The 144,179-nt window shown below is 39.8% G+C and overlaps 12 protein-coding genes across 12 annotated transcripts; 5 read left to right on the forward strand and 7 right to left on the reverse strand.

Annotated features, from left to right (window-relative positions):
- Window positions 1–193: 193 nt before the first annotated feature.
- On the reverse strand, window positions 194–1,243 carry LOC133999236 (natterin-3-like). The gene has a single exon (XM_062438424.1). It carries the CDS (start codon window positions 1,241–1,243, stop codon window positions 194–196), a length of 1,050 nt encoding a protein of 349 aa, XP_062294408.1.
- Window positions 1,244–10,942: 9,699 nt separating this feature from the next.
- Window positions 10,943–16,910, reverse strand: LOC133999237 (natterin-3-like). The gene is made up of 3 exons (XM_062438425.1): window positions 16,856–16,910; window positions 14,956–15,770; window positions 10,943–11,146 (listed from the first exon to the last, which is right to left on the reverse strand). Exons 1-3 carry the CDS (start codon window positions 16,908–16,910, stop codon window positions 10,943–10,945), a joined length of 1,074 nt encoding a protein of 357 aa, XP_062294409.1.
- Window positions 16,911–19,236: 2,326 nt separating this feature from the next.
- On the forward strand, window positions 19,237–21,480 carry LOC133999238 (natterin-3-like). Its single transcript, XM_062438426.1, has 2 exons — window positions 19,237–19,291; window positions 20,384–21,480. Exons 1-2 carry the CDS (start codon window positions 19,237–19,239, stop codon window positions 21,478–21,480), a joined length of 1,152 nt encoding a protein of 383 aa, XP_062294410.1.
- A 2,780-nt stretch (window positions 21,481–24,260) lies between these two features.
- LOC133999239 (natterin-3-like) lies at window positions 24,261–25,304 on the reverse strand. The gene has a single exon (XM_062438428.1). It carries the CDS (start codon window positions 25,302–25,304, stop codon window positions 24,261–24,263), a length of 1,044 nt encoding a protein of 347 aa, XP_062294412.1.
- Window positions 25,305–36,852: 11,548 nt separating this feature from the next.
- Window positions 36,853–40,829, reverse strand: LOC133999240 (piggyBac transposable element-derived protein 4-like). Its single transcript, XM_062438429.1, has 3 exons — window positions 40,669–40,829; window positions 38,189–40,013; window positions 36,853–37,095 (listed from the first exon to the last, which is right to left on the reverse strand). Exons 1-3 carry the CDS (start codon window positions 40,827–40,829, stop codon window positions 36,853–36,855), a joined length of 2,229 nt encoding a protein of 742 aa, XP_062294413.1.
- Window positions 40,830–53,014: 12,185 nt separating this feature from the next.
- LOC133999241 (natterin-3-like) lies at window positions 53,015–55,994 on the forward strand. The gene is made up of 4 exons (XM_062438430.1): window positions 53,015–53,069; window positions 53,153–53,206; window positions 53,327–53,347; window positions 54,958–55,994. Exons 1-4 carry the CDS (start codon window positions 53,015–53,017, stop codon window positions 55,992–55,994), a joined length of 1,167 nt encoding a protein of 388 aa, XP_062294414.1.
- A 9,491-nt stretch (window positions 55,995–65,485) lies between these two features.
- On the reverse strand, window positions 65,486–68,286 carry LOC133999247 (natterin-3-like). Its single transcript, XM_062438435.1, has 4 exons — window positions 68,232–68,286; window positions 67,677–67,697; window positions 66,329–66,539; window positions 65,486–66,281 (listed from the first exon to the last, which is right to left on the reverse strand). The coding sequence occupies exons 1-4, from the start codon at window positions 68,284–68,286 to the stop codon at window positions 65,486–65,488; spliced, it is 1,083 nt and encodes a 360-aa protein (XP_062294419.1).
- A 10,485-nt stretch (window positions 68,287–78,771) lies between these two features.
- LOC133999248 (natterin-3-like) lies at window positions 78,772–81,609 on the forward strand. Its single transcript, XM_062438436.1, has 3 exons — window positions 78,772–78,826; window positions 79,359–79,379; window positions 80,513–81,609. The coding sequence occupies exons 1-3, from the start codon at window positions 78,772–78,774 to the stop codon at window positions 81,607–81,609; spliced, it is 1,173 nt and encodes a 390-aa protein (XP_062294420.1).
- Window positions 81,610–90,499: 8,890 nt separating this feature from the next.
- Window positions 90,500–91,543, reverse strand: LOC133999249 (natterin-3-like). The gene has a single exon (XM_062438437.1). It carries the CDS (start codon window positions 91,541–91,543, stop codon window positions 90,500–90,502), a length of 1,044 nt encoding a protein of 347 aa, XP_062294421.1.
- A 23,448-nt stretch (window positions 91,544–114,991) lies between these two features.
- On the forward strand, window positions 114,992–117,971 carry LOC133999251 (natterin-3-like). Its single transcript, XM_062438440.1, has 4 exons — window positions 114,992–115,046; window positions 115,130–115,183; window positions 115,304–115,324; window positions 116,935–117,971. Exons 1-4 carry the CDS (start codon window positions 114,992–114,994, stop codon window positions 117,969–117,971), a joined length of 1,167 nt encoding a protein of 388 aa, XP_062294424.1.
- Window positions 117,972–127,460: 9,489 nt separating this feature from the next.
- Window positions 127,461–130,304, reverse strand: LOC133999252 (natterin-3-like). Its single transcript, XM_062438441.1, has 3 exons — window positions 130,250–130,304; window positions 129,695–129,715; window positions 127,461–128,557 (listed from the first exon to the last, which is right to left on the reverse strand). Exons 1-3 carry the CDS (start codon window positions 130,302–130,304, stop codon window positions 127,461–127,463), a joined length of 1,173 nt encoding a protein of 390 aa, XP_062294425.1.
- Window positions 130,305–140,784: 10,480 nt separating this feature from the next.
- Window positions 140,785–143,622, forward strand: LOC133999253 (natterin-3-like). Its single transcript, XM_062438442.1, has 3 exons — window positions 140,785–140,839; window positions 141,372–141,392; window positions 142,526–143,622. The coding sequence occupies exons 1-3, from the start codon at window positions 140,785–140,787 to the stop codon at window positions 143,620–143,622; spliced, it is 1,173 nt and encodes a 390-aa protein (XP_062294426.1).
- Window positions 143,623–144,179: the final 557 nt, after the last annotated feature.

Raw genomic sequence — 144,179 nt, forward strand, 5'->3', positions numbered from 1 at the left:
TTATTAATGGAGAGCTGGTTAACCCATAGTGAAAAACTTGTCAGGAGACCAGGATGTATGATGCAAGAACATTTATTAAAGCTTGATTGAGAAGAACAGAGTTACAATACAAGAAGTACAGGAGAAAACACTTGAATCAGAACAGAGTGGGCTTTTAATGAGGGGGCACGGGGAAGGGGAATCTAAATTACCGTTAGTTTTTCTTTAAAGGGCATGGCTTGACATTGGGTATAGGAATACAGCGATCTACATGAGTTACGAAATCAACAACATTGACACCATTGAATACCCCAGAGATGGTTGTTGATCTTTTTGACCCGCTGGGGTATGTGCGGGTGAGGAGTGCTGTGTAAGGGATTACCGTCTTGTACTTATGTCCCATAATTCTGACACTGCAGGTGTGGTTTGGTGGGACCCAAACCTGCACATCAAGACCGAGGCTTTTCTTTACCGTTATGGAGTTCCCTTTGGAGAATGACTTTGTTGTCGAAGCACTCATCTCAATACCTGTCGTGCCAACAAATGGGATTTTGGCTTCAAAGGAAGCTGTCACACCTACTGATATTTCAGTGCTACTGTCCCACCTTTTCTCTTCCTCATACTCTTTATAGAGATGAGGTATTTTTTTAACTGTTCTGCACTGATGGTTGATGGTGGTAGCCTTGGTCATGACCTCTGGGGGATAACTAAATTTTTTAGCTTCATTTACCTTGTACTTGACATCAGACATTTGCACTTTTGCAACTTTTTTGGAAAAGGTCAGGACCTGGTAATACTTGTACCAATACTCAGAACCTCTCCAGGGAAGGAAGAAGGCCTTGTGTTTAACAGACACCTTTCCAAGACCATACTTGTTCTTCCCAATATATGTGTCACCGTTGGAGCAGGTCTTGATTGAATTTGTAGGCACAGAACCATAAGAGCCATCCCTCCAATCCAAATACTCAAAGTTGTCTTTGTTCACCAGGACATTAAAGGAGGTGCATTTACGTTCTGAGTCACCATAGGCATAGTTGCACGTATTACTTCCTCTGGTGTTGAAACCAGCTGAGCAACCGCATCTGCAGATGTAGTCATAACGATTCTCATAGGGGTTGTGATATAACACAGATCCGTCAGGGACATGATGACCGGAACGCCTATACACCCATTTCAGGTTGGAGGTAGCTCCCGGGATGCTGGAAGATCTCTTCTGTCTTAATGTTCTGTTTGAGGTGATGTCAGGGGTCTTGTCCTCTGGCATTGGGTTCAGTGTGAAGAATGTATAAAAGAAGGGGAAAAGATACAGACACAGTGTGTTAGGGTCCTGGGTCTTCTGGATGCTGTCAAATTTTAAATGTGAATTAGTCAATTGTTGTCATGGCAGAGCTAATTTTCTTTGGTTATTGTTTGGCCAGTGTATTGGTAAATTGACTGTACTTGTATGAAGTTTTCTAGTCCGTCTACCACTCAAAACACTTAGAAGTCACATTCACCCATTCACACACATTAATATACTGATGACGAGATCTCACGATATTAAAATGTGACGATATTTCTCATCGAGGTGAAAAGCTGTCTCATGAAATAGTATCCAGCTGCAGCCAGCATCAGTGGCGGATTTAGATATAAGCATCATGCCAGAGGACACATAAAAAAAAGACGATCTGTTTTTTACCGCTCATTTACACATCACCTCTTCTTTTTATAATGTCACTGTGTGGGTCAATCAACCTTGTTGAGTGGCCACCCTCATTCAAGTTTGTGAACTAGCAGCTTCTTCCTGCTGAGAAGATCTCAGTCAGTAGTAGGAGAGGTAGGTTGACCTCAGGTCTCTCTACTCAAGGTGCACCTAATTTTGTATGTTAGCCTACTGATGCAAAAGTAAAAATTACTCACACTACCAAATTAAAACAATTTATTGTATTTAAAGTATTTTCTAAATGTGTATTTGTGTGCTATAGGACTTGCAATTTAGTTTTATTTCTGTGTTTTTTATTAGTAATGTTATAATTTGTAATAATTGGATTCTGGAGCACCTGCTTTGTTTTACATTTTGTGACTTTCAGTCAAGTACAAGACTATTTTTCCAGTCATATATTTCGTCATTGAAATATTCTTTAAAACAGTGTTAAAATCTTGTGTCGTCTAGTTCTCGTGAGCTGAGTGTATCATCACACTATTTAGCATCATCAAAGTCTTACCACTTCTTTTTTTTGACTACAATGCTTGGAAAAAATGGTGCAAAATTAGAGCAGTAAATCAAACATGGGTTCAGTGTTCTGTTTAAGACATCAAACATGTTCATAAAATGATTATTGATGCAAGAAATCCGAAATGGCTGATTTCTTATTGGACAAAAGAAGGTATTATATCAGAAATTAAGAGAACAATGATGAATATCAAACCAAGTTTGGGGGGTACTGTGGAGTTAGCTGGCCATGCCTGAACCCACTATTTGATCTCTTAACAGATGGGTGCACTTACAATGTAGGTAATGGGGGACAAAATTGACAGTCCTCCTGTGCAAAAATGTATTTAAAAGTTTATCTGACAGCAAATACCAAAGACAATTAACAACATTTTTACATGTTTAAAATGTCATAGCTTAAAAGGGGAAGAGAAGTCAAGTGAAAACTTTGACTTACCATTTGCTTCAGAGTGAGACTCTGAAAAACAGATCTTGAAATAACAATGCAGCATTAATATTCAATGATACATTATATGATTTATTGAAACATGTCCAAGGGTGGACATTTGTGGTGATCAGAATAAACTCACTTAAAGTGTCAATCTAAAAAATCTTTTCATTGAGAATGTCTATTCGGTCACTGTCTGTCACCAAATGAGGCAACACAATGGTGATTGAGCCTATCGCCCACTGAAGAAAGCACTTGGATTTGCAGTATTACCCTTACCTGCTGCCAGTAGAGTCAGCAGAGCTGCCACACAGATCACTTTGTAGAGAGCCATCACTGCGCAGTATGTTCATATCATCAGATCTGCTCTGGCATAAATACCCTTCCTCTGTCATCCCTCCCTCACACACCTTTCTTTACTTGCCTGACAAAACGCCCAATGCCAAGGGCAATGTCAATAATTCCAGCTACCACATTTATTAAAGGACTCAAGTACAAGATGTACTTGCACTTTCCATAATTTGCTTCTTAATACTTAATACTACATTGCGGAATGGAACAAAAGTTCACTTTTGGGACATTGGAAAGTTTCAGAGCCCTAGCACGGACAGCTGCTAGCCTTTTATGCAAAGCTTCTACAACCAGCAAATGACAATATCTAAGCTGTGTCTCCAAACCCAGCAAAAGTTGATAAACTGCACAGTGTTAAGTTAGCGACTGTAGCAGTTACTGTAGATAAGATGCAGATGCAGACTATTATACACAGGGTTGCATCGGATGTGGAGGATCCAGATAGATAAATACTTTGATTCCTAAGGAAATTCAGGCCATCTCCTGCTCCAATTACACTCAAAACAGAAGCAACTGAAGCCTGCTTGCTTAGGCATGGACTTAGCAGCCAGTTCTTGGTCTGACACCGGCTTTCACAGATGTAGATGTAGCAAGACATAAATAGAGCTCCAACGCTCACTCCGTGAGTTGCCTCACCCCAGAACACACAGCATTTAGCTGTTCCTCATGGTGGTGGATCGACGGCCCTGGGCACAAAGAGTAGTGTGCATGGGGTCGGCGTCAGCTCCGTCAGTCCATTGTGGCTAGCCTGTACCGCAATGACTGGAACATGGTTGGACTCAAAAAATAGATTGATTTGCAAAACTTAGTCCTTTAATCAAAAACACGTAAATAACAGCCAGGCAGACAGACAGAGCAAACAAATCCAGAGAGGGCTGAGGCAACAGGCAGGGTCCGAAAATGGGCAAGGTTCATAAAAACACACTGAGGCTAACATGAAGGAAAAAAGGCTGGAATGCGAGACAGAAGGAGACTACAACAATCCGTCAACAAACAAAGGAAATGACACAGACTATAATACTCTAGGGGTGAGTGATTAACAAGGCACAGGTGTACACAATCAGGGGCAGTGAAGCCAATCACAAAGGCGGGAAACTCACAAGGGCAGGAAGTTAACTGTCTGAAATCAAAATATCAGGAAGTGACAAGACAAAAACAGCGCTGAGAACTGGTCAACTGTACTTTGAGTAATTATGCAGGAATGCAGTGTTCTTTGTGGACACAGAGACACCATGTATTAAGAGATCAAAGAAAATGCATTTATGGACACTGATCAGGAGGTCCTCAACATGGATAGAATCAATATCTATCCTCAGAGTAAAAATAAGGTCCAACATGTGACCACCCATGCAAGTGCAAATGAAAAGATTTAGAAATATAACTAAATTCAGTGGCAGCATGATCAGATGCATCATTGACATGCAGGTAAAAATCACCAAGTAATAACACTTTGTCCAGTTTGATAATAGAAGTAAGTTAGTCGGTAAAATAGGATAAAAACTGACCTACTAGAGAGGGAGATCAATAAATAAAGCACAACAAAATGGCTATCCAACCTTAGTCAATTGTAATTCAGAATATGCAAAATTATCTATGCTCACGAACTGGCAAGAAAAACAATATGTCCAGACCACTGCCAGACCTCCACCACGGCCTGATAAATGCCCCAACGTATGAAAGGTCCATAGGGCACAGTTCAATGAAAAACCTACATATTTCTTTGCCAGGTTTCAGTTAGAAATAGCAAAGACAATTGTTTCCCTTATAAACAAACTGTTAAGTACGTGGGCCTTGTTTGTCACGAGGCATGCATTAATCAACCACATTTTGAATGAGGAAATTGTGTCATCATATGCACAAGGGGCTTTAGTGGTGGGTGCAAAGTAGACAGATCACTTGTGCTCCACAGCGAACCGGACCATGATTGGAGCGTGAGTGTGTACAGAAATGACAACTCTCATACTGAGTTAAAAGCCAAAGAATAAAAATGTGTTTTAAGACGAAATTTAAAAAGGGGGACAGTCTGACATGCACAGGCAGCTGGTTCCAGAGTTTGGATTTTCTATCTCACTATCTGGGGTAATACAATGGTGATTGAGCCTATAGCCTACTCATGAAAGCCCTTGCATTTGCAGTATGATCAAACAGAATGATCATTATGAACTGGGTGTCGGCAGTGACTTCCCTGTCATGAATTCAAATCAGTGGAGCTAACGCAACAGACTCAGCTCTTCATTCATTTGTGTGTGAAGCAGCTTATTTTTAAAAAGCTTCCTCTAATTAGCTTTTTACTCACAAAGCTTGTAATTGCACAAATGGGACGAAGTAGCACAGGCAGCAAAACACAGTAGAGACTCATACTGAGCTTAAATCAAACATGTTATTTTAAGGGACTCGGATGTGCCATCAAGCATCTCATCAAAAATAAACACGGATCATGTTTTTATTAAGGCATGTACGGTTTCGTTTTTAACCACCATTTTATCTCAGTATTTACACAAAAGTGAGCTAATAATGTGTGTATAAGGCGGCTCCTCTGCCTGGATGTTTGCTGACAGACAAGTCTACCAATGATCACTGGTGGAAAGTAACTGAGTACATTTACTCAAGTTCTGTACTTAAGCATAATTTTGTACTTGTACTTGAATATTTCCCATTTGATGCATTTGGTCCAAAGCACCAGACCAAATTCTGACAGAAGGGCATAACTTGATGCCTGACCAGATGGACCCTTGCGTGGTATAGTGATGCTGTGATCCAGACATTTAAAAACTTCCCTTTTGACTGTGGGGAAATTAAAACCCAGGGATGCAAACGGGTAAGGACTGAAAATGATGTGTAGCATGGGGGATGAGGGGGGGGCTCTCACTCACTGCAACACACTCTATGTCATATACAGTTGCAAGACAAAGTATGAACCCTTTGGGATTACTTATTATTTCTGCATAAATTGGGCATAAAATGTGTTCTGATCTTCATCTAAGTCACAACAATAGACAAACAAAGTCTGCTTAAACTTATACTGCACAAAAAATTATATGTTTTCATTTTTTTATTGAACACAACATGTAAACATTCACAGTGCAGGGTGGAAAAAGTATGTGAACCTTTGGATTTAATAACTGGTTGACCCTCCTTTGGCAGCAATAACCTCAACCAAACGTTTCCTGTAGCTGCAGATCAGACCAAAACTATTTCAGTTCAGCAATATTCTTGGGATGTCTGGTGTAAATTGCTCTCTTGAGGTCATGCCACAGCATCTCAATCGGGTTGAGGTCAGGACTCTGACTGGGCCACTCCAGAAGGCGTATTTTCTTCTGTTTAAGCCATTCTGTTGTTGATTTACTTTTATGCTTTGGGTCGTTGTCCTGTTGCATCACCCATCCTCTGTTAAACTTCAGTTGGCAGACAGATGGTCTTAAGTTTTCCTGCAAAATGTCTTGATACAATTGGGAATTCCTTTTTCCGTCTGACAGCAATCCGTCCAGACCCTGAGGCAGCAAAGCAGCCCCAAACCATGATGCCCCCTCCACCATATTTCACAGTTGGGATGAGGTTTTGATGTTGGTGTGCTGTGCCTTTTTTTCTCCACACATAGCGTTGTGTGTTCCTTCCAAACAACTCAATTTTGGTTTCATCTGTCCACAGAATATTTTGCCAGTATTGCTGTGGAACATCCAGGTGCTCCTTTGCAAACTTCAAACGTGCAGCAATGTTTTTCTGTGACAGCAGTGGCTTCTTCCATGGTGTCCTCCCATGAACTCCATTCTTGTTTAATGTTTTACTTATTGTAGATTTGTCAACAAAAATATTAGCATGTGCCAGAGATTTTTGTGACACGCTAGGATTCTTTTTCACCTCATTGAGCATTCTGTGCTGTGCTCTTGCGGTCATCTTTACAGGACGACCACGCTTAGGGAGAGTAGCAACAGTGCTGAATTTTCTCCATTTGTAGACAATCTGTCTTACTGTAGACACATGAACATCAAGGCTTTTAGAGATACTTTTGTGACCCTTTCCAGCTTCATTTAAGTCAATTCTTGTTCGTAGGTCTTCTGAGAGCTCTTTTGTGCGAGGCATGGTTCACATCAGGCAATGCTTCTTGAGTACAGCTAACTCAAAACTGGTGTGTGTTTTTATAGGGCAGGGCAGCTTTAACCAACACCTGCAATCTCATCACATTGATTGACTCCAGGTTGGCTGACTCCTGGCTCCAATTAGCTCTTGGAGAAGTCATTAGCCTAGGGGTTCACATACTTTTCCACCCTGCACTGTGAATGTTTACATGTTGTGTTCAATAAAAAATTAAAACATATAATTTTTTGTGCAGTATTAGTTTAAGCAGACTGTGTTTGTCTATTGTTGTGACTTTATATGAAGATCAGAACACATTTAATGCCCAATTTATGCAGAAATCCCAAAGGGTTCACATACTTTTTCTTGCAACTGTATATATTATGATAGTTATTTTAATTATTATGATAACATATTGTCAATAAGACAAAAGTAAATTTCAAGAATCCTATATCACACAAATAGAACAACACACTTCTAATTCCATATTGCAAATCCAGTGACTAGTAGCTGAACCTTAGACCAACCATTTAGGGGGGTCTGGGGTCATGCTCCCCCGGAAGAAAATGTTGTACATTTTTAGGTCAAATGCATCATTCTGGTAGCCTGGGTATACCCATGCTACACTCATCAGACTGGTTAGTTATAACTCTATATTCTTCCTTTTTATGAATTAAATGTTGGGTTAGCAGCTCATCAGCCAACTTTCTTTTCAGCGCATGTAAGTCATGTTTTATTCTTGAAACACATTCCTTGGCAAATGTGCCATTATAATAGCAATTTGCCAAAGTGACAGCGCTCCTGGATATTAAAGGGAATGGGAGATAACACTGATTGGTTTACTGCGTGTTAGGCCCAAAACACACCTATGATTAATGAGGGGGCTTAAGTCCAACCCTTTTGGACCATGCGCACTGGTGCATTTACCATTTTTCCGCCGCTAAAATATCGCAAAAGTGGATTTGTACACGCCTCAAAGGCACTTGCGCAACGTGATTCATGCCATGCACTATAGATTGTTAAATTTGGGCCTTAAGTCTGTAACCACAAAATTGTTCCAATAATTTTAGGTTGGCGTAGAGCGGTATAAAAGCATGTCGTCAGCATATAATGGTAACCTAATTCCACACCCCAGCTATCTGTTGATTATTATGGATAGCTATGGTGAGTTGTCCTATGGCAATGGTTAAAAGGAGTGGACTCAGTAGACTCAATAAAACCTGATAATGGGGGGGTGCGCGATGCGATCGTTGTCTGTCCGGGGGGGTGCGGTGCGATCGTGCTAATAAGCGGTAAAACAGAGCTATAAGGACGCTTTGCTCTCACACGCGCTGCATTTATAGTCACACAAACACATACACACGCCCAGTCACTCTCTAGTGCGCGCTCTTGCTCGTTTATTCCAGATTCTGGGAGATTACGTCTCATTTGCGAGCGTCGGGGAGCCGCTCAATATGCGGGACACTCCCGGAACTTCCGGGAGAGTTGGGATGTCCGTCTTTTAATTTCCCACAGACAAAACAGAAGTTTTTAAATGTCTTGTTTTGTCCTTGCAAGAAAGTTGTATTTGCAAGATCATGCAAGAGTCCATCTGGTCAGGCTTCAAGTTATGCACTTGTGTCAGAACCACCACCAGTGCTTCGGATCAAATGCATTAAATGGAAATATTCATGTATAGTATAAGTATAAATACCTCAAAAATGTACAGTATGTCACAGCCTGGCTCATAGGCTACGGCAAATATGGGAGACCAGACGGGTTTACCATTGAAGTAAAGTATGTTTATTTACAAGTAATGAAGGTAAAAAGGGAAAAAACGTGGAAGTCAGTAATCAGTAGTGAAAGCATGAATGGATGTGTGTATGTGCATCAGCAAACAAAAAGCAAAACAGCCGCGCTGTAGTGTGAGAGCCAGGCTTTATGCAGAACACACACTGGGTCCGGTTCATGAGGCAGATGACGACCTTCCGCCCTGCAAAACAAAGAGAAACCAGCAACCAAACCAAAAAACACAGGAGCCCCTATTGGAGCAGAGGTGTCGTCACAAATACTTGAGTTAATGTACTTAGTTACTTTCCACCACTTGCTGAAAAACAGTCAGCATTCATTAGTAGATTAGAGGAGCCGCCTTGTACACACATTATACACACACCTTTGTGTATATAATTAAATAAAATGATGGTTCAAAAGTAAACTGTACACCTTAATAGGAATTTGATCCGTGTTTTATTTGATGAGATACCGGATGGCACGTCCGGGTCCATTAAATTAACATATTTAATTTCACCTCAGTATGAGAATCTCTAGTGTGTTTTGTCCATTTATCGCTGCACTAATTTGTCCCCTCTCCGCTGCTGTAAGAAGCACCGGGAAGGAGGTGTGTGTGTGTGTGTGGGGGGGGGGGGCTCAGGCCTCCATGTGTGCTGCACATGTAGCGCAGCACAGGACAGACAGTTACTTTATGTGCAACAAAAGCTTTGTGAATAAAGAGCCTATTAGAGTAAGCATTTAACAAAGTAAGCCCCTTCACACACAAGCAAATGAAGAGTTAGTCTGTTGCGTTACTTCCACTGATTTGAATACATGACGGGGAAAGTTGCTACCTACACCCAGTTCATATATATTTCAATCTTTTTATTGAATTTTCAAACGCAGACAGTGTAACATACACTCATTTTAATAACAACATTGTACAACACATCAGAAAACATAGGACATGAAAATAAAATAACTTTACAACAGAGCAAAGAAAAAGAAAAATGACGATACAAAACAATAACAAAGTGTGTGTGTGGGGGGGGGGGGGGGGGGGGGGGGGGGGAGAGAGAGACCTACGTCTGCTGTTCAGGAGCGAATTTTTCTTCGAAATAACATAGAAAAATGGACGCCAAACCTTATCAAACCTTATGGTTGAGCCTCTTAATGAATATTTCAGCTTTTCTAACTTCAGAAACGACATAACATTGTGTACCCATTGGGAATGTGATGGTGGTTTAGCGGATTTCCACTTTAACAATAACAGCCTCCGTGCTAGTAATGACGAAAAGTCCACTGCTTCGCCCTGTGCCACTGACAATGAGATTTCTGTAGGGGCAACCCCAAATATTGCGATTGCTGGATCGAGTGGTTTCTCTTTCTCACAAATATATGTAAAAGTCTCAAAAATGGCAGTCCAGAATTGAACCGTGGCAGGGCAAGACCAAAGCATGTGACAAAGGGTGGCTTCATCCTGATGGCACCGGGAACAGATCGGGTCTGTTCCTGCGCACGTCATATTCACAAGACGTGCGCAGGAATGAAAAAGATCAGTGCACCTTAACAGAGGAGGATGTAACGATTGCTGAAGATTTGGTGTGGGTTTTGAAACCAGTGAAAGAATCTACAATGGCAATGTCGGAGGACAAGCAACCAACTCTGTCTATCATCGCCCCACTTCTCACCCTGCTGCAGGAGGCCTTGACACCCAGCCTCGAAGACTCCACCGTGGTGAGGGACTTGAAGGCTGCTGTAAAGAATAACTTGAGGACAAGGTATGCTAAGGTCTCTCTCTTTCTCTATCTGTGTGTGTTCCTCTCTCGTGCTAATGAAGATTTCTACTCTCTGTGTGTGTTCCTCTCTCGTGCTAATGAAGATATCCAAAACATGGGATTAGGATATTGGGAAATCATGCTTTTGTGTCCCTTTGTTGGACTTTGCGTTCTGCTACTCATCATCAGAGTGACCACTGACCCAAGAGTAGATTGTTGATACTCAGTTACACAAAAACACAAGCATGCATCACATTTGAAGGTTACAATGACAGAATTACATTGAGGTGGAAATTAAGGTGGAAATTAATAAAATACACAAACTTACCAGGTAAACAAACCAATATAGAGCTGCTGGGATGCAGAAGACCCTTATCCAACATCCCAGAGACGGAGGTCTGACTCGAAGGTGGACACCTGCTGGATGCATATAGTATTTTCAAGGCCCACTTTCTCCAGCAGGCCTGACTCCACAAAAGGCTGGGTGATGATGAAGATACTGCTGCCAGCTGTCACGATAACATTCACCAAGTTGAACCACTTCTTGAAGTGATGACCCAAGATTACCAAGCTGGGCTAGTAGATGAAAGAGGGGTCCCCATAGGGGAAGTCCGTGTTGCCCGGTGACCTGCAGGGGAATGAAACAACATACATCACTGTACAGCCTTTTCAGCACATTTGACTCTTAAGGGGCGTTCACACTAAACGCAATGTCGCCCAATCGTGCGTCGAGATTACATATAAAGTCAATGCATAAATGCGAATTCGCGCCGGGTGACACAATACACGCGATGCCGCGATAATCGCATCCATCGCTTGAGTTGAACATTTTGAACTTTTGCGGCGAATTCGCGTGACATAGCGTTAGCATAGCTGGCATTCCCTTATAACGTTTTGAAGAAAAAAAAATAGCTGGCTTTCCCGGCATAAAGTTACTGGTTTACTAGATTCAGCTACGCCATGGAGTTCTTCCATATGCCCTCCTGTATCAAGATGCTGGTAGAACGTTACTTCAGCGACCTGCAGATGAGCTTTGCTCTTCAAGACTTCACCACCGGGTGGCAGCGGCTAGAGGTAAATAAAGTTGTTGACTCGTCCTGTTCATTTGACATGTTTTGGTTTTTTGGGGTTTTTTAAAGATATTTTTCAGACACAGACAACTTCATTTGACAGTTGATAAACCCAAACCGGTAACACTTTACTTGAAGGTATCATCATAAGAGTGACATGATACTGTCATAACTGTTACATGACAAAGTATGAACGTGTCATAAACATTATGTCAATGTCATAAATCTTTATGACTGTTATCATTAAGTTTCATTCGGTTTTTGTAATGACAAGTTGACATTGTTTGGGATGTCCTTATTATAACAACTTGACATTAATCAAAGTGACATTATCAGAAAATGCATAATGCATACCCTGCTTTATCGTAAAATATAAAATCAGGGAGGCCATAATTTCACAAATGAACATCATACTGCATTGAAGAAGGCTTTAAACTAGCAATTGAGACCATAAACACATTTTGAAAACGTTTACTGAGGTTAGAAATCAAGTGAAAAGTTGGTGAATTCTCCATTGACTTGTATAGAGACGGAAGTCCTTTTGACACCAAAACGGTCGCCCCCCTGGTGGCCTTTTAATAGAATGCTTATTCTAGCATTTTAGATAATTGTTACCTAAGAAACAAATGCAATTAATAAAAAAGGCATTCTACTGCTATGTAACTATCAACTTACATACAGACTAATCGCAACATCTGTGTTCACACAAATATTTCATAAACATGTAAGAAAATCCAGTCAGGAGCAAGAACATGGTAGTGATATGAAATAACATGTGCTTGGTCTATTATTATTTATAATCTACAATAACAATGTTTTTATTCCAACACAGACATACATGTTTATGAAGATGATGCAATACAGCCTACCTTTAATGTTATTCAGACATCTCAGAACCTCAACACCATTGTGCAATTGACCATCATGTTGTTTGACTGTGGTGATATTCTGTGATTCTCCTCACTAGCAACAAGAAGAGAACTATCTTCTATCGTTATTGTTTATAAAGGTCTAATAAAAAAACTGGCTCTGTATATAATTTTCCCCCCAAATTTAACATGAATGTCAGACCGGATCAAGGACTGGTTAACTCTCAATACCCCACGAGAAAATACTGAACTTGGGAAGACTGCCTTCAGCTCCTTGCAACATATAAATTGAATGAACTTCAAATGAGATTAGAGGCCCTATCTTATGGCTGGCATACAGTGGGGCCAGGTGCAACAAAGTTAGTTTACTAGTTTAAGGCTGACGCAGTTGTCGTTTTCCCATCCAGCACCCACCTCGTTGGCACATTGCTATTGAGGCAGTGGAAAGCGATTGCACGATCAACCAACAAAAAGTTAGTCTGTACATTGGAGAGTACTGCTGCGGTTAGTCCTATGAGGGGTTATAACTCAATTAAAACAGATGATGTCATGCTTCCTTGAGGAGGTCCTGTTTTTCCTTTGTACTTTGTTGAGTGAGTCATTTATTTCAATTTAGTTGATATTCCAACTTGTGTTTACTTTCCTTGTAAAGTTGTGCCTGCTAAATCTCTTGATGTACTGAATGAGTTTGATGAAGAGTTAGTCATTCTTTTTCCATTCATGATAATGTGACTGAATTTATTTTGTAAATGTATTTTCTTTTAATTGTAGAAATAGAAACCATTGAAAAATTTGCTCTGACTTAAGTTAAGGATAATAAATACCTTGAAATGTAATCTCTTGACTGCTTCTCCTGTGTGCATATGTATTATATCAAGTCTAGTGCATTCTTATAAAAGAAATTGTAGTAGGACATTTTTGCTTCTATTCTGTTTAGTGTTATGTCTGGTATCAATCTCCATCTGTTAAGATCTTGTCTTATTTGACTTTATGTTACGGATACTGGGTTGCAGCATCAATGGACAGTTGTGTGTATAGCTGAAATAGAAGAAAACAAAAGATGACACGGGAGACGTAGCTTGTCCTCGCTGAATCCTCCTCAGATATGAAGGAAGACATCTGGATGCAGGCAAACCACAGTCTCACAGTGCCTCCTACTGGCAGGAATGTGGCGACTGCATCTGGCTTTCTATTATCTGTGCCAAAAATAAACCTTTTTACAGCAAAACAAAATGTATCTATAATGTACTATTTATAAAGCTTTTAACCAACTAATTTTATAATATTGGTGTGCTAATCAAACAGGCCCAAAAACTGCTTGACACAGTGAAAACTCGGCCAGTGTTCATATAGTGGCGTAGTTAGTGAATGCTAAACGGATCTCAGATACCTTTCTAAGTTGTGCGTAGATAACTTCGGGTGGATATTTGGAGCATTGCTTATACTGTGAAGCTGACAACAGTGCTGTTATAGTGAACAAAAAACAAAATATGTCAAATAAAAAGACGAGTCAACAACTTAAGAGAGTATGTTTGAGTGTGTTTGGCCTGTGAAATATGCGATCTAATGGTGTTAGAAAGGCCAACCTCTTATTTTATTAATAATTTTGAGGCAGTTATTATTTGTAAAACATGGTGTTATGATGGCCAAGACTTATTTTATTTGTTGATATATTATTTTTACACAACATCCCAGGCATTGCTGAGGAGTAACCCAAAAGCAATGTGACTAGTAGTGTAATTGATTATTTTCCATAATGCGTAATAAATTTATATTTTTTGAGTAACCACCCCAACACTGGTTATTAAGCCTGTGAAAAAATTGATGGATATCTGGTAAACCCAAAGTGAAAAAACTTGGTCAAGAGACCAGGATGTCTTATGCAAGAACATTTATTGAAGCTTAATTGAGAACAGAGAGTTACAGTACAAGAAGTACAAGAGAAAACATTGCAATCAGAACAGAGTGTCCTTTTAGTGAGGGGGGCAGAAGTGAGGGGAATCCAAAATAGCCTGTGTCAGAAACAGGCTGAACTGAGGGGCTGCATAAAGGGCCAGTATAAGCACTGTGAATCATGCAAAGCTACTCTAGAAAATGGAAACAAAAATTGTAGAGCTGAAAATGAGCATAATTGGTCCCCTTAAAGAACTCTTCCATTTTTCTTTTACTTGCAAGGCTGAGCATTGGGAAGAGGGACACAGCGATCTACAATAGACCTGAAATCTACAACATTGACACCATTGAATGTCCCAGTGGTGGTCGTCGATTTGACTTGCCCGTTTTTGTATGTGCGGGTGAGGCGTGCTGTGTATGGGATTTTTGTTGTGTACCTATGTCCCATAATTTTGACACTACAGGAGTGGTTCGGTGGGACAGTTACCGACACATCGACAGCAAGATTTTTCGACACACTTATGCTGCTCCCTTTGGAGATATCCTTTGTTACCGAAGCACTGACCTCAATACCTGTCTCGCCAACAAATGGGATTTTGCCAGTGAAGCTGGTTGTGACACCAACTGAGATGGAGGTGGTACTGTCCCACCTTTTCTCTTCAGAATACTCCTTTGAGAGATGAACTGTTTTGGAAACTGTTCTACACTGATAATTGCTAGTGGAAGCCTTGGTCATGACCTCTGGAGGATGACTAATTTTTTTAGCTGCTTTAAAGTTGTACTTGACATCAGAAATGCGGTCTGACTTAACTCTTCTGGTCATGACCAGGACATCGTAATGCCTGTACTTGTACTCCCAACCTCTCCAGGGGAGATAGAAGGACTTATTTCTGACATCCACCTTCCCAAGACCATACTTGTTCTTCCCAACAAATATGTTAACATTACGGCAGGTCCTGATCGCATCCTTAGGCACTGAACCAGAGGAACCGGACTTATACTCAAAAATCTCAAAATTGTCTTTGTTCACCAGGAGATAAAAGTTAGTGCATGTATGTTCTTTGAAACCATACGCATATTTGCAAGTATTGCTTCCTGCCGCATGAAAACCTGCTGCACAACGACAATGGCAAATATAGTCACGACGATGTGTGTACCAGTTGCCATAATACACAGTTCCAGCAGGGAGACGACTACCAGAACGCCTGTACACCCATCTCAAGTTGGAGTTTGGAATCGGGTTATAGTAACTGGCCGCTCTCTTCTGTCTCAAGGTAGGAGAAGACAGAGGAAATTCATCTGTTAGCATTGTTCTGTCCGAGGTGATGTCAGTGGTCCTGTCCTCTGGTGCTGGGTCCAGTATGGAGACTGTAGAAAAAGAAAGGGAAAAGACACAGTCATGATATGTTAGTGTCATGGGTCTGCTGGATTTTGTTAAATGTTAAATGTGGATTACAATCATTTATTGATGTGGCAGAGCTCATTTTCTTTGGATATTGTTTGGAATGTGTAGTTGTTGTGTGTGCTCATGTTTGATTATTGTGAACATTATAAACAAAATAGATAGGCAACAAATTTACTATTAAGATGTTGATATTTTTAGGGGGAGTTCCTACTGGATAACAGTTGATCTCAATTGTTTTGACTCAGTCAGCAAATGTGTTTCCTCATTCTCTAAACATTGCCTCAAAACCCAAGACCATTGACAGAAAGACTACAGAACTATATAATTTCTCATAGTGATAAGGGTTCCAGATGCTGTGAATGGAGGGAGAAGTGGGTACTGTAAAAGGTGTCTGTGTGTGTGGTGGTGTGGCAGGGGGGAGAAGGGCAAACAGAGGATGAGGAGGTAGAGGAGGATGAAGAGGGAAGAAGGAAAATGGAGGGGAAGAACTGAATATTTCAAATGAGATCTGGGCTATTATTGTAGAACACATAGTGAACCATGGCCATAGTGTGGCTGAAGCTAGTCGTATAGTGCAGCCTTAGCAGAGCTGATCGACTGTGGCGAAGATAAGTCGGACGTTCAGGAATGAGAACAGGTGAGCCTGGCTCTGACAGCAAATACCAACAACAATGTAATAACCTGTCTATGCATCAACATGTTTAAAATGTCACAGCTGACAGAGGAAATAGAAGTAGACATATACATAGAAGCAGACTTACCATTTGGTTGTGAATGAGACTCTGAAAAGCAGAAAACAAACAGCTCTTGAAACAATAATTCAGCATTTATATTCATTGGTACATTATATGATTTATTGAAACCTGATCTGTCCAAGGGAAGTCGTTTGTGGTCATCACTAATTCAAAGTGTCAATCTCAAAGATCTTTTCATTTAAATAAATTTCTAATAAATCACCATCTGTTACCAAAGGAGGCAGAACAATGGTGATGGACCCTGAGGCCCACTGATGAAAGCCCTTGCTTTATCAGTATTATAGTACCCTTACCTGCGCTCAGTAGAGCCAGCAGAGCTGCCACGCAGATCGCTTTGTAGAGAGCCATCACTGTGCAGCAAGTTAATATCATCAGATCTGCTCCGGCATAAATACCTTTCCTCTGTCGTTCCTCCCTCACACACAAACACACCTCCCTCTACCTGCCCAACAACACGCCCAACACCTTCCGGAAAATCATCTGCTCTACCTAGTTAACATGTCAAGAAGCATCATCTCAACCCTGCACAAGAACCAAAAAATGCAATTGTCACATTTATTCCAGTACAATTGTGAGGTAGGGTTTAATCCCGGGAAACGGGATTCCCAAGAAATCCAATCAAAACCATAATATTATTAGTTAAAATGTTATTTAAAGATAAAAACACATAGCTTTGAAATATATTCATTAAAATGTAGGCAGACAGTTTGCTTTCATAAAACATGCACACGTGTGTCTTGCGTGCTGTAAAACACAACACAGCCTGCATCAATTAACACAGCGCACTGATTAAAAAGCACAAGCATGTTCTTCTTCTTGCCTATGTGGTATGCAGAGGTGGCAAAAGTACTACAGATAGATAAAAGTCTGGTAAAAGTAGAAATACTAATTCAACTCCTTTACTCAAGTAAAAGTAAGAAAGTACAGGCTCTGAAATGTACTTAAGTACAAGAGTGAAAAGTAAAAAGAAGTTAGTTTTGTTAAGTTTTCAACCTTGTTGCCGAGCATAAGAACTATAATATAATTATTGGTGGGGACTTTAACTGCTATTTCGACCCCCAACTGTACAGATCTTCTTCTAGAGCAGCCCAACCATTAAAAACGGTCCCAGTCCTTATTAACCTTGTGAAATCACTGGGCTTAGTTGACATCTGGAGACTACAGCACCCCTTGGAGAAGCAATATTCCTTTTTTTCTCCTTTACATGGTAGCTTTTCCAGAATTGATTACTTTTTAGTTGATTCTAAACTACTATCAAACAAATCAAGTCCAACATATCATGGTATTCTAATTTCTTATCATGCCTCTCTCTCAATGAAAATGTATTTTAATCTTCATTCACGTCAATATAATTGGAAATTTAACCCCTCTCGAAAGATAAATCTTTTTGTGAATACGTTTCATCCAAGATCTCAGATTTTTTGCTGGTCAATGATAATGGCGCGGTTTCAGACTCAACCCTTTGGGAGTCTTTCAAAGCAGTAATGAGAGGTCACATCATCTCGTACCAGTCTTCTAGTAAGAGAGCCAGGATGAGGCGTCTCATCACAGCAGAGGAGAGGAGACAGAGTAGTGGAGCCATAAATGAACGAAAAAACACACTAGATACTCTCATACTGAGCTGAAATTAATGTTATTTTAATGGACCCGGACGTGCCATCCGGTATCTCATCATTAAAACACGGATCAATCTATTAAGGCGTGTACAGTTTACTTTTAAACCATCATTTTATATCATTATATACACAAAGGTATTTATATAATGTGTGTATAAGGCGGCTCCTCTAACTGGATGTTTGATAACAGATCACATACTAATGATCAGTGGTGGAAAGTAACTACGTACAAGTACTCGGGTACTCAAGTACTGTACTAAAGAACAATTTTGAAGAACTTTACTTGAGCATTTCCATGTGATACTACTTTATACTTCCACTCCACTACATCTCAGAGGGAAATATTGTACTTTCTACTCCACTGCATTTATTTGACAGCTTTAGTTACTTTTCAGATGAAGATTTGACACAATGGATAATATATCAAGCTTTTAAAATACAACACATTGTTAAAGATGAAACCAAAAAGCTTTTCAGAGCCTGTATTTTCTTACTTTTACTTGAGTAAAGGAGTTGAATTAGTACTTCTACTTTTACCAGACTTTTATCTATCTGTAGTACTTTTGCCACCTCTGCATACCACATAGGCAAGAAGAAGAACATGCTTGTGCTTTTTAATCAGTGCGTTGTGTTAATTGATGCAGGCTGTGTTGTGTTTTACAGCACGCCAAACACACCTGTACATGTTTTATGAGAGCAAACTGTCTGCCTACATTTTAATGAATATATTTCAAAGCTATGTGTGTTTTTTAAAAATAATATTTTAAATAATAATATTATGGTTTTGATTGGATTTCTTGGGAATCCCGTTTCCCAGGATTAAACCCTACCTCACAATTGTACTGGAATAAATGTGACAATTGGATTTTTTGGTTCTTGTGCAGGGTTGAGATGACGCTACTTGACATGTTAACTAGGTAGAGCAGATGATTTGCCGGAAGGTGTTGGGCGTGTTGTTGGGCAGGTAGCGGGAGTTGTGTTTGTGTGTGAGGGAGGAACGACAGAGGAAAGGTATTTATGCCGGAGCAGATCTGATGATATTAACTTGCTGCACAGTGATGGCTCTCTACAAAGCGATCTGCGTGGCAGCTCTGCTGGCTCTACTGAGCGCAGGTAAGGGTACTATAATACTGATAAAGCAAGGGCTTTCATCAGTGGGCCTCAGGGTCCATCACCATTGTTCTGCCTCCTTTGGTAACAGATGGTGATTTATTAGAAATTTATTTAAATGAAAAGATCTTTGAGATTGACACTTTGAATTAGTGATGACCACAAACGACTTCCCTTGGACAGATCAGGTTTCAATAAATCATATAATGTACAAGTGAATATAAATGCTGAATTATTGTTTCAAGAGCTGTTTGTTTTCTGTTTTTCAGAGTCTCATTCAAAACCAAATGGTAAGTCTGCTTCTATGTATATGTCTACTTCTATTTCCTCTGTCAGCTGTGACATTTTAAACATGTTGATGCATAGACAGGTTATTACATTGTTGTTGGTATTTGCTGTCAGAGCCAGGCTCACCTGTTCTCATTCCTGAACGTCCGACTTATCTTCGCCACAGTCGATCAGCTCTGCTAAGGCTGCACTCTACGACTAGCTTCAGCCACACTATGGCCATGGTTCACTATGTGTTCTACAATAATAGCCCAGATCTCATTTGAAATATTCAGTTCTTCCCCTCCATTTTCCCCCTTCCCTCTTCCCTCTTCATCCTCCTCTACCTCCTCATCCTCTGTTTGCCCTTCTCCCCCCTGCCACACCACCACACACACAGACACCTTTTACAGTACCCGCTTCTCCCTCCATTCACAGCATCTGGAACCCTTATCACTATGAGAAATTATATAGTTCTGTAGACTTTCTGTCAATGGTCTTGGGTTTTGAGGCAATGTTTAGAGAATGAGGAAACACATTTGCTGACTGAGTCAAAACAATTGAGATCAACTGTTATCCAGTAGGAACTCCCCCTAAAAATATCAACATCTTAATAGTAAATTTGTTGCCTATCTATTTTGTTTATAATGTTCACAATAATCAAACATGAGCACACACAACAACTACACATTCCAAACAATATCCAAAGAAAATGAGCTCTGCCACATCAATAAATGATTGTAATCCACATTTAACATTTAACAAAATCCAGCAGACCCATGACACTAACATATCATGACTGTGTCTTTTCCCTTTCTTTTTCTACAGTCTCCATACTGGACCCAGCACCAGAGGACAGGACCACTGACATCACCTCGGACAGAACAATGCTAACAGATGAATTTCCTCTGTCTTCTCCTACCTTGAGACAGAAGAGAGCGGCCAGTTACTATAACCCGATTCCAAACTCCAACTTGAGATGGGTGTACAGGCGTTCTGGTAGTCGCCTCCCTGCTGGAACTGTGTATTATGGCAACTGGTACACACATCGTCGTGACTATATTTGTCATTGTCGTTGTGCAGCAGGTTTTCATGCGGCAGGAAGCAATACGTGCAAATACGCGTATGGTTTCAAAGAACATACATGCACTAACTTTTATCTCCTGGTGAACAAAGACAATTTTGAGATTTTTGAGTATAAGTCCGGTTCCTCTGGTTCAGTGCCTAAGGATGCAATCAGGACCTGCCGTAATGTTAACATATTTGTTGGGAAGAACAAGTATGGTCTTGGGAAGGTGGATGTCAGGAATAAGTCCTTCTATCTCCCCTGGAGAGGTTGGGAGTACAAGTACAGGCATTACGATGTCCTGGTCATGACCAGAAGAGTTAAGTCAGACCGCATTTCTGATGTCAAGTACAACTTTAAAGCAGCTAAAAAAATTAGTCATCCTCCAGAGGTCATGACCAAGGCTTCCAGTAGCAATTATCAGTGTAGAACAGTTTCCAAAACAGTTCATCTCTCAAAGGAGTATTCAGAAGAGAAAAGGTGGGACAGTACCACCTCCATCTCAGTTGGTGTCACAGCCAGCTTCACTGGCAAAATCCCATTTGTTGGCGAGACAGGTATTGAGGTCAGTACTGAGGTCACAAAAGATATCTCCAAAGGGAGCAGCATAAGTGTGTCGAAAAATCTTGCTGTCGATGTGTCGGTAACTGTCCCACCGAACCACTCCTGCAGTGTCAAAATTATGGGACATAGGTACACAACAAAAATCCCATACACAGCACGCCTCACCCGCACATACAAAAACGGGCAAGTCAAATCGACAACCACAACTGGGACATTCAATGGTGTCAATGTTGTAGATTTCAGGTCTGTTGTAGATCGCTGTGTCCCTCTTCCCAATGCTCAACCTTGCAAGTAAAAGAAAAATGGAAGAGGTCTTTAAGGGGACCAATTATGCTCATTTTCAGCTTTACTTTTTTTGTTTCCACTTTCTAGAGTAGCTTTGCATGATTCACAGTGCTTATACTGGCCCTTTATGCAGCCCCTCAGTTCAGCCTGTTTCTGACACAGGCTATTTTGGATTCCCCTCACTTCTGCCCCGCTCACTAAAAGGACACTCTGTTCTGATTGGAATGTTTTCTATTGTACTTCTTGTACTGTAACTCTCTGTTCTCATTAAGCTTCAATAAATGTTCCTGCATAAGACATCCTGGTCTCTTGACATGTTTTTTTACTTTGGGTTAACCAGCTATCCATCAATTTTTTCACAGGCTTAATAACCAGTGTTGGGGTCATTTCTCAAAAATGTAATGTATACTCTTAATGCATTACTTTACTCAATTACTCCATGTGGAAAATAATCAATTACACTACTAGATACATTGCTTTTGGGTTACTCCTTATCAATGCCTGGGATGTCGTGTTAAAATAATGTATCAACAAATAAAACAATATGAGTCTTGGCCATCATAACACCATGTTTTACAAATAATAACTGCCTCAAAATTATTAATAAAATAAGAGGTTGGCCTTTCTAACACCATTAGACCGCATATTTCACGGGCCAAACACACTCAAACATAGTCATTTAAGTTGTTGACTCGTCCTGTTCATTTGACATGTTTTGGTTTTTTTGGGTTTTTTAAAGATATTTTTCAGACACAGACAACTTCATTTGAAAGTTGATAAACCCAAACTGGTAACACTTTACTTGAAGGTATCATCATAAGAGTGACATGATACTGTCATAACTGTTACATGACAAAGTATGAACATGTCATAAACATTATGTCAATGTCATAAACCTTTATGACTGTTGTCATTAAGTGTCATTCGGTTTTTGTAATGACAAGTTGACATTGTTTGGGTTGTCTTGATTATGACAACTTGACATTAATCAAAATGACATGACCAGAAGTTGTCTTTGTCATGACAACTTGACATTACATTGGTTTGGGATGTCCTTATTATAACAACTTGACATTAATCAAAGTGACACCGATTGAAATACCCAGCGCTGGACTCAGAGTTAAAAACATGAGCTCTGATAATGACAGTGGGCCTAGAGGCAGGACAGGGAAGTGCAGCTTCATTGTCAAACACAGACACGTCATTTAATTCCACATTCCAAGCTGAGGCTCACTGAGAGCACTAAGTTAGGAGTGTGAACTTTGTAGTGACAGACCTGAACAAATTTAACATTTGACAGCATCCAGCAGACACATGACACTAACACATTGTGTCTATGTCTTTCTCCTTTCTTTTATACAGTCTCCATACTGGACCCACCGCCAGAGGACAGGACCACTGACATCACCTCGGACAGAACAATGCTAACAGATGAATTTCCTCTGTCTTTTCCTACCTTGAGACAGAAGAGAGCGGCCAGTTACTATAACCCGATTCCAAACTCTAACTTGAGATGGGTGTACAGGCGTTCTGGTAGTCGTCTCCCTGCTGGAACTGTGTATTATGACAACGGGTACACACATCGTCGTGACTATATTTGCCATTGTCGTTGTGCAGCAGGTTTTCATGCCTCAGGAAGCAATACTTTATCAATGACCTTGCATGCTGATGAATATAAGAAACATAACTGGTAGAAAGGATACTTAATAGTGAACTTAATTTACTTTAATTAATAATTTCATTTATTTCATACCACTCCTAACTGGATGTTCCTACAAAAATGTGTGAAATTGTAACACAGATGTTGCAAATAGTTTGTATAAAGGTTAATGTGTTATGTAGCAGTACAATTACTTTTGTAATAATTGCATTTGTTTCTTAGATAACAATTATCTTAAAAAATGAAAGAAAAGTCAAAATGCTTTAATAGGCAGCGTTACTTATTAATTATATAGAATGTGGCAGACCACCATAGTCTGTACACTCTCCAAAATGTTACGTTGTTTTAGGGCTGAGCGGTATATTGAGTTTTTAAGACATATACATCTTCTGTATCTTAAAACGGGATATAGGACAAGACGTTCATCTTTTTTCAAGGGGATTACAATGTTAAATAGAATTACGTTTTTGACAACTCTCCACCGCTGTCTGTCTCTGCTGCACAGAGGGCTCAGCATCTTAGCCTCTGCTGCAGTTAGCTGTCATTTCATGTTGTGCTGCTCTCCTCTGCTCTCAGGAGAGTCTGTTCAAGGCAGAAATACTTCTACTTTATGCCAGAGTTTCTCCGCCACATTAAGCAACTACAGGACACTGTTGTGTGACTGAGAAAGCCGGTGAATCAGATCAATAAAATGTTATTTTCTGATTGTTTCACAACGGTTACAGCCTAAAAAAACTTACCCACACACCTCCACTCAACTCTGCAGCTTTTATAATAGATATAACCTCTTAATTTTGCTCTCAGAGTGCACCAGAAAGATGCATTTGACTGAAAAATTTACATAAGTGTCTTCCAGGGGCGCATGCCTCCAGACACCCCTAGTGGGTCAGACTGAATACCACCATAGTCTCTCAAAATGAAGACTGGGAAATTATTAATGGAGGGCTGGTTAACCCATAGTGAAAAACTTGTCAGGAGACCAGGATGTATGATGCAAGAACATTTATTAAAGCTTGATTGAGAAGAACAGAGTTACAATACAAGAAGTACAGGTGAAAACACTTCAATCAGAACAGAGTGGGATTTTAATGAGGGGGCACGGGGGAGGGGAATCTAAATTACCGTTAGTTTTACTTTAAAGGGCATGGCTTGACATTGGGTATAGGAATACAGCGATCTACATGAGTTACGAAATCAACAACATTGACACCATTGAATACCCCAGAGATGGTTGTTGATCTTTTTGACCCGCTGGGGTATGTGCGGGTGAGGAGTGCTGTGTAAGGGATTACCGTCTTGTACTTATGTCCCATAATTCTGACACCGCAGGTGTGGTTTGGTGGGACCCAAACCTGCACATCAAGACCGAGGCTTTTCTTTACCGTTATGGAGTTCCCTTTGGAGAATGACTTTGTTGTCGAAGCACTCATCTCAATACCTGTCGTGCCAACAAATGGGATTTTGGCTTCAAAGGAAGCTGTCACACCTACTGATATTTCAGTGCTACTGTCCCACCTTTTCTCTTCCTCATACTCTTTATGGAGATGAGGTATTTTTTTAACTGTTCTGCACTGATGGTTGATGGTGGTAGCCTTGGTCATGACCTCTGGGGGATAACTAAATTTTTTAGCTTCATTTACCTTGTACTTGACATCAGACATTTGCACTTTTGCAACTTTTTTGGAAAAGGTCAGGACCTGGTAATACTTGTACCAATACTCAGAACCTCTCCAGGGAAGGAAGAAGGCCTTGTGTTTAACAGACACCTTTCCAAGACCATACTTGTTCTTCCCAATATATGTGTCACCGTTGGAGCAGGTCTTGATTGAATTTGTAGGCACAGAACCATAAGAGCCATCCCTCCAATCCAAATACTCAAAGTTGTCTTTGTTCACCAGGACATTAAAGGAGGTGCATTTACGTTCTGAGTCACCATAGGCATAGTTGCACGTATTACTTCCTCTGGTGTTGAAACCAGCTGAGCAACCGCATCTGCAGATGTAGTCATAACGATTCTCATAGGGGTTGTGATATAACACAGATCCGTCAGGGACATGATGACCGGAACGCCTATACACCCATTTCAGGTTGGAGGTAGCTCCCGGGATGCTGGAAGATCTCTTCTGTCTTAATGTTCTGTTTGAGGTGATGTCAGGGGTCTTGTCCTCTGGCATTGGGTTCAGTGTGAAGAATGTATAAAAGAAGGGGAAAAGATACAGACACAGTGTGTTAGGGTCCTGGGTCTTCTGGATGCTGTCAAATTTTAAATGTGAATTAGTCAATTGTTGTCATGGCAGAGCTAATTTTCTTTGGTTATTGTTTGGCCAGTGTATTGGTAAATTGACTGTACTTGTATGAAGTTTTCTAGTCCGTCTACCACTCAAAACACTTAGAAGTCACATTCACCCATTCACAAACATTAATATACTGATGACGAGATCTCACGATATTAAAATGTGACGATATTATATACAAGCACGAAGGTGCAAAAATTGTAAAGTAAATTCAAAATGGCTGACTTCTGTAGGGCTTATATTGTGGCTTCAAAACCTTTTTTAAAAGCCTTGATATGTCACATGTGCTTACGTAATTTTGTTAATCTACTTCAAATTTAATGGCGGGGGATTTGACTTTGAAATATTGTAGCGGGTGCTATAGAGCCGTTTTGACACACCCAAGCCCAGATGTCAAGTTTCCCCATTTGATGCAAATTTAATGAGTTTTTCGGAAACTCATTAAACTTTGCACATGCAAAGTAAAATTGCATAAATAATATATCATATAATAATGATAATGATGATGAACCTGGCCTTTAAGTCTGATATTTTGGGCTTTGTCAGTAAATACCAACAACAATGAAACTACAACATTTTATCAACATTTCTATCTAACAACATGTTTAAAATGTCACAGCTGACACAGTCACAGTTGACTTACCATTAGGTTGTGAGCGAGACTCTAAAAAACAGAAAACAGACAGCTCTTCAAACAACAATTCAGCATTTATATTCACTGATACTTTATGTGATTTATTGGCACACCATATTTCCATGGGAGGATGTTTGTGATGATCGTAATATTTACAACTGAACTCTGCTGAAAACTGGCCAAAGATCTTTTCATTTAAATAAATGTCTGTTACCAGATGAGGTAACAGTGTAACTTTGCAGACATTATTAATTAAAGTTAATTAAGTTCACTTTTGGCTGCTGATCATTTATCCTATCTACCAGTTATGTTTCTTATATTCATCAGCATGCAAGGTCATTGATAAACACTGGAGATGACAAATAGAAGGGAATCGATAAAGAATCGTATTCATAAGCAGAATCGATAATGGCATTGGTATTAATAAAATCTTATCAGATCCCATCCCTATTTGTGTTACAGCTATGTTTACTTAATCAGAGGATTTTTCTCCCTTCCCAGTGTTCAGCATCGATGTCATTGGTTCAGGTGTGCAGGTGAAGAGGACCCTTACCTGCTGCCAGTAGAGTCAGCAGAGCTGCCACACAGATCACTTTGTAGAGAGCCATCACTGTGCAGTATGTTCATATCATCAGATCTGCTCCGGCATAAATACCCTTCCTCTGTCTGTCTACCCTCCCTCACACACAGTCACACCTCTCTCTACCTGCCTGATAACACGCCCAACACCACCTGCTCCACCTCCTTCATAGTAAACAGATCAAACAGTGTCGCTTCAACACATCACACATGTACAATTATATAGTGTCAGGTCTGATTGTGTTTCAGTGCAGACGTGTGTTCATCAGCTCTCTGCTCGCTATATGCGTTGCACTTTCGTCTCTAAATATTCTTCCAAAGAGAGCTGTTACCACTTACACTGGCACTAAAGAAAATGTGGAACTGCGCAATGGAACAAAAGTTTGCTTTTGGGACACAGGAAAAGTTCAGAGCCCTGCCACACTCAGCTGGTAGCCTAGCCTAGCATACAAAGCTCCTACGACCCACAAACAATAATGTAAAAGCTGTGTTTCCAAACCCAGCAAAGTTGGGAAGCTGCACAGAGTGTTAGCGACTGATTGAGAGGATGACGCAGCTTGAAAAGTTGATTGAAATGCTGCAGCACCATTGTAACTCCACTACCTGATATTTCATTGCACAACAGGTTGTCCTCTGACTAATAATAACGATGTTGAACACTGGGAAGCCATCACTGGCATTGAAGTTAACCAAAACCAAAGAAATAAAAAACTTCTACCTATCATTACTTTTCTCTTGTCAGTGTGGCGTAATACAGAAAGAGAATCCAATACAAACTCAGAAGTGGCACTAAAACATTCCAATCTCCATTAAAATTGAAAACTAAGTGAGTCAGCTAAAAACAAGCGCAGTTGCAAATTAAATGAAATGACATTTTTAGATTTAAATTGCTGTAAGGATTTTAAAAAGTGAGGTAAGCTTTAGAATGTTCTGTGGGTTATTCCGTGTTGCCAGTGCACAGTGCGGAAAACTGGATTTTCCGAGTTCAGCAAAAACAGCCGGCACCTTCAACTGTCAGTTTGGCATAACACAAAAAGGGAAACCAATACAATCCAGAAGTGGCACTTCCCAAGCAAAACATAAGCAATTAAAACTAGAAAGAGGGAAACACAGTAGAGACTTTCACACTGAGCTGAAATGAAAAATATTATTTTAAGGGACCCGGACGTATCATCCGGTTTCCCATCAAAAACCCAAACATTATATTTCTGTTAAAACATGCACTATTTAGTTTTAAACCAACATTTGCTGTCATTATATAGACAAAGGTGTGATTATAATATGTGTATAAGGAGGCTCCTCTAACTGAATATTTGCTAATCTACTAATGACGTGTGCAAAGTAACTAATGTAGATATATGCTATGAATTGGCCACTGCTAAAATATCAGATAAGGGGATTAATTACTTTGTTGTTTGTTTCATATAAATATGTGGTCCTATGTGTAACAATTTGAAAGCAGTAAGCTTGTTGTGTAATAAGAATGCATGAAGACAGTTTACCCTGAAGTGTAAGTAAATAGGTAGATTCTTGATGTTGACACGTCCCACTTGCATAGGTTAAAGGTTTATTATTAACAGGAGAGCGGGGTCAAACATTCAGTCAGAGCCCTGACCATCCTTTGTTAAACGATGCAGAACTAACCATAAAACCCCCACAGGAGGTCTGGTGATTGTGTAGTTTCAGAAGAAGGGGGTCACATGGAAGTCACTATTGCGCCTGTTTAAGGAGGTCACATGAAGATCACATATCCTGGACTGTGAGAAGATGGAGGATGGAGTCAGATCAACAGCCAATCAGGAGACGACAGCACCTCACACATTGCATCATGATTCTGTATTTTTGTATAAAGGGGTCAGGGAAAGGATAGGAGTCGGACTTCATGAACTGACACACACTGTTGTTCATCAGGGACAGGAAGATCTCGACCCAGAGCTCTGTATGTTTTATTCATTTACTGCTAAATAAAATAGCCTGTGAGACCGCTCATCTTCTCCTATCCTTTCATTTAACGAACACACAGACTGAGCTAACACATAGCGTATGATTTAGCAAGTAGAATTAGCTCAAGTCGAAACACTAAGTACATTTACTCAAGTACTGCACTTGAGAACAGTTTTGAGGTACTTGTACTGTCATATAAACATAATAATAAATATACGCAAGGCAAGGCAAAATTACTTTTATGGCACATTTCAACAGCAAGGCACCTCAAAGTGCTTCTTATAGAGTTTCATAAAAATATGGAGTTTAAAATTACACACTTTAGTCCTCCATCACTTCCATTGTAAACATTATGAAGGGATCTTCTAATGGTCATTATGAACAGGAGGAATCATTACAGCAAGATAAACACACTTAATGTACATTCTGGCTCCTGACTTGAACAATTGCACACCAGTCCAAAAATGTATCAGTAAACATACAGATATCATTCAGTATCTGGATACAAGGTGCTTATTTTGCATACAAATTGGAAATGACGTGAAACATAGAACTTAGTATCCTAATAAAAAAGCCATTTATATTAGAGGATAACTCCATACTTGTGTTCGCACAGTTTTATTTCTTGTACGTATATGTGTATCTAAGGCAATAAACAACAAATGCTAATTGTATTGTAGGTCTCTATTGTGTTGATTTGAAGATTATGTGAGTGTGAGCAGCATTTAACAAGAACATGTTACAACATTTGAATGTGAAATCAAGAAGTCATGCTTTTAAATTGAAAAACTATGCTCTTATATAGAGATCGGGGGAGGGGGGTGGGGCAATGCCAGAATTAAAGTGTTAGGACATGACTGATATAATCCAAGATCTCAGAAAACACAGTGTTTATGTTTGAAATTCATACTGTGGGCTTCTTTGTTTTCTCGTCACCGTGACAGCAAAGTTTCCACAGAAGCAGCTCAGGTAAGTAACAACAGAGCAGACAGTGAAGGTGTTGTCATTCATTTACTTCATTCAATTTTTGTCTTGGTTCTTTATCCTGCTTTGATTAAATGTATTTCTCAGTAAGTGCAGTTTAAAGACAATGATCTCAGTCTTTATGAATCATAATGTTAGTTTTGCTAGTTGGTTTTGCGCCTGTGTTTTTCTGGTTTATGTCTTGCAGCCGGGACGGCACAGCGACCAGAGGTTGAGCCGCCACGGTCAACACTGTCACCAAAAAGCAGAGAACAGCAGACTGAGGCACCTGCATCAGAGCACCCTGAGCCTGGGAGACGCAGCACCCTGCTACACCACCACTCACACCCAGGTGAGTGATCACAGGACATCTCCTGCAACTTCTCACACCTGATCTGATGCATTCATTTCTGTGTTAACTCAGAAAAGACACCTGGTAGTAGAACTGGCTGGGTAGAACTGGCTGTGTCAAATTTCCACCATGAGTTACAGTATAAAAGCTGAAATAGTTTGTTTTTCTGGAGAACGACTGGCATGTCAAGAGTAAAGAGAAAGATACATCACTCTGTGTGCTTAATTCTTCAGAGAAAACATCAACTCTTAAGAAATTCTTTTAAATTATGCAAAGCTGTACGTGATTTAATGTGAGGTTGATTATGTATAAAACTCAGAGCTCACAAATGAAGCCTAAAAGACAGGAAGTGAAAGAGATGTTGGGACATGTGGTGGTAGAAGGTTTTTTTTCATTCAAGGGCCACATACAGACCAATATGATCTGATGTGGGCTGGATCAGTAAAAAGATGGGAGGAAGGAAGGAAGGAAGGAAGGAAGGAAGGAAGGAAGGAAGGAAGGATGGAAAAAAGGAAAGAAAGGAGGGAAAGAAAGAAGGAAGGAAGGAAAAGAAGACAGGAAGGAAAGTGGGCCGGATTGGACTCCTCGGCGGGCCGTTTCTGGACCACAGGCCTCATGTTTGAAATGAAGTCAATTAATTCATAAAAGCACATTTAAAAAACAAACAAATGCTGAGAAAAGTGCTTCACAGAGAATTACAATCACATGGAGACAGAAAGAAAAAAAACAAATAAAACATGTAGAATAGAATGAATGGGATTTGGATAAAATCATTAAAACAAAACTAGCATTGCACATTAAATTAAATAAAAGTAAATAAAAGTGACAACTTCCTTTCAAAATGACTTTGATAATAGCTGATTTGGAGTGAAATGATCGTCCTTACAGTTTGATTTAAATCCATGTTTTTATTTACTCCATGACATGCCTGTTTTACATAGATAATAAAAAATGCAGATTTTAATAATTATATCATATTTTGCTAAACAATTTATATTTACCCCATGGAAAAATGAATCATTCCCTACCTTTAAGATGTTTATAGACCACCTTACAACATGTTTTCCCTTAGAGAGACTAACATATGAGAAATATGGTCATGAAGAGAGGCCTTTATTTTCTCGTCTTAAGGAGGTATGATTATGATCTTGGTTTGGAATTTAGGCCTTTGGTATTCGAAATGTTCGTTAATTCTGAATGAACTGTAGATGTTGTGTTGTTGCTGTCTTGTTTTATTTGTTGGGTATTTTTTGTTTGTTATTAGTTTGTTTTCTTGCTTTTGAATTTTTGATTTGTTTTTGTTTACTGATTGTTAACCTGGTGTGTATGTATGATGTGTCTTTGTCTCTTTTGGACAGAGTTACTGTGGCCGCTCGGCTGACGGGCGTCCTCTCGTCTTCCATCTGAGAGATCCCAGCTTCCCCTCGCAGCATCAGACACAGCTGGATCTCACTGACAGCATTACAGCGCTGCAGGAGCCGCTGCAGTCACACACCGCAGACGTGCACAGGCCCAAACACGTCACGCCGGTGAAGTAACATTAATCATTCATTTCATGTATAAGCCTGTCAAATAATGTTGTAAGGTACAAAACAAAATCCAAATCCAGTAAATAAAAGTAAAGCGGCAGCAGGACCCAAAACTCCAAAATCAATTCGTCCATCTCTGAAATCGATTTGGTATGGTTTCAGTTTTCTGGTTTTCAGACATTTTTATATATTACAGGTTTTTTTATGATTGGTTACCTGCATGGTTCAACACTGAGTCTTTGAGATGCTTCACACGGTCAACACAGCAGCAACAATTATGGATCAAACTTTTGCTTTGTTTTCACACAGAAAGCATACAGTCACGACAGCCTTCAAATGCCCTGAATACTTTTCTCACTCAAACACAAACGAGCAACTAAACTCTGTGGATCTGTGGATCCTCACTTCCAAAAAACCCCAGGACCCCAATACACCGATATTTAAAAAACAAAAGAAACCCTAATTAAAACAGAAACAGAAAGCAATAATATGAAGTCATTAGGAACAAATTCATAAACAAAGTCCTGAAAAATTGGAATGACAGAATAAAGCACTGGTGACACTTTGTTGTTGCATGTACAGATTTCACGGTTTCACATGCTGGCGGGTCGGTCAGTCGGTAGCGGGGAGAGGAAGAGCTGAGAGGAGCTGGAAGGCACCGGTCTTTAAGCTGAACACATGGATGCTCGATCCAATCAACTCACTCACAGTCACCCCCACAAGAAAGATCCACAATGCCGACACAGTCAGCACATAGAAACAACAGGAGATATTCAGACAAGGTTCTTGGTTCGGGTTCACGAAAATGTAAAGACCACACTTGATTTGGACTGGATCAGTTTTTTATGATTAGTGATGTCATGATTACCTGACTGTGAACTGACTCATCCAAATTGTTTAGGTTACAACCATGATCATATTTATTGAATTAAATCCTGAATGGACTGGCTTTATATAGCACCTTTCTGGTCTTCTGACCACTCAAAGTACTTTTACACTGTACAGCCTTCAGGAGAAATTTAGGGTTCAGTATTTTGTCCAAAGACACTTCCACATGTGGACTGTAGGAGCTGCTGATCTGCTGAACGACTTGCTCAACCTCCTGAGCCACAGTTTCCTCTTAAAAGACTCAGAAGTGAACTGAAAGTTTGAATTCAAGTTTTATTCATCATATCATTAAAGTATTTTTATTTTATTTTGGTGTATCACATTGATAACATCCTTGTCAGTTTAATGGGGACAGTTTGGTTCAGTTACTGTAAAACAAAAAAAATTGTTTTAATTGATTTTGATAATTAAAACATTTTTGGGGGGTTATTTTTCTATGCAAAAAAAATGCCACTCAAATGATTTGATTTTTATCTTGGGCTGATGGACTGTTGTTCAGACAAAACAAGACATTTAAAGACATCACTTTCAACTCTTAGAACTTACATTTTTCACTATTTTCTGACACTTTTACAAACAAAATGATTAATGCATGAACTGCAAGACTGTGCAAGTACATCTGCTGATGCTTCTTCAGTGGAACCATCGGGTGTTTCAGGTCTTTCACATCACATGATTAATGATTAATGCATGAACTAAGGAAATAATGCAAAGATTATTCAATGCTGAAAACAATCATTATCATTATTATATTTACAGGTATCAATAGTCATACAGTATTTATAGATAGATAGATAGATAGATAGATAGATAGATAGATAGATAGATAGATAGATAGATAGATAGATAGAGACAGATACACTATTATTGCATTACAGCAGCAAAGTCAACTATAGTCGAGAAAAAAGATCAATAACATGACAACAAATGACAAAAAAACAAATAAATAACAATAAATGAAAAGGCAGAACTGCAGGTTTGTACAATATATTCATCAGTAGAAGTAAAGAAAGAGAGTAATTATAATAAGATGCACAAGACAAAGACAGAAATATGAAAGGCCAACTTTAAATCTGCCACCTTAGTGTTCATCGCCCTCCAGTGGTCACAGCGAGGAACTGCAACATTAAGTTACATTTGTAGTAAGCACAGTCAGTATAATTGCAATATAAATATATAGAGAATTCATTAGAAGAAAGATTATCATAACTAACAATAACATCTGAATTGGTGAAGTGTGCATTAACAGAGAGTTGTTTAAATAAGAGCTTTAAATATAGTTATAGTTATAATTGTTTATAGCAGCAGGATCAAGGCAGATCATATTTATTTTATCCTTTATTAAAACAGATCATTCACAGACACACATTTGACACATTATTTGACACATGACAGAAAAGGAAAAACAAATCTGAGCTGTTCAATGAAATGTTGAAATATTACTATACTGTGAATTCCACAGAGAATCATTTACCATTTAAACAGGACTAGCTGCTGCAGTTTGATCCTGTAAAGGTGTATTTTGTGTACAGGTGAACAGAGGCAGCAGACTGGGCCGGGGAAGCCGATGAGACGCTCCAGAGACAAGCTGCTGTGGGCAACGAGGCGCAGGGAGACGGACTGCCACACGCTCAGGCTTTACTAACACATTACAGTTATTATACAACTATACAGTGCACTGACTGACAGGAAGTGACTGCACCACACTACTCCTCCTCTCTCTGCTGTGATGATGAAGAAGTGAGGAAGGACAGTGGGGTGAAAGTGGGGAAATATATCATGCATCAGTTGTAGAAATGTATAAAAACAGTTTTTATGGACGACTTCTCTGATTGTTCTGTGTAACAAACCATCTGATGTGTCAGGTCAAATGAAACCATCTGAAAAGTTTAGAGGGAAAAATGACTATTTGGTGGAGCTGTTAACAACTCATAGACATCTGAACTGTGAGCCGACTACACACTGCTTTTTGGTTTCATCTTTCACAATTTTTTGTATTTTAAAAGCTTGTTATATTATCCATTGTGTCAAATCTGCATCTGAAAAGTAACTAAAGCTGTCAAATAAATGTAGTGGAGTAGAAAGTACAATATTTCCCTCTGAGATGTAGAAAGTAGCATCACATGGAAATACTACAGTAAAGTACAAGTACCTCAAACTGTACTGCAGTAAAGTACAAGTACCTCAAACTGTACTACAGTAAAGTACAAGTACCTCAAACTGTACTGCAGTAAAGTACAAGTACCTCAAAACTGTTCTCAAATGCAGTACTCGAGTAAATGTACTTAGTTACTTTCCACATGTTATTAGTCATAAAAATGAGACCAACGAAACATATTCACATTTCATCCTCATCCTCAAACAGATATCCTTCTCCCCCCACCAAAGCCATCACTTCCATCTCCAACTGTGGCATCTGGTAAGGAGGAGGAACCTTCCCTTCAATTGCGGTGACAATCAATCTGTTACACAAAGATCTTATACAGGGAATACAACAACATCCACATAAAATCAACATTCCCATTACACTTACTAGGGACACTAATACAGACACAATCAATCCCCTCCATTTACCAAACCATGATTCCAAGATGCTTTCCAAAGGGTTATCGATGCCTGAGTGTTCATGCATTTCTGAGGATAGGGTTCTCAATCCTTCCAGAGCTCTGGTTACAGAGCCATCCGGTGCAGTGTTGTTGGGAATGAAAGTACAGCACTGATCTCCAAACATGGAGCAAACTCCTCCCTTTTCTGCTAATAACATGTCCAATGCCATTCTATTCTGTACTGTCATCAATGAGGTGGCTGCCAGTTGTTCTGAGAGACCTGCTACTGCATCACGGGTCTTGTTTGCCAAGCGAAGTACATTGTAATGGATGTAATTTATACGATCAACGTTCTTGTTTGGGGTAACTGGAAATAAAGGACTAATCAGGGGGAGATTCTCAAACCCTGCTGCTATTTGACTAGCCAATTTATATTCATTTGGTACTCCCCTGGGCACACCAATGGCATCCATATAGGTGGTTGAGCCTGAGGTGATGTCAAATGCATCTCTACTCCTACGTTTTTTTGTGAAACCACTACGACATGGTCCTAGGAGGACTAGTGGTAACCCTAAGCGGACCATTGCACAGGTTCCTGACCAGTCTGGTGGCAGGTATGTGTGCAAGGTCCTATCTCCACAATACCAAAACAAGTCTGCCCTGGCCCAAACCATTGTACTCGCATTCTGCCAGCCCGTCATGTTAATCATGGTTTTACACCAATCAGCAGAAAGGTCTCCCATCCTGGCGGCATTGTTCCTGGTGAAACAAGTATAGTTGTTAAGTTGTGGGGTGAATGTGGGTGGGATGGTAGAGTTCTTTACAGGTGGAAAGATAGCACTCAAAGTGGTGCAATTAAGCGGGTTTTTCTGCATGGTTAGGGACATCATACACTGAAATCCTATAGGGTCAACTTCAGGATACAGTGGTGCTGGGGTGGTGAATAAGGTTGGTCTGGCCGAGGAACATGCAACACAATTGCTCATGTTCATTGAAGCTGCCGTAGCAGCTATCCAGTCTAACCACATATTCTTTTCACCATAACCAGTAGCTAATTTAACAATGTCATACTTAGTCAATTTGCTATAATCAATTTGTACTACTCCCTTTCTCTGCCTGTGCTCTATTTCAGTTGCACTAGTAGATGTTTCGATTTTGCTTTCAGGTGGAGGAGGGAGAAGATTAACCTTAATTAAACCCACAGAATCTTTTCCTTGTAGGTCTACTCCTAAAACTAAGTAAAACCTCTTTGGTGTTTTGTAATTTTTAGTCATAAAGGGGTCGTCCCAAAGATTGCTAATGGTCAAAAGCAGTGGGTTTATGGACCTAGAATCAATGTGAAATTGACCTTTAATAAAATTAATCTTGCTGACCTTCCCCTTATCTTTAACAGCATACAATGTTGGCACCCAATGTGGGCCTGTGAATTGCCACACTAGATCCCAACCTCCACACCAGCTTCCGCCTGGTGTGAAGCTCTCGACACAGGCCTCATGTACCATATTGCTTCCACATAGATATGAATCATACATTTTCCATCGTGCTTCATTTTTCCCGCATTTAATTACACTGCTTCAATCGAATTGGAACGTCACATTTGTTCCTACCGTATAATCCAATTCTACCCCTCCGTACTTGCTCAGGCACCAATCCCCTGTTTCTTGGGCAGCTCTCTTGTTTCTGGGTTTCCCTTTCCCATCTGTACTCTGATCCACCATGGCTGATCCCCATAACAACAACAACATAATAACAATAATGCATGATATGATAATAAACACTCCTAACCACCACCACCTGTTGTGGTGTGGCTTCCCTGCCGCAATATACATCTTAATACACTCTTCTGATTATTTTTAGCAAGCAAAACTGGCTCAGTTTGCTCAATTGGATTCTAGAAAAACTACTTTTCCAGAAGAATTTCAAACCTTCTCAACCTTATACCAGAATATTGTCCACAGGCTGCTGAAAAGAAGAATTCGTTATCAATTCTCCACTATACTCCTCCTTGTCTTATCTGTTCTAGAGTCCTTATTGGCGGGTCTGTGGCAGCACACTGGCTCCAGTGATACCAGCTGTCTCCCTTTCCTTGCAGCCTGACTGCGTGAGATGTCCTTTCCACCACCTTGAATGGTCCTGTCCACCTTGGCTCTGACCACTTCCGCTTGATGACTTTCAGTAGGACCCAGTCTGTTGCAGGCGGGATCTGACTCTCGGGGTCCCCCTTTACAGCTCCAACCTGTTTCGAGAAAGCTGAAACCAGAGCTGTTAGTTGATCATAGTATGGCTTGTACCTTACATGAACCCTTTCTCTATCTATCATCTGTACCCCTGCTCCAGGTCCGGGAAACTGTTGACCTGTTCTTAGCTCATAAGGGGTGAACCCTGTAATTGAATTCACTGAGCTTCTGATGGACATTAAGGCTAAGGGCAGAGCATCCACCCAGCTTAATTTAGTTTGAGCACACACTTTTACTATTTTACCTTTAACCTGTTTAACCCTCACCATATTTTCAGAAGAAAAACGCCTAAAAGACATACCCAAAGTAAATGAAGAATTGCTTCACAATTATAAGGTTCATGTGCATTTCCTTGGTGTCTGGGGACATCTAGGGACCTCAAGGAATGTATTCCCAGTGTCAGAAATAGTGTGTCTGTTATTATACCTGAGTAAATTTGAATAAAGCAAAGGAGAAATGGGAAATGTCTATCCTCGCCTATTTTTTCCCCCTATTTGACAGAGGATAACACCATGCTAACACTAATAAAATGCACACAGATGCCACTGATCACCTTCAGCAACTCCTTGACTACACATGTACCACATTTGATAGAATTTGAGCAAAGGGCAAAGCCTCCACAAAGGTTTTAGTAAGGATAGGACCAGGCGGACATTCATTTGGCACAGTTTGGCACAGTTTGGCACCAAAGTGTGCCAAATAGGTTATTTTCCACTTCCAAAGGAAACTGGCTGAAAAATACAACATATGTCCATTACAGGAGTCTATTGCCATTTACTGGAGCTGTTGGATATGAAATTTACCTTGTGGCCCATCAACTACTACCATTGTGTATAGTATATAGTATATAGTATAAAATCAAATTTAAAAAAACAACTAAACTTGTATCATTTTGTCTCCAAATGGAGTAATTTTATTATGAAAATGTAACAAGATAAACATCAATGAAAATCCTGTAAACTATGTACAAATATAAAAAAAAAAAACAATGAAGTGAAAGTGAAAAAGCACACAAAAAAATAAAAATAACACAGTAACAGGAACATTCCTGAGGTATGCACTGCTGTGATTTCAAAGTTATCACCTACTAACATGGTAGTCTTTGAAGCAGTTCCGGCTTGAGGTGAAACACAGAGCAACATCACACTTGCTGCAGTATACCGGTGTCTTCACCTTTCTCCCTTGGTCCTTGCACACCACACAGACCCTCCGCTGGTCAGTGGCAGTTTGTCCAAAGTACATGGGCATACAGGTGGTGCTGAGAGTGGGGCGGGGGGCAGCAGCAGCAACTGCAGCTTGGGCCTCATCAACCATCTCCCTCATTAGGACCTCCCTGAATCTTTTGTGGCGCATGGGAGTCTCTCCTCGTTCGATGGCCAAAAGCTTGAAGAGGATGTAGGAATTGACTACCGCAATATCCATAAAATGGTAGAAGAAGGTCTTGTACCATTTCATCGTCTTCCCTCGAACAGAGTAATATTGGATCATGGCATCTGACAGGTCCACCCCTCCCATGTACTTGTTATAGTCTCTGATTGCATCAGGAACAGGAATGTTTTTATTGCGCCACTGTCCATCCTCCTTTACTCTCCTGCGTGTGGAGTCTCCACTGTAAGCCTTGTGGAAACTGCTGCACACCGTCACATCCTTGGTGTCCTTCCACTTGACAAAGAGGAGGTTGTCCTTCCGCAGCCACCTCATGTCTCCCCTCTCAGCCTTCTTTGGTAACTCGTTGATTTGAGTTTTAGGAAATCCAATGCGAGTCTGACGGATGGTTCCACAAGCTGATGTGAAATTGGTAGCAAGTTGCTGAAAAAGTGCTGGACTTGTGTAAAAGTTGTCCACGTACAGGTGGTAACCTTTTCCCAGCAGTGTGAAGTTCATTAGGTCCATTACTGATGTGAAACTGAGACCCTCCCCCTGAACATTGGCAGTTTTTCCTTGGTAAACAAAGAAATTCCACGTATATCCAGAAGAGGATTCAGCCAACACAAACAGTTTGTATCCAAACTTGGTTGGCTTGTCTCGCATGAACTGCCTGAAGCCAATTCTAGCTTTACTTGCCACCATACGCTCATCAATACTTATTTCCCTGCATGGCTGGAAGAGTGACTTGCAAGCAGTGACAATCTGGCTGTAGAGGGGTTTGATTTTGAATAGCCGGTCGTACTCAGGTGTTCCCTTCTTTTTCTGATTTTCTTCATCCTCTTCGATGTCACATAGATGAAGGGACCAAAAAATTGCTTCAAATGTGTCTCTGGTCATGCAGCTCCGTGGAAATGTGAAATTGTAGGGCCACTCTCTTCTCCACATGTCTGCCCTTGAATGTACGTGGACCATCCCAGAATACAGTATTATAGCCAAAAATATGAAGAAGTTCTGAACTGTAACGGGAGACCATTTGAAATGCATACCTGATGCTTTTCTTCTGGCTGCATTGTCATTTGTATTGTTGATAATTGTGTGAATGGTGCTGGAGCTGAAGAAAAGCTTGAACAGGCTCAATGGTGACCATGCCACTGTCCTGTCAATCCTGGGACCTGGTGGATGCTTTGGCTGAAACTTTGGCAGTGGTGGCTCCACATCTGGCTCTTCTGGATTACACCAGCGATCACCACGTCCAGAGGTAGCCTGCTTTGGCTGCTTACTGGAAGGCCCACGTCGTCTCTGCTGACCCTTCTTTGACTGTGATGGAGGGGTGGGGGCTGGGGCAGGGGAGGGTGACACTTTCTGTGATCTGCATGTCGTGTATCTTGAGGAAGCAGAACTGCGCCTTGTCTTCCTTGCCGGTGGCACATACTCCTCATCTTCATCATCCTCACTAGAAAGAGGAGATGAAGCTTCAGCTGGAGGGCTGGAGGGCTGGGGGGCTGCAGTGCTGCTGGTGCCAGATGGACCTGGGGTCTCATCCTCCTGGCTTTGGAGACAAATGGAGATAAATAATGAGAATCATTCAACAGAACAATACATCTGCCCAATTCATCATAACGTGTTTAGCCTAAAGAGATCAATCTTGAGCTACTATGTACAAATAGTGATTGAATAACACAAGCCCCACTTTTAGCTATTATCAAATGTCTGCACATGTGGGACTAATGCCAGGTTGTAAAGGTATTCAGGCTATCTGATAATAGTAACAGAATCACTAACATGAAATAAATAAGTAAAAATATCAGATTTGGTGAAAAGTCAGACTTGAAAAGAAAACTAGTTATGCGCCGCCATTTTGTCTTTGTCCCTTTACACAGATCAGCTGTTACAGTGAGAGTGTAGGCAAAATAAAACATGAATGTTTTCAGGTTGATAATAGTAATCTGATTATAATCTGATAAAAGATTATTATAATAATAGTAACAGAATCACTAAATATCAGATTTTGTGAAAAACATGCCGACAAAACGCAAGTACAACAGAAAACAAAACTTCAAAGTTGGCGCCGCCATTTTGTGGCTCAGCTGGCGCGGATCAGCTGGCGCTATTGTTTGAAAAGGTGAAATAAAACCAAAATCATCAATCATGGCGACAAAAATATCGCTATTGCCTGTAAATGTATAAGAAAAACAATAACTTACTCATAAACTGGATCCCGGTTCAGCAGTAAATATGTGTCCTCCTCTTCTTCATATTCAGAGCAGCTGCTATCAGATGAGTCTGTGACCTCGACATCACTTCTGTTCTGGATGGCTTCCAAGGCCTCCAGTATTGTGTATCTTTGTTTTTGCTTCTCAGCCATTGTAAAACGAACTAAATGTCTTTCAGATACAAATGCTGAATGAGGCTCGTGCGTAATGCGTATTGACGCTTGTATCAGCAGGGGGTTACGCAGTGAATGATCTTCAATTTTTACCTGGATTATTTATAGTCTGATAGGAGTGTGACATCTCGTTGGAAAGCTCGCGATAAGTAGAATATCACTGCAGTGTGATTGACTCTGAAATACCAACACACGACCAGTAGGTGGAAGCAAAAGACCGTGTTTGAAATCGAGCAGGGAGGATGCAGTTTCTGCAATATACGTCACCATGGTGTCCATTTTGAACATAGCACGGTGCGAATAGACTCAAAATGACAAAGAAAGGGTAAGGAAACAATATTAGTCGCTTTTGATGACAATTGCTTTGTTATTTGATAGAATATTGAGACATAAACACAGAATTTCACATTTTGACGATAAAATGCAAAATTTTGCTGCGTCTTTGCTACGGGGCTGACATGAGCTGGTTAGGTCGGATAATGTTTTGTTTGGTATCAGCAGAAAGATGAGCTTCTATAGTTTAATTCTATACCTAACATGACTGAGTAGAGCAAGCGGATATATGTGTACTGCTGCGTTTCATTTCGACTGTCCCTTATATTCACAGAGCTGTTATTTTTTTAGTTAATTGTTTAAATTATTGCCAAACAAACTGTGTTTGAGAAAAATACACTTGGACTGTTGTTTTGGTAGAGTTGAAGCCTCATCTTTTGGAAACATTTGAAAAAAAAACCCACTACAGCGTTTTATTAACTTTTTATAGGCAGTAAACTGTTGTAGCGCTCGCCCGACCCGGTACCGGGTCCGTCGGGTCAAACAGGTTAATGGACTGATTCATTCTTTCCACCTTTCCCTGTGATTGCGGCTGGTATACTGCTCCAAACGCGTGTTTCAGCCCTAGCGCTGCTTCTACCTCCTGCAAATCTTTATTCTTAAAGTGTGTGCCGTTATCTGACCTGATTCTTTTTGGAAACCCATACGTTGGAATGTATTGATTTATCAAAAATTTGATCACTGTTTTTGCGTCTTCCTTCTTTGCAGGCATAGCTTCTGGCCAACCAGTGTATGCATCCACTGCGACCAGGAGATACCTGTACCCGTTTACTCTCTCAATCATATCAGTATAGTCAATCACTATCTCTTGCCCTGGCATTTGTGGAAGAGGAAATTTCCCTTCCACTCTGCCTGTCAATACTTCATCAAACCCGTCTTCTGTTTGCCTTATTACTGCATATGCTGCTTTTAATCCTTCTGTGGGGTGTCTGTAGCAACACCCATCTGTGAACAAAGTTTCTTCTGGGTCTGTGATTGGTTTTGCTTGCAAGTCTGCTCTGACCTTGATATCTCTCTGTACCCTTTCTTCACACCTATGTGGCTCTCCCTCCCCCATGTTATCAGCCATGTTGATTCCTTCATGTGTAAACGTTATGTGTGGTGCGTTTAGAATTTTTTCTAATCTGGTCTGTCTTAGTGATGTCATTGTGAAGGCTGTTGAATTCACAAACGCCACTATACTATGTGTTGTTAATACTGTGAGTGGACATCCCATGACTATGTGTGCTATTTTTTGGAGAATCTTTGCTACCCCTGCTGCGTGTCGTGTGCATGGTGGGTGTCTGTCCTCTGTTGGATCGAGAGTAACACTTACATACATCAAACCTGACTACATCCCCCTTTTTCTGAAAAAGAACACCATTTACTGTGTGTAATTTTTCAGAAACATCCAGGAAGAATGTTTTTTTTTTAAATCAGGAACACTCATACCATTCCATTTGTTCTTATATAAGTTCAACAACAGCAGTCACACCTTTTTTCCCCACAAGAATACCACTAGAGGAAATGCTCCAGTGTGTTCCTTCTAACTCTTGATAAAAATGCATGCTGTTAAAGCTTGTTACTTTCTCTATCATAATACAGGGTTGTGTGGAGGAGGTCTGCGGGGGGAGTGTAGGGGTGTAGCATCTGAACCCAGGGCTTCCATTGACTGTATAATGATTGTATGCCAGTTCCTTGCCTTCCTTCAGGTTCCAGGAGTCCCCAGTATATGTCAGCCCACTGTCCTTCTGCTGATGGAGATGCGTCTGCTGATAACATCATCTGTGTTCCAGACTGAATCATTGTCATTGAACAATTCACAGAGTACCATTTGGAATGTAGGGATCTGCCAACCCTACATGTTCCTGAGTCCTCGGGCCCTTTCAGTAGTCATACCCCTTTTCTCCCATCATAGTCTGGGGATACTGACCCTGTGCGAGGGCTACTGCTGCATACGGGGCCTGGAAGGGTGGTCCTGTGGGCTGGTGTGGGGGTATGCCTGGTCGGGGATACTGGTTGCCTGCATGCAACTGTTCCCCTTGGGGTCCCCACAGCAAGCACTCCCTTCTCCAGTGCCCTGGTTGGCCGCATACAAAACAGTTGTTGGATGGTGATCCTCTGGGTTCTCCGCGATCCCTGCCTCTCCCACGCATTCCTCCCACCACCCCGGCAAATCTACCCCCCTGGTATTGATAAGATATTGTTGGATATAAATCTGGGGAACTGGCCTGTGGCTGGGGCTGTTGAACCATTTGGTTGGCTGGTTTTTGCGAGTTTTTCTTTGCATCGTTTAACTGTTTCTTAGCATCTTGTAATTGTAATTTCAAAAGCTGTACTTGAACTACCAATGTATTCTGCTTATCTTCATCTAATTTTACCCTATGTCTTTTCATGTGGTGTGTCGAGTGTTTTTCCCACTGTTCTGTGGAACAGCCTGGAGTGTCAGGGTATCCTTCCATGGCTTCTTTAACGGACTTTGGTATTCCTGTCATGCTACATCTGTGTTTGTGCTGTATATGGGGAGGTGCAATGGGCAATTTAGGGTATAATGGAGCAAAGGGTCCTGCTTTACTGGGACCACTTGGTTTCTTTTGTGATATTTCTACGGTCGCTCAGGCTAATGTCATATTATGTATGTGGATTATTCTCTCCTATATGATCACATAAAGGCGTATCACTTAGGCAAAAAACTGCATCGCTATGCTACCATATTTTCCATACATAACTTCTACTGTGCCCTGAACTTTATTCTGACAACTATTATTAGCACCCGTGGCAAACCTGGATTAAATACTCTATTACTAGCGACCAGAAATCTTGAAAATGTCTTTTTTACTCTGAATAATATTAAGAATTCCTAAATCCATATAATTTGAACACTATGGCAAAAAGTATCTACTTAAAGTTAACCACAACTTCTATTGTGAACTCTGTATTTTTCTACTTCACACATACAACAATGTATTCCAAAAATCAAAAATGTTTCAGCTCTTCCCACCAAAAGACACTCACTGTTCAAAACATTTCAATTCTTTAAACAACAAAAAAACTTCATAAACAAACAACAAGGAACTTTCAAACACCACTGGTTTTCAACATAGTTTGTCTCAAGAACAAAAAACAATAAGAAGACCCACAGACATGTGGTCTCACTCTTCCACATACAACCCCTAACACTCAGGATGATCAGTACACACACACATATCAGAAACAAAAGAGGGGGCACAAGCACTCAGCTGCATCACACACACGTGTGAACTGCCTTATCCTACACACACTTCCAGCAGCACAAAAACTTTTAACAACAACACACAACCCACAAGAAACAAAAAGAGTGAGTTCTCCACTCACTAAGCGCTTTTATCGGTCTATACCGAACGGACCCAGAATTAATCTTTTCTCCCTTTCTAAGCTTATCAATATTGAACCTTTCCCCCCCTTTGCATGCCCCTCTACTTCTAACTTTGCTTGCTCTTCTAGTCTCATTAAATACGGTAATAACTTCTTTCTTTCCTCATCCTGGGGTATCTTGCCCTGCTTTTGCAACTCCTTCCACACTTTGTCATAATTCTCCATCATTAATTTTTGCTTGCTGGCTGTAATTCCACTACTCAATTGACTCCTCACCTTACTCCACTGGTTTTCTATTGTTAACGTCAGGCTCGGAGGACACCCTCCGTGCTCTGCACGCTCCCTCTCCAATTCCTCCTCCATATTAGATCCTTTTACTCCCTATTAGAACTTGATCAGAGTTAACCCTCAGTGGCCAGTCAGTTTGTATGGAGTTCACCCGAGCAACTGACCTTTCAGTGAGTTTTTCAGCCACAGTTTTTGTTATCGCCGCTAGGTTTCCACTGCTGGCTTATCTGCTCACTGAGATACCACAGAGTGTCCTCTCTGAGACACTACTCAATTTCTATCACCCTACGCTGAACACTTATTTTACAACACAGTACAAATCCTATTTCGTCAGTTTAAACACATATAACAGTCATTTTCATACAACTGAAAATGATAAATAGAGAGCGCTGCTTTTTTGAGGAAAAACCCCCAATGGTCTTTAAACCCCTCTCTTTAATTTAGTGCGTGTATGTCCTGCTTTTGTTAGGATATTTCGCCTAAACGGGTGTTCAAACCCACACGCCGCCAATGGTTAGAATTTATGGAACTCTAAGTCCAAGGGCCTCAAACCCATCAACGCACTTGCCCTGCTTTTATGGGGACTCGAACCCCAAAGGTGTTTAAACCTGTGCGTTGTATACCTATTAAACTACACTTTTTATTCTATGTTTTATTCATTCACTTTTACTAAGACACTTGCAGTATAATGACAACACTCAATTTGGTATATCCAATTGCAGAACTTTTGATAAAACAGGCGTCTGCTTACCTTATTATTTGCGGCCGCTGATTGTTGTCACCACACGTCAGTTGTCTTTTGTCGTTCAATTCTTTTCTGTGGTCCGTCACTTCTCCTTCCCGTCATCACGTCGGGGTCACCATTTTGTTTGGATATGTGCTATCTCTACTTGCTAAATCTTACGCTATGTGTTAGCTCAGTCCGTGTGTTCGTTAATGAAAGAATAGGAGAAGATGAGCGGTCTCACAGGCTATTTTATTTAGCAGTAAATGAATAAAACATACAGAGCTCTGGGTCGAGATTTCCTATCCCTGACTAACATTGTCTGTCGTCAGTTCACGAAGTCTGACCCCTATCTCTTCCTAACCCAGTCTTATATACAATCCAGAATGGTTATGCAATGTGAGGTGTGGTCTCCTGGTGGGCAGGTGATCGGACTCCCTCCTCCATCTTCTCATGTGTCCTTCCTGTGACCTCCTTAAGCAACGTCCAGGGTTGGTATGATAGTTCCTGTCTCTGAAACTACAGAATCACAAGACATCCTGTATCCCTGAGTACAGAACAATAGCCCCTGAGTACAGAACAATAGCCCCTGAGATAATGATGATGACTTCCTAATTATCCATTATTATTTGAGAGAAGCACTGTTCTGTCTTTACCCCTGCAATGTGATAATCATGTCTTTACCAAAGGTCAACTGTCTTCCAGCTGGGATGCATTCTTATTACACAACAAGCTTACTGCTTTCAAATTGTTACACAGAGGACCACATCTTTATATGAAACAAACAATAAAGTAATTAATCCCCTTATCTGATATTTTAGCAGTGGCCAATTCATAGCATATATCTACACTAAGTACATTTACTCAAGTATTTGTGACGACACCTCTGCTCCACTAGGGGCTCCTGTGTTTTTTGGTTTGGTTGCTGGTTTCTCTTTGTTTTGCAGGGTCCAGGGCAGGGCGGAGGGTCGTCATCTGCCTCAGGACCCGGTGTGTGTTCTGCATAAAGCCTGGCTCTCACACTGCAGCGCGGCTGTTTTGCTTTTTGTTTGCTGATGCACATACACACATCCATTCATGCTTTCATTACTGATTACTGACTTCCACGTTTTTACCTTCATTACTTGTAAATAAACATACTTAACTTCAATGGTAAACCCGTCTGGTCTCCCATATTTGCCGTAGCCTATGAGCCAGGCTGTGACATACTGTACATTTTTGAGGTATTTATACTTATACTATACATGAATATTTCCATTTAATGCATTTGATCCGAAGCACTGGTGGTGGTTCTGACACAAGTGCATAACTTGAAGCCTGACCAGATGGACTCTTGCATGATCTTGCAAATACAACTTTCTTGCAAGGACAAAACAAGACATTTAAAAACTTCTGTTTTGTCTGTGGGAAATTAAAAGACAGACATCCCAACTCTCCCGGAAGTTCCGGGAGTGTCCCGTATATTGATAGCGGCTCCCTGACGCTCGCAAATGAGACGTAATCTCCCAGAATCTGGAATAAACGAGCAAGATCGCGCACTAGAGAGTGACTGGGCGTGTGTATGTGTTTGTGTGACTATAAATGCAGCGCGTGTGAGAGCAAAGCGTCCTTATAGCTCTGTTTTACCGCTTATTAGCACGATCGCACCCCACCCCCCTGGACAGACAACGTTCGCATCGCGCACCCCCCCATTATCAGGTTTTATTGAGTCTACTGAGTCCACTCCTTTTAACCATTGCCATAGGACAACTCACCATAACTATCCATAATAATCAACAGATAGCTGGGGTGTGGAATTAGGTTACCATTATATGCTGACGACATGCTTTTATACCGCTCTAAGCCAACCTAAAATTATTGGAACAATTTTGTGGTTACAGACTTAAGGCCCAAATTTAACAATCTATAGTGCATGGCATGAATCACGTTGCGCAAGTGCCTTTGAGGCGTGTCCAAATCCACTTTTGCGATATTTTAGCGGCGGAAAAATGGTAAATGCACCAGTGCGCATGGTCCAAAAGGGTTGGACTTAAGCCCCCTCATTAATCATAGGTGTGTTTTGGGCCTAACACGCAGTAAACCAATCAGTGTTATCTCCCATTCCCTTTAATATCCAGGAGCGCTGTCACTTTGGCAAATTGCTATTATAACGGCACATTTGCCAAGGAATGTGTTTCAAGAATAAAACATGACTTACATTTGCTGAAAAGAAAGTTGGCTGATGAGCTGCTAACCCAACATTTAATTCATAAAAAGGAAGAATATAGAGTTATAACTAACCAGTCTGATGAGTGTAGCATGGGTATACCCAGGCTACCAGAATGATGCATTTGACCTAAAAATGTACAACATTTTCTTCCGGGGGAGCATGCCCCCAGACCCCCCTAAATGGTTGGTCTAAGGTTCAGCTACTAGTCACTGGATTTGCAATATGGAATTAGAAGTGTGTTGTTCTATTTGTGTGATATAGGATTCTTGAAATTTACTTTTGTTTTATTGACAATATGTTATCATAATAATTAAAATAACTATCATAATATATACAGTTGCAAGGAAAAGTATGTGAACCCTTTGGGATTTCTGCATAAATTGGGCATTAAATGTGTTCTGATCTTCATCTAAGTCACAACAATAGACAAACACAGTCTGCTTAAACTAATACTGCACAAAAAATGATATGTTTTCATTTTTTTATTGAACACAACATGTAAACATTCACAGTGCAGGGTGGAAAAGTATGTGAACCCCTAGGCTAATGACTTCTCCAAGAGCTAATTGGAGCCAGGAGTCAGCCAACCTGGAGTCCAATCAATGTGATGAGATTGCAGGTGTTGGTTAAAAGCTGCCCTGCCCTATAAAAACACACACCAGTTTTGAGTTAGCTGTACTCAAGAAGCATTGCCTGATGTGAACCATGCCTCGCACAAAAGAGCTCTCAGAAGACCTACGAACAAGAATTGACTTAAATGAAGCTGGAAAGGGTCACAAAAGTATCTCTAAAAGCCTTGATGTTCATGTGTCTACAGTAAGACAGATTGTCTACAAATGGAGAAAGTTCAGCACTGTTGCTACTCTCCCTAGGCGTGGTCGTCCTGTAAAGATGACCGCAAGAGCACAGCACAGAATGCTCAATGAGGTGAAAAAGAATCCTAGCGTGTCACAAAAATCTCTGGCACATGCTAATATTTTTGTTGACAAATCTACAATAAGTAAAACATTAAACAAGAATGGAGTTCATGGGAGGACACCATGGAAGAAGCCACTGCTGTCACAGAAAAACATTGCTGCACGTTTGAAGTTTGCAAAGGAGCACCTGGATGTTCCACAGCAATACTGGCAAAATATTCTGTGGACAGATGAAACCAAAATTGAGTTGTTTGGAAGGAACACACAACGCTATGTGTGGAGAAAAAAAGGCACAGCACACCAACATCAAAACCTCATCCCAACTGTGAAATATGGTGGAGGGGGCATCATGGTTTGGGGCTGCTTTGCTGCCTCAGGGTCTGGACGGATTGCTGTCAGACGGAAAAAGGAATTCCCAATTGTATCAAGACATTTTGCAGGAAAACTTAAGACCATCTGTCTGCCAACTGAAGTTTAACAGAGGATGGGTGATGCAACAGGACAACGACCCAAAGCATAAAAGTATAAAAGTATGAGAGTTGTCATTTCTGTACACACTCACGCTCCAGTCATGGTCCGGTTCGCTGTGGAGCACAAGTGATCTGTCTACTTTGCACCCACCACTAAAGCCCCTTGAGCATATGATGACACAAGTTCCTCATTCAAAATGTGGTTGATTAATGCATGCCTCGTGACAAACAAGGCCCACGTACTTAACAGTTTGTTTATAAGGGAAACAATTGTCTTTGCTATTTCTAACTGAAACCTGGCAAAGAAATATGTAGGTTTTTCATTGAACTGTGCCCTATGGACCTTTCATACGTTGGGGCATTTATCAGGCCGTGGTGGAGGTCTGGCAGTGGTCTGGACATATTGTTTTTCTTGCCAGTTCGTGAGCATAGATAATTTTGCATATTTTGAATTACAACTGACTAAGGTTGGATAGCCATTTTGTTGTGCTTTATAGATGACCGCAAGAGCACAGCACAGAATGCTCAATGAGGTGAAAAAGAATCCTAGCGTCTAAAAGTAAATCAACAACAGAATGGCTTAAACAGAAGAAAATACGCCTTCTGGAGTGACCCAGTCAGAGTCCTGACCTCAACCCGATTGAGATGCTGTGGCATGACCTCAAGAGAGCAATTTACACCAGACATCCCAAGAATATTGCTGAACTGAAATAGTTTTCGTCTGATCTGCAGCTACAGGAAATGTTTGGTTGAGGTTATTGCTGCCAAAGGAGGGTCAACCAGTTATTAAATCCAAAGGTTCACATACTTTTTCCACCCTGCACTGTGAATGTTTACATGTTGTGTTCAATAAAAAAATGAAAACCTATAATTTTTTGTGCAGTATAAGTTTAAGCAGACTTTGTTTGTCTATTGTTGTGACTTAGATGAAGATCAGAACACATTTTATGCCCAATTTATGCAGAAATCCAAGTAATCCCAAAGGGTTCATACTTTGTCTTGCAACTGTATATGACATAGAGTGTGTTGCAGTGAGTGAGAGCCCCCCCCCCATCCCCCATGCTACACATCATTTTCGGTCCTTACCCGTTTGCATCCCTGGGTTTTAATTTCCCCACAGTCAAAAGGGAAGTTTTTAAATGTCTGGATCACAGCATCACAATACCACGCAAGGGTCCATCTGGTCAGGCATCAAGTTATGCCCTTCTGTCAGAATTTGGTCTGGTGCTTTGGACCAAATGCATCAAATGGGAAATATTCAAGTACAAGTACAAAATTATGCTTAAGTACAGAACTTGATAAATGTACTCAGTTACTTTCCACCAGTGATCATTGGTAGACTTGTCTGTCAGCAAACATCCAGGCAGAGGAGCCGCCTTATACACACATTATTAGCTCACCTTTGTGTAAATACTGAGATAAAATGGTGGTTAAAAACGAAACCGTACACGCCTTAATAAAAACATGATCCGTGTTTATTTTTGATGAGATGCTTGATGGCACATCCGAGTCCCTTAAAATAACATGTTTGATTTAAGCTCAGTATGAGTCTCTACTGTGTTTTGCTGCCTGTGCTACTTCGTCCCATTTGTGCAATTACAAGCTTTGTGAGTAAAAAGCTAATTAGAGGAAGCTTTTTAAAAATAAGCTGCTTCACACACAAATGAATGAAGAGCTGAGTCTGTTGCGTTAGCTCCACTGATTTGAATTCATGACAGGGAAGTCACTGCCGACACCCAGTTCATAATGATCATTCTGTTTGATCATACTGCAAATGCAAGGGCTTTCATGAGTAGGCTATAGGCTCAATCACCATTGTATTACCTCAGATAGTGAGATAGAAAATCCAAACTCTGGAACCAGCTGCCTGTGCATCGTCTTAAAACACATTTTTATTCTTTGGCTTTTAACTCAGTATGAGAGTTGTCATTTCTGTACACACTCACGCTCCAGTCATGGTCCGGTTCGCTGTGGAGCACAAGTGATCTGTCTACTTTGCACCCACCACTAAAGCCCCTTGAGCATATGATGACACAATTTCCTCATTCAAAATGTGGTTGATTAATGCATGCCTCGTGACAAACAAGGCCCACGTACTTAACAGTTTGTTTATAAGGGAAACAATTGTCTTTGCTATTTCTAACTGAAACCTGGCAAAGAAATATGTAGGTTTTTCATTGAACTGTGCCCTATGGACCTTTCATACGTTGGGGCATTTATCAGGCCGTGGTGGAGGTCTGGCAGTGGTCTGGACATATTGTTTTTCTTGCCAGTTCGTGAGCATAGATAATTTTGCATATTTTGAATTACAACTGACTAAGGTTGGATAGCCATTTTGTTGTGCTTTATTTATTGATCTCCCTCTCCAGTAGGTCAGTTATTATCCTATTTTACCGACTAACTTACTTCTATTATCAAACTGGACAAAGTGTTATTACTTGGTGATTTTTACCTGCATGTCAATGATGCATCTGATCATGCTGCCACTGAATTTAGTTATATTTCTAAATCTTTTCATTTCACTTGCATGGGTGGTCACATGTTGGACCTTATTTTTACTCTGAGGATAGATATTGATTCTATCCATGTTGAGGACCTCCTGATCAGTGTCCATAAATGCATTTTCTTTGATCTCTTAATACATGGTGTCTCTGTGTCCACAAAGAACACTGCATTCCTGCATAATTACTCAAAGTACAGTTGACCAGTTCTCAGCGCTGTTTTTGTCTTGTCACTTCTTGATATTTTGATTTCAGACAGTTAAATTCCTGCCCTTGTGAGTTTGCCGCCTTTGTGATTGGCTTCACTGCCCCTGATTGTCTACACCTGTGCCTTGTTAATCACTCACCCCTAGAGTATTATAGTCTGTATCATTTCCTTTGTTTTTTTGACGGATTGTTGTAGTCTCCTTCTGTCTCGCATTCCAAACTTTTTTCCTTCATGTTAGCCTCAGTGTGTTTTTATGAACCTTGCCCATTTTTGGACCCTGCCTGTTGCCTCAGCCCTCTCTGGATTTGTTTGCTCTGTCTGACTGCCTGTCTGTTATTTACGTGTTTTTGATTAAAGGACTAAGTTTTGCAAATCAATCTATTTTTTGAGTCCAACCATGTTCCAGTCATTGCGGTACAGGCTAGCCACAATGGACTCAGCTGACGCCGACCCCATGCACACTACTCTTTGTGCCCAGGGCCGTCGATCCACCACCATGAGGAACAGCTAAATGCTGTGTGTTCTGGGGTCAGGCAACTCACGGAGTGAGCGTTGGAGCTCTATTTATGTCTTGCTACATCTACATCTGTGGAAGCCGGTGTCAGACCAAGAACTGGCTGCTAAGTCCATGCCTAAGCAAGCAGGCTTCAGTTGCTTCTGTTTTGAGTGTAATTGGAGCAGGAGATGGCCTGAATTTCCTTAGGAATCAAAGTATTTATCTATCTGGATCCTCCACATCCGATGCAACCCTGTGTATAATAGTCTGCATCTGCATCTTATCTACAGTAACTGCTACAGTCGCTAACTTAACACTGTGCAGTTTATCAACTTTTGCTGGGTTTGGAGACACAGCTTAGATATTGTCATTTGCTGGTTGTAGAAGCTTTGCATAAAAGGCTAGCAGCTGTCCGTGCTAGGGCTCTGAAACTTTCCAATGTCCCAAAAGTGAACTTTTGTTCCATTCCGCAATGTAGTATTAAGTATTAAGAAGCAAATTATGGAAAGTGCAAGTACATCTTGTACTTGAGTCCTTTAATAAATGTGGTAGCTGGAATTATTGACATTGCCCTTGGCATTGGGCGTTTTGTCAGGCAAGTAAAGAAAGGTGTGTGAGGGAGGGATGACAGAGGAAGGGTATTTATGCCAGAGCAGATCTGATGATATGAACATACTGCGCAGTGATGGCTCTCTACAAAGTGATCTGTGTGGCAGCTCTGCTGACTCTACTGGCAGCAGGTAAGGGTAATACTGCAAATCCAAGTGCTTTCTTCAGTGGGCGATAGGCTCAATCACCATTGTGTTGCCTCATTTGGTGACAGACAGTGACCGAATAGACATTCTCAATGAAAAGATTTTTGAGATTGACACTTTAAGTGAGTTTATTCTGATCACCACAAATGTCCACCCTTGGACATGTTTCAATAAATCATATAATGTATCATTGAATATTAATGCTGCATTGTTATTTCAAGATCTGTTTTTCTGTTTTTCAGAGTCTCACTCTGAAGCAAATGGTAAGTCAAAGTTTTCACTTGTTGACTTCTCTTCCCCTTGTAAGCTATGACATTTTAAACATGTAAAAATGTTGTTAATTGTCTTTGGTATTTGCTGTCAGATAAACTTTTAAATACATTTTTGCACAGGAGGACTGTCAATTTTGTCCCCCATTACCTACATTGTAAGTGCACCCATCTGTTAAGAGATCAAATAGTGGGTTCAGGCATGGCCAGCTAACTCCACAGTACCCCCCAAACTTGGTTTGATATTCATCATTGTTCTCTTAATTTCTGATATAATACCTTCTTTTGTCCAATAAGAAATCAGCCATTTCGGATTTCTTGCATCAATAATCATTTTATGAACATGTTTGATGTCTTAAACAGAACACTGAACCCATGTTTGATTTACTGCTCTAATTTTGCACCATTTTTTTCCAAGCATTGTAACACGCCATAGTCGTGTCAAAAAAAAGAAACTCTTATAAAAACATCAACAGATCTCTCCTAAATTTCAGTTGCTTGATGTAAGTCCCAGTCTGCAGACAAAATTGAATCATAGTCATATTGCCACCTAGTAGTAATAGGAAGATATAGGCCCTTTAACTTTGACAAACTACGCCTAGCAGGTTAACCAAATTCTCCTAAATTTGGCCAGCTAAGTGGTAAGACCTTGATGATGCTAAATAGTGTGATGATACACTCAGCTCACGACTAGACGACACAAGATTTTAACACTGTTTTAAAGAATATTTCAATGACGAAATATATGACTGGAAAAATAGTCTTGTACTTGACTGAAAGTCACAAAATGTAAAACGAAGCAGGTGCTCCAGAATCCAATTATTACAAATTATAACATTACTAATAAAAAACACAGAAATAAAACTAAATTGCAAGTCCTATAGCACACAAATACACATTTAGAACATACTTTAAATACAATAAATTGTTTTAATTTGGTAGTGTGAGTAATTTTTACTTTTGCATCAGTAGGCTAACATACAAAATTAGGTGCACCTTGAGTAGAGAGACCTGAGGTCAACCTACCTCTGTCCCTCTCCCCATCTCCTACTACTGACTGTGAGATCTTCTCAGCAGGAAGAAGCTGCTAGTTCACAAACTTGAATGAGGGTGGCCACTCAACAAGGTTGATTGACCCACACAGTGACATTATAAAAAGAAGAGGTGATGTGTAAATGAGCGGTAAAAAACAGATCGTCTTTTTTTTTATGTGTCCTCTGGCATGATGCTTATATCTAAATCCGCCACTGATGCTGGCTGCAGCTGGATACTATTTCATGAGACAGCTTTTCACCTCGATGAGAAATATCGTCACATTTTAATATCGTGAGATCTCGTCATCAGTATATTAATGTGTGTGAATGGGTGAATGTGACTTCTAAGTGTTTTGAGGGGTAGACGGACTAGAAAACTTCATACAAGTACAGTCAATTTACCAATACACTGGCCAAACAATAACCAAAGAAAATTAGCTCTGCCATGACAACAATTGACTAATTCACATTTAAAATTTGACAGCATCCAGAAGACCCAGGACCCTAACACACTGTGTCTGTATCTTTTCCCCTTCTTTTATACATTCTTCACACTGAACCCAATGCCAGAGGACAAGACCCCTGACATCACCTCAAACAGAACATTAAGACAGAAGAGATCTTCCAGCATCCCGGGAGCTACCTCCAACCTGAAATGGGTGTATAGGCGTTCCGGTCATCATGTCCCTGACGGATCTGTGTTATATCACAACCCCTATGAGAATCGTTATGACTACATCTGCAGATGCGGTTGCTCAGCTGGTTTCAACACCAGAGGAAGTAATACGTGCAACTATGCCTATGGTGACTCAGAACGTAAATGCACCTCCTTTAATGTCCTGGTGAACAAAGACAACTTTGAGTATTTGGATTGGAGGGATGGCTCTTATGGTTCTGTGCCTACAAATTCAATCAAGACCTGCTCCAACGGTGACACATATATTGGGAAGAACAAGTATGGTCTTGGAAAGGTGTCTGTTAAACACAAGGCCTTCTTCCTTCCCTGGAGAGGTTCTGAGTATTGGTACAAGTATTACCAGGTCCTGACCTTTTCCAAAAAAGTTGCAAAAGTGCAAATGTCTGATGTCAAGTACAAGGTAAATGAAGCTAAAAAATTTAGTTATCCCCCAGAGGTCATGACCAAGGCTACCACCATCAACCATCAGTGCAGAATAGTTAAAAAAATACCTCATCTCCATAAAGAGTATGAGGAAGAGAAAAGGTGGGACAGTAGCACTGAAATATCAGTAGGTGTGACAGCTTCCTTTGAAGCCAAAATCCCATTTGTTGGCTCGACAGGTATTGAGATGAGTGCTTCGACAACAAAGTCATTCTCCAAAGGGAACTCCATAATGGTAAAGAAAAGCCTCGGTCTTGATGTGGAGGTTTGGGTCCCACCAAACCACACCTGCGGTGTCAGAATTATGGGACATAAGTACAAGACGGTAATCCCTTACACAGCACTCCTCACCCGCACATACCCCAGCGGGTCAAAAAGATCAACAACCATCTCTGGGGTATTCAATGGTGTCAATGTTATTGATTTCGTAACTCATGTAGATCGCTGTATTCCTATACCCAATGTAAAGCCATGCCCTTTAAAGTAAAACTAACGGTAATTTAGATTCCCCTCCCCCGTGCCCCCTCATTAAAAGCCCACTCTGTTCTGATTGAAGTGTTTTCTCCTGTACTTCTTGTATTGTAACTCTGTTCTTCTCAATCAAGCTTTAATAAATGTTCTTGCATCATACATCCTGGTCTCCTGACAAGTTTTTCATTTCGTTCTTCATTTTGAGTGACTATGGTGGTATTCAGTCTGACCCACTAGGGGTGTCTGGAGGCATGCGCCCCTGGAAGACACTTATGTAAATTTTTCAGTCAAATGCATCTTTCTGGTGCACTCTGAGAGCAAAATTAAGAGGTTATATCTATTATAAAAGCTGCAGAGTTGAGTGGAGGTGTGTGGGTAAGTTTTTTTAGGCTGTAACCGTTGTGAAACAATCAGAAAATAACATTTTATTGATCTGATTCACCAGCTTTCTCAGTCACACAACAGTGTCCTGTAGTTGCTTAATGTGGCGGAGAAACTCTGGCATAAAGTAGAAGTATTTCTGCCTTGAAGAGACTCTCCTGAGAGCAGAGGAGAGCAACACAACATGAAATGACAGCTAACTGCAGCAGAGGCTAAGATGCTGAGCCCTCTGTGCAGCAGAGACAGACAGCGGTGGAGAGTTGTCAAAAACGTAATTCTATTTAACATTGTAATCCCCTTGAAAAAAGATGAAGGTCTTGTCCTATATCCCGTTTTAAGATACAGAAGATATATATGTCTTAAAAACTCAATATACCGCTCAGCCCTAAAACAACGTAACATTTTGGAGAGTGTACAGACTATGGTGGTCTGCCACATTCTATATAATTAATAAGTAACGCTGCCTATTAAAGCATTTTGACTTTTCTTTCATTTTTTAAGATAATTGTTATCTAAGAAACAAATGCAATTATTACAAAAGTAATTGTACTGCTACATAACACATTAACCTTTATACAAACTATTTGCAACATCTGTGTTACAATTTCACACATTTTTGTAGGAACATCCAGTTAGGAGTGGTATGAAATAAATGAAATTATTAATTAAAGTAAATTAAGTTCACTATTAAGTATCCTATCTACCAGTTATGTTTCTTATATTCATCAGCATGCAAGGTCATTGATAAAGTATTGCTTCCTGCGGCATGAAAACCTGCTGCACAACGACAATGGCAAATATAGTCACGACGATGTGTGTACCCGTTGTCATAATACACAGTTCCAGCAGGGAGACGACTACCAGAACGCCTGTACACCCATCTCAAGTTAGAGTTTGGAATCGGGTTATAGTAACTGGCCGCTCTCTTCTGTCTCAAGGTAGGAGAAGACAGAGGAAATTCATCTGTTAGCATTGTTCTGTCCGAGGTGATGTCAGTGGTCCTGTCCTCTGGCGGTGGGTCCAGTATGGAGACTGTATAAAAGAAAGGAGAAAGACATAGACACAATGTGTTAGTGTCATGTGTCTGCTGGATGATGTCAAATGTTAAATTTGTTCAGGTCTGTCACTGCAAAGTTCACACTCCTAACTTAGTGCTCTCAGTGAGCCTCAGCTTGGAATGTGGAATTAAATGACGTGTCTGTGTTTGACAATGAAGCTGCACTTCCCTGTCCTGCCTCTAGGCCCACTGTCATTATCAGAGCTCATGTTTTTAACTCTGAGTCCACCAATACTTTTCATAATGCCTTTTTAGTCTCTTTTCATCTTCATTCCTCTGAGCAGTATTTGAGCACTGATGAAATATAACAATTTGATGGTGGGACAGTACCACTTCCATCTCGGTTGGTGTCACAACCAGCTTCACTGGCAAAATCCCATTTGTTGGCGAGACAGGTATTGAGGTCAGTAATGAGGTCACAAAAGATATCTCCAAAGGGAACAGCATAAGTGTGTCGAAAAATCTTGCTGTCGATGTGTCGGTAACTGTCCCATCAGACCACTCCTGCGGTGTCAAAATTATGGGACATAGGTACACAACAAAAATCCCATACACAGCACGCCTCACCCGCACGTACAAAAACGGGCAAGTCAAATCGACGACCACCACTGGGACATTCAATGGTGTCAATGTTGTAGATTTCAGGTCTGTTGTAGATCGCTGTGTCCTTCTTCCCAATGCTCAGCCTTGCAAGTGAAAGACAAATGGAAGAGGTCTTTAAGGGGACCTATTATGCTCATTTCCAGCTCTACAATTTTTGTTTCCACTTTCTAGAGTAGCTTTGCATGATTCACAGTGCTTATACTGGCCTTTTATGCAGCCCCTCAGTTCAGCCTGTTTCTGACACAGGCTATTTTGGATTCCCCTCACTTCTGCCCCCCTCACTAAAAGGACACTGTTCTGATTGCAATGTTTTCTCTTGTACTTCTTGTACTGTAACTCTCTGTTCTCATTAAGCTTCAATAAATGTTCTTGCATAAGACATCCTGGTCTCTTGATAAGTGTTTTACTTTGGGTTAACCAGATCTCCATCACGCCTTAATAACGATTACCCTTATTTTAGCATTTTAGCTTTTCCTTCTTATTCATTGTTGATCATTGTTACATAAGAAACAAGTGCCATTAATTAAAAAAAAAAAAGGCATTCTATCGGTACATAACATATGAACTTACCTACAAACATATGGCAACATCTGTATTACAATCACACAAAGAAGACTGCAAAAGTGAAAAATATAGCCTAGTATACTCTGTTTAATTGGCTGGTGTTAATATTTACATGCTCTCACTGAAACAAAAGATGTACAAACACAGCCTCTGCCCTTTTATTAAATTATATCATTCATCAGAGGTGTCCAAAGAAAAACATACACAAAGGGCCATGTGGCTGCAGGTTTCAGTCAAACCAAGCATGAGCACACCAGGCTTGACTTATTTAATAAACTAATCTCAGTCTTCAGACAATTGATTGGGTAACCTCACCAGTGCAGCTCTATTGGTTCAAACTGCACTTCTTTATTCTTGTTTGTTTCATTGATAGATGTAGAGACAGTTGGGGCAGGTGGCAAATTGATATGAAAATGGATGTTTAAGGGTCTTCATCTATTTATGTGTGAGTGTGAAGGAGGCTTGTGCACGTGAGCCTATAGTTCAATTAAATTAAAGGTCTTTAAGGGGACCTATTATGCTCATTTCCAGCTCTACAATTTTTGTTTCCACTTTCTAGAGTAGCTTTGCATTTTCACAGTGCTTATACTGGCCCTTTATGCAGCCCCTCAGTTCAGCCTGTTTCTAACACAGGCTATTTTGGATTCCCCTCACTTCTGCCCCCCTCACTAAAAGGACACTCTGTTCTGATTGGAATGTTTTCTATTGTACTTCTTGTACTGTAACTCTCTGTTCTCATTAAGCTTCAATAAATGTTCCTGCATAAGACATCCTGGTCTCTTGACATGTTTTTTTTTCTTTGGGTTAACCAGCTATCCATCATTTTTTTCACAGGCTTAATAACCAGTGTTGGGATCATTTCTCAAAAATGTAATATATATATACTCTTAATGCATTACTTTACTCAATTACTCCATGTGGAAAATAATCAATTACACTACCAGATACATTGCTTTTGGGTTACTCCTTATCAATGCCTGGGATGTCGTTTTAAAATAATGTATCAACAAATAAAATAATATGAGTCTTGGCCATCATAACACCATGTTTTACAAATAATAACTGCCTCAAAATTATTAATAAAATAAGAGGTTGGCCTTTCTAACACCATTAGATCGCATATTTCACACGCCAAACACACTCAAACATAGTCACTTAAGTTGTTGACTCGTCCTGTTCATTTGACATGTTTTGGTTTTTTTGGGTTTTTTAAAGATATTTTTCAGACACAGACAACTTCATTTGACAGTTGATAAACCCAAACTGGTAACACTTTACTTGAAGGTATCATCATAAGAGTGACATGATACTGTCATAACTGTTACATGACAAAGTATGAACGTGTCATAAACATTATGTCAATGTCATAAACCTTTATGACTGTTGTCATTAAGTGTCATTCGGTTTTTGTAATGACAAGTTGACATTGTTTGGGTTGTCTTGATTATGACAACTTGACATTAATCAAAATGACATAACCAGAAGTTGTCTTTGTCATGACACCTTGACATTACATTGGTTTGGGATGTCCTTATTATAACAACTTGACATTAATCAAAGTGACATTATCAGAAAATGGGTTAATCCTAACCCTAACCCTAACCATAACCCTTCATTACACTGTCATAATGGTGTCATGACAGTCAGTTTTGGGTATCCTGTCTGTATCCTGTCAAACATCTATGACCAAGTGCTAGAATTGGTCTGTAACATTGCACATCTAATTATAATAATCATTATGTCAACTTGCCATAAACACAAAAATAGGTGCATATTTTGTTAATGGCAAGATCTCATGATAAAGATATTGTCTGGGAATGTCACTTTGATTAATGTCAAGTTGTCATAAGCAAGACAACCCATACAATGTCAACTTGTCATTACAAAACACTGAATGACAATTAATGACAACAGTCATAAACGTTTATGACATTGACATAATGTTTATGACACGTTCATTACTGTGTCATGTAACAGTTATGACAGTATCATGTCACTCTTATGACAATACCTTCAAGTAAAGTATTACCCAAGAAACAATGGGAGAGAGAGGGGGTGTGAAATGCAGCAAAGGTCCTCCGGCTGGGACTCAAGCATGAGTCCGCTGAGCATGTGGCATGGTGCCCTCAACCACTCGACCACCTGCGCGTCCATTTATTTGACATGTTTATCACTAAAGCAGTGGTCAAACCTCGTCGGGTAAGGTCTCTTAAATTGTTTGTCAGACAACCTGTTTCTCCTAGGAGTCAGAAAACGACTGGCCAGGCTGAAGAGCCTCTCCAGGGGCGCATTAGATGGCGTTTCCATCCTGACATAACACCGGTCCAGATAGCTCATGAGAGTTTTCTTGTCTGCTGGCTGACTGTTCACTATTATCGGTACTTTGCTGAGTTTGTTTGTGACAGACGGAGTTTCCTCTGTACAAACCATAGACTGTATATAAGAAATGGACATAACATCCGTGACGTCACCCATTGGTTTGTGGATTGCTGCTCGGAAGCCAATAGTTTCGGATCTGGGCAGCGCCATCTTGAAAATTTCCAGTGCATGCCAGGAAAAATAAAAACACGGATTCTACTTATATGGGCATCAGGAGGCGCAAGAGGCGCCCTCCTGAACCTGTGAACCAATCAACCTGTCAATTACGGGTTGATTGGTTGATTAGCCACGCCCTAATGCATACCCTGCTGAGGCCATAATTTCACAAATGAACATCATACTGCATTGAAGAAGGCTTTAAACTAGCAATTGAGACCATAAACACATTTTGAAAACGTTAACTGAGGTTAGAAATCAAGTGAAAAGTTGGTGAATTCTCCATTGACTTGTATAGAGACGGAAGTCCTTTTGACACCAAAACGGTCGCCCCCTGGTGGCCTTTTGATAGAATGCTTATTCTAGCATTTTAGATAATTGTTACCTAAGAAACAAATGCAATTAATAAAAAAAGGCATTCTACTGCTATGTAACTATCAACTTACATACAGACTAATCGCAACATCTGTGTTCACACAAATATTTCATAAACATGTAAGAAAATCCAGTCAGGAGCAAGAACATGGCAGTGATATGAAATAACATGTGCTTGGTCTATTATTATTTATAATCTACAATAACAATGTTTTTATTCCAACACAGACATACATGTTTATGAAGATGATGCAATACAGCCTACCTTTAATGTTATTCAGACATCTCAGAACCTCAACACCATTGTGCAATTGACCATCATGTCGTTTGACTGTGGTGATATTCTGTGATTCTCCTCACTAGCAACAAGAAGAGAACTATCTTCTATCGTTATTGTTTATAAAGGTCTAATAAAAAAACGGATCAAGGACTGGTTAACTCTCAATAACCCACAAGAAAATACTGAACTTGGGAAGACTGCCTTCAGCTCCTTGCAACATATAAATTGAATGAACTTCAAATGAGATTAGAGGCCCTATCTTATGGCTGGCATACAGTGGGGCCAGGTGCAACAAAGTTAGTTTACTAGTTTAAGGCTGACGCAGTTGTCGTTTTCCCATCCAGCACCCACCTCGTTGGCACAGTGCTATTGAGGCAGTGGAAAGTGATTGCGCGATTGACCAACAAAAAGTTAGTCTGTACATTGGAGAGCATAGGCGCCGACTTTTGTTTTTGCTCGGGGTGCTCGCGGTTCCCAACTGGGGGTCGCGACCCATAAATTGCATAATAACGTTTCATATAGTCCTATTTATTTTCCCTGTGCATATCGCATCAATATTTTACAATAAAATAACCTATTTAAATTTAAATCGAAAATGGAATTACACGGCAAACGCTTGACGCGACACAACCGATGGCACTTATGACCAAAACTATTTCCCGGGATGAAAACACGGTAAAGCAGTCAAGCTGAGCATTGTAATATGACAAATCAATCTGTAGCCAGCCTAGTACATGTGTTGTAGTGTGGTAATATCACTTTGCTAAAAGATCTAGCCTACATTTTATCAAGGGTGGTGCTTTTATCCCTGCATTGAGTTTGGATAGGCTGCTAACGGATGGGTGCGCGCGCCATCTCCATTGGCACTTTTAATCTGACTCCCCTCCTCCAAATTTTCGACACTCAAAGGTTTCAGACATCATGAAAATATTTCTATTAACTGGTTTAGAGTTAGGCTAAAATAATGTCCAGGACAATAAAAGAAACGCTTATTTAATGCCTGAGCGAACAGAACGCACAGAGGCGAAACGTTGTTCGCTCTGAATAAAGGAGCGTAAAGTCAAACAAGTGCTTTCCATTTGAAACGTTTATTTACCTCTTATTGCAAGGCGAGTAGCCTAACTTTGGCACTGTCAACGTGAGTCCTAGGCATTGCATTTTTTTTAACTGAGTAGCTTAATTTATTTAGCTGAGTAACCATGAAGTTGTATCAGGAAATTCAACAGGTAAAACAACAGGCTGATACTGAACGCTGGTTGATTGCAATCAAACAAGTTAAACACAATCACATTGCCCAAGATAACTGATTCCATTCATAAACTAGGCTAAATCAGTTGATTTAGACAGGTCTTGCTACTGGTTGTAGCCTATAACAGATTTAAACATGAGTGCGTTTGAAACGCTTCACAAAAATAGCCTATCTTTAACAGATGAGATGACAATAAAATAAAATAAATCAAGAGTGAAAATCATTAGGCTACATTACATTATCATAGCCTACATTTCATTGCATTCGTGAAACGCTTTATAACCAAAAATTAGAAGTAAGGAACTGAGAACGATGTTGCTGTAAGATTTAGAATGGTCATAAATGTATCATCTGGAATCGTGTCCCAAAGCTGATCTGCTGCATAGCACCACACTGCGGTTTGACAGGTGTTTCCAACAAGTTTTTCTGCTGAAATCTTAAAGAGATTTTTGGTGTGTACCTGTACAGCAGCTGCTTCGTTGGGCAGGAGAGTGGTAGCGTGTGTGTGTGTGTGGGTGTGTCTGTGTGTGCGCGCGCGCGTATCAGGGCAGCGATCCGCACCCTTGGCACAGGTCCAAAACCTCCTTTATTAAGTAAATGACTACACTTCTCTGCGCATCGTTATGCAAACATATTTTAAATAGAGCGCTTTATATCCCAATCGGACGTCTATAATAAGTGTAAGTAGGAACAACGGTAGGAGTTACAGTGTTTTAACAGAGAAACCGCTAGTCTCGTCCGAAGTACGTGTTTGATTAAAAAAAAAAGTCAGCTGGATCCCGTGGGTGCTCATGAATTCCCGTGGGTGCCCGGGCCCCGGAGCACCCACGGTTTCAGCGCCTATGTTGGAGAGTACTGCTGCGGTTAGTCCTATGAGGGATAACTCAATTAAAACAGATGATGTCATGCTTCCTTGAGGAGGTCCTGTTTTTCCTTTGTACTTTGTTGAGTGAGTCATTTATTTCAATTTAGTTGATATTCCAACTTGTGTTTACTTTCCTTGTAAAGTTGTGCCTGCTAAATCTCTTGATGTACTGAATGAGTTTGATGAAGAGTTAGTCATTCTTTTTCCATTCATGATAATGTGACTGAATTTATTTTGTAAATGTACTTTCTTTCAATTGTAGAAATAGAAACCATTGAACAATTTGCTCTGACTTAAGTTAAGGATAATAAATACCTTGAAATGTAATCTCTTGACTGCTTCTCCTGTGTGCATATGTATTATATCAAGTCTAGTGCATTCTTACAAAAGAAATTGTAGTAGGACATTTTTTCTTCTATTCTGTTTAGTGTTATGTCTGGTATCAATCTCCATCTGTTAAGATCTTGTCTTATTTGACTTTATGTTACGGATACTGGGTTGCAGCATCAATGGACAGTTGTGTGTATAGCTGAAATAGAAGAAAACAAAAGATGACACGGGAGACGTAGCTTGTCCTCGCTGAATCCTCCTCAGATATGAAGGAAGACATCTGGATGCAGGCAAACCACAGTCTCACAGTGCCTCCTACTGGCAGGAATGTGGCGACTGCATCTGGCTTTCTATTATCTGTGCCAAAAATAAACCTTTTTACAGCAAAACAAAATGTATCTATAATGTACTATTTATAAAGCTTTTAACCAACTAATTTATAATATTGGTGTGCTAATCAAACAGGCCCAAAAACTGCTTGACACAGTGAAAACTCGGCCAGTGTTCATATAGTGGCGTAGTTAGTGAATGCTAAACGGATCTCAGATACCTTTCTAAGTTGTGCGTAGATAACTTCTGGTGGATATTTGGAGCATTGCTTATACTGTGAAGCTGACAACAGTGCTGTTATTGTGAACAAAAAACAAAATATGTCAAATAAAAAGGACGAGTCAACAACTTAAGAGAGTATGTTTGAGTGTGTTTGGCCTGTGAAATATGCGATTAATGGTGTTAGAAAGGCCAACCTCTTATTTTATTAATAATTTTGAGGCAGTTATTATTTGTAAAACATGGTGTTATGATGGCCAAGACTCATATTATTTTATTTGTTGATATATTTTTTTTACACAACATCCCAGGCATTGCTGAGGAGTAACCCAAAAGCAATGTGAATAGTAGTGTAATTGATTACTTGCCGAAATGCGTAATAAATTAAATTTTTTTGAGTAACGACCCCAACACTGGTTATTAAGCCTGTTAAAAAATTGATGGAGGTCTGGTTAACCCAAAGTAAAAAAACTTGTCAAGAGACCACGATATCTTATGCAGGAACATTTATTGAAGCTTAATGAGAACAGAGAGTTACAGTACAAGAAGTACAAGAGAAAACTTTGCAATCAGAAAAGAGTGTCCTTTTAGTGAGCGGGGCAGAAGGGCCAGTATAAGCACTGTGAATCATGCAAAGCTACTCTAGAAAATGGAAACAAAAATTGTAGAGCTGGAAATGAGCATAATAGGTCCCCTTAAAGACCTCTTCCATTTGTCTTTCACTTGCAAGGCTGAGCATTGGGAAGAGGGACACAGCGATCTACAACAGACCTGAAATCTACAACATTGACACCATTGAATGTCCCAGTGGTGGTCGTCGATTTGACTTGCCCGTTTTTGTACGTGCGGGTGAGGCGTGCTGTGTATGGGATTTTTGTTGTGTACCTATGTCCCATAATTTTGACACCGCAGGAGTGGTTCGGTGGGACAGTTACCGACACATCGACAGCAAGATTTTTCGACACACTTATGCTGCTCCCTTTGGAGATATCTTTTGTGACCTCAGTACTGACCTCAATACCTGTCTCGCCAACAAATGGGATTTTGCCAGTGAAGCTGGCTGTGACACCAACTGAGATGGAAGTGGTACTGTCCCACCTTTTCTCTTCTGAATACGACTTTGAGAGATGAACTGTTTTGGAAACTGTTCTACACTGATAATTGCTACTGGAAGCCTTGGTCATGACCTCTGGAGGATGACTAATCTTTTTAGCTGCTTTAAAGTTGTACTTGACATCAGAAATGCGGTCTGACTTAACTCTCCTGCTCATGACCAGGACATGGTAATGCCTGTACTTGTACTCCCAACCCTCCCAGGGAAGATAGAAGGACTTATTTCTGACATCCACCTTCCCAAGACCATACTCGTTCTTCCCAACAAATATGTTAACATTACGGCAGGTCCTGATTGCATCCTTAGGCACTGAACCATAGGAACCGGACTTGAACTCAAAAATCTCAAAATTGTCTTTGTTCACCCGTATTTGCACGTATTGCTTCCTGCGGCATGAAAACCTGCTGCACAACGACAATGGCAAATATAGTCACGACGATGTGTGTACCCGTTGTCATAATACACAGTTCCAGCAGGGAGACGACTACCAGAACTCCTGTACACCCATCTCAAGTTGGAGTTTGGAATCGGGTTATAGTAACTGGCCGCTCTCTTCTGTCTCAAGGTAGGAGAAGACAGAGGAAATTCATCTGTTAGCATTGTTCTGTCCGAGGTGATGTCAGTGGTCCTGTCCTCTGGCGCTGGGTCCAGTATGTAGACTGTATAAAAGAAAGGAGAAAGACATAGACACAATGTGTTAGTGTCATGGGTCTGCTGGATGCTGTCAAATGTTAAATTTGTTCAGGTCAGTCACTGCAAAGTTCAAACTCTTAACTTAGTGCTCTCACTGAGCCTCAGCTTGGAACGTGGAATTAAATGACGTGTCTGTGTTTGACAATGAAGCTGCAGTTTTAATTGCTGCACTTCCCTGTCCTGCCTCTAGGCCCACTGTCACTATCAGATCTCATGTTTTTAACTCTGAGTCCACCAATACTTTTCATAATGCCTTTTTAGTCTCTTTTCATCTTCATTCCTCTGAGCAGTATTTGAGCACTGATGATATATAACAATGGGCAACAAACATGTAAACTAATATGGTGTTGTCAAAGTGCTGGGTGATGAGAACCAGGATTTCAGAGATTTCAGCAATAAAACCACAGTTCTGTTTTGGAGGCCTGTAGATTAAAACACAACGTACTGGGTCCTTACTATTGATACACACGTCTTGTTCCCATTTTTTCTGTGTCTGAATATTGCTATTGGGAAAGGAAAGCAGAAGAAAAATCTGTTCAAAGCAGTTTTTTCTAAATTGAGTGAAAAAATAATACATGAAAAATGTAAGCTGTAAGCAGTGATGATCGGGCCTTACAATACATACAAGACACGTTATACAAGCACGAAGGTGCCAAAATTGTAAAGTAAATTCAAAATGGCTGACTTCTGTAGGGCTTATATTGTGGCTTCAAAACCTTTTTTAAAAGTCTGGATATGTCACATGTGCCTACGAAATTTTGTTAATCTACTTCAAATTTAATGGCGGGGGATTTGACCTTGAAATATTGTAGCGGGTGCTATAGAGCCGTTTTGACACACCCAAGCCCAGATGTCAAGTTTCTCCATTTGATGCAAATTTAATAAGTTTTTCGGAAACTCATTAAACTTTGCACATGCAAAGTAAAATTGCATAAATAATATATCATATAATAATGATAATGATGATGAACCTGGCCTTTAAGTCTGATATTTTGGGCTTTGTCAGCAAATACCAACAACAATGAAACTACAACATTTTATCAAAATTTCTATCTAACTACATGTTTAAAATGTCACAGCTGACACAGTCACAGTTGACTTACCATTTGGTTGTGAGCGAGACTCTGAAAAACAGAAAACAGACAGCTCTTCAAACAACAATTCAGCATTTATATTCACTGATACTTTATGTGATTTATTGGCACACCATATTTCCATGGGAGGATGTTTGTGATGATCGTAATATTTACAACTAAACTCTGCTGAAAACTGGCCAAAGATCTTTTCATTTAAATAAATGTCTGTTACCAAATGAGGTAACAGTGTAACTTTGTAGACATAAATGCAATTATTAATTAAAGTTAATTAAGTTCACTTTTGGCTGCTGATCATTTATCCTATCTAGCAGTTATGTTTCTTATATTCATCAGCATGCAAGGTCATTGATAAACACTGGAGATGACAAATAGAAGGGAATCGATAAAGAATCGTAGTCTTAAGCAGAATCGATAATGGCATTGGTATTAATAAAATCTTATCAGATCCCATCCCTAGTTGTGTTACAGCTATGTTTACTTAATCAGAGGATTTTTATCCCTTCCCAGTGTTCAGCATCCATGTCATTGGTTCAGGTGTGTGCAGGTGAAGAGGACCCTTACCTGCTGCCAGTAGAGTCAGCAGAGCTGCCACACAGATCACTTTGTAGAGAACCATCACTGTGCAGTATGTTCATATCATCAGATCTGCTCCGGCATAAATACCCTTCCTCTGTCTGTCTTCCCTCCCTCACACACAGTCACACCTCTCTCTACCTGCCTGATAACACGCCCAACACCACCTGCTCCACCTCCTTCATAGTAAACAGATCAAACAGTGTCGCTTCAGCACATCACACATGTACAATTATAAGGTAATTGTACTTAACTTGAGTATTCTCGACTTTTTGTTACTTTATACTTCAATTGCATCGGAGTGTCAGGTCTGATTGTGTTTCAGTGCAGACGTGTGTTCATCAGCTCTCTGCTTGCTATATGCGTTGCACTTTCGTCTCTAAATATTCTTCCAAAGAGAGCTGTTACCACTTACACTGGCACTAAAGAAAATGTCTATAGTGGAACTGCGCAATGGAACAAAAGTTTGCTTTTGGGACACAGGAAAAGTTCAGAGCCCTGCCACACTCAGCTGGTAGCCTAGCCTAGCATACAAAGCTCCTACGACCCACAAACAATAATGTAAAAGCTGTGTCTCCAAACCCAGCAGAGTTGGGAAGCTGCACAGAGTGTTAGCGACTGATTGAGAGGATGACGCAGCTTGAAAAGTCGATTGAAATGCTGCAGCACCATTGTAACTCCACTACCTGATATTTCATTGCACAACAGGTTGTCCTCTGACTAATAATAACGATGTTGAACACTGGGAAGCCATCACTGGCATTGAGGCTAAACTATTAAAAGATTTAAAACTAAGTGAGTCAGCTAAAAACAAGCGCAGTTGCAAATGAAATGAAATGACATTTTTAGATTTAAATTGCTGTAAGGATTTTAAAAAGTGAGGTAAGCTTTAGAATGTTCTGCAGGTTATTCCGTGTTGCCAGTGCACAGCGCGGAAAACTGGACTTTCCGAGTTCAGCAAAAACAGCCGGCACCTTCAACTGTCAGTTTGACATAACACAAAAAGGGAAACCAATACAATCCAGAAGTGGCACTTAAACAGTCCAATCTTTCATAATCATTTCCTCCACTTAGCATCTGTCCCATTTTCATCTCCTGTGTGGAAGGATAAAGGTTTTCATGTTCTAGGAGATATCTATGATAGTAATTTGCTACTTTCTTGCAATGATCTACGTACTACATTTATTGATATCTTTATTTTATACTCAGAGATATATTGAGGTGGAGACCTCATTTACAATATAGTCAAGCAAAAAAACACAAAAAACACATCCCAAGCACAAGAAACACAGGTGACATACTTAGATAACGATGACAGTAAAAATAATAAAACCAAATTAATAAAATACTAACATATTCAAAATATAAGCAATTAAAACTAGAAAGAGGGAAACACAGTAGAGACTTTCACACTGAGCTGAAATGAAAAATATTATTTTAAGGGACCCGGACGTATCATCCGGTTTCCCATCAAAAACCCAAACATTATATTTCTGTTAAAACATGCACTATTTAGTTTTAAACCAACATTTGCTGTCATTATATAGACAAAGGTGTGATTATAATATGTGTATAAGGAGGCTCCTCTAACTGAATATTTGCTAATCTACTAATAACATGTGTAAAGTAACTAAGTACATTTACTCAAGTACTGCACTTGAGAACAGTTTTGAGGTACTTGTACTTTACTGTAGTATTTCCATGTTGTGGCAGTTTCCCCTGCAACTGGTAATACATCACACCATCATTCATTACACAGACCACATGTTAGACAGGTAGCATGCTATTGTTAGTTTGGTGGGTGCACACACTGAACTACATTTAACATCCAAGTAAGTTTCCTGTGCTGTTTATTCCCATAAAGTTTTCCAGAATCACACACAAACACATTTTTATTGTTTTGGGTATCTCTTTATTATTTGAGGATTGGAAATCATGAGTTTGTATCTAATTATTTTGTTTTTTCTTACCACAGTATTTCCTGGCGCTGGGCAGTGACAAAAGACCCGAGCTTTGTTTCAGGCTGTCTTTTATACTGCCTGAGTAACCCGTAGGGAGCACGCTCAGTCCATCTCACTGAACCATACCAACTGTGGGGTTGAAATGTGTTTGTAAATTCATTTCTGGATTGAGGCCTTGTGTGAATGCGTTGATTACCGCCTTTATGTGTGGTAAATAAGTGTAAATAGATTTGGTAATGATTTCGGATATGGAAAATTACCTTTGGGGTTAAGTGATTATTTGATTGATTCCAATTAAAGGTGTTATGGTCCAGTGGGAGGGGCTAAGTCTTTAAATTGGGTTTTTTTTAACACTGTCTAGGCAGTCAGAGAAGGGCTGTGGTGCTGTGTAGAACCAATGGTGTTTTTGGTTAGTACTTTGTAAATATAATTTTCTGCTGCATTTTTGCAGCATCGTTTGCTCACATTTCCATTGACTGTATTTAAAGGGCAATATACCACTTCATCTTTTTCATCAAATGGACTTTGTGTTGCAACTTTTTTTGACATTTTAAGGTTAAACTACACTTTTTCCAGTCAGCCTTCCGGCACACTACCCTCACTCTAGGTCAGAGTGTGACACATGTGATGCTTCTTTCTACATCTCAAAGGGAAATATTGTACTTTCTACTCCACTACATTTATTTAACAGCTTTAGTTACTTTTCAGATGCAGATTTGACACAATGGATAATATAACAAGCTTTATAAATACAACACATTGTTAAAGATGAAACCAGAAAGCAGTGTGTAGTCGGCTCACATTTCAGATGTCTATGAGTTGTTAACAGCTCCACCAAATAGTCATTTTTCCCTCTAAACTTTTCAGATGGTTTCATTTGACCTGACACATCAGATGGTTTCTTACACAGAACAATCAGAGAAGTCGTCCATAAAAACTGTTTTTATACATTTTTACAACTGATGCATGATATATTTCCCCACTTTCACCCCACTGTCCTTCCTCACTTCTTCATCATCACAGCAGAGAGAGGAGGAGTAGTGTGGTGCAGTCACTTCCTGTCAGTCAGTGCACTGTATAGTTGTATAATAACTGTAATGTGTTAGTAAAGCCTGAGCGTGTGGCAGTCCGTCTCCCTGCGCCTCGTTGCCCACAGCAGCTTGTCTCTGGAGCGTCTCATCGGCTTCCCCGGCCCAGTCTGCTGCCTCTGTTCACCTGCACACAAAATACACCTTTACAGGATCAAACAGCAGCAGCTAGTCCTGTTTAAATGGTAAATGATTCTCTGTGGAATTCACAGTATAGTAATATTTCAACATTTCATTGAACAGCTCAGATTTGTTTTTCTTTTTTCTGTCATGTGTCAAATAATGTGTCAAATGTGTGTCTGTGAATGATCTGTTTTAATAAAGGATAAAATAAATATGATCTGCCTTGATCCTGCTGCTATAAACAATTATAACTATAACTATATTTAAAGCTCTTATTTAAACAACTCTCTGTTAATGCACACTTCACCAATTTGTTATTGTTAGTTATGATAATCATTCTACTAATGAATTCTCTATATATTTACATTATAATTATACTGACTGTGCTTACTACAAATGTAACTTAATGTTGCAGTTCCTCGCTGTGACCACTGGAGGGCGGTGAACACTAAGGTGGCAGATTTAAAGTTGGCCTTTCATATTTCTGTCTTTGTCTTGTGCATCTTATTATAATTACTCTCTTTCTATACTTCTACTGATGAATATATTGTACAAACTGTATCTATTCAATGCTCAGTGTGTTGCTGTGCAGACCTGCAGTTCTGCCTTTTCATTTATTGTTATTTATTTGTTTTTTTGTCATTTGTTGTCATGTTATTGATCTTTTTTCTTGACTATAGTTGACTTTGCTGCTGTAATGCAATAATAGTCTATCTATCTATCTATCTATCTATCTATCTATCTATCTATCTATCTATCTATCTATCTATCTATCTATCTATCTATCTATCTATCTATCTATCTATGAATACTGACTATCTAATCTTTGGCTTATTTCCTTAGTTCATGCATTAATCATTAATCATGTGATGTGAAAGACCTGAAACACCCGATGGTTCCACTGAAGAAGCATCAGCAGATGTACTTGCACAGTCTTGCAGTTCATGCATTAATCATTTTGTTTGTAAAAGTGTCAGAAAATAGTGAAAAATGTAAGTTCTAAGAGTTGAAAGTGATGTCTTTAAATGTCTTGTTTTGTCTGAACAACAGTCCATCAGCCCAAGATAAAAATCAAATCATTTGAGTGGCATTTTTTTGCATAGAAAAATAACCCCCCAAAAATGTTTTAATTATCAAAATCAATTAAAACAATTATTTTGTTTACAGTAACTGAACCAAACTGTCCCCATTAAACTGACAAGGATGTTATCAATGTGATACACCAAAATAAAATATAAATACTTTAATGATATGATGAATAAAACTTGAATTCAAACTTTCAGTTCACTTCTGAGTCTTTTAAGAGGAAGCTGTGGCTCAGGAGGTTGAGCAAGTCGTTCAGCAGATCAGCAGCTCCTACAGTCCACATGTGGAAGTGTCTTTGGACAAAATACTGAACCCTAAATTTCTCCTGAAGGCTGTGCAGTGTAAAAGTACTTTGAGTGGTCAGAAGACCAGAAAGGTGCTATATAAAGCCAGTCCATTCAGGATTTAATTCAATAAATATGATCATGGTTGTAACCTAAACAATTTGGGTGAGTCAGTTCACAGTCAGGTAATCATGACATCACTAATCATAAAAAACTGATCCAGTCCAAATCAAGTGTGGTCTTTACATTTTCGTGAACCCGAACCAAGAACCTTGTCTGAATATCTCCTGTTGTTTCTATGTGCTGACTGTGTTGGCATTGTGGATCTTTCTTGTGGGGGTGACTGTGAGTGAGTTCATTGGATCGAGCATCCATGTGTTCAGCTTAAAGACCGGTGCCTTACAGCTCCTCTCAGCTCTTCCTCTCCCCGCTACCGACTGACCGACCCGCCAGCATGTGAAACCGTGAAATCAGTCATGCATTGTCGCTTGTGTAATGAAAGTCAGCCCAAGTTCTGTAAGGGTGGGTGGCATTTTTGTTTGTGCTGATTTTATACTGTTTTTCGCAACTGAATCAAGAATCATACAAACTAATAACACAGGAGTTGTGTGTGTGTGTGTGTGTGTGTATGAAGCTCCGCAGTGTTCACACCACCTGTCAGGATGTCGTGCTGGTGCCACTGTGTAGGTGTGCCGCTGGGCTGGTGTGTTGAGCCGTCTCCTACTGGGAGCCTGTGCTCTGTCATGTAGGTGGTCCCGTACTCTGATGGATCCTCTGGGTTGGTGATCTCTCTGACAGCCCGGCCGCTGCAATATCGAGCCCAGTTTTCTACCTTCATGTCGGCTCTCTGGAGAAAGACGGAGGTCAAGGAGGGTATGAGGGAGCGAGTGTTAAAAAAACAAACTACAACTTTTATTCAGTCAAAAACTCAGTACATGCAACAACAAAGGCCCTAGGCACATAAACAGCATTCAGCTCGAACAGCGATGGGTCAAATGAAATAAACCAGGTTTTATTGAAGATCCTTAGCAACACCAGACACTGTGGTGCTGATACTTTAACATTATTTCTACCAACTGGGGTACCTTGGGGCCCCAGAGGTACTTTCCATCACATCTCACCAGTGCTTTATTCTGTCATTCCAATTTTTCAGGACTTTGTTTATGAATCTGTTCCTAATGACTTCATATTATTGCTTTCTGTTTCTGTTTTAATTAGGGTTTCTTTTGTTTTTTAAATATCGGTGTATTGGGGTCCTGGGGTTTTTTGGAAGTGAGGATCCACAGATCCACAGAGTTTAGTTGCTCGTTTGTGTTTGAGTGAGAAAAGTATTCAGGGCATTTGAAGGCTGTCGTGACTGTATGCTTTCTGTGTGAAAACAAAGCAAAAGTTTGATCCATAATTGTTGCTGCTGTGTTGACCGTGTGAAGCATCTCAAAGACTCAGTGTTGAACCATGCAGGTAACCAATCATAAAAAAACCTGTAATATATAAAAATGTCAGAAAACTGAAACCATACCAAATCGATTTCAGAGATGGACAAATTGATTTTGGAGTTTTGGGTCCTGCTGCCGCTTTACTTTTATTTACTGGATTTCGATTTTGTTTTGTACCTTACAACATTATTTGACAGGCTTATACATGAAATGAATGATTAATGTTACTTCACCGACGTGACGTGTTTGGGCCTGTGCACGTCTGCGGTGTGTGACTGCAGCGGCTCCTGCAGCGCTGTAATGCTGTCAGTGAGATCCAGCTGTGTCTGATGCTGCGAGGGGAAGCTGGGATCTCTCAGATGGAAGACGAGAGGACGCCCGTCAGCCGAGCGGCCACAGTAACTCTGTCCAAAAGAGACAAAGACACATCATACATACACACCAGGTGCACAATCAGTAAACAAAAACAAATCAAAAATTCAAAAGCAAGAAAACAAACTAATAGCAAACAAAAAATACCCAACAAATAAAACAAGACAGCAACAACACAACATCTACAGTTCATTCAGAATTAACGAACATTTCGAATACCAAAGGCCTAAATTCCAAACCAAGATCATAATCATACCTCCTTAAGACGAGAAAATAAAGGCCTCTCTTCATGACCATATTTCTCATATGTTAGTCTCTCTAAGGGAAAACATGTTGTAAGGTGGTCTATAAACATCTTAAAGGTAGGGAATGATTCATTTTTCCATGGGGTAAATATAAATTGTTTAGCAAAATATGATATAATTATTAAAATCTGCATTTTTTATTATCTATGTAAAACAGGCATGTCATGGAGTAAATAAAAACATGGATTTAAATCAAACTGTAAGGACGATCATTTCACTCCAAATCAGCTATTAACAAAGTCATTTTGAAAGGAAGTTGTCACTTTTATTTACTTTTATTTAATTTAATGTGCAATGCTAGTTTTGTTTTAATGATCTTATCCAAATCCCATTCATTCTATTCTACATGTTTTATTTGGGGTTTTTTTCTGTCTCCATGTGATTGTAATTCTCTGTGAAGCACTTTTCTCAGCATTTGTTTGTTTTTTAAATGTGCTTTTATAAATTAATTGACTTCATTTCAAACATGAGGCCTGTGGTCCAGAAACGGCCCGCCGAGGAGTCCAATCCGGCCCACTTTCCTTCCTGTCTTCTTTTCCTTCCTTCCTTCTTTCTTTCCTTCCTTCCTTCCTTCCTTCCTCCCATCTTTTTACTGATCCAGCCCACATCAGATCATATTGGTCTGTATGTGGCCCTTGAATGAAAAAAAACCTTCTACCACCACATGTCCCAACATCTCTTTCACTTCCTGTCTTTTAGGCTTCATTTGTGAGCTCTGAGTTTTATACATAATCAACCTCACATTAAATCACGTACAGCTTTGCATAATTTAAAAGAATTTCTTAAGAGTTGATGTTTTCTCTGAAGAATTAAGCACACAGAGTGATGTATCTTTCTCTTTACTCTTTACATGCCAGCATGGAGAAGGGCACACAGTCGTTCTCCAGAAAAACAAACTATTTCAGCTTTTATACTGTAACTCATGGTGGAAATTTGACACAGCCAGTTCTACCCAGCCAGTTCTACTACCAGGTGTCTTTTCTGAGTTAACACAGAAATGAATGCATCAGATCAGGTGTGAGAAGTTGCAGGAGATGTCCTGTGATCACTCACCTGGGTGTGAGTGGTGGTGTAGCAGGGTGCTGCGTCTCCCAGGCTCAGGGTGCTCTGATGCAGGTGCCTCAGTCTGCTGTTCTCTGCTTTTTGGTGACAGTGTTGACCGTGGCGGCTCAACCTCTGGTTGCTGTGCATCACACTGTCCATGTCGAGCTTCTCTGGGCTTCTTTTCTCGTCCCGGCTGCAAGAGATAAACCAGAAAAACACAGAAGATGATGCACAGAGAGGATTACGGCGCAAAACCAACTAGCAAAACTAACATTTTGATCAAAAGACTGAGATCATTGTCTTTAAACTGCACTTACTGAGAAATACATTTAATCAAAGCAGGATAAAGAACCAAGACAAAAATTGAATGAAGTAAATGAATGACAACACCTTCACTGTCTGCTCTGTTGTTACTTACCTGAGCTGCTTCTGTGGAAACTTTGCTGTCACGGTGACGAGAAAACAAAGAAGCCCACAGTATGAATTTCAAACATAAACACTGTGTTTTCTGAGATCTTGGATTATATCAGTCATGTCCTAACACTTTAATTCTGGCATTGCCCCCCCTCCCCCGATCTTTATATAAGAGCATAGTTTTTCAATTTAAAAGCATGACTTCTTGATTTCACATTCAAATGTTGTAACATGTTCTTGTTAAATGCTGCTCACACTCACATAATCTTCAAATCAACACAATAGAGACCTACAATACAATTAGCATTTGTTGTTTATTGCCTTAGATACACATATACGTACAAGAAATAAAACTGTGTGAACACAAGTATGGAGTTATCCTCTAATATAAATGGCTTTTTTATTAGGATACTAAGTTCTATGTTTCACATCATTTCCAATTTGTATGCAAAATAAGCACCTTGTATCCAGATACTGAATGATATCTGTATGGTTACTGATACATTTTTGGTATGCTATTGTTCAAGTCAGGAGCCAGAATGTACACTAAGTGTGTTTATCTTGCTGTAATGATTCCTCCTGTTCATACTGACCATTAGAAGATCCCTTCATAATGTTTACAATGGAAGTGATGGAGGACTAAAGTGTGTAATTTTAAACTCCATATTTTTATGAAACTCTATAAGAAGCACTTTGAGGTGCCTTGCTGTTGAAATGTGCCATACAAATAATTTTGCCTTGCCTTGCCTATATCTATTATTATGTTTATATGACAGTACAAGTACCTCAAAACTGTTCTCAAGTGCAGTACTTGAGTAAATGTACTTAGTTACTTTCCACATGTTATTAGTAGATTAGCAAATATTCAGTTAGAGGAGCCTCCTTATACACATATTATAATCACACCTTTGTCTATATAATGACAGCAAATGTTGGTTTAAAACTAAATAGTGCATGTTTTAACAGAAATATAATGTTTGGGTTTTTTGATGGGAAACCGGATGATACGTCCGGGTCCCTTAAAATAATATTTTTCATTTCAGCTCAGTGTGAAAGTCTCTACTGTGTTTCCCTCTTTTTAGTTTTAATTGCTTATGTTTTTAATATGTTAGTATTTTAATAATTTGGTTTTATTATTTTTACTGTCATCGTTATCTAAGTATGTCACCTGTGTTTCTTGTGCTTGGGATGTGTTTTTTGTGTTTTTTTGCTTGACTATATTGTAAATGAGGTCTCCACCTCAATATATCTCTGAGTATAAAATAAAGATATCAATAAATGTAGTAGGTAGATCATTGCAAGAAAGTAGCAAATTACTATCATAGATATCTCCTAGAACATGAAAACCTTTATCCTTCCACACAGGAGATGAAAATGGGACAGATCCTAAGTGGAGGATGATTATGAAAGATTGGACTGTTTAAGTGCCACTTCTGGATTGTATTGGTTTCCCTTTTTGTGTTATGCCAAACTGACAGTTGAAGGTGCCGGCTGTTTTTGCTGAACTCGGAAAGTCCAGTTTTCCGCACTGTGCACTGGCAACACGGAATAACCTGCAGAACATTCTAAAGCTTACCTCACTTTTTAAAATCCTTACAGCAATTTAAATCTAAAAATGTCATTTCATTTCATTTGCAACTGTGCTTGTTTTTAGCTGACTCACTTAGTTTTAAATCTTTTAATAGTTTAGCCTCAATGCCAGTGATGGCTTCCCAGTGTTCAACATCGTTATTATTAGTCAGAGGACAACCTGTTGTGCAATGAAATATCAGGTAGTGGAGTTACAATGGTGCTGCAGCATTTCAATCGACTTTTCAAGCTGCGTCATCCTCTCAATCAGTCGCTAACACTCTGTGCAGCTTCCCAACTTTGCTGGGTTTGGAGACACAGCTTTTACATTATTGTTTGTGGGTCGTAGGAGCTTTGTATGCTAGGCTAGGCTACCAGCTGAGTGTGGCAGGGCTCTGAACTTTTCCTGTGTCCCAAAAGCAAACTTTTGTTCCATTGCGCAGTTCCACTATAGACATTTTCTTTAGTGCCAGTGTAAGTGGTAAAAGCTCTCTTTGGAAGAATATTTAGAGACGAAAGTGCAACGCATATAGCAAGCAGAGAGCTGATGAACACACGTCTGCACTGAAACACAATCAGACCTGACACTCCGATGCAATTGAAGTATAAAGTAACAAAAAGTCGAGAATACTCAAGTTAAGTACAATTACCTTATAATTGTACATGTGTGATGTGCTGAAGCGACACTGTTTGATCTGTTTACTATGAAGGAGGTGGAGCAGGTGGTGTTGGGCGTGTTATCAGGCAGGTAGAGAGAGGTGTGACTGTGTGTGAGGGAGGGTAGACAGACAGAGGAAGGGTATTTATGCCGGAGCAGATCTGATGATATGAACATACTGCACAGTGATGGCTCTCTACAAAGTGATCTGTGTGGCAGCTCTGCTGACTCTACTGGCAGCAGGTAAGGGTCCTCTTCACCTGCACACCTGAACCAATGACATCGATGCTGAACACTGGGAAGGGAGAAAAATCCTCTGATTAAGTAAACATAGCTGTAACACAACTAGGGATGGGATCTGATAAGATTTTATTAATACCAATGCCATTATTGATTCTGCTTATGAATACGATTCTTTATCGATTCCCTTCTATTTGTCATCTCCAGTGTTTATCAATGACCTTGCATGCTGATGAATATAAGAAACATAACTGGTAGATAGGATAAATGATCAGCAGCCAAAAGTGAACTTAATTAACTTTAATTAATAATTGCATTTATGTCTGCAAAGTTACACTGTTACCTCATTTGGTAACAGACATTTATTTAAGTGAAAAGATCTTTGGCCAGTTTTCAGCAGAGTTTAGTTGTAAATATTACGATCATCACAAACATCCTCCCATGGAAATATGGTGTGCCAATAAATCACATAAAGTATCAGTGAATATAAATGCTGAATTGTTGTTTGAAGAGCTGTCTGTTTTCTGTTTTTCAGAGTCTCGCTCACAACCAAATGGTAAGTCAACTGTGACTGTGTCAGCTGTGACATTTTAAACATGTTGTTAGATAGAAATGTTGATAAAATGTTGTAGTTTCATTGTTGTTGGTATTTGCTGACAAAGCCCAAAATATCAGACTTAAAGGCCAGGTTCATCATCATTATCATTATTATATGATATATTATTTATGCAATTTTACTTTGAATGTGCAAAGTTTAATGAGTTTCCGAAAAAACTAAAATTTGCATCAAATGGAGAAACTTGACATCTGGGCTTGGGTGTGTCAAAACGGCTCTATAGCACCCGCTACAATATTTCAAAGTCAAATCCCCCGCCATTAAATTTGAAGTAGATTAACAAAATTTCGTAGGCACATGTGACATATCAAGACTTTTAAAAAAGGTTTTGAAGCCACAATATAAGCCCTACAGAAGTCAGCCATTTTGAATTTTACAAACTTTACAATTTTGGCACCTTCGTGCTTGTATAACGTGTCTTGTATGTATTGTAAGGCCCGATCATCACTGCTTACAGCTTACATTTTTCATGTATTATTTTTTCACTCAATTTAGAAAAAACTGCTTTGAACAGATTTTTCTTCTGCTTTCCTTTCCCAATAGCAATATTCAGACACAGAAAAAATGGGAACAAGACGTGTGTATCAATAATAAGGACCCAGTACCACGTGTTTTAATCTACAGGCCTCCAAAACAGAACTGTGGTTTTATCGCTGAATTCTCTGAAATCCTGGTTCTCATCACCCAGCACTTTGACAACACCATATTAGTTTACATGTTTGTTGCCCATCAAATTGTTATATATTATCAGTAGAAGATGAATGAAGATGAAAAGAGACTAAAAAGGCATTATGAAAAGTATTGGTGGACTCAGAGTTGAAAACATGAGATCTGATAGTGACAGTGGGCCTAGAGGCAGGACAGGGAAGTTCAACAATTAAAACTGCAGCTTCATGGTCAGACACAGAGACGTCATTTAATTCCACGTTCCAAGCTGAGGCTCACTGAGAGCACTAAGTTAGGAGTGTGAACTTTGAAGTGACTGACCTGAACAAATTTAACATTTGACAGCATCCAGCAGACCAATGACACTAACACATTGTGTCTATGTCTTTCTCCTTTCTTTTATACAGTCTCCATACTGGACCCACCGCCAGAGGACAGGACCACTGACATCACCTCGGACAGAACAATGCTAACAGATGAATTTACTCTGTCTTCTCCTACCTTGAGACAGAAGAGAGCGGCCAGTTACTATAACCCGATTCCAAACTCCAACTTGAGATGGGTGTACAGGAGTTCTGGTAGTCGTCTCCCTGCTGGAACTGTGTATTATGACAACGGGTACACACATCGTCGTGACTATATTTGCCATTGTCGTTGTGCAGCAGGTTTTCATGCCGCAGGAAGCAATACGTGCAAATACGCGTATGGTTTCAAAGAACATACATGCACTAAGTTTTATCTCCTGGTTAACAAAGACAATTTTGAGATTTTTGAGTTTAAGTCCGGTTCCTATGGTTCAGTGCCTAAGGATGCAATCAGGACCTGCCGTAATGTTAACATATTTGTTGGGAAGAACGAGTATGGTCTTGGGAAGGTGGATGTCAGAAATAAGTCCTTCTATCTTCCTTGGGAGGGTTGGGAGTACAAGTACAGGCATTACCATGTCCTGGTCATGAGCAGGAGAGTTAAGTCAGACCGCATTTCTGATGTCAAGTACAACTTTAAAGCAGCTAAAAAGATTAGTCATCCTCCAGAGGTCATGACCAAGGCTTCCAGTAGCAATTATCAGTGTAGAACAGTTTCCAAAACAGTTCATCTCTCAAAGTCGTATTCAGAAGAGAAAAGGTGGGACAGTACCACCTCCATCTCAGTTGGTGTCACAGCCAGCTTCACTGGCAAAATCCCATTTGTTGGCGAGACAGGTATTGAGGTCAGTGCTTCGGTAACAAAGGATATCTCCAAAGGGAGCAGCATAAGTGTGTCGAAAAATCTTGCTGTCGATGTGTCGGTAACTGTCCCACCAAACCACTCCTGCGGTGTCAAAATTATGGGACATAGGTACACAACAAAAATCCCATACACAGCACGCCTCACCCGCACGTACAAAAACGGGAAAGTCAAATCGACAACCACCACTGGGACATTCAATGGTGTCAATGTTGTAGATTTCAGGTCTGTTGTAGATCGCTGTGTCCCTCTTCCCAATGCTCAGCCTTGCAAGTAAAAGAAAAATGGAAGAGTTCTTTAAGGGGACCTATTATGCTCATTTTCAGCTTTACTTTTTTTGTTTCCACTTTCTAGAGTAGCTTTGCATGATTCACAGTGCTTATACTGGCCCTTTATGCAGCCCCTCAGTTCAGCCTGTTTCTGACACAGGCTATTTTGGATTCACCTCACTTCTGCCCCCCTCACTAAAAGGACACTCTGGTCTGATTGCAATGTTTTCTCTTGTACTTCTTGTACTGTAACTCTCTGTTCTCAATTAAGCTTCAATAAATGTTCTTGCATAAGACATCCTGGTCTCTTGATAAGTTTTTTTCACTTTGGGTTTACCAGATCTCCATCAATTTTTTCACAGGCTTAAAAACCAGTGTTGGGGTCGTTACTCAAAAAATATAAATTTATTACGCATTACGGAAAATAATCAATTACACTACTAGTCACATTGCTTTTGGGTTACTCCTCAGCAATGCCTGGGATGTTGTGTAAAAATAATATATCAACAAATAAAATAATATGAGTCTTGGCCATCATAACACCATGTTTTACAAATAATAACTGCCTCAAAATTATTAATAAAATAAGAGGTTGGCCTTTCTAACACCATTAATCGCATATTTCACAGGCCAAACACACTCAAACATACTCTCTTAAGTTGTTGACTCGTCCTTTTTATTTGACATATTTTGTTTTTTGTTCACAATAACAGCACTGTTGTCAGCTTCACAGTATAAGCAATGCTCCAAATATCCACCCGAAGTTATCTACGCACAACTTAGAAAGGTATCTGAGATCCGTTTAGCATTCACTAACTACGCCACTATATGAACACTGGCCGAGTTTTCACTGTGTCAAGCAGTTTTTGGGCCTGTTTGATTAGCACACCAATATTATAAAATTAGTTGGTTAAAAGCTTTATAAATAGTACATTATAGATACATTTTGTTTTGCTGCAAAAAGGTTTATTTTTGGCACAGATAATAGAAAGCCAGATGCAGTCGCCACCTTCCTGCCTGTAGGAGGCACTGTGAGACTGTGATTTGCCTGCATCCAGATGTCTTCCTTCATAACTGAGGAGGATTCAGCGAGGACAAGCTACGTCTCCCGTGTCATCTTTTGTTTTCTTCTATTTCAGCTATACACAGAACTGTCCATTGATGCTGCAACCCAGTACCCGTAACATAAAGTAAAATAAGACAGGATCTTAACAGATGGAGATTGATTCCAGACATAACCACTGATGGCAATAACGGCGTTATAAATAAACGGCGTTACTAACGGCGCTACTTTTTTCAGTAACGAGTAATCAAATGAATTACTGTTTCCCCCGTTACAACGCTGTTACCGTTACTGCCTAGAAATTGCGGCGTTACTTCTTCAGACCTCACCGAAGCGGTTTTCACCCGAACCGGCGCATCTCTCTGTCTCCCTGCCAAAGAGTAGCTGCACTTAGGGGCATGACCAAAGACAGAGTAGGACGCAAATGAGACACAATCTCCTGCGCGTGCGTGTGTCTTTATGTGACTATCAATGCAGCGCATGTGAGAGCAAAGCGTCCTGATAGATCTGTGTTGCTGCTTATTAGACCAATGCCCCCCGAAAGAATTTGTTTTAAAGTAACGTAATAGTTACTTTTCCTGGTAATTAATTACTTCGACATTGATGTAACTCAGTTACTAACTCAGTTACTTTTTGGGAGAAGTAATGAGTAACTATAATGAATTACTTTTTCCCAAGTACTGTTTATTCCAGTACCCAAGTACAATTGTGAGGTAGGGTTTAATCCAGGGAAACGGGATTCCAAAGAAATCCAATCAAAACCATAATATTATAAGTTAAAATATTATTTAAAAATAAAAACACATAGCATTGAAATATATTCATTAAAATGTAGGCAGACAGTTTGCTCTCATAAAACATGTACACGTGTGTTTTGCGTGCTGTAAAACACAACACAGCCTGCATCAATTAACACAGCGCACTGATTAAAAAGCACAAGCATGTTCTTCTTCTTGCCTATGTGGTATGCAGAGGTGGCAAAAGTACTACAGATAGATAAAAGTCTGGTAAAAGTAGAAATACTAATTCAACTCCTTTACTCAAGTAAAAGTAAGAAAGTACAGGCTCTGAAATGTACTTAAGTACAAGAGTGAAAAGTAAAAAGAAGTTAGTTTTGTTAAGTTTTCAACCTTGTTGCCGAGCATAAGAACTATAATATAATTATTGGTGGGGACTTTAACTGCTATTTCGACCCCCAACTGTACAGATCTTCTTCTAGAGCAGCCCAACCATTAAAAACGGTCCCAGTCCTTATTAACCTTGTGAAATCACTGGGCTTAGTTGACATCTGGAGACTACAGCACCCCTTGGAGAAGCAATATTCCTTTTTTTCTCCTTTACATGGTAGCTTTTCCAGAATTGATTACTTTTTAGTTGATTCTAAACTACTATCAAACAAATCAAGTCCAACATATCATGGTATTCTAATTTCTTATCATGCCTCTCTCTCAATGAAAATGTATTTTAATCTTCATTCACGTCAATATAATTGGAAATTTAACCCCTCTCGAAAGATAAATCTTTTTGTGAATACGTTTCATCCAAGATCTCAGATTTTTTGCTGGTCAATGATAATGGCGCGGTTTCAGACTCAACCCTTTGGGAGTCTTTCAAAGCAGTAATGAGAGGTCACATCATCTCGTACCAGTCTTCTAGTAAGAGAGCCAGGATGAGGCGTCTCATCACAGCAGAGGAGAGGAGACAGAGTAGTGGAGCCATAAATGAACGAAAAAACACACTAGATACTCTCATACTGAGCTGAAATTAATGTTATTTTAATGGACCCGGACGTGCCATCCGGTATCTCATCATTAAAACACGGATCAATCTATTAAGGCGTGTACAGTTTACTTTTAAACCATCATTTTATATCATTATATACACAAAGGTATTTATATAATGTGTGTATAAGGCGGCTCCTCTAACTGGATGTTTGATAACAGATCACATACTAATGATCAGTGGTGGAAAGTAACTACGTACAAGTACTCGGGTACTCAAGTACTGTACTAAAGAACAATTTTGAAGAACTTTACTTGAGCATTTCCATGTGATACTACTTTATACTTCCACTCCACTACATCTCAGAGGGAAATATTGTACTTTCTACTCCACTGCATTTATTTGACAGCTTTAGTTACTTTTCAGATGAAGATTTGACACAATGGATAATATATCAAGCTTTTAAAATACAACACATTGTTAAAGATGAAACCAAAAAGCTTTTCAGAGCCTGTATTTTCCTACTTTTACTTGAGTAAAGGAGTTGAATTAGTACTTCTACTTTTACCAGACTTTTATCTATCTGTAGTACTTTTGCCACCTCTGCATACCACATAGGCAAGAAGAAGAACATGCTTGTGCTTTTTAATCAGTGCGTTGTGTTAATTGATACAGGCTGTGTTGTGTTTTACAGCACGCCAAACACACGTGTACATGTTTTATGAGAGCAAACTGTCTGCCTACATTTTAATGAATATATTTCAAAGCTATGTGTGTTTTTAAAAAATAATATTTTAAATAATAATATTATGGTTTTGATTGGATTTCTTGGGAATCCCGTTTCCCGGGATTAAACCCTACCTCACAATTGTACTGGAATAAATGTGACAATTGGATTTTTTGGTTCTTGTGCAGGGTTGAGATGATGCTTCTTGACATGTTAACTAGGTAGAGCAGATGATTTTCCGGAAGGTGTTGGGCGTGTTGTTGGGCAGGTAGAGGGAGGTGTGTTTGTGTGTGAGGGAGGAACGACAGAGGAAAGGTATTTATGCCGGAGCAGATCTGATGATATTAACTTGCTGCACAGTGATGGCTCTCTACAAAGCGATCTGCGTGGCAGCTCTGCTGGCTCTACTGAGCGCAGGTAAGGGTACTATAATACTGATAAAGCAAGGGCTTTCATCAGTGGGCCTCAGGGTCCATCACCATTGTTCTGCCTCCTTTGGTAACAGATGGTGATTTATTAGAAATTTATTTAAATGAAAAGATCTTTGAGATTGACACTTTGAATTAGTGATGACCACAAACGACTTCCCTTGGACAGATCAGGTTTCAATAAATCATATAATGTACAAGTGAATATAAATGCTGAATTATTGTTTCAAGAGCTGTTTGTTTTCTGTTTTTCAGAGTCTCATTCACAACCAAATGGTAAGTCTGCTTCTATGTATATGTCTACTTCTATTTCCTCTGTCAGCTGTGACATTTTAAACATGTTGATGCATAGACAGGTTATTACATTGTTGTTGGTATTTGCTGTCAGAGCCAGGCTCACCTGTTCTCATTCCTGAACGTCCGACTTATCTTCGCCACAGTCGATCAGCTCTGCTAAGGCTGCACTCTACGACTAGCTTCAGCCATACTATGGCCATGGTTCACTATGTGTTCTACAATAAAAGCCCAGATCTCATTTGAAATATTCAGTTCTTCCCCTCCATTTTCCCCCTTCCCTCTTACCTCTTCATCCTCCTCTACCTCCTCATCCTCTGTTTGCCCTTCTCCCCCCTGCCACACCACCACACACACAGACACCTTTTACAGTACCCGCTTCTCCCTCCATTCACAGCATCTGGAACCCTTATCACTATGAGAAATTATATAGTTCTGTAGTCTTTCTGTCAATGGTCTTGGGTTTTGAGGCAATGTTTAGAGAATGAGGAAACACATTTGCTGACTGAGTCAAAACAATTGAGATCAACTGTTATCCAGTAGGAACTCCCCCTACAAATATCAACATCTTAATAGTAAATTTGTTGCCTATCTATTTTGTTTATAATGTTCACAATAATCAAACATGAGCACACACAACAACTACACATTCCAAACAATATCCAAAGAAAATGAGCTCTGCCACATCAATAAATGATTGTAATCCACATTTAACATTTAACAAAATCCAGCAGACCCATGACACTAACATATCATGACTGTGTCTTTTCCCTTTCTTTTTCTACAGTCTCCATACTGGACCCAGCACCAGAGGACAGGACCACTGACATCACCTCGGACAGAACAATGCTAACAGATGAATTTCCTCTGTCTTCTCCTACCTTGAGACAGAAGAGAGCGGCCAGTTACTATAACCCGATTCCAAACTCCAAATTGAGATGGGTGTACAGGCGTTCTGGTAGTCGCCTCCCTGCTGGAACTGTGTATTATGGCAACTGGTACACACATCGTCGTGACTATATTTGCCATTGTCGTTGTGCAGCAGGTTTTCATGCGGCAGGAAGCAATACGTGCAAATACGCGTATGGTTTCAAAGAACATACATGCACTAACTTTTATCTCCTGGTGAACAAAGACAATTTTGAGATTTTTGAGTATAAGTCCGGTTCCTCTGGTTCAGTGCCTAAGGATGCAATCAGGACCTGCCGTAATGTTAACATATTTGTTGGGAAGAACAAGTATGGTCTTGGGAAGGTGGATGTCAGGAATAAGTCCTTCTATCTCCCCTGGAGAGGTTGGGAGTACAAGTACAGGCATTACGATGTCCTGGTCATGACCAGAAGAGTTAAGTCAGACCGCATTTCTGATGTCAAGTACAACTTTAAAGCAGCTAAAAAAATTAGTCATCCTCCAGAGGTCATGACCAAGGCTTCCAGTAGCAATTATCAGTGTAGAACAGTTTCCAAAACAGTTCATCTCTCAAAGGAGTATTCAGAAGAGAAAAGGTGGGACAGTACCACCTCCATCTCAGTTGGTGTCACAGCCAGCTTCACTGGCAAAATCCCATTTGTTGGCGAGACAGGTATTGAGGTCAGTACTGAGGTCACAAAAGATATCTCCAAAGGGAGCAGCATAAGTGTGTCGAAAAATCTTGCTGTCGATGTGTCGGTAACTGTCCCACCGAACCACTCCTGCAGTGTCAAAATTATGGGACATAGGTACACAACAAAAATCCCATACACAGCACGCCTCACCCGCACATACAAAAACGGGCAAGTCAAATCGACAACCACAACTGGGACATTCAATGGTGTCAATGTTGTAGATTTCAGGTCTGTTGTAGATCGCTGTGTCCCTCTTCCCAATGCTCAGCCTTGCAAGTAAAAGAAAAATGGAAGAGGTCTTTAAGGGGACCAATTATGCTCATTTTCAGCTTTACTTTTTTTGTTTCCACTTTCTAGAGTAGCTTTGCATGATTCACAGTGCTTATACTGGCCCTTTATGCAGCCCCTCAGTTCAGCCTGTTTCTGACACAGGCTATTTTGGATTCCCCTCACTTCTGCCCCGCTCACTAAAAGGACACTCTGTTCTGATTGGAATGTTTTCTATTGTACTTCTTGTACTGTAACTCTCTGTTCTCATTAAGCTTCAATAAATGTTCCTGCATAAGACATCCTGGTCTCTTGACATGTTTTTTTACTTTGGGTTAACCAGCTATCCATCAATTTTTTCACAGGCTTAATAACCAGTGTTGGGGTCATTTCTCAAAAATGTAATGTATACTCTTAATGCATTACTTTACTCAATTACTCCATGTGGAAAATAATCAATTACACTACTAGATACATTGCTTTTGGGTTACTCCTTATCAATGCCTGGGATGTCGTGTTAAAATAATGTATCAACAAATAAAATAATATGAGTCTTGGCCATCATAACACCATGTTTTACAAATAATAACTGCCTCAAAATTATTAATAAAATAAGAGGTTGGCCTTTCTAACACCATTAGACCGCATATTTCACGGGCCAAACACACTCAAACATAGTCATTTAAGTTGTTGACTCGTCCTGTTCATTTGACATGTTTTGGTTTTTTGGGGTTTTTTAAAGATATTTTTCAGACACAGACAACTTCATTTGAAAGTTGATAAACCCAAACTGGTAACACTTTACTTGAAGGTATCATCATAAGAGTGACATGATACTGTCATAACTGTTACATGACAAAGTATGAACATGTCATAAACATTATGTCAATGTCATAAACCTTTATGACTGTTGTCATTAAGTGTCATTCGGTTTTTGTAATGACAAGTTGACATTGTTTGGGTTGTCTTGATTATGACAACTTGACATTAATCAAAATGACATGACCAGAAGTTGTCTTTGTCATGACAACTTGACATTACATTGGTTTGGGATGTCCTTATTATAACAACTTGACATTAATCAAAGTGACACCGATTGAAATACCCAGCGCTGGACTCAGAGTTAAAAACATGAGCTCTGATAATGACAGTGGGCCTAGAGGCAGGACAGGGAAGTGCAGCTTCATTGTCAAACACAGACACGTCATTTAATTCCACATTCCAAGCTGAGGCTCACTGAGAGCACTAAGTTAGGAGTGTGAACTTTGTAGTGACAGACCTGAACAAATTTAACATTTGACAGCATCCAGCAGACACATGACACTAACACATTGTGTCTATGTCTTTCTCCTTTCTTTTATACAGTCTCCATACTGGACCCACCGCCAGAGGACAGGACCACTGACATCACCTCGGACAGAACAATGCTAACAGATGAATTTCCTCTGTCTTCTCCTACCTTGAGACAGAAGAGAGCGGCCAGTTACTATAACCCGATTCCAAACTCCAACTTGAGATGGGTGTACAGGCGTTCTGGTAGTCGTCTCCCTGCTGGAACTGTGTATTATGACAACGGGTACACACATCGTCGTGACTATATTTGCCATTGTCGTTGTGCAGCAGGTTTTCATGCCGCAGGAAGCAATACTTTATCAATGACCTTGCATGCTGATGAATATAAGAAACATAACTGGTAGAAAGGATACTTAATAGTGAACTTAATTTACTTTAATTAATAATTTCATTTATTTCATACCACTCCTAACTGGATGTTCCTACAAAAATGTGTGAAATTGTAACACAGATGTTGCAAATAGTTTGTATAAAGGTTAATGTGTTATGTAGCAGTACAATTACTTTTGTAATAATTGCATTTGTTTCTTAGATAACAATTATCTTAAAAAATGAAAGAAAAGTCAAAATGCTTTAATAGGCAGCGTTACTTATTAATTATATAGAATGTGGCAGACCACCATAGTCTGTACACTCTCCAAAATGTTACGTTGTTTTAGGGCTGAGCGGTATATTGAGTTTTTAAGACATATACATCTTCTGTATCTTAAAACGGGATATAGGACAAGACGTTCATCTTTTTTCAAGGGGATTACAATGTTAAATAGAATTACGTTTTTGACAACTCTCCACCGCTGTCTGTCTCTGCTGCACAGAGGGCTCAGCATCTTAGCCTCTGCTGCAGTTAGCTGTCATTTCATGTTGTGTTGCTCTCCTCTGCTCTCAGGAGAGTCTGTTCAAGGCAGGAATACTTCTACTTTATGCCAGAGTTTCTCCGCCACATTAAGCAACTACAGGACACTGTTGTGTGACTGAGAAAGCTGGTGAATCAGATCAATAAAATGTTATTTTCTGATTGTTTCACAACGGTTACAGCCTAAAAAAACTTACCCACACACCTCCACTCAACTCTGCAGCTTTTATAATAGATATAACCTCTTAATTTTGCTCTCAGAGTGCACCAGAAAGATGCATTTGACTGAAAAATTTACATAAGTGTCTTCCAGGGGCGCATGCCTCCAGACACCCCTAGTGGGTCAGACTGAATACCACCATAGTCTCTCAAAATGAAGACTGGGAAATTATTAATGGAGGGCTGGTTAACCCATAGTGAAAAACTTGTCAGGAGACCAGGATGTATGATGCAAGAACATTTATTAAAGCTTGATTGAGAAGAACAGAGTTACAATACAAGAAGTACAGGAGAAAACACTTCAATCAGAACAGAGTGGGCTTTTAATGAGGGGGCACGGGGGAGGGGAATCTAAATTACCGTTAGTTTTACTTTAAAGGGCATGGCTTGACATTGGGTATAGGAATACAGCGATCTACATGAGTTACGAAATCAACAACATTGACACCATTGAATACCCCAGAGATGGTTGTTGATCTTTTTGACCCGCTGGGGTATGTGCGGGTGAGGAGTGCTGTGTAAGGGATTACCGTCTTGTACTTATGTCCCATAATTCTGACACCGCAGGTGTGGTTTGGTGGGACCCAAACCTGCACATCAAGACCGAGGCTTTTCTTTACCGTTATGGAGTTCCCTTTGGAGAATGACTTTGTTGTCGAAGCACTCATCTCAATACCTGTCGTGCCAACAAATGGGATTTTGGCTTCAAAGGAAGCTGTCACACCTACTGATATTTCAGTGCTACTGTCCCACCTTTTCTCTTCCTCATACTCTTTATGGAGATGAGGTATTTTTTTAACTGTTCTGCACTGATGGTTGATGGTGGTAGCCTTGGTCATGACCTCTGGGGGATAACTAAATTTTTTAGCTTCATTTACCTTGTACTTGACATCAGACATTTGCACTTTTGCAACTTTTTTGGAAAAGGTCAGGACCTGGTAATACTTGTACCAATACTCAGAACCTCTCCAGGGAAGGAAGAAGGCCTTGTGTTTAACAGACACCTTTCCAAGACCATACTTGTTCTTCCCAATATATGTGTCACCGTTGGAGCAGGTCTTGATTGAATTTGTAGGCACAGAACCATAAGAGCCATCCCTCCAATCCAAATACTCAAAGTTGTCTTTGTTCACCAGGACATTAAAGGAGGTGCATTTACGTTCTGAGTCACCATAGGCATAGTTGCACGTATTACTTCCTCTGGTGTTGAAACCAGCTGAGCAACCGCATCTGCAGATGTAGTCATAACGATTCTCATAGGGGTTGTGATATAACACAGATCCGTCAGGGACATGATGACCGGAACGCCTATACACCCATTTCAGGTTGGAGGTAGCTCCCGGGATGCTGGAAGATCTCTTCTGTCTTAATGTTCTGTTTGAGGTGATGTCAGGGGTCTTGTCCTCTGGCATTGGGTTCAGTGTGAAGAATGTATAAAAGAAGGGGAAAAGATACAGACACAGTGTGTTAGGGTCCTGGGTCTTCTGGATGCTGTCAAATTTTAAATGTGAATTAGTCAATTGTTGTCATGGCAGAGCTAATTTTCTTTGGTTATTGTTTGGCCAGTGTATTGGTAAATTGACTGTACTTGTATGAAGTTTTCTAGTCCGTCTACCACTCAAAACACTTAGAAGTCACATTCACCCATTCACAAACATTAATATACTGATGACGAGATCTCACGATATTAAAATGTGACGATATTATATACAAGCACGAAGGTGCAAAAATTGTAAAGTAAATTCAAAATGGCTGACTTCTGTAGGGCTTATATTGTGGCTTCAAAACCTTTTTTAAAAGTCTTGATATGTCACATGTGCTTACGTAATTTTGTTAATCTACTTCAAATTTAATGGCGGGGGATTTGACTTTGAAATATTGTAGCGGGTGCTATAGAGCCGTTTTGACACACCCAAGCCCAGATGTCAAGTTTCCCCATTTGATGCAAATTTAATGAGTTTTTCGGAAACTCATTAAACTTTGCACATGCAAAGTAAAATTGCATAAATAATATATCATATAATAATGATAATGATGATGAACCTGGCCTTTAAGTCTGATATTTTGGGCTTTGTCAGTAAATACCAACAAAAATGAAACTACAACATTTTATCAACATTTCTATCTAACAACATGTTTAAAATGTCACAGCTGACACAGTCACAGTTGACTTACCATTAGGTTGTGAGCGAGACTCTGAAAAACAGAAAACAGACAGCTCTTCAAACAACAATTCAGCATTTATATTCACTGATACTTTATGTGATTTATTGGCACACCATATTTCCATGGGAGGATGTTTGTGATGATCGTAATATTTACAACTGAACTCTGCTGAAAACTGGCCAAAGATCTTTTCACTTAAATAAATGTCTGTTACCAGATGAGGTAACAGTGTAACTTTGCAGACATTATTAATTAAAGTTAATTAAGTTCACTTTTGGCTGCTGATCATTTATCCTATCTACCAGTTATGTTTCTTATATTCATCAGCATGCAAGGTCATTGATAAACACTGGAGATGACAAATAGATGGGGATTGATAAAGAATCGTATTCATAAGCAGAATCGATAATGGCATTGGTATTAATAAAATCTTATCAGATCCCATCCCTATTTGTGTTACAGCTATGTTTACTTAATCAGAGGATTTTTCTCCCTTCCCAGTGTTCAGCATCGATGTCATTGGTTCAGGTGTGCAGGTGAAGAGGACCCTTACCTGCTGCCAGTAGAGTCAGCAGAGCTGCCACACAGATCACTTTGTAGAGAGCCATCACTGTGCAGTATGTTCATATCATCAGATCTGCTCCGGCATAAATACCCTTCCTCTGTCTGTCTTCCCTCCCTCACACACAGTCACACCTCTCTCTACCTGCCTGATAACACGCCCAACACCACCTGCTCCACCTCCTTCATAGTAAACAGATCAAACAGTGTCGCTTCAACACATCACACATGTACAATTATATAGTGTCAGGTCTGATTGTGTTTCAGTGCAGACGTGTGTTCATCAGCTCTCTGCTCGCTATATGCGTTGCACTTTCGTCTCTAAATATTCTTCCAAAGAGAGCTGTTACCACTTACACTGGCACTAAAGAAAATGTGGAACTGCGCAATGGAACAAAAGTTTGCTTTTCGGACACAGGAAAAGTTCAGAGCCCTGCCACACTCAGCTGGTAGCCTAGCCTAGCATACAAAGCTCCTACGACCCACAAACAATAATGTAAAAGCTGTGTTTCCAAACCCAGCATAGTTGGGAAGCTGCACAGAGTGTTAGCGACTGATTGAGAGGATGACGCAGCTTGAAAAGTTGATTGAAATGCTGCAGCACCATTGTAACTCCACTACCTGATATTTCATTGCACAACAGGTTGTCCTCTGACTAATAATAACGATGTTGAACACTGGGAAGCCATCACTGGCATTGAAGTTAACCAAAACCAAAGAAATAAAAAACTTCTACCTATCATTACTTTTCTCTTGTCAGTGTGGCGTAATACAGAAAGAGAATCCAATACAAACTCAGAAGTGGCACTAAAACATTCCAATCTCCATTAAAATTGAAAACTAAGTGAGTCAGCTAAAAACAAGCGCAGTTGCAAATGAAATGAAATGACATTTTTAGATTTAAATTGCTGTAAGGATTTTAAAAAGTGAGGTAAGCTTTAGAATGTTCTGCAGGTTATTCCGTGTTGCCAGTGCACAGTGCGGAAAACTGGATTTTCCGAGTTCAGCAAAAACAGCCGGCACCTTCAACTGTCAGTTTGGCATAACACAAAAAGGGAAACCAATACAATCCAGAAGTGGCACTTCCCAAGCAAAATATAAGCAATTAAAACTAGAAAGAGGGAAACACAGTAGAGACTTTCACACTGAGCTGAAATGAAAAATATTATTTTAAGGGACCCGGACGTATCATCCGGTTTCCCATCAAAAACCCAAACATTATATTTCTGTTAAAACATGCACTATTTAGTTTTAAACCAACATTTGCTGTCATTATATAGACAAAGGTGTGATTATAATATGTGTATAAGGAGGCTCCTCTAACTGAATATTTGCTAATCTACTAATGACGTGTGCAGAGTAACTAATGTAGATATATGCTATGAATTGGCCACTGCTAAAATATCAGATAAGGGGATTAATTACTTTGTTGTTTGTTTCATATAAATATGTGGTCCTATGTGTAACAATTTGAAAGCAGTAAGCTTGTTGTGTAATAAGAATGCATGAAGACAGTTTACCCTGAAGTGTAAGTAAATAGGTAGATTCTTGATGTTGACACGTCCCACTTGCATAGGTTAAAGGTTTATTATTAACAGGAGAGCGGGGTCAAACATTCAGTCAGAGCCCTGACCATCCTTTGTTAAACGATGCAGAACTAACCATAAAACCCCCACAGGAGGTCTGGTGATTGTGTAGTTTCAGAAGAAGGGGGTCACATGGAAGTCACTATTGCGCCTGTTTAAGGAGGTCACATGAAGATCACATATCCTGGACTGTGAGAAGATGGAGGATGGAGTCAGATCAACAGCCAATCAGGAGACGACAGCACCTCACACATTGCATCATGATTCTGTATTTTTGTATAAAGGGGTCAGGGAAAGGATAGGAGTCGGACTTCATGAACTGACACACACTGTTGTTCATCAGGGACAGGAAGATCTCGACCCAGAGCTCTGTATGTTTTATTCATTTACTGCTAAATAAAATAGCCTGTGAGACCGCTCATCTTCTCCTATCCTTTCATTTAACGAACACACAGACTGAGCTAACACATAGCGTATGATTTAGCAAGTAGAATTAGCTCAAGTCGAAACACTAAGTACATTTACTCAAGTACTGCACTTGAGAACAGTTTTGAGGTACTTGTACTGTCATATAAACATAATAATAAATATACGCAAGGCAAGGCAAAATGACTTTTATGGCACATTTCAACAGCAAGGCACCTCAAAGTGCTTCTTAAAGAGTTTCATAAAAATATGGAGTTTAAAATTACACACTTTAGTCCTCCATCACTTCCATTGTAAACATTATGAAGGGATCTTCTAATGGTCATTATGAACAGGAGGAATCATTACAGCAAGATAAACACACTTAATGTACATTCTGGCTCCTGACTTGAACAATTGCACACCAGTCCAAAAATGTATCAGTAAACATACAGATATCATTCAGTATCTGGATACAAGGTGCTTATTTTGCATACAAATTGGAAATGACGTGAAACATAGAACTTAGTATCCTAATAAAAAAGCCATTTATATTAGAGGATAACTCCATACTTGTGTTCGCACAGTTTTATTTCTTGTACGTATATGTGTATCTAAGGCAATAAACAACAAATGCTAATTGTATTGTAGGTCTCTATTGTGTTGATTTGAAGATTATGTGAGTGTGAGCAGCATTTAACAAGAACATGTTACAACATTTGAATGTGAAATCAAGAAGTCATGCTTTTAAATTGAAAAACTATGCTCTTATATAGAGATCGGGGGAGGGGGGTGGGGCAATGCCAGAATTAAAGTGTTAGGACATGACTGATATAATCCAAGATCTCAGAAAACACAGTGTTTATGTTTGAAATTCATACTGTGGGCTTCTTTGTTTTCTCGTCACCGTGACAGCAAAGTTTCCACAGAAGCAGCTCAGGTAAGTAACAACAGAGCAGACAGTGAAGGTGTTGTCATTCATTTACTTCATTCAATTTTTGTCTTGGTTCTTTATCCTGCTTTGATTAAATGTATTTCTCAGTAAGTGCAGTTTAAAGACAATGATCTCAGTCTTTATGAATCATAATGTTAGTTTTGCTAGTTGGTTTTGCGCCTGTGTTTTTCTGGTTTATGTCTTGCAGCCGGGACGGCACAGCGACCAGAGGTTGAGCCGCCACGGTCAACACTGTCACCAAAAAGCAGAGAACAGCAGACTGAGGCACCTGCATCAGAGCACCCTGAGCCTGGGAGACGCAGCACCCTGCTACACCACCACTCACACCCAGGTGAGTGATCACAGGACATCTCCTGCAACTTCTCACACCTGATCTGATGCATTCATTTCTGTGTTAACTCAGAAAAGACACCTGGTAGTAGAACTGGCTGGGTAGAACTGGCTGTGTCAAATTTCCACCATGAGTTACAGTATAAAAGCTGAAATAGTTTGTTTTTCTGGAGAACGACTGGCATGTCAAGAGTAAAGAGAAAGATACATCACTCTGTGTGCTTAATTCTTCAGAGAAAACATCAACTCTTAAGAAATTCTTTTAAATTATGCAAAGCTGTACGTGATTTAATGTGAGGTTGATTATGTATAAAACTCAGAGCTCACAAATGAAGCCTAAAGGACAGGAAGTGAAAGAGATGTTGGGACATGTGGTGGTAGAAGGTTTTTTTTCATTCAAGGGCCACATACAGACCAATATGATCTGATGTGGGCTGGATCAGTAAAAAGATGGGAGGAAGGAAGGAAGGAAGGAAGGAAGGAAGGAAGGAAGGAAGGAAGGAAGGAAGGATGGAAAAAAGGAAAGAAAGGAGGGAAAGAAAGAAGGAAGGAAGGAAAAGAAGACAGGAAGGAAAGTGGGCCGGATTGGACTCCTCGGCGGGCCGTTTCTGGACCACAGGCCTCATGTTTGAAATGAAGTCAATTAATTTATAAAAGCACATTTAAAAAACAAACAAATGCTGAGAAAAGTGCTTCACAGAGAATTACAATCACATGGAGACAGAAAGAAAAAAAACAAATAAAACATGTAGAATAGAATGAATGGGATTTGGATAAAATCATTAAAACAAAACTAGCATTGCACATTAAATTAAATAAAAGTAAATAAAAGTGACAACTTCCTTTCAAAATGACTTTGATAATAGCTGATTTGGAGTGAAATGATCGTCCTTACAGTTTGATTTAAATCCATGTTTTTATTTACTCCATGACATGCCTGTTTTACATAGATAATAAAAAATGCAGATTTTAATAATTATATCATATTTTGCTAAACAATTTATATTTACCCCATGGAAAAATGAATCATTCCCTACCTTTAAGATGTTTATAGACCACCTTACAACATGTTTTCCCTTAGAGAGACTAACATATGAGAAATATGGTCATGAAGAGAGGCCTTTATTTTCTCGTCTTAAGGAGGTATGATTATGATCTTGGTTTGGAATTTAGGCCTTTGGTATTCGAAATGTTCGTTAATTCTGAATGAACTGTAGATGTTGTGTTGTTGCTGTCTTGTTTTATTTGTTGGGTATTTTTTGTTTGTTATTAGTTTGTTTTCTTGCTTTTGAATTTTTGATTTGTTTTTGTTTACTGATTGTTAACCTGGTGTGTATGTATGATGTGTCTTTGTCTCTTTTGGACAGAGTTACTGTGGCCGCTCGGCTGACGGGCGTCCTCTCGTCTTCCATCTGAGAGATCCCAGCTTCCCCTCGCAGCATCAGACACAGCTGGATCTCACTGACAGCATTACAGCGCTGCAGGAGCCGCTGCAGTCACACACCGCAGACGTGCACAGGCCCAAACACGTCACGCCGGTGAAGTAACATTTATCATTCATTTCATGTATAAGCCTGTCAAATAATGTTGTAAGGTACAAAACAAAATCCAAATCCAGTAAATAAAAGTAAAGCGGCAGCAGGACCCAAAACTCCAAAATCAATTCGTCCATCTCTGAAATCGATTTGGTATGGTTTCAGTTTTCTGGTTTTCAGACATTTTTATATATTACAGGTTTTTTTATGATTGGTTACCTGCATGGTTCAACACTGAGTCTTTGAGATGCTTCACACGGTCAACACAGCAGCAACAATTATGGATCAAACTTTTGCTTTGTTTTCACACAGAAAGCATACAGTCACGACAGCCTTCAAATGCCCTGAATACTTTTCTCACTCAAACACAAACGAGCAACTAAACTCTGTGGATCTGTGGATCCTCACTTCCAAAAAACCCCAGGACCCCAATACACCGATATTTAAAAAACAAAAGAAACCCTAATTAAAACAGAAACAGAAAGCAATAATATGAAGTCATTAGGAACAAATTCATAAACAAAGTCCTGAAAAATTGGAATGACAGAATAAAGCACTGGTGACACTTTGTTGTTGCATGTACAGATTTCACGGTTTCACATGCTGGCGGGTCGGTCAGTCGGTAGCGGGGAGAGGAAGAGCTGAGAGGAGCTGGAAGGCACCGGTCTTTAAGCTGAACACATGGATGCTCGATCCAATCAACTCACTCACAGTCACCCCCACAAGAAAGATCCACAATGCCGACACAGTCAGCACATAGAAACAACAGGAGATATTCAGACAAGGTTCTTGGTTCGGGTTCACGAAAATGTAAAGACCACACTTGATTTGGACTGGATCAGTTTTTTATGATTAGTGATGTCATGATTACCTGACTGTGAACTGACTCATCCAAATTGTTTAGGTTACAACCATGATCATATTTATTGAATTAAATCCTGAATGGACTGGCTTTATATAGCACCTTTCTGGTCTTCTGACCACTCAAAGTACTTTTACACTGCACAGCCTTCAGGAGAAATTTAGGGTTCAGTATTTTGTCCAAAGACACTTCCACATGTGGACTGTAGGAGCTGCTGATCTGCTGAACGACTTGCTCAACCTCCTGAGCCACAGCTTCCTGTTAAAAGACTCAGAAGTGAACTGAAAGTTTGAATTAGAGTTTTATTCATCATATCATTAAAGTATTTTTATTTTATTTTGGTGTATCACATTGATAACATCCTTGTCAGTTTAATGGGGACAGTTTGGTTCAGTTACTGTAAAAAAAAAAAAAATTGTTTTAATTGATTTTGATAATTAAAACATTTTTGGGGGGTTATTTTTCTATGCAAAAAAATGCAACTCAAATGATTTGATTTTTGTTCAGACAAAACAAGACATTTAAAGACATCACTTTCAACTCTTAGAACTTAAATTTTTCACTATTTTCTGACACTTTTACAAACAAAATGATTAATGCATGAACTGCAAGACTGTGCAAGTACATCTGCTGATGCTTCTTCAGTGGAACCATCGGGTGTTTCAGGTCTTTCACATCACATGATTAATGATTAATGCATGAACTAAGGAAATAATGCAAAGATTATTCAATGCTGAAAACAATCATTATCATTATTATATTTACAGGTATCAATAGTCATACAGTATTTATAGATAGATAGATAGATAGATAGATAGATAGATAGATAGATAGATAGATAGATAGATAGATAGATAGATAGATAGAGACAGATACACTATTATTGCATTACAGCAGCAAAGTCAACTATAGTCAAGAAAAAAGGTTAAATAACATGACAACAAATGACAAAAAAAACAAATAAATAACAATAAATGAAAAGGCAGAACTGCAGGTCTGCACAGCAACACACTGAGCATTGAATAGATACAGTTTGTACAATATATTCATCAGTAGAAGTAAAGAAAGAGAGTAATTATAATAAGATGCACAAGACAAAGACAGAAATATGAAAGGCCAACTTTAAATCTGCCACCTTAGTGTTCACCGCCCTCCAGTGGTCACAGCGAGGAACTGCAACATTAAGTTACATTTGTAGTAAGCACAGTCAGTATAATTATAATGTAAATATATAGAGAATTCATTAGAAGAATGATTATCATAACTAACAATAACATCTGAATTGGTGAAGTGTGCATTAACATAGAGTTGTTTAAATAAGAGCTTTAAATATAGTTATAGTTATAATTGTTTATAGCAGCAGGATCAAGGCAGATCATATTTATTTTATCCTTTATTAAAACAGATCATTCACAGACACACATTTGACACATTATTTGACACATGACAGAAAAAGGAAAAACAAATCTGAGCTGTTCAATGAAATGTTGAAATATTACTATACTGTGAATTCCACAGAGAATCATTTACCATTTAAACAGGACTAGCTGCTGCAGTTTGATCCTGTAAAGGTGTATTTTGTGTACAGGTGAACAGAGGCAGCAGACTGGGCCGGGGAAGCCGATGAGACGCTCCAGAGACAAGCTGCTGTGGGCAACGAGGCGCAGGGAGACGGACTGCCACACGCTCAGGCTTTACTAACACATTACAGTTATTATACAACTATACAGTGCACTGACTGACAGGAAGTGACTGCACCACACTACTCCTCCTCTCTCTGCTGTGATGATGAAGAAGTGAGGAAGGACAGTGGGGTGAAAGTGGGGAAATATATCATGCATCTGTTGTAAAAATGTATAAAAACAGTTTTTATGGACGACTTCTCTGATTGTTCTGTGTAACAAACCATCTGATGTGTCAGGTCAAATGAAACCATCTGAAAAGTTTAGAGGGAAAAATGACTATTTGGTGGAGCTGTTAACAACTCATAGACATCTATACCGTGAGCCGACTACACACTGCTTTTTGGTTTCATCTTTAACAATGTGTTGTATTTATAAAGCTTGTTATATTATCCATTGTGTCAAATCTGCATCTGAAAAGTAACTAAAGCTGTCAAATAAATGTAGTGGAGTAGAAAGTACAATATTTCCCTCTGAGATGTAGAAAGTAGCATCACATGGAAATACTACAGTAAAGTACAAGTACCTCAAACTGTACTGCAGTAAAGTACAAGTACCTCAAACTGTACTGCAGTAAAGTACAAGTACCTCAAACTGTACTGCAGTAAAGTACAAGTACCTCAAACTGTACTACAGTAAAGTTCAAGTACCTCAAAACTGTTCTCAAATGCAGTACTCGAGTAAATGTACTTAGTTAGTTTCCACATGTTATTAGTCATAAAAATGAGACCAACGAAACATATTCACATTTCATCCTCATCCTCAAACAGATATCCTTCTCCCCCCACCAAAGCCATCACTTCCATCTCCAACTGTGGCATCTGGTAAGGAGGAGGAACCTTCCCTTCAATTGCGGTGACAATCAATCTGTTACACAAAGATCTTATACAGGGAATACAACAACATCCACATAAAATCAACATTCCCATTACACTTACTAGGGACACTAATACAGACACAATCAATCCCCTCCATTTACCAAACCATGATTCCAAGATGCTTTCCAAAGGGTTATCGATGCCTGAGTGTTCATGCATTTCTGAGGATAGGGTTCTCAATCCTTCCAGAGCTCTGGTTACAGAGCCATCCGGTGCAGTGTTGTTGGGAATGAAAGTACAGCACTGATCTCCAAACATGGAGCAAACTCCTCCCTTTTCTGCTAATAACATGTCCAATGCCATTCTATTCTGTACTGTCATCAATGAGGTGGCTGCCAGTTGTTCTGAGAGACCTGCTACTGCATCACGGGTCTTGTTTGCCAAGCGAAGTACATTGTAATGGATGTAATTTATACGATCAACGTTCTTGTTTGGGGTAACTGGAAATAAAGCACTAATCAGGGGGAGATTCTCAAACCCTGCTGCTATTTGACTAGCCAATTTATATTCATTTGGTACTCCCCTGGGCACACCAATGGCATCCATATAGGTGGTTGAGCCTGAGGTGATGTCAAATGCATCTCTACTCCTACGTTTTTTTGTGAAACCACTACGACATGGTCCTAGGAGGACTAGTGGTAACCCTAAGCGGACCATTGCACAGGTTCCTGACCAGTCTGGTGGCAGGTATGTGTGCAAGGTCCTATCTCCACAATACCAAAACAAGTCTGCCCTGGCCCAAACCATTGTACTCGCATTCTGCCAGCCCGTCATGTTAATCATGGTTTTACACCAATCAGCAGAAAGGTCTCCCATCCTGGCGGCATTGTTCCTGGTGAAACAAGTATAGTTGTTAAGTTGTGGGGTGAATGTGGGTGGGATGGTAGAGTTCTTTACAGGTGGAAAGATAGCACTCAAAGTGGTGCAATTAAGCGGGTTTTTCTGCATGGTTAGGGACATCATACACTGAAATCCTATAGGGTCAACTTCAGGATACAGTGGTGCTGGGGTGGTGAATAAGGTTGGTCTGGCCGAGGAACATGCAACACAATTGCTCATGTTCATTGAAGCTGCCGTAGCAGCTATCCAGTCTAACCACATATTCTTTTCACCATAACCAGTAGCTAATTTAACAATGTCATACTTAGTCAATTTGCTATAATCAATTTGTACTACTCCCTTTCTCTGCCTGTGCTCTATTTCAGTTGCACTAGTAGATGTTTCGATTTTGCTTTCAGGTGGAGGAGGGAGAAGATTAACCTTAATTAAACCCACAGAATCTTTTCCTTGTAGGTCTACTCCTAAAACTAAGTAAAACCTCTTTGGTGTTTTGTAATTTTTAGTCATAAAGGGGTCGTCCCAAAGATTGCTAATGGTCAAAAGCAGTGGGTTTATGGACCTAGAATCAATGTGAAATTGACCTTTAATAAAATTAATCTTGCTGACCTTCCCCTTATCTTTAACAGCATACAATGTTGGCACCCAATGTGGCCCTGTAAATTGCCACACTAGATCCCAACCTCCACACCAGCTTCCGCCTGGTTTGAAGCTCTCGACACAGGCCTCATGTACCATATTGCTTCCACATAGATATAAATCATACATTTTCCATCGTGCTTCATTTTTCCCGCATTTAATTACACTGCATAAATCGAATTGGAACGTCACATTTGTTCCTACCGTATAATCCAATTCTACCCCTCCGTACTTGCTCAGGCACCAATCCCCTGTTTCTTGGGCAGCTCTCTTGTTTCTGGGTTTCCCTTTCCCATCTGTACTCTGATCCACCATGGCTGATCCCCATAACAACAACAACATAATAACAATAATGCATGATATGATAGTAAACACTCCTAACCACCACCACCTGTTGTGGTGTGGCTTCCCTGCCGCAATATACATCTTAATACACTCTTCTGATTATTGTTAGCAAGCAAAACTGGCTCAGTTTGCTCAATTGGATTCTAGAAAAACTACTTTTCCAGAAGAATTTCAAACCTTCTCAACCTTATACCAGAATATTGTCCACAGGCTGCTGAAAAGAAGAATTCGTTATCAATTCTCCACTATACTCCTCCTTGTCTTATCTGTTCTAGAGTCCTTATTGGCGGGTCTGTGGCAACACACTGGCTCCAGTGATACCAGCTGTCTCCCTTTCCTTGCAGCCTGACTGCGTGAGATGTCCTTTCCACCACCTTGAATGGTCCTGTCCACCTTGGCTCTGACCACTTCCGCTTGATGACTTTCAGTAGGACCCAGTCTGTTGCAGGCGGGATCTGACTCTCGGGGTCCCCCTTTACAGCTCCGACCTGTTTCGAGAAAGCTGAAACCAGAGCTGTTAGTTGATCATAGTATGGCTTGTACCTTACATGAACCCTTTCTCTATCTATCATCTGTACCCCTGCTCCAGGTCCGGGAAACTGTTGACCTGTTCTTAGCTCATAAGGGGTGAACCCTGTAATTGAATTCACTGAGCTTCTGATGGACATTAAGGCTAAGGGCAGAGCATCCACCCAGCTTAATTTAGTTTGAGCACACACTTTTACTATTTTACCTTTAATGGACTGATTCATTCTTTCCACCTTTCCCTGTGATTGCGGATGGTATACTGCTCCAAACGCGTGTTTCAGCCCTAGCGCTGATTCTACCTCCTGCAAATCTTTATTCTTAAAGTGTGTGCCGTTATCCGACCTGATTCTTTTTGGAAACCCATACGTTGGAATGTATTGATTTATCAAAAATTTGATCACTGTTTTTGGGTCTTCCTTCTTTGCAGGCATAGCTTCTGGCCAACCAGTGTACGCATCCACTGCGACCAGGAGATACCTGTACCCGTTTACTCTCTCAATCATATCAGTATAGTCAATCACTATCTCTTGCCCTGGCATTTGTGGAAGAGGAAATTTCCCTTCCACTCTGCCTGTCAATACTTCATCAAACCCGTCTTGTGTTTGCCTTATTACTGCATATGCTGCTTTTAATCCTTCTGTGGGGTGTCTGTAGCAACACCCATCTGTGAACAAAGTTTCTTCTGGGTCTGTGATTGGTTTTGCTTGCAAGTCTGCTCTGACCTTGATATCTCTCTGTACCCTTTCTTCACACCTATGTGGCTCTCCCTCCCCCATGTTATCAGCCATGTTGATTCCTTCATGTGTAAACGTTATGTGTGGTGCGTTTAAAATTTTTTCTAATCTGGTCTGTCTTAGTGATGTCATTGTGAAGGCTGTTGAATTCACAAACGCCACTATACTATGTGTTGTTAATACTGTGAGTGGACATCCCATGACTATGTGTGCTATTTTTTGGAGAATCTTTGCTACCCCTGCTGCGTGTCGTGTGCATGGTGGGTGTCTGTCCTCTGTTGGATCGAGCGTAACACTTACATACATCAAACCTGACTACATCCCCCTTTTTCTGAAAAAGAACACCATTTACTGTGTGTAATTTTTCAGAAACATCCAGGAAGAATGTTTTTTTTTAAATCAGGAACACTCATACCATTCCATTTGTTCTTATATAAGTTCAACAACAGCAGTCACACCTTTTTTCCCCACAAGAATACCACTAGAGGAAATGCTCCAGTGTGTTCCTTCTAACTCTTGATAAAAATGCATGCTGTTAAAGCTCGTTACTTTCTCTATCATAATACAGGGTTGTGTGGAGGAGGTCTGCAGGGGGAGTGTAGGGGTGTAGCATCTGAACCCAGGGCTTCCATTGACTGTATAATGATTGTATGCCAGTTCCTTGCCTTCCTTCAGGTTCCAGGAGTCCCCAGTATATGTCAGCCCACTGTCCTTCTGCTGATGGAGATGCGTCTGCTGATAACATCATCTGTGTTCCAGACTGAATCATTGTCATTGAACAATTCACAGAGTACCATTTGGAATGTAGGGATCTGCCAACCCTACATGTTCCTGAGTCCTCGGGCCCTTTCAGTAGTCATACCCCTTTTCTCCCATCATAGTCTGGGGATACTGACCCTGTGCGAGGGCTACTGCTGCATACGGGGCCTGGAAGGGTGGTCCTGTGGGCTGGTGTGGGGGTATGCCTGGTCGGGGATACTGGTTGCCTGCATGCAACTGTTCCCCTTGGGGTCCCCACAGCAAGCACTCCCTTCTCCAGTGCCCTGGTTGGCCGCATACAAAACAGTTGTTGGATGGTGATCCTCTGGGTTCTCCGCGATCCCTGCCTCTCCCACGCATTCCTCCCACCACCCCGGCAAATCTACCCCCCTGGTATTGATAAGATATTGTTGGATATAAATCTGGGGAACTGGCCTGTGGCTGGGGCTGTTGAACCATTTGGTTGGCTGGTTTTTGCGAGTTTTTCTTTGCATCGTTTAACTGTTTCTTAGCATCTTGTAATTGTAATTTCAAAAGCTGTACTTGAGCTGCCAATGTATTCTGCTTATCTTCATCTAATTTTACCCTATGTCTTTTCATGTGGTGTGTCGAGTGTTTTTCCCACTGTTCTGTGGAACAGCCTGGAGTGTCAGGGTATCCTTCCATGGCTTCTTTAACGGACTTTGGTATTCCTGTCATGCTACATCTGTGTTTGTGCTGTATATGGGGAGGTGCAATGGGCAATTTAGGGTATAATGGAGCAAAGGGTCCTGCTTTACTGGGACCACTTGGTTTCTTTTGTGATATTTCTACGGTCGCTCAGGCTAATGTCATATTATGTATGTGGATTATTCTCTCCTATATGATCACATAAAGGAGTATCACTTAGGCAAAAAACTGCATCGCTATGCTACCATATTTTCCATACATAACTTCTACTGTGCCCTGAACTTTATTCTGACAACTATTATTAGCACCCGTGGCAAACCTGGATTAAATACTCTATTACTAGCGACCAGAAATCTTGAAAATGTCTTTTTTACTCTGAATAATATTAAGAATTCCTAAATCCATATAATTTGAACACTATGGCAAAAAGTATCTACTTAAAGTTAACCACAACTTCTATTGTGAACTCTGTATTTTTCTACTTCACACATACAACAATGTATTCCAAAAATCAAAAATGTTTCAGCTCTTCCCACCAAAAGACACTCACTGTTCAAAACATTTCAATTCTTTAAACAACAAAAAAAAACTTCATAAACAAACAACAAGGAACTTTCAAACACCACTGGTTTTCAACATAGTTTGTCTCAAGAACAAAAAACAATAAGAAGACCCACAGACATGTGGTCTCACTCTTCCACATACAACCCCTAACACTCAGGATGATCAGTACACACACACATATCAGAAACAAAAGAGGGGGCACAAGCACTCAGCTGCATCACACACACGTGTGAACTGCCTTATCCTACACACACTTCCAGCAGCACAAAAACTTTTAACAACAACACACAACCCACAAGAAACAAAAAGAGTGAGTTCTCCACTCACTAAGCGCTTTTATCGGTCTATACCGAACGGACCCAGAATTAATCTTTTCTCCCTTTCTAAGCTTATCAATATTGAACCTTTCCCCCCCTTTGCATGCCCCTCTACTTCTAACTTTGCTTGCTCTTCTAGTCTCATTAAATACGGTAATAACTTCTTTCTTTCCTCATCCTGGGGTATCTTGCCCTGCTTTTGCAACTCCTTCCACACTTTGTCATAATTCTCCATCATTAATTTTTGCTTGCTGGCTGTAATTCCACTACTCAATTGACTCCTCACCTTACTCCACTGGTTTTCTATTGTTAACGTCAGGCTCGGAGGACACCCTCCGTGCTCTGCACGCTCCCTCTCCAATTCCTCCTCCATATTAGATCCTTTTACTCCCTATTAGAACTTGATCAGAGTTAACCCTCAGTGGCCAGTCAGTTTGTATGGAGTTCACCCGAGCAACTGACCTTTCAGTGAGTTTTTCAGCCACAGTTTTTGTTATCGCCGCTAGGTTTCCACTGCTGGCTTATCTGCTCACTGAGATACCACAGAGTGTCCTCTCTGAGACACTACTCAATTTCTATCACCCTACGCTGAACACTTATTTTACAACACAGTACAAATCCTATTTCGTCAGTTTAAACACATATAACAGTCATTTTCATACAACTGAAAATGATAAATAGAGAGCGCTGCTTTTTTGAGGAAATACCCCCAATGGTCTTTAAACCCCTCTCTTTAATTTAGTGCGTGTATGTCCTGCTTTTGTTAGGATATTTCGCCTAAACGGGTGTTCAAACCCACACGCCGCCAATGGTTAGAATTTATGGAACTCTAAGTCCAAGGGCCTCAAACCCATCAACGCACTTGCCCTGCTTTTATGGGGACTCGAACCCCAAAGGTGTTTAAACCTGTGCGTTGTATACCTATTAAACTACACTTTTTATTCTATGTTTTATTCATTCACTTTTACTAAGACACTTGCAGTATAATGACAACACTCAATTTGGTATATCCAATTGCAGAACTTTTGATAAAACAGGCGTCTGCTTACCTTATTATTTGCGGCCGCTGATTGTTGTCACCACACGTCAGTTGTCTTTTGTCGTTCAATTCTTTTCTGTGGTCCGTCACTTCTCCTTCCCGTCATCACGTCGGGGTCACCATTTTGTTTGGATATGTGCTATCTCTACTTGCTAAATCTTACGCTATGTGTTAGCTCAGTCCGTGTGTTCGTTAATGAAAGAATAGGAGAAGATGAGCGGTCTCACAGGCTATTTTATTTAGCAGTAAATGAATAAAACATACAGAGCTCTGGGTCGAGATTTCCTATCCCTGACTAACATTGTCTGTCGTCAGTTCACGAAGTCTGACCCCTATCTCTTCCTAACCCAGTCTTATATACAATCCAGAATGGTTATGCAATGTGAGGTGTGGTCTCCTGGTGGGCAGGTGATCGGACTCCCTCCTCCTTCTTCTCATGTGTCCTTCCTGTGACCTCCTTAAGCAACGTCCAGGGTTGGTATGATAGTTCCTGTCTCTGAAACTACAGAATCACAAGACATCCTGTATCCCTGAGTACAGAACAATAGCCCCTGAGTACAGAACAATAGCCCCTGAGATAATGATGATGACTTCCTAATTATCCATTATTATTTGAGAGAAGCACTGTTCTGTCTTTACCCCTGCAATGTGATAATCATGTCTTTACCAAAGGTCAACTGTCTTCCAGCTGGGATGCATTCTTATTACACAACAAGCTTACTGCTTTCAAATTGTTACACAGAGGACCACATCTTTATATGAAACAAACAATAAAGTAATTAATCCCCTTATCTGATATTTTAGCAGTGGCCAATTCATAGCATATATCTACACTAAGTACATTTACTCAAGTATTTGTGACGACACCTCTGCTCCACTAGGGGCTCCTGTGTTTTTTGGTTTGGTTGCTGGTTTCTCTTTGTTTTGCAGGGTCCAGGGCAGGGCGGAGGGTCGTCATCTGCCTCAGGACCCGGTGTGTGTTCTGCATAAAGCCTGGCTCTCACACTGCAGCGCGGCTGTTTTGCTTTTTGTTTGCTGATGCACATACACACATCCATTCATGCTTTCATTACTGATTACTGACTTCCACGTTTTTACCTTCATTACTTGTAAATAAACATACTTAACTTCAATGGTAAACCCGTATGGTCTCCCATATTTTCCGTAGCCTATGAGCCAGGCTGTGACATACTGTACATTTTTGAGGTATTTATACTTATACTATACATGAATATTTCCATTTAATGCATTTGATCCGAAGCACTGGTGGTGGTTCTGACACAAGTGCATAACTTGAAGCCTGACCAGATGGACTCTTGCATGATCTTGCAAATACAACTTTCTTGCAAGGACAAAACAAGACATTTAAAAACTTCTGTTTTGTCTGTGGGAAATTAAAAGACAGACATCCCAACTCTCCCGGAAGTTCCGGGAGTGTCCCGTATATTGATAGCGGCTCCCTGACGCTCGCAAATGAGACGTAATCTCCCAGAATCTGGAATAAACGAGCAAGAGCGCGCACTAGAGAGTGACTGGGCGTGTGTATGTGTTTGTGTGACTATAAATGCAGCGCGTGTGAGAGCAAAGCGTCCTTATAGCTCTGTTTTACCGCTTATTAGCACGATCGCACCCCACCCCCCTGGACAGACAACGTTCGCATCGCGCACCCCCCCATTATCAGGTTTTATTGAGTCTACTGAGTCCACTCCTTTTAACCATTGCCATAGGACAACTCACCATAGCTATCCATAATAATCAACAGATAGCTGGGGTGTGGAATTAGGTTACCATTATATGCTGACGACATGCTTTTATACCGCTCTAAGCCAACCTAAAATTATTGGAACAATTTTGTGGTTACAGACTTAAGGCCCAAATTTAACAATCTATAGTGCATGGCATGAATCACGTTGCGCAAGTGCCTTTGAGGCGTGTCCAAATCCACTTTTGCGATATTTTAGCGGCGGAAAAATGGTAAATGCACCAGTGCGCATGGTCCAAAAGGGTTGGACTTAAGCCCCCTCATTAATCATAGGTGTGTTTTGGGCCTAACACGCAGTAAACCAATCAGTGTTATCTCCCATTCCCTTTAATATCCAGGAGCGCTGTCACTTTGGCAAATTGCTATTATAACGGCACATTTGCCAAGGAATGTGTTTCAAGAATAAAACATGACTTACATTTGCTGAAAAGAAAGTTGGCTGATGAGCTGCTAACCCAACATTTAATTCATAAAAAGGAAGAATATAGAGTTATAACTAACCAGTCTGATGAGTGTAGCATGGGTATACCCAGGCTACCAGAATGATGCATTTGACCTAAAAATGTACAACATTTTCTTCCGGGGGAGCATGCCCCCAGACCCCCCTAAATGGTTGGTCTAAGGTTCAGCTACTAGTCACTGGATTTGCAATATGGAATTAGAAGTGTGTTGTTCTATTTGTGTGATATAGGATTCTTGAAATTTACTTTTGTTTTATTGACAATATGTTATCATAATAATTAAAATAACTATCATAATATATACAGTTGCAAGGAAAAGTATGTGAACCCTTTGGGATTTCTGCATAAATTGGGCATTAAATGTGTTCTGATCTTCATCTAAGTCACAACAATAGACAAACACAGTCTGCTTAAACTAATACTGCACAAAAAATGATATGTTTTCATTTTTTTATTGAACACAACATGTAAACATTCACAGTGCAGGGTGGAAAAGTATGTGAACCCCTAGGCTAATGACTTCTCCAAGAGCTAATTGGAGCCAGGAGTCAGCCAACCTGGAGTCCAATCAATGTGATGAGATTGCAGGTGTTGGTTAAAAGCTGCCCTGCCCTATAAAAACACACACCAGTTTTGAGTTAGCTGTACTCAAGAAGCATTGCCTGATGTGAACCATGCCTCGCACAAAAGAGCTCTCAGAAGACCTACGAACAAGAATTGACTTAAATGAAGCTGGAAAGGGTCACAAAAGTATCTCTAAAAGCCTTGATGTTCATGTGTCTACAGTAAGACAGATTGTCTACAAATGGAGAAAGTTCAGCACTGTTGCTACTCTCCCTACGCGTGGTCGTCCTGTAAAGATGACCGCAAGAGCACAGCACAGAATGCTCAATGAGGTGAAAAAGAATCCTAGCGTGTCACAAAAATCTCTGGCACATGCTAATATTTTTGTTGACAAATCTACAATAAGTAAAACATTAAACAAGAATGGAGTTCATGGGAGGACACCATGGAAGAAGCCACTGCTGTCACAGAAAAACATTGCTGCACGTTTGAAGTTTGCAAAGGAGCACCTGGATGTTCCACAGCAATACTGGCAAAATATTCTGTGGACAGATGAAACCAAAATTGAGTTGTTTGGAAGGAACACACAACGCTATGTGTGGAGAAAAAAAGGCACAGCACACCAACATCAAAACCTCATCCCAACTGTGAAATATGGTGGAGGGGGCATCATGGTTTGGGGCTGCTTTGCTGCCTCAGGGTCTGGACGGATTGCTGTCAGACGGAAAAAGGAATTCCCAATTGTATCAAGACATTTTGCAGGAAAACTTAAGACCATCTGTCTGCCAACTGAAGTTTAACAGAGGATGGGTGATGCAACAGGACAACGACCCAAAGCATAAAAGTATAAAAGTATGAGAGTTGTCATTTCTGTACACACTCACGCTCCAGTCATGGTCCGGTTCGCTGTGGAGCACAAGTGATCTGTCTACTTTGCACCCACCACTAAAGCCCCTTGAGCATATGATGACACAATTTCCTCATTCAAAATGTGGTTGATTAATGCATGCCTCGTGACAAACAAGGCCCACGTACTTAACAGTTTGTTTATAAGGGAAACAATTGTCTTTGCTATTTCTAACTGAAACCTGGCAAAGAAATATGTAGGTTTTTCATTGAACTGTGCCCTATGGACCTTTCATACGTTGGGGCATTTATCAGGCCGTGGTGGAGGTCTGGCAGTGGTCTGGACATATTGTTTTTCTTGCCAGTTCGTGAGCATAGATAATTTTGCATATTTTGAATTACAACTGACTAAGGTTGGATAGCCATTTTGTTGTGCTTTATAGATGACCGCAAGAGCACAGCACAGAATGCTCAATGAGGTGAAAAAGAATCCTAGCGTCTAAAATTAAATCAACAACAGAATGGCTTAAACAGAAGAAAATACGCCTTCTGGAGTGACCCAGTCAGAGTCCTGACCTCAACCCGATTGAGATGCTGTGGCATGACCTCAAGAGAGCAATTTACACCAGACATCCCAAGAATATTGCTGAACTGAAATAGTTTTCGTCTGATCTGCAGCTACAGGAAATGTTTGGTTGAGGTTATTGCTGCCAAAGGAGGGTCAACCAGTTATTAAATCCAAAGGTTCACATACTTTTTCCACCCTGCACTGTGAATGTTTACATGTTGTGTTCAATAAAAAAATGAAAACCTATAATTTTTTGTGCAGTATAAGTTTAAGCAGACTTTGTTTGTCTATTGTTGTGACTTAGATGAAAATCAGAACACATTTTATGCCCAATTTATGCAGAAATCCAAGTAATCCCAAAGGGTTCATACTTTGTCTTGCAACTGTATATGACATAGAGTGTGTTGCAGTGAGTGAGAGCCCCCCCCCCATCCCCCATGCTACACATCATTTTCGGTCCTTACCCGTTTGCATCCCTGGGTTTTAATTTCCCCATAGTCAAAAGGGAAGTTTTTAAATGTCTGGATCACAGCATCACAATACCACGCAAGGGTCCATCTGGTCAGGCATCAAGTTATGCCCTTCTGTCAGAATTTGGTCTGGTGCTTTGGACCAAATGCATCAAATGGGAAATATTCAAGTACAAGTACAAAATTATGCTTAAGTACAGAACTTGATAAATGTACTCAGTTACTTTCCACCAGTGATCATTGGTAGACTTGTCTGTCAGCAAACATCCAGGCAGAGGAGCCGCCTTATACACACATTATTAGCTCACCTTTGTGTAAATACTGAGATAAAATGGTGGTTAAAAACGAAACCGTACACACCTTAATAAAAACATGATCCGTGTTTATTTTTGATGAGATGCTTGATGGCACATCCGAGTCCCTTAAAATAACATGTTTGATTTAAGCTCAGTATGAGTCTCTACTGTGTTTTGCTGCCTGTGCTACTTCGTCCCATTTGTGCAATTACAAGCTTTGTGAGTAAAAAGCTAATTAGAGGAAGCTTTTTAAAAATAAGCTGCTTCACACACAAATGAATGAAGAGCTGAGTCTGTTGCGTTAGCTCCACTGATTTGAATTCATGACAGGGAAGTCACTGCCGACACCCAGTTCATAATGATCATTCTGTTTGATCATACTGCAAATGCAAGGGCTTTCATGAGTAGGCTATAGGCTCAATCACCATTGTATTACCTCAGATAGTGAGATAGAAAATCCAAACTCTGGAACCAGCTGCCTGTGCATCGTCTTAAAACACATTTTTATTCTTTGGCTTTTAACTCAGTATGAGAGTTGTCATTTCTGTACACACTCACGCTCCAGTCATGGTCCGGTTCGCTGTGGAGCACAAGTGATCTGTCTACTTTGCACCCACCACTAAAGCCCCTTGAGCATATGATGACACAATTTCCTCATTCAAAATGTGGTTGATTAATGCATGCCTCGTGACAAACAAGGCCCACGTACTTAACAGTTTGTTTATAAGGGAAACAATTGTCTTTGCTATTTCTAACTGAAACCTGGCAAAGAAATATGTAGGTTTTTCATTGAACTGTGCCCTATGGACCTTTCATACGTTGGGGCATTTATCAGGCCGTGGTGGAGGTCTGGCAGTGGTCTGGACATATTGTTTTTCTTGCCAGTTCGTGAGCATAGATAATTTTGCATATTTTGAATTACAACTGACTAAGGTTGGATAGCCATTTTGTTGTGCTTTATTTATTGATCTCCCTCTCCAGTAGGTCAGTTATTATCCTATTTTACCGACTAACTTACTTCTATTATCAAACTGGACAAAGTGTTATTACTTGGTGATTTTTACCTGCATGTCAATGATGCATCTGATCATGCTGCCACTGAATTTAGTTATATTTCTAAATCTTTTCATTTCACTTGCATGGGTGGTCACATGTTGGACCTTATTTTTACTCTGAGGATAGATATTGATTCTATCCATGTTGAGGACCTCCTGATCAGTGTCCATAAATGCATTTTCTTTGATCTCTTAATACATGGTGTCTCTGTGTCCACAAAGAACACTGCATTCCTGCATAATTACTCAAAGTACAGTTGACCAGTTCTCAGCGCTGTTTTTGTCTTGTCACTTCTTGATATTTTGATTTCAGACAGTTAAATTCCTGCCCTTGTGAGTTTGCCGCCTTTGTGATTGGCTTCACTGCCCCTGATTGTCTACACCTGTGCCTTGTTAATCACTCACCCCTAGAGTATTATAGTCTGTGTCATTTCCTTTGTTTTTTTGACGGATTGTTGTAGTCTCCTTCTGTCTCGCATTCCAGCCTTTTTTCCTTCATGTTAGCCTCAGTGTGTTTTTATGAACCTTGCCCATTTTTGGACCCTGCCTGTTGCCTCAGCCCTCTCTGGATTTGTTTGCTCTGTCTGACTGCCTGTCTGTTATTTACGTGTTTTTGATTAAAGGACTAAGTTTTGCAAATCAATCTATTTTTTGAGTCCAACCATGTTCCAGTCATTGCGGTACAGGCTAGCCACAATGGACTCAGCTGACGCCGACCCCATGCACACTACTCTTTGTGCCCAGGGCCGTCGATCCACCACCATGAGGAACAGCTAAATGCTGTGTGTTCTGGGGTCAGGCAACTCACGGAGTGAGCGTTGGAGCTCTATTTATGTCTTGCTACATCTACATCTGTGGAAGCCGGTGTCAGACCAAGAACTGGCTGCTAAGTCCATGCCTAAGCAAGCAGGCTTCAGTTGCTTCTGTTTTGAGTGTAATTGGAGCAGGAGATGGCCTGAATTTCCTTAGGAATCAAAGTATTTATCTATCTGGATCCTCCACATCCGATGCAACCCTGTGTATAATAGTCTGCATCTGCATCTTATCTACAGTAACTGCTACAGTCGCTAACTTAACACTGTGCAGTTTATCAACTTTTGATGGGTTTGGAGACACAGCTTAGATATTGTCATTTGCTGGTTGTAGAAGCTTTGCATAAAAGGCTAGCAGCTGTCCGTGCTAGGGCTCTGAAACTTTCCAATGTCCCAAAAGTGAACTTTTGTTCCATTCCGCAATGTAGTATTAAGTATTAAGAAGCAAATTATGGAAAGTGCAAGTACATCTTGTACTTGAGTCCTTTAATAAATGTGGTAGCTGGAATTATTGACATTGCCCTTGGCATTGGGCGTTTTGTCAGGCAAGTAAAGAAAGGTGTGTGAGGGAGGGATGACAGAGGAAGGGTATTTATGCCAGAGCAGATCTGATGATATGAACATACTGCGCAGTGATGGCTCTCTACAAAGTGATCTGTGTGGCAGCTCTGCTGACTCTACTGGCAGCAGGTAAGGGTAATACTGCAAATCCAAGTGCTTTCTTCAGTGGGCGATAGGCTCAATCACCATTGTGTTGCCTCATTTGGTGACAGACAGTGACCGAATAGACATTCTCAATGAAAAGATTTTTGAGATTGACACTTTAAGTGAGTTTATTCTGATCACCACAAATGTCCACCCTTGGACATGTTTCAATAAATCATATAATGTATCATTGAATATTAATGCTGCATTGTTATTTCAAGATCTGTTTTTCTGTTTTTCAGAGTCTCACTCTGAAGCAAATGGTAAGTCAAAGTTTTCACTTGTTGACTTCTCTTCCCCTTGTAAGCTATGACATTTTAAACATGTAAAAATGTTGTTAATTGTCTTTGGTATTTGCTGTCAGATAAACTTTTAAATACATTTTTGCACAGGAGGACTGTCAATTTTGTCCCCCATTACCTACATTGTAAGTGCACCCATCTGTTAAGAGATCAAATAGTGGGTTCAGGCATGGCCAGCTAACTCCACAGTACCCCCCAAACTTGGTTTGATATTCATCATTGTTCTCTTAATTTCTGATATAATACCTTCTTTTGTCCAATAAGAAATCAGCCATTTCGGATTTCTTGCATCAATAATCATTTTATGAACATGTTTGATGTCTTAAACAGAACACTGAACCCATGTTTGATTTACTGCTCTAATTTTGCACCATTTTTTTCCAAGCATTGTAACACGCCATAGTCGTGTCAAAAAAAAGAAACTCTTATAAAAACATCAACAGATCTCTCCTAAATTTCAGTTGCTTGATGTAAGTCCCAGTCTGCAGACAAAATTGAATCATAGTCATATTGCCACCTAGTAGTAATAGGAAGATATAGGCCCTTTAACTTTGACAAACTACGCCTAGCAGGTTAACCAAATTCTCCTAAATTTGGCCAGCTAAGTGGTAAGACCTTGATGATGCTAAATAGTGTGATGATACACTCAGCTCACGACTAGACGACACAAGATTTTAACACTGTTTTAAAGAATATTTCAATGACGAAATATATGACTGGAAAAATAGTCTTGTACTTGACTGAAAGTCACAAAATGTAAAACGAAGCAGGTGCTCCAGAATCCAATTATTACAAATTATAACATTACTAATAAAAAACACAGAAATAAAACTAAATTGCAAGTCCTATAGCACACAAATACACATTTAGAACATACTTTAAATACAATAAATTGTTTTAATTTGGTAGTGTGAGTAATTTTTACTTTTGCATCAGTAGGCTAACATACAAAATTAGGTGCACCTTGAGTAGAGAGACCTGAGGTCAACCTACCTCTGTCCCTCTCCCCATCTCCTACTACTGACTGTGAGATCTTCTCAGCAGGAAGAAGCTGCTAGTTCACAAACTTGAATGAGGGTGGCCACTCAACAAGGTTGATTGACCCACACAGTGACATTATAAAAAGAAGAGGTGATGTGTAAATGAGCGGTAAAAAACAGATCGTCTTTTTTTTTATGTGTCCTCTGGCATGATGCTTATATCTAAATCCGCCACTGATGCTGGCTGCAGCTGGATACTATTTCATGAGACAGCTTTTCACCTCGATGAGAAATATCGTCACATTTTAATATCGTGAGATCTCGTCATCAGTATATTAATGTGTGTGAATGGGTGAATGTGACTTCTAAGTGTTTTGAGGGGTAGACGGACTAGAAAACTTCATACAAGTACAGTCAATTTACCAATACACTGGCCAAACAATAACCAAAGAAAATTAGCTCTGCCATGACAACAATTGACTAATTCACATTTAAAATTTGACAGCATCCAGAAGACCCAGGACCCTAACACACTGTGTCTGTATCTTTTCCCCTTCTTTTATACATTCTTCACACTGAACCCAATGCCAGAGGACAAGACCCCTGACATCACCTCAAACAGAACATTAAGACAGAAGAGATCTTCCAGCATCCCGGGAGCTACCTCCAACCTGAAATGGGTGTATAGGCGTTCCGGTCATCATGTCCCTGACGGATCTGTGTTATATCACAACCCCTATGAGAATCGTTATGACTACATCTGCAGATGCGGTTGCTCAGCTGGTTTCAACACCAGAGGAAGTAATACGTGCAACTATGCCTATGGTGACTCAGAACGTAAATGCACCTCCTTTAATGTCCTGGTGAACAAAGACAACTTTGAGTATTTGGATTGGAGGGATGGCTCTTATGGTTCTGTGCCTACAAATTCAATCAAGACCTGCTCCAACGGTGACACATATATTGGGAAGAACAAGTATGGTCTTGGAAAGGTGTCTGTTAAACACAAGGCCTTCTTCCTTCCCTGGAGAGGTTCTGAGTATTGGTACAAGTATTACCAGGTCCTGACCTTTTCCAAAAAAGTTGCAAAAGTGCAAATGTCTGATGTCAAGTACAAGGTAAATGAAGCTAAAAAATTTAGTTATCCCCCAGAGGTCATGACCAAGGCTACCACCATCAACCATCAGTGCAGAATAGTTAAAAAAATACCTCATCTCCATAAAGAGTATGAGGAAGAGAAAAGGTGGGACAGTAGCACTGAAATATCAGTAGGTGTGACAGCTTCCTTTGAAGCCAAAATCCCATTTGTTGGCTCGACAGGTATTGAGATGAGTGCTTCGACAACAAAGTCATTCTCCAAAGGGAACTCCATAATGGTAAAGAAAAGCCTCGGTCTTGATGTGGAGGTTTGGGTCCCACCAAACCACACCTGCGGTGTCAGAATTATGGGACATAAGTACAAGACGGTAATCCCTTACACAGCACTCCTCACCCGCACATACCCCAGCGGGTCAAAAAGATCAACAACCATCTCTGGGGTATTCAATGGTGTCAATGTTATTGATTTCGTAACTCATGTAGATCGCTGTATTCCTATACCCAATGTAAAGCCATGCCCTTTAAAGTAAAACTAACGGTAATTTAGATTCCCCTCCCCCGTGCCCCCTCATTAAAAGCCCACTCTGTTCTGATTGAAGTGTTTTCTCCTGTACTTCTTGTATTGTAACTCTGTTCTTCTCAATCAAGCTTTAATAAATGTTCTTGCATCATACATCCTGGTCTCCTGACAAGTTTTTCATTTCGTTCTTCATTTTGAGTGACTATGGTGGTATTCAGTCTGACCCACTAGGGGTGTCTGGAGGCATGCGCCCCTGGAAGACACTTATGTAAATTTTTCAGTCAAATGCATCTTTCTGGTGCACTCTGAGAGCAAAATTAAGAGGTTATATCTATTATAAAAGCTGCAGAGTTGAGTGGAGGTGTGTGGGTAAGTTTTTTTAGGCTGTAACCGTTGTGAAACAATCAGAAAATAACATTTTATTGATCTGATTCACCGGCTTTCTCAGTCACACAACAGTGTCCTGTAGTTGCTTAATGTGGCGGAGAAACTCTGGCATAAAGTAGAAGTATTTCTGCCTTGAACAGACTCTCCTGAGAGCAGAGGAGAGCAACACAACATGAAATGACAGCTAACTGCAGCAGAGGCTAAGATGCTGAGCCTTCTGTGCAGCAGAGACAGACAGCGGTGGAGAGTTGTCAAAAACGTAATTCTATTTAACATTGTAATCCCCTTGAAAAAAGATGAAGGTCTTGTCCTATATCCCGTTTTAAGATACAGAAGATATATATGTCTTAAAAACTCAATATACCGCTCAGCCCTAAAACAACGTAACATTTTGGAGAGTGTACAGACTATGGTGGTCTGCCACATTCTATATAATTAATAAGTAACGCTGCCTATTAAAGCATTTTGACTTTTCTTTCATTTTTTAAGATAATTGTTATCTAAGAAACAAATGCAATTATTACAAAAGTAATTGTACTGCTACATAACACATTAACCTTTATACAAACTATTTGCAACATCTGTGTTACAATTTCACACATTTTTGTAGGAACATCCAGTTAGGAGTGGTATGAAATAAATGAAATTATTAATTAAAGTAAATTAAGTTCACTATTAAGTATCCTATCTACCAGTTATGTTTCTTATATTCATCAGCATGCAAGGTCATTGATAAAGTATTGCTTCCTGCGGCATGAAAACCTGCTGCACAACGACAATGGCAAATATAGTCACGACGATGTGTGTACCCGTTGTCATAATACACAGTTCCAGCAGGGAGACGACTACCAGAACGCCTGTACACCCATCTCAAGTTAGAGTTTGGAATCGGGTTATAGTAACTGGCCGCTCTCTTCTGTCTCAAGGTAGGAGAAGACAGAGGAAATTCATCTGTTAGCATTGTTCTGTCCGAGGTGATGTCAGTGGTCCTGTCCTCTGGCGGTGGGTCCAGTATGGAGACTGTATAAAAGAAAGGATAAAGACATAGACACAATGTGTTAGTGTCATGTGTCTGCTGGATGATGTCAAATGTTAAATTTGTTCAGGTCTGTCACTGCAAAGTTCACACTCCTAACTTAGTGCTCTCAGTGAGCCTCAGCTTGGAATGTGGAATTAAATGACGTGTCTGTGTTTGACAATGAAGCTGCACTTCCCTGTCCTGCCTCTAGGCCCACTGTCATTATCAGAGCTCATGTTTTTAACTCTGAGTCCACCAATACTTTTCATAATGCCTTTTTAGTCTCTTTTCATCTTCATTCCTCTGAGCAGTATTTGAGCACTGATGAAATATAACAATTTGATGGTGGGACAGTACCACTTCCATCTCGGTTGGTGTCACAACCAGCTTCACTGGCAAAATCCCATTTGTTGGCGAGACAGGTATTGAGGTCAGTAATGAGGTCACAAAAGATATCTCCAAAGGGAACAGCATAAGTGTGTCGAAAAATCTTGCTGTCGATGTGTCGGTAACTGTCCCATCAGACCACTCCTGCGGTGTCAAAATTATGGGACATAGGTACACAACAAAAATCCCATACACAGCACGCCTCACCCGCACATACAAAAACGGGCAAGTCAAATCGACGACCACCACTGGGACATTCAATGGTGTCAATGTTGTAGATTTCAGGTCTGTTGTAGATCGCTGTGTCCTTCTTCCCAATGCTCAGCCTTGCAAGTGAAAGACAAATGGAAGAGGTCTTTAAGGGGACCTATTATGCTCATTTCCAGCTCTACAATTTTTGTTTCCACTTTCTAGAGTAGCTTTGCATTTTCACAGTGCTTATACTGGCCTTTTATGCAGCCCCTCAGTTCAGCCTGTTTCTGACACAGGCTATTTTGGATTCCCCTCACTTCTCCCCCCCTCACTAAAAGGACACTGTTCTGATTGCAATGTTTTCTCTTGTACTTCTTGTACTGTAACTCTCTGTTCTCATTAAGCTTCAATAAATGTTCTTGCATAAGACATCCTGGTCTCTTGATAAATGTTTTACTTTGGGTTAACCAGATCTCCATCACGCCTTAATAACGATTACCCTTATTTTAGCATTTTAGCTTTTCCTTCTTATTCATTGTTGATCATTGTTACATAAGAAACAAGTGCCATTAATTAAAAAAAAAAAGGCATTCTATCGGTACATAACATATGAACTTACCTACAAACATATGGCAACATCTGTATTACAATCACACAAAGAAGACTGCAAAAGTGAAAAATATAGCCTAGTATACTCTGTTTAATTGGCTGGTGTTAATATTTACATGCTCTCACTGAAACAAAAGATGTACAAACACAGCCTCTGCCCTTTTATTAAATTATATCATTCATCAGAGGTGTCCAAAGAAAAACATACACAAAGGGCCATGTGGCTGCAGGTTTCAGTCAAACCAAGCATGAGCACACCAGGCTTGACTTATTTAATAAACTAATCTCAGTCTTCAGACAATTGATTGGGTAACCTCACCAGTGCAGCTCTATTGGTTCAAACTGCACTTCTTTATTCTTGTTTGTTTCATTGATAGATGTAGAGACAGTTGGGGCAGGTGGCAAATTGATATGAAAATGGATGTTTAAGGGTCTTCATCTATTTATGTGTGAGTGTGAAGGAGGCTTGTGCACGTGAGCCTATAGTTCAATTAAATTAAAGGTCTTTAAGGGGACCTATTATGCTCATTTCCAGCTCTACAATTTTTGTTTCCACTTTCTAGAGTAGCTTTGCATTTTCACAGTGCTTATACTGGCCCTTTATGCAGCCCCTCAGTTCAGCCTGTTTCTAACACAGGCTATTTTGGATTCCCCTCACTTCTGCCCCCCTCACTAAAAGGACACTCTGTTCTGATTGGAATGTTTTCTATTGTACTTCTTGTACTGTAACTCTCTGTTCTCATTAAGCTTCAATAAATGTTCCTGCATAAGACATCCTGGTCTCTTGACATGTTTTTTTTACTTTGGGTTAACCAGCTATCCATCATTTTTTTCACAGGCTTAATAACCAGTGTTGGGGTCATTTCTCAAAAATGTAATATATATATACTCTTAATGCATTACTTTACTCAATTACTCCATGTGGAAAATAATCAATTACACTACCAGATACATTGCTTTTGGGTTACTCCTTATCAATGCCTGGGATGTCGTTTTAAAATAATGTATCAACAAATAAAATAATATGAGTCTTGGCGATCATAACACCATGTTTTACAAATAATAACTGCCTCAAAATTATTAATAAAATAAGAGGTTGGCCTTTCTAACACCATTAGATCGCATATTTCACACGCCAAACACACTCAAACATAGTCACTTAAGTTGTTGACTCGTCCTGTTCATTTGACATGTTTTGGTTTTTTTGGGTTTTTTAAAGATATTTTTCAGACACAGACAACTTCATTTGACAGTTGATAAACCCAAACCGGTAACACTTTACTTGAAGGTATCATCATAAGAGTGACATGATACTGTCATAACTGTTACATGACAAAGTATGAACGTGTCATAAACATTATGTCAATGTCATAAACCTTTATGACTGTTGTCATTAAGTGTCATTCGGTTTTTGTAATGACAAGTTGACATTGTTTGGGTTGTCTTGATTATGACAACTTGACATTAATCAAAATGACATAACCAGAAGTTGTCTTTGTCATGACACCTTGACATTACATTGGTTTGGGATGTCCTTATTATAACAACTTGACATTAATCAAAGTGACATTATCAGAAAATGGGTTAATCCTAACCCTAACCCTAACCATAACCCTTCATTACACTGTCATAATGGTGTCATGACAGTCAGTTTTGGGTATCCTGTCTGTATCCTGTCAAACATCTATGACCAAGTGCTAGAATTGGTCTGTAACATTGCACATCTAATTATAATAATCATTATGTCAACTTGCTATAAACACAAAAATAGGTGCATATTTTGTTAATGGCAAGATCTCATGATAAAGATATTGTCTGGGAATGTCACTTTGATTAATGTCAAGTTGTCATAAGCAAGACAACCCATACAATGTCAACTTGTCATTACAAAACACTGAATGACAATTAATGACAACAGTCATAAACGTTTATGACATTGACATAATGTTTATGACACGTTCATTACTGTGTCATGTAACAGTTATGACAGTATCATGTCACTCTTATGACAATACCTTCAAGTAAAGTATTACCCAAGAAACAATGGGAGAGAGAGGGGGTGTGAAATGCAGCAAAGGTCCTCCGGCTGGGATTCAAGCATGAGTCCGCTGAGCATGTGGCATGGTGCCCTCAACCACTCGACCACCTGCGCGTCCATTTATTTGACATGTTTATCACTAAAGCAGTGGTTAAACCTCGTCGGGTAAGGTCTCTTAAATTGTTTGTCAGACAACCTGTTTCTCCTAGGAGTCAGAAAACGACTGGCCAGGCTGAAGAGCCTCTCCAGGGGCGCATTAGATGGCGTTTCCATCCTGACATAACACCGGTCCAGATAGCTCATGAGAGTTTTCTTGTCTGCTGGCTGACTGTTGACTATTATCGGTACTTTGCTGAGTTTGTTTGTGACAGACGGAGTTTCCTCTGTACAAACCATAGACTGTATATAAGAAATGGACATAACATCCGTGACGTCACCCATTGGTTTGTGGATTGCTGCTCGGAAGCCAATAGTTTCGGATCTGGGCAGCGCCATCTTGAAAATTTCCAGTGCATGCCAGGAAAAATAAAAACACGGATTCTACTTATATGGGCATCAGGAGGCGCAAGAGGCGCCCTCCTGAACCTGTGAACCAATCAACCTGTCAATTACGGGTTGATTGGTTGATTAGCCACGCCCTAATGCATACCCTGCTGAGGCCATAATTTCACAAATGAACATCATACTGCATTGAAGAAGGCTTTAAACTAGCAATTGAGACCATAAACACATTTTGAAAACGTTAACTGAGGTTAGAAATCAAGTGAAAAGTTGGTGAATTCTCCATTGACTTGTATAGAGACGGAAGTCCTTTTGACACCAAAACGGTCGCCCCCTGGTGGCCTTTTGATAGAATGCTTATTCTAGCATTTTAGATAATTGTTACCTAAGAAACAAATGCAATTAATAAAAAAAGGCATTCTACTGCTATGTAACTATCAACTTACATACAGACTAATCGCAACATCTGTGTTCACACAAATATTTCATAAACATGTAAGAAAATCCAGTCAGGAGCAAGAACATGGCAGTGATATGAAATAACATGTGCTTGGTCTATTATTATTTATAATCTACAATAACAATGTTTTTATTCCAACACAGACATACATGTTTATGAAGATGATGCAATACAGCCTACCTTTAATGTTATTCAGACATCTCAGAACCTCAACACCATTGTGCAATTGACCATCATGTCGTTTGACTGTGGTGATATTCTGTGATTCTCCTCACTAGCAACAAGAAGAGAACTATCTTCTATCGTTATTGTTTATAAAGGTCTAATAAAAAAACGGATCAAGGACTGGTTAACTCTCAATAACCCACAAGAAAATACTGAACTTGGGAAGACTGCCTTCAGCTCCTTGCAACATATAAATTGAATGAACTTCAAATGAGATTAGAGGCCCTATCTTATGGCTGGCATACAGTGGGGCCAGGTGCAACAAAGTTAGTTTACTAGTTTAAGGCTGACGCAGTTGTCGTTTTCCCATCCAGCACCCACCTCGTTGGCACAGTGCTATTGAGGCAGTGGAAAGTGATTGCGCGATTGACCAACAAAAAGTTAGTCTGTACATTGGAGAGCATAGGCGCCGACTTTTGTTTTTGCTCGGGGTGCTCGCGGTTCCCAACTGGGGGTCGCGACCCATAAATTGCATAATAACGTTTCATATAGTCCTATTTATTTTCCCTGTGCATATCGCATCAATATTTTACAATAAAATAACCTATTTAAATTTAAATCGAAAATGGAATTACACGGCAAACGCTTGACGCGACACAACCGATGGCACTTATGACCAAAACTATTTCCCGGGATGAAAACACGGTAAAGCAGTCAAGCTGAGCATTGTAATATGACAAATCAATCTGTAGCCAGCCTAGTACATGTGTTGTAGTGTGGTAATATCACTTTGCTAAAAGATCTAGCCTACATTTTATCAAGGGTGGTGCTTTTATCCCTGCATTGAGTTTGGATAGGCTGCTAACGGATGGGTGCGCGCGCCATCTCCATTGGCACTTTTAATCTGACTCCCCTCCTCCAAATTTTCGACACTCAAAGGTTTCAGACATCATGAAAATATTTCTATTAACTGGTTTAGAGTTAGGCTAAAATAATGTCCAGGACAATAAAAGAAACGCTTATTTAATGCCTGAGCGAACAGAACGCACAGAGGCGAAACGTTGTTCGCTCTGAATAAAGGAGCGTAAAGTCAAACAAGTGCTTTCCATTTGAAACGTTTATTTACCTCTTATTGCAAGGCGAGTAGCCTAACTTTGGCACTGTCAACGTGAGTCCTAGGCATTGCATTTTTTTTAACTGAGTAGCTTAATTTATTTAGCTGAGTAACCATGAAGTTGTATCAGGAAATTCAACAGGTAAAACAACAGGCTGATACTGAACGCTGGTTGATTGCAATCAAACAAGTTAAACACAATCACATTGCCCAAGATAACTGATTCCATTCATAAACTAGGCTAAATCAGTTGATTTAGACAGGTCTTGCTACTGGTTGTAGCCTATAACAGATTTAAACATGAGTGCGTTTGAAACGCTTCACAAAAATAGCCTATCTTTAACAGATGAGATGACAATAAAATAAAATAAATCAAGAGTGAAAATCATTAGGCTACATTACATTATCATAGCCTACATTTCATTGCATTCGTGAAACGCTTTATAACCAAAAATTAGAAGTAAGGAACTGAGAACGATGTTGCTGTAAGATTTAGAATGGTCATAAATGTATCATCTGGAATCGTGTCCCAAAGCTGATCTGCTGCATAGCACCACACTGCGGTTTGACAGGTGTTTCCAACAAGTTTTTCTGCTGAAATCTTAAAGAGATTTTTGGTGTGTACCTGTACAGCAGCTGCTTCGTTGGGCAGGAGAGTGGTAGCGTGTGTGTGTGTGTGGGTGTGTCTGTGTGTGCGCGCGCGCGTATCAGGGCAGCGATCCGCACCCTTGGCACAGGTCCAAAACCTCCTTTATTAAGTAAATGACTACACTTCTCTGCGCATCGTTATGCAAACATATTTTAAATAGAGCGCTTTATATCCCAATCGGACGTCTATAATAAGTGTAAGTAGGAACAACGGTAGGAGTTACAGTGTTTTAACAGAGAAACCGCTAGTCTCGTCCGAAGTACGTGTTTGATTAAAAAAAAAAGTCAGCTGGATCCCGTGGGTGCTCATGAATTCCCGTGGGTGCCCGGGCCCCGGAGCACCCACGGTTTCAGCGCCTATGTTGGAGAGTACTGCTGCGGTTAGTCCTATGAGGGATAACTCAATTAAAACAGATGATGTCATGCTTCCTTGAGGAGGTCCTGTTTTTCCTTTGTACTTTGTTGAGTGAGTAATTTATTTCAATTTAGTTGATATTCCAACTTGTGTTTACTTTCCTTGTAAAGTTGTGCCTGCTAAATCTCTTGATGTACTGAATGAGTTTGATGAAGAGTTAGTCATTCTTTTTCCATTCATGATAATGTGACTGAATTTATTTTGTAAATGTACTTTCTTTCAATTGTAGAAATAGAAACCATTGAACAATTTGCTCTGACTTAAGTTAAGGATAATAAATACCTTGAAATGTAATCTCTTGACTGCTTCTCCTGTGTGCATATGTATTATATCAAGTCTAGTGCATTCTTACAAAAGAAATTGTAGTAGGACATTTTTTCTTCTATTCTGTTTAGTGTTATGTCTGGTATCAATCTCCATCTGTTAAGATCTTGTCTTATTTGACTTTATGTTACGGATACTGGGTTGCAGCATCAATGGACAGTTGTGTGTATAGCTGAAATAGAAGAAAACAAAAGATGACACGGGAGACGTAGCTTGTCCTCGCTGAATCCTCCTCAGATATGAAGGAAGACATCTGGATGCAGGCAAACCACAGTCTCGCAGTGCCTCCTACTGGCAGGAATGTGGCGACTGCATCTGGCTTTCTATTATCTGTGCCAAAAATAAACCTTTTTACAGCAAAACAAAATGTATCTATAATGTACTATTTATAAAGCTTTTAACCAACTAATTTATAATATTGGTGTGCTAATCAAACAGGCCCAAAAACTGCTTGACACAGTGAAAGCTCGGCCAGTGTTCATATAGTGGCGTAGTTAGTGAATGCTAAACGGATCTCAGATACCTTTCTAAGTTGTGCGTAGATAACTTCTGCTGGATATTTGGAGCATTGCTTATACTGTGAAGCTGACAACAGTGCTGTTATTGTGAACAAAAAACAAAATATGTCAAATAAAAAGGACGAGTCAACAACTTAAGAGAGTATGTTTGAGTGTGTTTGGCCTGTGAAATATGCGATTAATGGTGTTAGAAAGGCCAACCTCTTATTTTATTAATAATTTTGAGGCAGTTATTATTTGTAAAACATGGTGTTATGATGGCCAAGACTCATATTATTTTATTTGTTGATATATTTTTTTTACACAACATCCCAGGCATTGCTGAGGAGTAACCCAAAAGCAATGTGAATAGTAGTGTAATTGATTACTTGCCGAAATGCGTAATAAATTAAATTTTTTTGAGTAACGACCCCAACACTGGTTATTAAGCCTGTTAAAAAATTGATGGAGGTCTGGTTAACCCAAAGTAAAAAAACTTGTCAAGAGACCACGATATCTTATGCAAGAACATTTATTGAAGCTTAATGAGAACAGAGAGTTACAGTACAAGAAGTACAAGAGAAAACTTTGCAATCAGAAAAGAGTGTCCTTTTAGTGAGCGGGGCAGAAGGGCCAGTATAAGCACTGTGAATCATGCAAAGCTACTCTAGAAAATGGAAACAAAAATTGTAGAGCTGGAAATGAGCATAATAGGTCCCCTTAAAGACCTCTTCCATTTGTCTTTCACTTGCAAGGCTGAGCATTGGGAAGAGGGACACAGCGATCTACAACAGACCTGAAATCTACAACATTGACACCATTGAATGTCCCAGTGGTGGTCGTCGATTTGACTTGCCCGTTTTTGTACGTGCGGGTGAGGCGTGCTGTGTATGGGATTTTTGTTGTGTACCTATGTCCCATAATTTTGACACCGCAGGAGTGGTTCGGTGGGACAGTTACCGACACATCGACAGCAAGATTTTTCGACACACTTATGCTGCTCCCTTTGGAGATATCTTTTGTGACCTCAGTACTGACCTCAATACCTGTCTCGCCAACAAATGGGATTTTGCCAGTGAAGCTGGCTGTGACACCAACTGAGATGGAAGTGGTACTGTCCCACCTTTTCTCTTCTGAATACGACTTTGAGAGATGAACTGTTTTGGAAACTGTTCTACACTGATAATTGCTACTGGAAGCCTTGGTCATGACCTCTGGAGGATGACTAATCTTTTTAGCTGCTTTAAAGTTGTACTTGACATCAGAAATGCGGTCTGACTTAACTCTCCTGCTCATGACCAGGACATGGTAATGCCTGTACTTGTACTCCCAACCCTCCCAGGGAAGATAGAAGGACTTATTTCTGACATCCACCTTCCCAAGACCATACTCGTTCTTCCCAACAAATATGTTAACATTACGGCAGGTCCTGATTGCATCCTTAGGCACTGAACCATAGGAACCGGACTTGAACTCAAAAATCTCAAAATTGTCTTTGTTCACCAGGAGATAAAACTTAGTGCATGTATGTTCTTTGAAACCATACGCGTATTTGCACGTATTGCTTCCTGCGGCATGAAAACCTGCTGCACAACGACAATGGCAAATATAGTCACGACGATGTGTGTACCCGTTGCCATAATACACAGTTCCAGCAGGGAGACGACTACCAGAACGCCTGTACACCCATCTCAAGTTGGAGTTTGGAATCGGGTTATAGTAACTGGCCGCTCTTTTCTGTCTCAAGGTAGGAGAAGACAGAGGAAATTCATCTGTTAGCATTGTTCTGTCCGAGGTGATGTCAGTGGTCCTGTCCTCTGGCGCTGGGTCCAGTATGTAGACTGTATAAAAGAAAGGAGAAAGACATAGACACAATGTGTTAGTGTCATGGGTCTGCTGGATGCTGTCAAATGTTAAATTTGTTCAGGTCAGTCACTGCAAAGTTCAAACTCTTAACTTAGTGCTCTCACTGAGCCTCAGCTTGGAACGTGGAATTAAATGACGTGTCTGTGTTTGACAATGAAGCTGCAGTTTTAATTGCTGCACTTCCCTGTCCTGCCTCTAGGCCCACTGTCACTATCAGATCTCATGTTTTTAACTCTGAGTCCACCAATACTTTTCATAATGCCTTTTTAGTCTCTTTTCATCTTCATTCCTCTGAGCAGTATTTGAGCACTGATGATATATAACAATGGGCAACAAACATGTAAACTAATATGGTGTTGTCAAAGTGCTGGGTGATGAGAACCAGGATTTCAGAGATTTCAGCAATAAAACCACAGTTCTGTTTTGGAGGCCTGTAGATTAAAACACAACGTACTGGGTCCTTACTATTGATACACACGTCTTGTTCCCATTTTTTCTGTGTCTGAATATTGCTATTGGGAAAGGAAAGCAGAAGAAAAATCTGTTCAAAGCAGTTTTTTCTAAATTGAGTGAAAAAATAATACATGAAAAATGTAAGCTGTAAGCAGTGATGATCGGGCCTTACAATACATACAAGACACGTTATACAAGCACGAAGGTGCCAAAATTGTAAAGTAAATTCAAAATGGCTGACTTCTGTAGGGCTTATATTGTGGCTTCAAAACCTTTTTTAAAAGTCTGGATATGTCACATGTGCCTACGAAATTTTGTTAATCTACTTCAAATTTAATGGCGGGGGATTTGACCTTGAAATATTGTAGCGGGTGCTATAGAGCCGTTTTGACACACCCAAGCCCAGATGTCAAGTTTCTCCATTTGATGCAAATTTAATAAGTTTTTCGGAAACTCATTAAACTTTGCACATGCAAAGTAAAATTGCATAAATAATATATCATATAATAATGATAATGATGATGAACCTGGCCTTTAAGTCTGATATTTTGGGCTTTGTCAGCAAATACCAACAACAATGAAACTACAACATTTTATCAAAATTTCTATCTAACTACATGTTTAAAATGTCACAGCTGACACAGTCACAGTTGACTTACCATTAGGTTGTGAGCGAGACTCTGAAAAACAGAAAACAGACAGCTCTTCAAACAACAATTCAGCATTTATATTCACTGATACTTTATGTGATTTATTGGCACACCATATTTCCATGGGAGGATGTTTGTGATGATCGTAATATTTACAACTAAACTCTGCTGAAAACTGGCCAAAGATCTTTTCATTTAAATAAATGTCTGTTACCAAATGAGGTAACAGTGTAACTTTGTAGACATAAATGCAATTATTAATTAAAGTTAATTAAGTTCACTTTTGGCTGCTGATCATTTATCCTATCTAGCAGTTATGTTTCTTATATTCATCAGCATGCAAGGTCATTGATAAACACTGGAGATGACAAATAGAAGGGAATCGATAAAGAATCGTAGTCTTAAGCAGAATCGATAATGGCATTGGTATTAATAAAATCTTATCAGATCCCATCCCTAGTTGTGTTACAGCTATGTTTACTTAATCAGAGGATTTTTATCCCTTCCCAGTGTTCAGCATCCATGTCATTGGTTCAGGTGTGTGCAGGTGAAGAGGACCCTTACCTGCTGCCAGTAGAGTCAGCAGAGCTGCCACACAGATCACTTTGTAGAGAACCATCACTGTGCAGTATGTTCATATCATCAGATCTGCTCCGGCATAAATACCCTTCCTCCCTCCCTCACACACAGTCACACCTCTCTCTACCTGCCTGATAACACGCCCAACACCACCTGCTCCACCTCCTTCATAGTAAACATGTCAAACAATGTCGCTTCAGCACATCACACATGTACAATTATAAGGTAATTGTACTTAACTTGAGTATTCTCGACTTTTTGTTACTTTATACTTCAATTGCATCGGAGTGTCAGGTCTGATTGTGTTTCAGTGCAGACGTGTGTTCATCAGCTCTCTGCTTGCTATATGCGTTGCACTTTCGTCTCTAAATATTCTTCCAAAGAGAGCTGTTACCACTTACACTGGCACTAAAGAAAATGTCTATAGTGGAACTGCGCAATGGAACAAAAGTTTGCTTTTGGGACACAGGAAAAGTTCAGAGCCCTGCCACACTCAGCTGGTAGCCTAGCCTAGCATACAAAGCTCCTACGACCCACAAACAATAATGTAAAAGCTGTGTCTCCAAACCCAGCAGAGTTGGGAAGCTGCACAGAGTGTTAGCGACTGATTGAGAGGATGACGCAGCTTGAAAAGTCGATTGAAATGCTGCAGCACCATTGTAACTCCACTACCTGATATTTCATTGCACAACAGGTTGTCCTCTGACTAATAATAACGATGTTGAACACTGGGAAGCCATCACTGGCATTGAGGCTAAACTATTAAAAGATTTAAAACTAAGTGAGTCAGCTAAAAACAAGCGCAGTTGCAAATGAAATGAAATGACATTTTTAGATTTAAATTGCTGTAAGGATTTTAAAAAGTGAGGTAAGCTTTAGAATGTTCTGCAGGTTATTCCGTGTTGCCAGTGCACAGCGCGGAAAACTGGACTTTCCGAGTTCAGCAAAAACAGCCGGCACCTTCAACTGTCAGTTTGACATAACACAAAAAGGGAAACCAATACAATCCAGAAGTGGCACTTAAACAGTCCAATCTTTCATAATCATTTCCTCCACTTAGCATCTGTCCCATTTTCATCTCCTGTGTGGAAGGATAAAGGTTTTCATGTTCTAGGAGATATCTATGATAGTAATTTGCTACTTTCTTGCAATGATCTACGTACTACATTTATTGATATCTTTATTTTATACTCAGAGATATATTGAGGTGGAGACCTCATTTACAATATAGTCAAGCAAAAAAACACAAAAAACACATCCCAAGCACAAGAAACACAGGTTACATACTTAGATAACAATGACAGTAAAAATAATAAAACCAAATTAATAAAATACTAACATATTCAAAATATAAGCAATTAAAACTAGAAAGAGGGAAACACAGTAGAGACTTTCACACTGAGCTGAAATGAAAAATATTATTTTAAGGGACCCGGACGTATCATCCGGTTTCCCATCAAAAACCCAAACATTATATTTCTGTTAAAACATGCACTATTTAGTTTTAAACCAACATTTGCTGTCATTATATAGACAAAGGTGTGATTATAATATGTGTATAAGGAGGCTCCTCTAACTGAATATTTGCTAATCTACTAATAACATGTGTAAAGTAACTAAGTACATTTACTCAAGTACTGCACTTGAGAACAGTTTTGAGGTACTTGTACTTTACTGTAGTATTTCCATGTTGTGGCAGTTTCCCCTGCAACTGGTAATACATCACACCATCATTCATTACACAGACCACATGTTAGACAGGTAGCATGCTATTGTTAGTTTGGTGGGTGCACACACTGAACTACATTTAACATCCAAGTAAGTTTCCTGTGCTGTTTATTCCCATAAAGTTTTCCAGAATCACACACAAACACATTTTTATTGTTTTGGGTATCTCTTTATTATTTGAGGATTGGAAATCATGAGTTTGTATCTAATTATTTTGTTTTTTCTTACCACAGTATTTCCTGGCGCTGGGCAGTGACAAAAGACCCGAGCTTTGTTTCAGGCTGTCTTTTATACTGCCTGAGTAACCCGTAGGGAGCACGCTCAGTCCATCTCACTGAACCATACCAACTGTGGGGTTGAAATGTGTTTGTAAATTCATTTCTGGATTGAGGCCTTGTGTGAATGCGTTGATTACCGCCTTTATGTGTGGTAAATAAGTGTAAATAGATTTGGTAATGATTTCGGATATGGAAAATTACCTTTGGGGTTAAGTGATTATTTGATTGATTCCAATTAAAGGTGTTATGGTCCAGTGGGAGGGGCTAAGTCTTTAAATTGGGTTTTTTTTAACACTGTCTAGGCAGTCAGAGAAGGGCTGTGGTGCTGTGTAGAACCAATGGTGTTTTTGGTTAGTACTTTGTAAATATAATTTTCTGCTGCATTTTTGCAGCATCGTTTGCTCACATTTCCATTGACTGTATTTAAAGGGCAATATACCACTTCATCTTTTTCATCAAATGGACTTTGTGTTGCAACTTTTTTTGACATTTTAAGGTTAAACTACACTTTTTCCAGTCAGCCTTCCGGCACACTACCCTCACTCTAGGTCAGAGTGTGACACATGTGATGCTTCTTTCTACATCTCAAAGGGAAATATTGTACTTTCTACTCCACTACATTTATTTAACAGCTTTAGTTACTTTTCAGATGCAGATTTGACACAATGGATAATATAACAAGCTTTATAAATACAACACATTGTTAAAGATGAAACCAGAAAGCAGTGTGTAGTCGGCTCACATTTCAGATGTCTATGAGTTGTTAACAGCTCCACCAAATAGTCATTTTTCCCTCTAAACTTTTCAGATGGTTTCATTTGACCTGACACATCAGATGGTTTCTTACACAGAACAATCAGAGAAGTCGTCCATAAAAACTGTTTTTATACATTTTTACAACTGATGCATGATATATTTCCCCACTTTCACCCCACTGTCCTTCCTCACTTCTTCATCATCACAGCAGAGAGAGGAGGAGTAGTGTGGTGCAGTCACTTCCTGTCAGTCAGTGCACTGTATAGTTGTATAATAACTGTAATGTGTTAGTAAAGCCTGAGCGTGTGGCAGTCCGTCTCCCTGCGCCTCGTTGCCCACAGCAGCTTGTCTCTGGAGCGTCTCATCGGCTTCCCCGGCCCAGTCTGCTGCCTCTGTTCACCTGCACACAAAATACACCTTTACAGGATCAAACAGCAGCAGCTAGTCCTGTTTAAATGGTAAATGATTCTCTGTGGAATTCACAGTATAGTAATATTTCAACATTTCATTGAACAGCTCAGATTTGTTTTTCTTTTTTCTGTCATGTGTCAAATAATGTGTCAAATGTGTGTCTGTGAATGATCTGTTTTAATAAAGGATAAAATAAATATGATCTGCCTTGATCCTGCTGCTATAAACAATTATAACTATAACTATATTTAAAGCTCTTATTTAAACAACTCTCTGTTAATGCACACTTCACCAATTTGTTATTGTTAGTTATGATAATCATTCTTCTAATGAATTCTCTATATATTTACATTATAATTATACTGACTGTGCTTACTACAAATGTAACTTAATGTTGCAGTTCCTCGCTGTGACCACTGGAGGGCGGTGAACACTAAGGTGGCAGATTTAAAGTTGGCCTTTCATATTTCTGTCTTTGTCTTGTGCATCTTATTATAATTACTCTCTTTCTATACTTCTACTGATGAATATATTGTACAAACTGTATCTATTCAATGCTCAGTGTGTTGCTGTGCAGACCTGCAGTTCTGCCTTTTCATTTATTGTTATTTATTTGTTTTTTTGTCATTTGTTGTCATGTTATTGATCTTTTTTCTTGACTATAGTTGACTTTGCTGCTGTAATGCAATAATAGTCTATCTGTCTATCTATCTATCTATCTATCTATCTATCTATCTATCTATCTATCTATCTATCTATCTATCTATCTATCTATCTATCTATCTATCTATCTATCTATGAATACTGACTATCTAATCTTTGGCTTATTTCCTTAGTTCATGCATTAATCATTAATCATGTGATGTGAAAGACCTGAAACACTCGATGGTTCCACTGAAGAAGCATCAGCAGATGTACTTGCACAGTCTTGCAGTTCATGCATTAATCATTTTGTTTGTAAAAGTGTCAGAAAATAGTGAAAAATGTAAGTTCTAAGAGTTGAAAGTGATGTCTTTAAATGTCTTGTTTTGTCTGAACAACAGTCCATCAGCCCAAGATAAAAATCAAATCATTTGAGTGGCATTTTTTTGCATAGAAAAATAACCCCCCAAAAATGTTTTAATTATCAAAATCAATTAAAACAATTATTTTGTTTACAGTAACTGAACCAAACTGTCCCCATTAAACTGACAAGGATGTTATGTGTGATACACCAAAATAAAATATAAATACTTTAATGATATGATGAATAAAACTTGAATTCAAACTTTCAGTTCACTTCTGAGTCTTTTAACAGGAAGCTGTGGCTCAGGAGGTTGAGCAAGTCGTTCAGCAGATCAGCAGCTCCTACAGTCCACATGTGGAAGTGTCTTTGGACAAAATACTGAACCCTAAATTTCTCCTGAAGGCTGTGCAGTGTAAAAGTACTTTGAGTGGTCAGAAGACCAGAAAGGTGCTATATAAAGCCAGTCCATTCAGGATTTAATTCAATAAATATGATCATGGTTGTAACCTAAACAATTTGGGTGAGTCAGTTCACAGTCAGGTAATCATGACATCACTAATCATAAAAAACTGATCCAGTCCAAATCAAGTGTGGTCTTTACATTTTCGTGAACCCGAACCAAGAACCTTGTCTGAATATCTCCTGTTGTTTCTATGTGCTGACTGTGTTGGCATTGTGGATCTTTCTTGTGGGGGTGACTGTGAGTGAGTTCATTGGATCGAGCATCCATGTGTTCAGCTTAAAGACCGGTGCCTTACAGCTCCTCTCAGCTCTTCCTCTCCCCGCTACCGACTGACCGACCCGCCAGCATGTGAAACCGTGAAATCAGTCATGCATTGTCGCTTGTGTAATGAAAGTCAGCCCAAGTTCTGTAAGGGTGGGTGGCATTTTTGTTTGTGCTGATTTTATACTGTTTTTCGCAACTGAATCAAGAATCATACAAACTAATAACACAGGAGTTGTGTGTGTGTGTGTGTGTGTGTGTATGAAGCTCCGCAGTGTTCACACCACCTGTCAGGATGTCGTGCTGGTGCCACTGTGTAGGTGTGCCGCTGGGCTGGTGTGTTGAGCCGTCTCCTACTGGGAGCCTGTGCTCTGTCATGTAGGTGGTCCCGTACTCTGATGGATCCTCTGGGTTGGTGATCTCTCTGACAGCCCGGCCGCTGCAATATCGAGCCCAGTTTTCTACCTTCATGTCGGCTCTCTGGAGAAAGACGGAGGTCAAGGAGGGTATGAGGGAGCGAGTGTTAAAAAAACAAACTACAACTTTTATTCAGTCAAAAACTCAGTACATGCAACAACAAAGGCCCTAGGCACATAAACAGCATTCAGCTCGAACAGCGATGGGTCAAATGAAATAAACCAGGTTTTATTGAAGATCCTTAGCAACACCAGACACTGTGGTGCTGATACTTTAACATTATTTCTACCAACTGGGGTACCTTGGGGCCCCAGAGGTACTTTCCATCACATCTCACCAGTGCTTTATTCTGTCATTCCAATTTTTCAGGACTTTGTTTATGAATCTGTTCCTAATGACTTCATATTATTGCTTTCTGTTTCTGTTTTAATTAGGGTTTCTTTTGTTTTTTAAATATCGGTGTATTGGGGTCCTGGGGTTTTTTGGAAGTGAGGATCCACAGATCCACAGAGTTTAGTTGCTCGTTTGTGTTTGAGTGAGAAAAGTATTCAGGGCATTTGAAGGCTGTCGTGACTGTATGCTTTCTGTGTGAAAACAAAGCAAAAGTTTGATCCATAATTGTTGCTGCTGTGTTGACCGTGTGAAGCATCTCAAAGACTCAGTGTTGAACCATGCAGGTAACCAATCATAAAAAAACCTGTAATATATAAAAATGTCAGAAAACTGAAACCATACCAAATCGATTTCAGAGATGGACAAATTGATTTTGGAGTTTTGGGTCCTGCTGCCGCTTTACTTTTATTTACTGGATTTCGATTTTGTTTTGCACCTTACAACATTATTTGACAGGCTTATACATGAAATGAATGATTAATGTTACTTCACCGACGTGACGTGTTTGGGCCTGTGCACGTCTGCGGTGTGTGACTGCAGCGGCTCCTGCAGCGCTGTAATGCTGTCAGTGAGATCCAGCTGTGTCTGATGCTGCGAGGGGAAGCTGGGATCTCTCAGATGGAAGACGAGAGGACGCCCGTCAGCCGAGCGGCCACAGTAACTCTGTCCAAAAGAGACAAAGACACATCATACATACACACCAGGTGCACAATCAGTAAACAAAAACAAATCAAAAATTCAAAAGCAAGAAAACAAACTAATAGCAAACAAAAAATACCCAACAAATAAAACAAGACAGCAACAACACAACATCTACAGTTCATTCAGAATTAACGAACATTTCGAATACCAAAGGCCTAAATTCCAAACCAAGATCATAATCATACCTCCTTAAGACGAGAAAATAAAGGCCTCTCTTCATGACCATATTTCTCATATGTTAGTCTCTCTAAGGGAAAACATGTTGTAAGGTGGTCTATAAACATCTTAAAGGTAGGGAATGATTCATTTTTCCATGGGGTAAATATAAATTGTTTAGCAAAATATGATATAATTATTAAAATCTGCATTTTTTATTATCTATGTAAAACAGGCATGTCATGGAGTAAATAAAAACATGGATCAAACTGTAAGGACGATCATTTCACTCCAAATCAGCTATTAACAAAGTCATTTTGAAAGGAAGTTGTCACTTTTATTTACTTTTATTTAATTTAATGTGCAATGCTAGTTTTGTTTTAATGATTTTATCCAAATCCCATTCATTCTATTCTACATGTTTTATTTGGGGTTTTTTTCTGTCTCCATGTGATTGTAATTCTCTGTGAAGCACTTTTCTCAGCATTTGTTTGTTTTTTAAATGTGCTTTTATAAATTAATTGACTTCATTTCAAACATGAGGCCTGTGGTCCAGAAACGGTCCGCCGAGGAGTCCAATCCGGCCCACTTTCCTTCCTGTCTTCTTTTCCTTCCTTCCTTCTTTCTTTCCTTCCTTCCTTCCTTCCTTCCTCCCATCTTTTTACTGATCCAGCCCACATCAGATCATATTGGTCTGTATGTGGCCCTTGAATGAAAAAAAACCTTCTACCACCACATGTCCCAACATCTCTTTCACTTCCTGTCTTTTAGGCTTCATTTGTGAGCTCTGAGTTTTATACATAATCAACCTCACATTAAATCACGTACAGCTTTGCATAATTTAAAAGAATTTCTTAAGAGTTGATGTTTTCTCTGAAGAATTAAGCACACAGAGTGATGTATCTTTCTCTTTACTCTTTACATGCCAGCATGGAGAAGGGCACACAGTCGTTCTCCAGAAAAACAAACTATTTCAGCTTTTATACTGTAACTCATGGTGGAAATTTGACACAGCCAGTTCTACCCAGCCAGTTCTACTACCAGGTGTCTTTTCTGAGTTAACACAGAAATGAATGCATCAGATCAGGTGTGAGAAGTTGCAGGAGATGTCCTGTGATCACTCACCTGGGTGTGAGTGGTGGTGTAGCAGGGTGCTGCGTCTCCCAGGCTCAGGGTGCTCTGATGCAGGTGCCTCAGTCTGCTGTTCTCTGCTTTTTGGTGACAGTGTTGACCGTGGCGGCTCAACCTCTGGTTGCTGTGCATCACACTGTCCATGTCGAGCTTCTCTGGGCTTCTTTTCTCGTCCCGGCTGCAAGAGATAAACCAGAAAAACACAGAAGATGATGCACAGAGAGGATTACGGCGCAAAACCAACTAGCAAAACTAACATTTTGATCAAAAGACTGAGATCATTGTCTTTAAACTGCACTTACTGAGAAATACATTTAATCAAAGCAGGATAAAGAACCAAGACAAAAATTGAATGAAGTAAATGAATGACAACACCTTCACTGTCTGCTCTGTTGTTACTTACCTGAGCTGCTTCTGTGGAAACTTTGCTGTCACGGTGACGAGAAAACAAAGAAGCCCACAGTATGAATTTCAAACATAAACACTGTGTTTTCTGAGATCTTGGATTATATCAGTCATGTCCTAACACTTTAATTCTGGCATTGCCCCACCCCCCTCCCCCGATCTTTATATAAGAGCATAGATTTTCAATTTAAAAGCATGACTTCTTGATCTCACATTCAAATGTTGTAACATGTTCTTGTTAAATGCTGCTCACACTCACATAATCTTCAAATCAACACAATAGAGACCTACAATACAATTAGCATTTGTTGTTTATTGCCTTAGATACACATATACGTACAAGAAATAAAACTGTGCGAACACAAGTATGGAGTTATCCTCTAATATAAATGGCTTTTTTATTAGGATACTAAGTTCTATGTTTCACATCATTTCCAATTTGTATGCAAAATAAGCACCTTGTATCCAGATACTGAATGATATCTGTATGGTTACTGATACATTTTTGGTATGCTATTGTTCAAGTCAGGAGCCAGAATGTACACTAAGTGTGTTTATCTTGCTGTAATGATTCCTCCTGTTCATACTGACCATTAGAAGATCCCTTCATAATGTTTACAATGGAAGTGATGGAGGACTAAAGTGTGTAATTTTAAACTCCATATTTTTATGAAACTCTATAAGAAGCACTTTGAGGTGCCTTGCTGTTGAAATGTGCCATACAAATAATTTTGCCTTGCCTTGCCTATATCTATTATTATGTTTATATGACAGTACAAGTACCTCAAAACTGTTCTCAAGTGCAGTACTTGAGTAAATGTACTTAGTTACTTTCCACATGTTATTAGTAGATTAGCAAATATTCAGTTAGAGGAGCCTCCTTATACACATATTATAATCACACCTTTGTCTATATAATGACAGCAAATGTTGGTTTAAAACTAAATAGTGCATGTTTTAACAGAAATATAATGTTTGGGTTTTTTGATGGGAAACCGGATGATACGTCCGGGTCCCTTAAAATAATATTTTTCATTTCAGCTCAGTGTGAAAGTCTCTACTGTGTTTCCCTCTTTTTAGTTTTAATTGCTTATGTTTTTAATATGTTAGTATTTTAATAATTTGGTTTTATTATTTTTACTGTCATCGTTATCTAAGTATGTCACCTGTGTTTCTTGTGCTTGGGATGTGTTTTTTGTGTTTTTTTGCTTGACTATATTGTAAATGAGGTCTCCACCTCAATATATCTCTGAGTATAAAATAAAGATATCAATAAATGTAGTAGGTAGATCATTGCAAGAAAGTAGCAAATTACTATCATAGATATCTCCTAGAACATGAAAACCTTTATCCTTCCACACAGGAGATGAAAATGGGACAGATCCTAAGTGGAGGATGATTATGAAAGATTGGACTGTTTAAGTGCCACTTCTGGATTGTATTGGTTTCCCTTTTTGTGTTATGTCAAACTGACAGTTGAAGGTGCCGGCTGTTTTTGCTGAACTCGGAAAGTCCAGTTTTCCGCACTGTGCACTGGCAACACGGAATAACCTGCAGAACATTCTAAAGCTTACCTCACTTTTTAAAATCCTTACAGCAATTTAAATCTAAAAATGTCATTTCATTTCATTTGCAACTGCGCTTGTTTTTAGCTGACTCACTTAGTTTTAAATCTTTTAATAGTTTAGCCTCAATGCCAGTGATGGCTTCCCAGTGTTCAACATCGTTATTATTAGTCAGAGGACAACCTGTTGTGCAATGAAATATCAGGTAGTGGAGTTACAATGGTGCTGCAGCATTTCAATAGACTTTTCAAGCTGCGTCATCCTCTCAATCAGTCGCTAACACTCTGTGCAGCTTCCCAACTTTGCTGGGTTTGGAGACACAGCTTTTACATTATTGTTTGTGGGTCGTAGGAGCTTTGTATGCTAGGCTAGGCTACCAGCTGAGTGTGGCAGGGCTCTGAACTTTTCCTGTGTCCCAAAAGCAAACTTTTGTTCCATTGCGCAGTTCCACTATAGACATTTTCTTTAGTGCCAGTGTAAGTGGTAAAAGCTCTCTTTGGAAGAATATTTAGAGACGAAAGTGCAACGCATATAGCAAGCAGAGAGCTGATGAACACACGTCTGCACTGAAACACAATCAGACCTGACACTCCGATGCAATTGAAGTATAAAGTAACAAAAAGTCGAGAATACTCAAGTTAAGTAGAATTACCTTATAATTGTACATGTGTGATGTGCTGAAGCGACACTGTTTGATCTGTTTACTATGAAGGAGGTGGAGCAGGTGGTGTTGGGCGTGTTATCAGGCAGGTAGAGAGAGGTGTGACTGTGTGTGAGGGAGGGTAGACAGACAGAGGAAGGGTATTTATGCCGGAGCAGATCTGATGATATGAACATACTGCACAGTGATGGTTCTCTACAAAGTGATCTGTGTGGCAGCTCTGCTGACTCTACTGGCAGCAGGTAAGGGTCCTCTTCACCTGCACACCTGAACCAATGACATCGATGCTGAACACTGGGAAGGGAGAAAAATCCTCTGATTAAGTAAACATAGCTGTAACACAACTAGGGATGGGATCTGATAAGATTTTATTAATACCAATGCCATTATTGATTCTGCTTATGAATACGATTCTTTATCGATTCCCTTCTATTTGTCATCTCCAGTGTTTATCAATGACCTTGCATGCTGATGAATATAAGAAACATAACTGGTAGATAGGATAAATGATCAGCAGCCAAAAGTGAACTTAATTAACTTTAATTAATAATTGCATTTATGTCTGCAAAGTTACACTGTTACCTCATTTGGTAACAGACATTTATTTAAGTGAAAAGATCTTTGGCCAGTTTTCAGCAGAGTTTAGTTGTAAATATTACGATCATCACAAACATCTTCCCATGGAAATATGGTGTGCCAATAAATCACATAAAGTATCAGTGAATATAAATGCTGAATTGTTGTTTGAAGAGCTGTCTGTTTTCTGTTTTTCAGAGTCTCGCTCACAACCAAATGGTAAGTCAACTGTGACTGTGTCAGCTGTGACATTTTAAACATGTTGTTAGATAGAAATGTTGATAAAATGTTGTAGTTTCATTGTTGTTGGTATTTGCTGACAAAGCCCAAAATATCAGACTTAAAGGCCAGGTTCATCATCATTATCATTATTATATGATATATTATTTATGCAATTTTACTTTGAATGTGCAAAGTTTAATGAGTTTCCGAAAAAACTAAAATTTGCATCAAATGGAGAAACTTGACATCTGGGCTTGGGTGTGTCAAAACGGCTCTATAGCAACCGCTACAATATTTCAAAGTCAAATCCCCCGCCATTAAATTTGAAGTAGATTAACAAAATTTCGTAGGCACATGTGACATATCAAGACTTTTAAAAAAGGTTTTGAAGCCACAATATAAGCCCTACAGAAGTCAGCCATTTTGAATTTTACAAACTTTACAATTTTGGCACCTTCGTACTTGTATAACGTGTCTTGTATGTATTGTAAGGCCCGATCATCACTGCTTACAGCTTACATTTTTCATGTATTATTTTTTCACTCAATTTAGAAACAACTGCTTTGAACAGATTTTTCTTCTGCTTTCCTTTCCCAATAGCAATATTCAGACACAGAAAAAATGGGAACAAGACGTGTGTATCAATAATAAGGACCCAGTACCACGTGTTTTAATCTACAGGCCTCCAAAACAGAACTGTGGTTTTATCGCTGAATTCTCTGAAATCCTGGTTCTCATCACCCAGCACTTTGACAACACCATATTAGTTTACATGTTTGTTGCCCATCAAATTGTTATATATTATCAGTAGAAGATGAATGAAGATGAAAAGAGACTAAAAAGGCATTATGAAAAGTATTGGTGGACTCAGAGTTGAAAACATGAGATCTGATAGTGACAGTGGGCCTAGAGGCAGGACAGGGAAGTGCAACAATTAAAACTGCAGCTTCATGGTCAGACACAGAGACGTCATTTAATTCCACGTTCCAAGCTGAGGCTCACTGAGAGCACTAAGTTAGGAGTGTGAACTTTGAAGTGACTGACCTGAACAAATTTAACATTTGACAGCATCCAGCAGACCAATGACACTAACACATTGTGTCTATGTCTTTCTCCTTTCTTTTATACAGTCTCCATACTGGACCCACCGCCAGAGGACAGGACCACTGACATCACCTCGGACAGAACAATGCTAACAGATGAATTTACTCTGTCTTCTCCTACCTTGAGACAGAAGAGAGCGGCCAGTTACTATAACCCGATTCCAAACTCCAACTTGAGATGGGTGTACAGGAGTTCTGGTAGTCGTCTCCCTGCTGGAACTGTGTATTATGACAACGGGTACACACATCGTCGTGACTATATTTGCCATTGTCGTTGTGCAGCAGGTTTTCATGCCGCAGGAAGCAATACGTGCAAATACGCGTATGGTTTCAAAGAACATACATGCACTAAGTTTTATCTCCTGGTTAACAAAGACAATTTTGAGATTTTTGAGTTTAAGTCTGGTTCCTATGGTTCAGTGCCTAAGGATGCAATCAGGACCTGCCGTAATGTTAACATATTTGTTGGGAAGAACGAGTATGGTCTTGGGAAGGTGGATGTCAGAAATAAGTCCTTCTATCTTCCTTGGGAGGGTTGGGAGTACAAGTACAGGCATTACCATGTCCTGGTCATGAGCAGGAGAGTTAAGTCAGACCGCATTTCTGATGTCAAGTACAACTTTAAAGCAGCTAAAAAGATTAGTCATCCTCCAGAGGTCATGACCAAGGCTTCCAGTAGCAATTATCAGTGTAGAACAGTTTCCAAAACAGTTCATCTCTCAAAGTCGTATTCAGAAGAGAAAAGGTGGGACAGTACCACTTCCATCTCAGTTGGTGTCACAGCCAGCTTCACTGGCAAAATCCCATTTGTTGGCGAGACAGGTATTGAGGTCAGTGCTTCGGTAACAAAGGATATCTCCAAAGGGAGCAGCATAAGTGTGTCGAAAAATCTTGCTGTCGATGTGTCGGTAACTGTCCCACCAAACCACTCCTGCGGTGTCAAAATTATGGGACATAGGTACACAACAAAAATCCCATACACAGCACGCCTCACCCGCACGTACAAAAACGGGAAAGTCAAATCGACAACCACCACTGGGACATTCAATGGTGTCAATGTTGTAGATTTCAGGTCTGTTGTAGATCGCTGTGTCCCTCTTCCCAATGCTCAGCCTTGCAAGTAAAAGAAAAATGGAAGAGTTCTTTAAGGGGACCTATTATGCTCATTTTCAGCTTTACTTTTTTTGTTTCCACTTTCTAGAGTAGCTTTGCATGATTCACAGTGCTTATACTGGCCCTTTATGCAGCCCCTCAGTTCAGCCTGTTTCTGACACAGGCTATTTTGGATTCACCTCACTTCTGCCCCCCTCACTAAAAGGACACTCTGGTCTGATTGCAATGTTTTCTCTTGTACTTCTTGTACTGTAACTCTCTGTTCTCAATTAAGCTTCAATAAATGTTCTTGCATAAGACATCCTGGTCTCTTGATAAGTTTTTTTACTTTGGGTTAACCAGATCTCCATCAATTTTTTCACAGGCTTAAAAACCAGTGTTGGGGTCGTTACTCAAAAAATATAAATTTATTACGCATTACGGAAAATAATCAATTACACTACTAGTCACATTGCTTTTGGGTTACTCCTCAGCAATGCCTGGGATGTTGTGTAAAAATAATATATCAACAAATAAAATAATATGAGTCTTGGCCATCATAACACCATGTTTTACAAATAATAACTGC

Source organism: Scomber scombrus, chromosome 18 (genome assembly GCF_963691925.1).
Source record: "Scomber scombrus chromosome 18, fScoSco1.1, whole genome shotgun sequence".
NCBI classification, from domain to species: domain Eukaryota; kingdom Metazoa; phylum Chordata; class Actinopteri; order Scombriformes; family Scombridae; genus Scomber; species Scomber scombrus.

What these genes read in the sequence shown, in the direction of transcription:
- LOC133999236 (XM_062438424.1), bottom strand. Translation starts at nt 1,243, where the DNA reads ATGCCAGAGGACAAGACCCCTGACATCACCTCAAACAGAACATTAAGA.
- LOC133999237 (XM_062438425.1), bottom strand. Translation starts at nt 16,910, where the DNA reads ATGGCTCTCTACAAAGCGATCTGCGTGGCAGCTCTGCTGGCTCTACTG. An exon ending in GCTGGCTCTACTGAGCGCAG is followed by an intron (nt 15,771 to 16,855) that starts GTAAGGGTACTA and finishes CTTTTTCTACAG; the next exon opens with TCTCCATACTGGACCCAGCA. An exon ending in GTATTGAGGTCAGTGCTTCG is followed by an intron (nt 11,147 to 14,955) that starts GTAACAAAGGAT and finishes TTCATCTACTAG; the next exon opens with CCCAGCTTGGTAATCTTGGG.
- LOC133999238 (XM_062438426.1), top strand. Translation starts at nt 19,237, where the DNA reads ATGGCTCTCTACAAAGCGATCTGCGTGGCAGCTCTGCTGGCTCTACTG. An exon ending in GCTGGCTCTACTGAGCGCAG is followed by an intron (nt 19,292 to 20,383) that starts GTAAGGGTACTA and finishes CTTTTTCTACAG; the next exon opens with TCTCCATACTGGACCCAGCA.
- LOC133999239 (XM_062438428.1), bottom strand. Translation starts at nt 25,304, where the DNA reads ATGCCAGAGGACAAGACCCCTGACATCACCTCAAACAGAACATTAAGA.
- LOC133999240 (XM_062438429.1), bottom strand. Translation starts at nt 40,829, where the DNA reads ATGGCTGAGAAGCAAAAACAAAGATACACAATACTGGAGGCCTTGGAA. An exon ending in AACCGGGATCCAGTTTATGA is followed by an intron (nt 40,014 to 40,668) that starts GTAAGTTATTGT and finishes TTGTCTCCAAAG; the next exon opens with CCAGGAGGATGAGACCCCAG. An exon ending in ACTGCTTCAAAGACTACCAT is followed by an intron (nt 37,096 to 38,188) that starts GTTAGTAGGTGA and finishes TTCTCGAAACAG; the next exon opens with GTTGGAGCTGTAAAGGGGGA.
- LOC133999241 (XM_062438430.1), top strand. Translation starts at nt 53,015, where the DNA reads ATGGCTCTCTACAAAGTGATCTGTGTGGCAGCTCTGCTGACTCTACTG. An exon ending in GCTGACTCTACTGGCAGCAG is followed by an intron (nt 53,070 to 53,152) that starts GTAAGGGTAATA and finishes ATTTGGTGACAG; the next exon opens with ACAGTGACCGAATAGACATT. An exon ending in TTTTGAGATTGACACTTTAA is followed by an intron (nt 53,207 to 53,326) that starts GTGAGTTTATTC and finishes TCTGTTTTTCAG; the next exon opens with AGTCTCACTCTGAAGCAAAT.
- LOC133999247 (XM_062438435.1), bottom strand. Translation starts at nt 68,286, where the DNA reads ATGGTTCTCTACAAAGTGATCTGTGTGGCAGCTCTGCTGACTCTACTG. An exon ending in GCTGACTCTACTGGCAGCAG is followed by an intron (nt 67,698 to 68,231) that starts GTAAGGGTCCTC and finishes TCTGTTTTTCAG; the next exon opens with AGTCTCGCTCACAACCAAAT. An exon ending in GTCTCGCTCACAACCAAATG is followed by an intron (nt 66,540 to 67,676) that starts GTAAGTCAACTG and finishes TCTTTTATACAG; the next exon opens with TCTACATACTGGACCCAGCG.
- LOC133999248 (XM_062438436.1), top strand. Translation starts at nt 78,772, where the DNA reads ATGGCTCTCTACAAAGTGATCTGTGTGGCAGCTCTGCTGACTCTACTG. An exon ending in GCTGACTCTACTGGCAGCAG is followed by an intron (nt 78,827 to 79,358) that starts GTAAGGGTCCTC and finishes TCTGTTTTTCAG; the next exon opens with AGTCTCGCTCACAACCAAAT. An exon ending in GTCTCGCTCACAACCAAATG is followed by an intron (nt 79,380 to 80,512) that starts GTAAGTCAACTG and finishes TCTTTTATACAG; the next exon opens with TCTCCATACTGGACCCACCG.
- LOC133999249 (XM_062438437.1), bottom strand. Translation starts at nt 91,543, where the DNA reads ATGCCAGAGGACAAGACCCCTGACATCACCTCAAACAGAACATTAAGA.
- LOC133999251 (XM_062438440.1), top strand. Translation starts at nt 114,992, where the DNA reads ATGGCTCTCTACAAAGTGATCTGTGTGGCAGCTCTGCTGACTCTACTG. An exon ending in GCTGACTCTACTGGCAGCAG is followed by an intron (nt 115,047 to 115,129) that starts GTAAGGGTAATA and finishes ATTTGGTGACAG; the next exon opens with ACAGTGACCGAATAGACATT. An exon ending in TTTTGAGATTGACACTTTAA is followed by an intron (nt 115,184 to 115,303) that starts GTGAGTTTATTC and finishes TCTGTTTTTCAG; the next exon opens with AGTCTCACTCTGAAGCAAAT.
- LOC133999252 (XM_062438441.1), bottom strand. Translation starts at nt 130,304, where the DNA reads ATGGTTCTCTACAAAGTGATCTGTGTGGCAGCTCTGCTGACTCTACTG. An exon ending in GCTGACTCTACTGGCAGCAG is followed by an intron (nt 129,716 to 130,249) that starts GTAAGGGTCCTC and finishes TCTGTTTTTCAG; the next exon opens with AGTCTCGCTCACAACCTAAT. An exon ending in GTCTCGCTCACAACCTAATG is followed by an intron (nt 128,558 to 129,694) that starts GTAAGTCAACTG and finishes TCTTTTATACAG; the next exon opens with TCTACATACTGGACCCAGCG.
- LOC133999253 (XM_062438442.1), top strand. Translation starts at nt 140,785, where the DNA reads ATGGTTCTCTACAAAGTGATCTGTGTGGCAGCTCTGCTGACTCTACTG. An exon ending in GCTGACTCTACTGGCAGCAG is followed by an intron (nt 140,840 to 141,371) that starts GTAAGGGTCCTC and finishes TCTGTTTTTCAG; the next exon opens with AGTCTCGCTCACAACCAAAT. An exon ending in GTCTCGCTCACAACCAAATG is followed by an intron (nt 141,393 to 142,525) that starts GTAAGTCAACTG and finishes TCTTTTATACAG; the next exon opens with TCTCCATACTGGACCCACCG.